General features: G+C 42.8%; 1 protein-coding gene across 2 annotated transcripts; it reads right to left on the reverse strand.

Moving 5' to 3' along the window:
* Positions 1-23,268: 23,268 nt before the first annotated feature.
* Positions 23,269-116,740, reverse strand: GNB1 (G protein subunit beta 1). 2 transcript variants are annotated; one of them, XM_090023419.1, is made up of 12 exons: positions 116,562-116,740; positions 74,411-74,462; positions 61,595-61,702; positions 56,278-56,316; positions 52,811-52,917; positions 47,368-47,431; positions 45,180-45,342; positions 37,784-37,850; positions 34,573-34,774; positions 31,291-31,507; positions 25,785-25,896; positions 23,269-24,982 (listed from the first exon to the last, which is right to left on the reverse strand). In XM_090023419.1, the coding sequence occupies exons 3-11, from the start codon at positions 61,649-61,651 to the stop codon at positions 25,790-25,792; spliced, it is 1,023 nt and encodes a 340-aa protein (XP_089879545.1). In that variant the 5' UTR covers positions 61,652-61,702; positions 74,411-74,462; positions 116,562-116,740; the 3' UTR covers positions 23,269-24,982; positions 25,785-25,789. The 2 variants fall into 2 exon arrangements, with proteins under 2 accessions (XP_089879545.1, XP_089879546.1); XM_090023420.1 differs by lacking the exon at positions 116,562-116,740 and adding an exon at positions 116,397-116,493.
* Between the last annotated feature and the right edge of the window lie 27,439 nt (positions 116,741-144,179).

Below are 144,179 nucleotides of genomic sequence, written 5' to 3' on the forward strand. Positions count from 1 at the left end.
CCATAGATGCTTCTCAAGCGAATCCCGGGACATCATTCTCCCCTTGTACTCGGCCTTGGTGAGGCCGCAGCTGGAGTACTGCGTCCAGTTTTGGGCTCCACATTTCAAAAAGGATGTGGAGAAGCTTGAGAGAGTCCAGAGGAGAGCCACGCGCATGATCAGAGGTCAGGAAAACAGATCTTACGATGACACGCTGAGAGCCACGGGACTCTTTAGCCTGGAAAAGCGCAGGCTCAGGGGTGATCTGATGGCCACCTATAAGTTTATCAAGGGTGACCACCAGGATCTGGGGGAACGTCTGTTCACCAGAGCGCCCCAAGGGATGACGAGGTCAAACGGTCACAAACTCCTGCAAGACCGTTTCAGGCTGGACATAAGGAAGAATTTCTTTACTGTCCGAGCCCCCAAGGTCTGGAACAGTCTGCCAGCGGAGGTGGTTCAAGCACCTACATTGAACACCTTCAAGAGTAAATTGGATGCTTATCTTGCTGGGATCCCATGACCCCAGCTGACTTCCTGCCCTTTGGGCAGGGGGCTGGACTCGATGATCTCCCGATCCCTTCCAGCCCTGATGTCTATGAAATCTATGGTGCAGCAAGGCACAGCGGACCACGCGCAAAAGCTGTCTGCCGCTGCAAGCTCCATGCTTTCCTGGCCACACTTCCTCTGTGTGCACAGGGGCAGCACACACCTGCCCTACCCCAGTGCACACAGATCTGGGGTTACGGGTCCCCCCTGTCCCCTGGGAGTGAATGCTGCCACTGAGAGCTGGCCCCACCCGAGCCTGCAGCAGGCAGCAGCAAGTGGGGGAGCCGGCTCATGCCCCCGCTGTAGCAGCTGCTGCTTTCCATTGGGGGCAGGGGGCTGTGGATCTGGGTCCTTGGCCCCATGGCCCTGGCAGCTGGGGGCCCTCTCCAGCAGGGCTGGGGGGGGGCATTTAATTTTAACCACACATTTTGGGATTTTTATCAGAGAATTTGTGATTTTTTAATAATGGAATATCAGGATCCCTGGTGATTAGGAACAGCAGTCGGCATGAATTCACCAAGGGCACGTCCTACCTGACTAACCTGATTGCCTTCTGTGACGAGGTGACTGGCTCTGTGGATGCGGGGAGACTGATGGATGTGGTGTAATTTTAGCAAGGCTTTTGATACGGTCCCCCACAACATTCTCACAGGCAAGCTAAGGAAGTATGGGCTGGATGAATGGACTGTAAGGGGGATAGGAAACTGGCTGGAGCATCAGGTTCAGAGAATAATCAATGGCTTGATGTCTAGTTGGCAGCCGATATCAAGGGGAGTGCCCCAGGGGTTGGTTCTGGCCCTGGTTTTGTTCGCTGTCTTCATCAGCAACCTGGAAGATGGCATAGAGTGCACCCTCAGCAAGTTTGCAGATGACACCAAGCTGTGGGGAGTAATAGACACTAGAGGGTAGGGTTGGATTCAGAATGATCCAGACAAATTGGAGGACTGGACCAAAAGAAATCTCTTGAAGTTCATTAAGGACAAATGCAGAGTCCCCCACTTAGGGCAGAACAGTCCCATGCACCAGTACAGGCTGGGGCTGACTGGCTGGGAAGCAGCTTTGTAGAAGAGGACCTGGGGGTTACAGCAGACAATAAGCTGAACATGAGCCAAAAAGGCCAACAGCATACCTGGCTGCATTGGTAGTGGGTTGCCAGTAGCTCAAGGGAAGTGATTATCCCCCTCTATTCAGCACTGGTGAGGCCACATCTGGAGCCCTGTGTTCAGTTTTGGGTCCCCCCCTACAGCAAGGATGTGTACAAATGGGAAGGAGCCCAGCAGAGGGCAACAAAAATAGTTTGGGGGCTGGGGCAGATGACTTGCAAGGAGAGGCTGAGGGAACTGGGCTTATTTTGTCTAGAGAAGAGAAGACAGAGAGGGGATTTAATAGTGGACTTCAACTACCTGAAGGGTGGTTCAAAAGAGGATGAAGCTGGACTGTTCTTAGTGGTGGCAGATGACAGAACAAGGAGGAATGGGGTCAAGCTGCATCAAGGGAAGTTTGAAGTTAGATTTTAGGAAGAATTTTCTCACTAGGAGGGTAGTAAAATACTGGAGCAGGTTACCCAGGGGGGTGGTGGAGTCTCCATCCCTGGATGTTTTCAAGACCCGACTAGACAAAGCCTCCGCTGGGATGATCTAGTTGGGGGTGGTCCCGCTTTGAGCAGGGGGTTGGCCTAGGTGATGTCCTGAGGTCCCTTCCAACCCTCATTTTCTATGATTTCTATGAACTTTGGACACTGGCAACTCACAGCTGTTACCTGTACTTGACTCGAGAGTTCCTACTTTATACTTGTCAAGTTGTTCAACTATTGCTTTTTCTCTTTGAATGTGTTTTTGCTCACTGCTTCATTTATCAGGTCATTCAGAGGTCAGTGAAACCTGCTCTTCCCAAGCTCCTTTTCAGTACCTTAGCTCAACAGTAGGTTAGCATATGGCTTAGCAGAAACAGAACGCCTACATTCCCCATGCAGTGGCCCAAACGTCATGTGACAGCCTCATCTTTCAAGCAACAAGGGACATCTCAACAGAAAGAGAACCAAGAGCTGGGACAGGACGGGGCAAGGGCGGGGACGTCGATTGTAAATATTGGGGGCCATGAGACTTGTCCCTTGTAGTGACCTTGGGGAATGCCAACTGTATGTACCACATCATCATCATTGTTTCTGGGTACTTTCACTGAGCTGGCCCAATAGCTGTACAGACCAGCTAATATACTGTCTTAAGAGACAATAAACCTCTCTGCGCTTTTGCCATTAAACATGAATTTGAGTCATTATTTCTGCATCGTACCCAGGTCCCAAGAGGTTCATTGCAGGCAATGGCCTTGTAGGGCACACCGATCCAAGCAGCCTGAAGACCGAGCAATAGTCAGCAGGAGGCCGGCTGGGAGCACTCCCAGATGCCTCAGAACAACAGCTCCAATTGCAACACACTGCTTGAGGCTTTTCTCTTTTACCCTTGCAAAACGTCCTTCTCTTTTTGAGAACAGGGGCTTGTGGAAAATGTTGTGCAATTGTGTGCAGCGCAAATGCAGAACTAGCCAGTAGTGGCTACAAGCCCTGAGCAACAATGGACATTACGCTCTTCCCTTCTGTACTCAGCATTGCTTTTTCTATTAAGTGTCAAAAACAGATTAAAGGGGATCCAGCCTCTCAACCCCAGTTTCTTTTATATCACAATTCCCCGCCTCCCCACTCTCCCACCCTTAGTAACAATCTTCTTCTCATGCGTTTGTCTTAGCTGTAAGGCACAGATGTATTTGACAACCTCACCATTCAGTGCCCTTCCTCATAGTTCAGGAAGCCATAGAAATGTAAAGGGAAATAAAGTCCTTAACTCAGCAACAAAAGAAGATGACCTTGCTCGAGGGGTTCTTTGAACAAAAAGAAAAGCTGCGTCCAGCGGCTCCACACCCCTTCCATTGGTGACACCAAGTAAACTCAAATTTCAAATCAACAGGATTAGAGAGCTAACGAAAGAACAGCAACATCTGTACCTACAGTAGAGCACAGGAACTGCCAGGTTTTGCTGTTCCAGGTGGAAGTTCCTCTCCTGCTGGGGTCAAGCAGGAACACACTTCTGCTGGGCGACTGAGGAACAACCGGGTGCATGCAGGGGTGTAGGTGGTAGCCGTATTGATCCAAGGACACAGGCAGACAAGGCTCTTCGGGTGAATCCGGTATCTTTTATTAGACCAACTTAAATAGTTGGCAAAAAATGTTTCTTAGCAAGCTTTTGGGTTTAAAAACTCTTCGTCAGGCTGAGGAAGCCTCTGCAGCTGGCGTGTGCTCTTTGTGGATGGAAGGAACAGACTATTCAAGCCTGATGGCTTTGCCTGTCACGGGGGGGAATTCTCCATCTCCAGCCACAGAGCGGGCCATGGTCTTAGGGGCCTTGCGTATGTGCTGTGCTTGCCTGCCCGGTCTAGCTGAGGTGAGGCAACTGTAGCACATGAGCAGATGGCAACTCTAAAACCAATTCAGCACGTGTGTGAGTAGCAGGAACTACAGTTAGAAAGAGTATCTTTATTTTAAAATCCAAACCTGCCTTTTTTACCCAAAGATGGATCCCCTTATGATTGCCTAGACAGGCCTAAAGTCTTCAGACTTCATTGCATGGCCATCTATGTCTTTGCCTGTTCCTCTCAAAAGAGGTCTTGAGAGAGGGTCCTGTTCAAAACCCACAGCTCATCTCCTGCACTTAAAGTCTCTTTCTTGTCCACACTCACCAGTTTTTCATGCTCTGAAGGGGGTACAATGGTCAGTTCATAGTCCTGGCATTATCCTTTGATTGCCCTCATCTCTTTGCAGGAAGATGGCTTACCTTGAGCTATTCTTTCCCCTCCAACACATCTGTTGAGGGGAAAAAAAATGTGTCAAACCAACATAAAGATCAAGAACATCTCAGTAACCAGGCCAACAGGCGCTACTGATGGAGCACTCACATTCAGGACAGGAAAAAAAGGAGGAGGAGGTATTTTCCCACAGAATCAAAAATGAACACATTTTTTGGGGGGGAAAAAATCTAAATATTAAATTTCCTTCAATTTTTGATGAAACCCTGTTCCAGCCTGCCAGCGGCCCAACAGGTCTGGTCACCCAAACAGTGGAAGCAGATGCCATTCAGGATTGATATTCATCAACAGTACAATACTCTTGTGAGAAGCAGCCATGCAAGCATGTGGAGTAATTATAAGGAGAAGGGGAGTGTGAAAATCTACCCTTTTTCTACTTTGGAGAACATGTAACACCAGCAGAGTCTCCCTATGCCTGACAAAGGGCATTTGTGCCCAAAAGCTTTCAAATAATAATTTTCCCCAGCTACTTAATAAGTCTAATAAAGGATATTGCATCTATCCAGGGAACCTCACCTGCCAAAATCAGATCTATAGATGCAAAATTCATAGCCATGAATGAGGCCCCCGTAAAGATCTCTTGCACTACACCGATTAAACATCATTGAGGCAGTGCCCCCTAGTGCCTGTGAGATGAACATCTGCTTCATTTGATTTAAGGCTGGAGGACACAAGTTTATTTTCATTTTCAGTATTTTCCTCCTATGAAAATAGATCTCATTATACCTACTGACTTAAAAATATATATTATTAAAAGCTGTGGAACAAGCAGGGGAAAGCAACCAGAACTAAAACAGGAACGCTTCTGACTTTTCTTCAATGTTTCACATTTTTGACGGCCTTTGAAGTATTCATGGTTTCATAGCTGTTAGGGGCTGGAAGAGACCTTACAGATCATCAGGCCCAGCCCCCCTGCACGCGGGCAGGAAAGACTGCTGGGATCAGATGACCCCAGCAAGGTGGGCATCAAGATGCTTTTTGAAGATCACCAGGGTGGGTGACTGCCCCACCTCTGGGGGGAGCCTGCTCCAAACCCTCGGCACTTGACTTGGAAAGTTTTTTTCCTTATGTCTGACATGATCTTCAACCAGTTTGTGCCCACTGTTTCTTGCCCTCCCCTGGGGGGCTTTGGCAAACAGATCCTCCCCCAGGCCCTGATGTACGCTCCTGATATACTTATAGGCTGCCACCAAGTCCCCTCCAAGTCTTCTCTTCTCCAGGCTGAACAGTCCCAAGTCTCTCAGCCTCTCCTCATATGACCTGGTCTCTAGGCCTGTAACCATGCATGTGACCCTCCTTTGGACTCTCTCGAGCTTCTCCGCACGCTTCCCAGAGTGTGGCGCCCAGAATGAGGAAGCCTTATGTGCCACTGGAGTATAAATAAGTGTGTGTCATCCTTTTGCAGCTGGGAGCAGTCTGTCCACATCCTCATCCACCACCATCAGTTCATCTTTCCTCCTGTTAAGTGCATGTGATTAAAAGTTTGTAGCTCACTAATTCAGAGCAACAGCAGGGGCCAGCATCTGTAAGCACTTATTCTGTTTATTAGTTTAATTTCAACCAGCAATAGTTACCAAGGAGTTTAAAGGATAACGATTTTGTGTTCCTGAACCCTGGAGAACTCCCTGGGTCGTAGGCAGGCCAGGGGTTCTGTGAACAAGCTCAGTCTACTAAGTCAGCAGCAGCACTTTGGTCCGATTCTCCGCTGGACTGCACTTTGTGCCATTGCAGATCAGCAGAAAATGATTGCAAGATTGGCGCAGAATGCATTTATGCCAATGGGGCAGCCTGGTGTACTCACATTGCTCTGGGAGGAGAATGCACAAGGTTCAGGAAAACAGAGGATTAAGCCCTACGTGAGTAACGGGTGGGCAATTATACTTCAGACGGCAAGGTCTACCGGGTAAAAAAGTGCTGCTCATGACACAGTTCATAATCACAGTCGTTGTATCAAACCAGACTGCAGGCAGCTCCCCAAACCCTGGCATGGAGCTCATTTCTTTATGTAATGCTCTCATTGAGTCAATGACCCTGACTTTTGGGTAAGCATTTTTAGCAAGTTTTCACTTGTGACACGTGGTACATGGCTGTAACATAGTAAGCCAAGCCAGGCATTCAGTGACAATGACCCGAGTTTTTGTTTGCCAACTGTGCTGCTGCTTTAGAAATGCTGCAACTTTTGCAGACACAGCCCTTTTCATCAGACCCCATCTTTAATGGTTTCATGTGTTTACCCATTACCATCACATCTGTGCGCCTTCCATACAAAATCAATACCATCATGAGATCCCTAGTGGATTTCACAGAATTGCTGACACTACCTTTTCAGGTTAAAACCTCTGCTAGAGGTAAAGGTTTTTCTTTTAATATACTTAATCATATGGCCCTGAAAAAATGTGCAATTAAAAGCTGGAACATGGCTTTTTCCAAGGGAATGTCACATGGACTTTTACTCCAGGAGAAGATCTAGAAGCTTGAATACCAAGCTGTTTACAGCTTGCCTGGGAAGGGTCTGGCTCAGCCAATTTCCTCCCTCCTTAATACTGTCTTTAATACAATTTTCATGCAAGCTGCCAGTATTTCTGATGACTGGAATTGGAAGGCAGAGCCCATTTTGGTAACAGAGTGTCCGCCTCTGCCCAGGTGGGGAGAGGCCACAAAACTCGGACAAAAACTGAGTACGAGGAGGGAAGAAAAGAACATTTTGCATCCAGGCACAGTGGTGTACCACAGTCAAACTGTGGGGCGATGTCCATTCCAGAAGAACTGAATCTTATCCAAGGACTAATCACAATCATGGGTGCGGAGAAACAGTGGCTTCCCAAACTGCTTGATCTATATTGATTTATTATTGGTACATCCAAGGTGCCCACCACAGTAGTATTTGGGCATATGAATTATTGCCCTTTCCTAAGCCTGACCTATGGTGAATGCATCCCTTCACTATATAAACCAAGAAGTAATACATGGGGAAGGAGTCGTTTTGACAAAGAACGGAAATGTGTTTTTTCAGACCTGTTCATGGTAGAAACGCCTGTACATGAGACACTGGATCCATTGCTTAGAGCAAGGTACCAGGAGTTAGGCACCCAGGCTCTGTTGCCTGCTTTGTCCTTGACCGACTAGGACTTAACCTTGAAAAATCCCTAACCTTGCAAACAGTTATGCATTCCTGTTTCCAGCAAACTGTCCTTTTATACCTTACACTTACAGCAGGTGGCAGCAAGAAGCCACCATGACTTCTGCTCCACCTAGCCAAACATCACATCTGAGAGGGTGGATACTGAAACAAAGCCCAGAGTGATCTTCAAAGCTAGAGGCAATTTTGCAGTCACAAGCCTGATGCCAAAGACTTAATTCAACCATTGGCACATCATTCATACCTTGATTTAACAGGAGGGGATCTGTACAGAGGATTACATCTTACCCTGCTCTCATGGATAGCACAGGATCTTGAGGTTGAGAAGCTAGTTGGTGTGGCTTGCAAGCCCAGGATGGATAAGATTTTGTAATAGCCTTTGGTAAAACAAATACACATGATATAAATTCAGGTCCCTACCCTGCAAGTCCCCCTTCCTGAGCAGACCATGGTGCCAGTGCAAAGTTGCAAGGCCATGCCTGTATGGAGCAAAGTATGGAATCAGTCTCCCATTACCAAGACCCAACTGTTTGAAGCTCTTATTTGCCCCAATTTCAGTTGTATCCATTCACAGAATGGCATTCGTGTCTGTGTACAAGCATAAAGATTTCTGTAATCTGAACTGTATATTGGCTTTAAATATGTTGTAGTGTGCCTTTAAATACATCTCTACAACAGACAGGCAGCACACACACATGCCTCATTGATTATAGTAGCACCAGGAGGTCCAAATTAGGAATCAGGGCCTCACTGTGCTGACTGCAGCCCATGCATGAACTAGAGACACCCTGACCAAAAAGGCTTGCATCTAATAGTGTAAGCCTTTCTAATGCACTGCTGTTTAGCCCCGCACTACTTTAAAGACTTTCTTCCTCTTACACAATACACTGAAGCGACTTGCTAGGAGTCTGGAAGCATCTGATTAAAGCTAAGCTACAACTGACAAAGCCAATGAACAGCATATGAAGTACCCAGCAACAGATAAAGCTACAGTGATTGCACCCAAATGATAACAGCATCGAGGTCAGTGTTAAATCCAAACCTTGTTGCAAATCAAAGGGCAAAGGATGATTTTTTTTTGTTAGCGCACGGCATGACCTTCAACTCCCTGCAACCTAGGAGGAGCTTGTGTCTGACCACTCAAGTAAGCAGAGCACTAAATAATATATAGCGTTGCCACGAGGTAGTTCTTGACACATATGCTTTGACAGATCTGAAAGCCTTTCCATTGCAGTCAGCGGCAGCCCAGGTAACTGCTCCGGCAATCGGATAGGAACAAAACTAGGTTCCTGGCTATTTCCTCCAATCGGTTCTAGTTTAGCATCAGCCTCCTGAAAGCCCTTGGCTTTGTGACATGGAAAAGGAAAGATCCAACTAACTTTCAGCTGGGTTGTATCTGCCAAGTTACATAACTTCAGAGAGCCCCGACAGTCATTTTATGGTCTGGTCTTCCTCTGTAGAGCTGAATTTCCATACGGCAAAGCATTAAAGCCGCTCAAACAATACTAAGAAAAACAGGCCATCATTCATTCGACAAGGAGGAACAGACTCATAAATCCCCACTGATATATGGTAATTGCAGAGGACATGCTGTAGAAAACCAGGCCAAACATAACTCTGAAGGATTCTCTCTCTTTCTCAGCAAGAGCAAGCTGAACAATTAGGACTATTCGTGTTTTCCCTGGCTTCAATCCAGATGAGCTGCAGTCGACGCTTCCTCCGACAACACAGTGTCGTGCTGATCCTGCCCCGATTCTGCTGCTGTCACCCCTGGCTGCTTACTGGAGTGATGCTGTGTGGCGGAAAATGACTGGGACTGCCAAGTTTCATCAGCCTGAGAAGGCGGATGTGCAACGGGAAGAGCAGATGTGGAGGGCAAGGATGGCCTTGTGACTAAATACAGAACTACAGGTCCAGGGATCTGCTCTCTGTTCCTGACTCAGCCAGCACAGGATGAGAGCAAGGCAGAAGGATCACGAGGTCTGCACCCAGAGGAGCTGAATATATGGGGGCCTGTGGGCCCTGGCCCCTTTCAGGAAGAGGGCTGTCACCTGAAATGTGTAAAACTGTCCATGTGTCCATCATCTTAGACTCTCTCCAGCAAAAATAAAAGGCAGCACCTATGCCTCCACCTGCCCATCTGTGAAAAAGGTGATCGCTACCTTGCAGGGGTGTTGTGAGGCCTAACTCAGTGTTGTGAGAGCTTTCATCCACACGGATGGAAGCAGCTACAGAAAGGTAATGCTGAGGCAGCAGGCAGATTCAACCCAGCGTGCCTGTCTGGGGTACAGCAGATGCCCTGCCCGATTTCTTAAAAAAGGCTCAACTTGCACATTTTCTGCAGCACTTGCAAAAGAAGTCGTGGTGTTATGTTAGTGCACATGGGCTAGGAAGTGAAACTGAGCCGCTTACTGCCCTTGGCAATGCTGAATGCAGTTCAAGATGTAATAGGGCTGTTGCAAAGCTGGGGGAGGGCAGGGAGGGAGGATGGGGGGAGCATGTGAGAATTAATAATCAGTAATATTCAGCACAGCAACTAGTGCTGCCAGGTTTTTAAAAATATAAGACTTTACAGTACATTGTGTCTTCCGTGCCGTCCCGGAGCACAAGCAATGCGGCCCGACTCACAGGAGTGCTGACATATGCAATGCGAAATGCATGTCTGTGAAAATGCAAATGCCTGGCAGTGAGGAATGAGAGAGGTGGAAGACAATGGGTGTGAGACAGGAAGGGGGCGGGCAGGGGGAAATGTTGAACTGCTGAGAGAAGAATGTAGCTGGTAAAATGCAGACACGTTATCTGGGGTTATCAGATGGCAAGGCAGGTTTATAATTATGGCAGGTTATAACCTCCATCTGATAACCCCAGGTAACTTGTCTGCATTTTACTGGCTACATTCTTCTATCATCAGTTCAACATTCCCCCTTCCCCCGCCTCCCTTCCTGTCTTCACACCCACTGTCTTCCACCCCTTTGATCCTCACCGCCAGGTATTTACATTTTCACAGGCCTGCATTTTGCCTTCCATTCTACCCAGGAGAACACACGATTCGTCAGTAGACTCTCTCTATATGCCTAAAGAAGGGTGTTTGTGCCTGAAAGCTTGCAAAAAAAAACATTTTTAAACTATTTATTTGGTCTAGTAAAAGATATCACATCTCCCCAAAGAACCTGGTCTGCCTGGCTAGGTATAGGCAGTCAAAAAGCCAAAGGCTGAATCAATTTAGTCTTTGCAAATTAATCCAAGATGCACAGATTAAATGGAAACAGAAGTGAACAGACATTTACCTTTGACTCAGAAAATGCAGCCAGGTGCCTGCAGTGGCTCAGGCCAGGAGTCCAGGGGTGCTAGGGCACAGTTCTCTGGCTGCGTGTTCACTTCCTCTTCCTACTGCCCCTGAGGCCTTGGGGATTTGCAGTCCACACTTACAGCAACAGGACTCTGCAGGGTTGCTCATCACTTCTTCCTGCTTCCAGGTGCCTCTGGGATTTAGTCCACAGTAGGGCTGTGCAAAGCGGGCCCTATTCGATTCAAATTCAGATTCGGCCTGAATCAGGGACAATGATTCAATCCGTTGATTCGGATCACTGTCCCCGATTTGATTCAGCCGAATCTGAATCTGATGATTCGATGCCGATTCGAGTGAATCAGCGATTCAGACACAAGCGCAGCTTTAAAAGTTTTTTCTACATACCTTGAGGTAGCAACACAACTTGTGATTGCTGCGGTGCTGGGACAGGTGGAGCGTCCCACAGCAGTGCAGGGGAGCTCTCCAACGTGCTTGGCAGAGAACCTGGAAGTGGACTGGAAGTACTGAAAGTGCGAGGGAATGCACCAGGGGCCCCCCTGCATCTCCCTGACCCAGCGATCGGCCACAGGGGGACCCCGGTTGCCCCCTCAGACCCAGGAAGCACCAGTTGCTGAGCCAGCACACTCCCCAGTGGACTCAGAAGTGCTTCTGGTCCACTTCCGGGTCTGCTGCTGAGCATGCTGGGGAGTCCCCCTGTGCTTCTGTGGGATGCTCCATCTGCCCCAGCACCACAGCGATCATGAGCCGCTTGCTACCTAGGAGGTACGTAGTAAAAACTTTTAAAGCTGTGTCTATACCCAAATCACTGAATCTGTCCGAATTGATTCAGAGGGCTCCGATTTGATTCGGAGAGATTAAAGGGTCCTCCAATTCGATTCCCGTTCAGAAATTCAGCCACCGAATTGGGCTGACTCTGCCAAATCGAATCAGGGACCAAAGCTTCACAGAGCCCTAGTCCACAGCTGCAGCCAGCAGCAAGTTTGAGCAGAAGGGGTGTTTAACCCCCATCCCTGGCCCCAGACCCCAGCTAGGGTTTACTTGGGGGGGGGAAGCCCCCCCCCCCTTGACTGGACTGCATCACCATCCAGGCTTGCCCCCCTCCCCCTTGTCAGCCAGCCCTCACTGCTCCAGCTAGGGAGCAGACAGGCAGGGCCAGCCCTGCTCTGTGGAGCAGACAGCCCAGCCCAGCACAGGGCTGGAAGGCATGCTGGGTACCTGGAATTTGACTCGAGCCAGGAAGCGGCCTGGGACAGAAGGTTCATAAAACACGTTTGACCCAAATAGTTGTGTCGGATACTACATTCAACCAGGTTTATCTTAAACCAGTTTTAGCCATTTTGAAAGTGGTTTATATGCACTGCACTTCTGTTCTGTTACAGGTTTAAACCAGTTTATGTGCAACTTCTGTCCCTAGCCCCCTTGTCCTTAGACTAACATGGCTACAACCAACAGTGACACTCACAACACCATTTGAACTCCAGGGGAGAAACAGGGACCTGACCCCTCTGGAAAGTCAGGCACTAGAGTCTTAACCTGTTCCAAAAAAATGTGGCAATTTTGTGAAACACTTTGGAAGTCGGTCATGGCAAATTCACTTCCAGGTAAGGCTTTTACTGTGACCTTTGAGACTATGTCAGAAAACTCACTCTGGTTCAGTACTTCTGGCTGTTACTCTCGTTGCTTAATTTAACTACATTTCACTTAATTTAATTACAGATGGCTTTCAAGTACAAGAATGATCCTTTTAACCTTTAGTTGCAACTGAGCTGTTTTTCTTAGGGTCTATTTTTAATCGTTGGCACTCAGCATTTCTGCTCCTTTCCCTCTCTGATATCTGATGCCATTACTTGACTGGAACCAGTTACAGAACGAGAGTGAGAAGTCAGTTAGTAACTGGAGCCTCACTGGATTCAAAGCAGCACCTTTGGCAAGTTGGAAGGGGGACGGGAGAGAAGGAGAAGGCTGCTTCTGCAGCCCATGGTATCTTGAATGTTAGGGCCTGGCCTCGTACTGCAGCAGTACCTAGCACCTTGCCTTTGCTTTCGCTTTCTGGCTCCAAATAGAAGTGAGCTTTAAAGCTTTTTAGGAGCTAGTGGGTTAAAAACACACATCTGAAATGTGCAGTGGCCCAAATGTAAGAGTGGTTCAACGGCTAAATTAAGTGATGTGGTCATCCTTGGAAATACTGCCAGCTTCCTCCTCTGTGCTAACTGGCATCTATCACTCCAGACGTGGAGCTGTCGCTACTTGGATATTTATTGTTCATTCAAGAGCACAGATCCCCACTGGGGCAAAGCAGACACAGCTGTTTAAATAGCTCTGAAAGCTGCTTTCATCTGCAGGGGCTGGGGAGAAGAGACATGAGGGGGGATCACCAGGGCTTGCATATGAACTCAGCCCCTCACACCCAATTTTCTCTCTCCACCCCCCAACCTTTTCTAACTGCTACCAGAAACACAAAACTGGGGTGGAGGAGATGGAGAAATCTCATGTGTTTTAAAAAAAGAGGGACTGAAATTCTTTGCCCTTTCAAGACCACAAGAAAATTCTGTCCAACTTAAAAAAAAAAAAAAAAAAATGCAGGATCCACCCAGAAGTTTGGTTTGGCCCCGTTACAGAAATGAGCGTGTCCCTGTTTCCCCAGACTGTTGCTAGGGAAAGGGCCACGTGCTGGGAGAACAATACTATAAGAGACTTTGCTTTCCAGTTTCTAAGCTTGCCCTCTTCTGTGATTTGACTGAAGATGTTTACATGTACAATACAGCACCATACCTCAGTCTGGTATTGGCACAAACTAGGCATATTGTACCAGCTAAACATCACTTTCAGGTTTCTCAGACCAATGAATTATTCATGCTGCCTCTAATTCAGGTCTTTTTGCAACCTTAGATGGATAGGTGATCCTATAAAAATGGCATTGTGGATGTGAAACATCAATCTGTCAGCAAGGGATTCTTCCCTTTCCTTGAGACAGCCATCGCAACAGAGCAAGGGATGGCAACTTTTCCTGGCTGTGGGCCCGAAAGATCCACCCTGGATCAGAGGAGGGCATGCGAGTGGGTACCTGCTAGAACCTGGCTACGACCCAGGCTCATCCCCATGGCAGCAAGGGGAAGCATGCCTGAAAATGAAGCCCAGCTCCACTTCTGTGGGCCGGATCCAACCATTCCATGAGCCAGATTTGGCCCACAGGCTGCAGGTTGCCAAGCCTTGCAATACAGAATTTACTTTGAAAAGCACTTTTAAAAACAGAGTCAAGACGCTTTTGGACGATTACTTCCAGATTAGGGTGATTCAGTGACTCCTGTATGACACTGGGCATTGTTTTGCTCTAAGCCTATTAACATTTTTACATAGTGTTAGCTAAACTGACGCATCAGTTTCCATCTTGTAAATCTGGCACCTTTCATGGACCCCCGGTACACACAAACGATCAAGGGCAAGCATACTTAGCCATAAGAAGAAAGGACTTGCTTACCCAGTTTTCTGAATGTCTTTTAAAATACATTCTACACCAGACCCGAGATACAAAATTTATGTTGCATAGTCTCCCGTGATATAACTGTGATTGCAATCACATACAGCTTTTGATACTAGATTTAAAGGAATCGGTGCTCGTGAGTAAAAAAGGAAGTGCTATTGTATTTCAGCGCAAGGCAGATGGAAATTTGTTCCAACACAGCTCAGGGCACTAGCGTACCAGAGGTCCCAAACTGTCAGTGTCAACACTTCCAGGCACTAAGTGCAAACGAGACTGTAATAACTAATAATAACCAAGTCAGCCTCCAAAAGATTGTACAAAGGCAAAAATAAGCACCGGTAACTCTGACAAGTCTGTGGAGGCATGAGGAAGGAAGAAGGAACAATGGATGGATTTTAAATACAAAGATTCAGGTGACTTCTGATAATATTCACAGAGCATGGGGCCACAAAATGGAGCTCACCCGCCTCTTCACAATATGGCATGTCCAGCTGGCTCAAAGGGGGTTGCGGGGGAGGGTGCATGTCTTTTATAAAACTTAAAGTTTCAGCCCAAGTTTTCACCTGAGGTTGTGCGTGAAGTTCTGCTACACCAAACAGCTCTTGCACCACATCGCTCCTCAGTTTTCCAAACATCTTAAAAGTTTCCCCATGAACACGTAATGCAGGTTTGAGGCCCTGGAAGCCCCAAATACCAGTCACTGCATAAAATGATTTTTAGATCATATAACCAGGGGAATGAGAATGTTCCAAACACATATGAAAAGCCAGTGCCATAAACTGAAATTCATCAATTCATAGATGCTAGGATTGGAAGGGACCTCAAAGGATCATCAAGTCCGACCCCCTAATCGATCAAGAGATCAGCATGTAGACTTACTTGCTATTAGACTCTGGCTTCTAGATTGTGTCTTTCCTTTGCTGAACTATCGTAATTATGGAAACAAATTAAGGGACTGCAGGGAAAACTGATGCAAGCTTAAAATTTTTTTAAAAAATGTAATTCCATTTTAAATAGCATGACTCACACTTCCGAACACCGGCCACAGTAAGCAACAATTCTTTGCTGTGTACTTGCTTTGCTAGCAAGGCATTTGAGTTCCCAGTCCTATAAAATGAGCAGCAGATAAGCTGGAATTAGACTTCTTTAGATGACACTAAACATGCGTTTTAGCAGGGACGCATATTTATTAAGTTCAACCCAATGAAAACCCTCTCCATTTCTGCATGTTCTAAAGACAGCGTGCTTCTAATCAACACATTCCCTGCAAAATGATTACTGTTTAAAAAGCCATTTGGTTTAAGTTATCAGAAAAACCCAACCTTTTTTGGAACCGAGATCAGTTTAAAATATAAAATCCTTTGTCAGTAACTGATTATTGATGAAGGTGTATTAAATTCTAGATCTTGCTTCTTGCATAGTAAGGTGTTTAAAGATTCTTACATGGCCATGATGATTTACCAAAAAACTTGATAATGAGCTGCAAAGAAACCCACAGAAAAGCTGACAAAGCAGACAAGACAGGTAAAGGAAAGAGAGGATGTTTTAGTGTAGAGGGCCAAGCCTACAAATAAAGCAGGAAAGAAGGGGAAAACATGCAGGGAGAGAAGCCATGCAGTAAAAGGAAACTGGTGATGGCCAACATTTTCAGTGTTGTTCTTAATGCACAGGTTTGACTGAAAATTCTCTTGGAAAATTTTCTTCGGTTGAAGTTATCCTGTTTCCTTGAAAATTTAATTTGTTCCCTTTTACAGGGACTAAACAGGAACATGGATCTTGCATTTCGAAAGCTGAAATTTCATTTTTCTCTTTTTGAAATTAATTCCTGAAAAATGTCAAAACAAAACCCTCTTGTATTTTCCATGAAAATCTGCAATGCCAAATTTAGCATTTTTCAACTGATTTTTAACAGTAACAAATGGGGGTAGTGGGGGGAGGAAGAGTAGCCTGTACCCTGAAAAAGAACTCAGCAACATATGGACTACCATTTCCCTATGGGTTTCCTTTAAACTAATTATTCTAGCTTTATTTTGAGTTATGCCACCAGATGGAGTTGCACCCTTGTGTACAGCTGGGTCTATACACTGTAAGAACTTTGAAAATGCTGCCATCTTATACCATTGAGAGAGTTGTCTAATGGGCTGGATAATACATCCTCTTCAATAGACATTTTTTATTTTCTCCCTTGCGTATTGTGTCATTTTTAAATCTGGGACATCAAATACACTTTTCATTCTCCACTTCCAACTCACCAGGTGACTGCCTCTTCAGGGTCAATGATGTCATGCAGCATTAATGTAAGGCAAATGGCTTATAAATAATTAAAGAAAAAAAGAGCCTCCCTTTGTTTTCAATTATGGTAAAATTCACTTGGCCTAAGCCTGAAAGTGCATGAATGCAGACTTCTCACGGTTCGCATTTTGGGAGATTGGAAGGGGCAGGCAGGGACTTTGATCTTAAATGAGCCTTTCTTTTTTTTTTTTTTTTTTATAAGGGAAATAATATTTCTACCATTCAGATAATTTTGGAATATGTGAACAAGGGTGATGCTTCCCTCTTTGCAAATGATATTATGCAACTTTAATTATGTGGCTTGTGTTCTCAACACACACTTCTGTAAAACAAGGAAATTAAATGCTGCTGAAAGATGGGGATGGCTAAAGACAGGAGCCTGAGCTGAAGTTGTTTGTAAGTAAGCATCTTGGATGCTTCAAGAAAGATACATTTAAAGATGTGATTTTTCCCCACCCCCCAGGGCGGGGTGGTTAGCAAAGAAAAGCAGTTCCCAGTCTGAACCTCCCCCCAAACCACTTGGGATCTGTGGGGCTTAAGACCAGGAACAAGAATGGAAAGTAACAGTTCAGGCTCCTCTAGCTTGACTGAATTGAGGCTAAATTGGATCCACTGGCTATACCAATGAAAAATGTTCCCTCTCCCTTCTCCCCTCCCCTCCTGACAATGTTGGCAAAGATTCTTGGGAGGATGTCATTACACTGACAGAAGTCCTGGTATAACAGTTTGGTGTAGCATATTTTGCTTAAAAGAACAAGTATAAGGCTTATAGCAGGGGTAAGACAACCCCCGGCACATGTGCCGGAGCATAGCAAGTGAAGGCATTTTGCTTGGCACGAGTGCCTCAGGGAAGGGGCTGGGGCTGTGCTGCCACAACAAGGATCAGACCCCTTGCAACTCCCCTGCCATCCGCCCCTGGCACCCCAGCCTCGTTCAAGTTGAGGTTACAGGTGTTTTTGGCATTCTGCCCCAAAACACTACAGACCCCTGACTTATAACAAGCCTAAGACACATCTTCAGTAAGAGAACTTGACAGGATAGCTTTATATTAGAAGGTGTTAAACTTTTATAGCCATTTCATCCTTGGTCTCTCTGCCAAGACCACCAACAAGGAAATTTGCATCAATTTGAGCAGTGCACTTTCTGGTAGGGACAACTGGCTTTTGGGAACTATATTCCTTGAGACTATACTCCTTTCCCCGAGTCCAGCAGAAACAATGGGCGTTCATAATTAATTAAAATATCAAGACCCTAGAAATAAAAGAACTGTGTCCTATTAGCAACTTTCCAAATTTTAGTGCCATTAGCTCATGAGAGGCAGGCAACAATTTTCCTTTTTTTCCTAACTGGCTTTTTAAAATTAAACCAGAATTTAAATTATACACAGTGGAGCTCACATTAAACATTTCAGAAATTTATTTGCAGCTTTTTTTTTTTTTTTTTTTTTTTTTTTTTGGAGAGCCTGAACTCTCATTCCTAAATCACAAGGTTTCAGGATTGTAATTTCTTGTTTGATTAGTAAGGTTATACATCAGACCAGCTTCCAAGTGCCAATTCCTTTTTTAAAAGGATAAAGGAATTTGTTGCACATTTGTACAAGGGATTGAACCTTGAGGCTGAGGTTTCCAATCTTCCAATGTAGCCAACAGAATATTTTAATGGTATGCTGCAAGTTTCCGAAAGAACAAAACAGACAGCCTCACCGTCTCCTGAATGCGTCTGCTATACCCTTTGAGAGAAAGCCAAGCAGCCCGTTTATAGGGGTGCGGGGGATGCAGAAGGCAAGAGATGGGACAGACTTTGATGGTCTGATGTCTGAATACCAGGGATCTGCCAATCATATGCAACATGCTGCCCCACCCTATCAGGCAGCAAGGGAATTGCTGATTAGCTGAATATCTGCTTGTGGGGAGATGGCTTGCCTTCATTGGTAAAGCTTAGAACAATACCCAGTCACAGCAGAATAAATTACAACTGAATTAAGGGCTTGTTAGGGCTTGTTTTAAGTGACACCCATAGCACTTGTTTTAATTTACTGCTCAAATAGTTTTGACTAGTTCGACAATTTTTGGATGCTCTGTATCCTTCTATTAATAATACTGAGAAGAAAGAGTGCATTAGGAGTGGTGCATGCCTGCTTTTAGGACTCTTTCAAGCTTTACACTCATTCAATCAGAGTAAGTTTAAGTAGCTTACAAACACTGACAGTAAACAAATACACTAGTTATCTGCCCAAGAATAGGTAGCAATCAAATATTTCAACTGTGCAGATTTCATTATCTATCTCCTGGTAGATGGAGAAGAGCAGCAGAGAAATCAGGATGGACACTTCTGATGTTTTGGTACCCTATATCTATAGGGATCTGGTCTTTTGGTTAGGGCAATGCTTTCCCCTTTTGTTACAGAACAATGAACAAGAGCTATTTGGTCAGCAAGTTGTACCTTCCTCCTTTCACAAGGATGGGTGAAGGATGTTACAAATTGCTCAGCTTCACTCATCATTCCTTAGGCAGGACCAATGTTTAGAACCAAGATGTGACCAATTTATTTTCTCCCTTTCAAAGGATTAAACAAGAATGTTATACAAGTCAGAACTTACTGGCTTCAGACTTGTCCACTGGTCTGTTCTTCCTATTCCATCTCCTTCATTCCAGAAAAATACAAGAAATTATATTTTAGCTGTTTTAAACAGTAGCGTCATACCCTTCTAGGAAGCATGACCCAACATGATAGACTCACTTCAAACACAGTTGCTTAGAATTTGGTGAGGGTTTTGCAGTGAATAGTTATTCTATTTACTTTGGAAGTTCCTGGAAGAAGAAACTTTTTTTTGGCATGTACAACAAAACGTCAGTGCTTTAAGTAGTTTCAAGAATTCTTGAATCTATACTGTGGGTTCAATAATGGTTGGAAGCACACCAAAATCTTAGCCTTCACACTGCCTTTTGAATAGAATATTTGACAAAGGGATACTTTTGCAGTTATTTCCTACTTTCAAGCAGATATTGCTTTCTGGTAGAATTAAAGCCTTTTAAGACATTAACAGAAAAATGTGAGAAAAATCATTTAAGAAAAAAAGCTATTAACCACAGCAAACAACATCCCATTTCAGACAAGGTCATGTGTGCATTGCCATGGAGAGGCAGCCACACACGTTTTGTATCAGCTAGCATAGATACCAGGAGCAATCTTAACTGGGCCAGTGGGGAACTCTGCATGGACTAGTTTGCCTTGATGCTTTCCAGAGTAAGCTACCTATGCAGAGCTGTGCGCTGCTGGCATCAAACTACTTCTGGGATCCAAACTAGCTCATGTACCATCTCTATTCAAAAGACTGCCATGTAGAAATACCCTATGGCAGTGATGGCCAACCTGCAGCACACACATGTAGCACTGGCAGCCTGTGTGTGACACAGCCAGTTAGGGACAAGACAAGCAGCACAGTGGGAGGTAGGGCAGGAAGCAGAAAGCGGAGCAGTAAGTAGAGCAGGGAGAACAGGGAAGGAAGCAGAAAGAAGAGCAGGCAGGGAAAAGGGACTAGAGTGACATTTAGGGAGGGTGCAGAGCTAATTTGTGGCATGCCTGCCAAAAAGAGGTTGCCCCCCACAGTACTGTGGGATTAATGCAGGTAATCTTGCCAGTTTGCTCCAAGTCAGCACAAGCATGTCATGAAAAAGTCAGTTGTCAGATCAGCACTCGTTTAGGAGACACAGAAACAACTGCAGTGTCTCGTCATCTGAATGGTAACAAGTGCAGCAGAGAGAAAGGCCTGTTTCAAAAACAAATTTCATTTTGGATTCATATCCAAACTTATTCCAGCTCTGAGAGTATTCAAATCTAAGGGTCTTGGCCCACAGCAGAAGTGAGTTGAGATGCACAACTAGAAGTCAAGCTGCACATGACTTTCTTTCCTCCACCTACGGCATAACAACCTAATTATACAAGAGATGCATAAAATGAAGTAAATCAATGTTTAAATAAGCACAAAGAAAAATTGCAAAGGTAAAACACAATTGTAATAGAGAAATCTAAGCATGTTTAAATTTCAGGGAAATCAACTCAGACATTAACCTCCTGACACTCCCAGTCAGTGTCTTGGCAAATATCCCATTACCAGCAAAACGATTCCTAGCAGCTGCTAGAGGTAGAAATCAACATACGGATAAGAGCACAGGGATGTACGTTTGGGCACATGGCAAGGAGGAATAATTGAACTGGTTCCATTTTAGAGTACATTGAAGCTCACAGCTGAAACATCAGCTGCAATAAAAACGCATCAAGGGAATAGAAAGAAATGGCAATATCACTTGGAACTGCAAGATTTAAAATTAAATTTGAAGCTTTTCCAGCCACAAGTTGAGAGTTTCAAAAGCTCACATTTAAGACTGCAACTCAATTCATTACACAACCAGCTTTTCCAGACTTTTGAAAAAAATCTCTTTTTGGGCTGAAATGTTTCAGGTTTAGTTTTATCCCAAGTGATGGGGTTGGAATTTTTTTTTTTTGGAAAAGAGATTTGAAGGGATTCCCATTTTTAACTTGGATGAAAAACATAACTTCTTTTAACTAAAAGATAATATTAAATTCACTTTGCTGGATTAGAAATCAGCTGCCATTTAAACAGTCTTTTTAGAAGTCACTATCTATTGGGCTGTTAATATTTTTGGTGGACATATAGGTATTTACTCACACACCAATTCATTCTACATGGCTTTATTTTTCCTTTTATGTTGCCACCCACTTTCCATCTTAGTATCAGATTTAAAAAAATAAAACAGTAAGTGAACTAGTATGTTAGCATCTGAGGAAGTAGGTTGTTTATGAAAGCTCATGCCTCAAGCTGAACCAGTTAGTCCCTCCTAGTAAATGAATGCAACAGACCACACTCCCAGCTGGTACAGAAAGTTGGTATACACACGCAACATGTATTATAACTGTAATATATAGAGACACTTTTCCAACTAAAGAAAGGTAAGAAAACTAAATAATTAAATATCCCTTGCTTTTATTTCTCACTTCAGCAGTTGCAAATCTAGGCACCATAGTACAGGGGCTGGCAATGTTTTTGGGCAGAGTGCCAAAAAACCCAGCAATGTCTACTTGCAAGATGTTGGTGTGCCGGGGCAGATGGGGGAGCTGCAGCGGGCCTGATCCTTCTTGCAGCGGCGCAGCCCTGGTCCCTTTCACACCATCCGCCCTGAAGCATGCGTGCATCTGGGCAGGCCCCTGCCATGGAGCCTAGGCTACTCATGGCACGTAGCAGGGAGGCTGCAAGCAGCTGCCGTGGGGCCTTCGGAGCCCTGGCCCAGTTCGTGGCCAGTGGGCGCATGTGTGCCTTGGGGTGGATGATGGGGAAGGGGCCAGGGCTGCACTGCCACAAGAACAATCAGGCCCCAAACAGCTACCCCATTATCCACACCAAGGGCTAGCATGCCAAGCAAAATATCGTCACGTCACGTTCTGGCACATATGCTGGGGGTTGCCAGCCCCTGCTGTAGTATCTACCATTCAAAAATACTTTGGCCAGGAGCATCAAATGATCCATTTGCTAGTGACCATCACTTGAGGGCTAAGCTTGAACAGCTACAGGCAGTCCTTGACTTGCAATGTTTCAAGTTACAACATTACATACTTACGTTTATAAATTGACACCCTGTTTCACCTTTCTGATATTAGTTTAGACTTTATAATGCTTGATCCAATGCCATGCCAGTGAACAAGTTCACTGTGTTGCCCATCTCCCTGGAGAACATCTGTCCAAACTTCCTTGGACGCTTTAAGAAAGCAGACAAGACTCCAGAAAAACCTGCAGCCGAGACTCCTGAGAAGACTCCAGCCAAGAACCCTTCAAAAAGTCCAGCAAAATCACCTCAAAGAAGTCCTTCCAAATCAATGTCATTGCTATTTACAAGATAAATACATTAATGTAGCTATATTACTCACCTATAACTGATCAAGTACAAAATTCTGGGGTATTTTTGGTGAAAATAGGGTATTGGGCTTTGGTTCAGGAACCAATCCCCCATTTGTAACATTGTTTCCTATGGGAAAATTGGTTCCAAGTTACAACATTTCGACTTAAGACAGTTTGCAGGAACCGACTGTGCCACAAGTCCGATGACTGCCTGTACCAGCATTTTTTGATTAAGTTCTCAACTAGTTCCAGAAGTCAAATAGAAAAATGTCTCTCTTATTTAACAGAGAAAAAAAATATTTGCTGCTGCTGAACTCCAGATACTTGCTACATCCTTAATTAACTCAATGTTAGCATGTATTCCACAATCCCAGACAGTCACTAATAGTAACTGTGTATCGCATCATTTGTTTCAGTTAGCACCCAGAAGGCTGAGAGATGATGAAACAGTTTAAGTCCCTACATACCTCTCCATGCTTGCCACTAAGACACTAAAGCAGCATCTCTTTGTTCAGAGAAAATGGGAACATGCAACTTTTTAAGCATCTTATGCAACATAATCCCTGGTTTGCTGATGAGACTGCAGGCAGGCAGGAAGAAAAACACCACCACTTTAAAATGCTGAAATTAATGGAAGATTAATTAGGTTGGCACAATACAGACCATTTGAATTCATCACTCCAGCTCTGCCCAGTCAGGGAGTTTGGCTATTAGGACAATAAAGCTGGAGAACAAATCAGTCACAAAACTCATGTCAAACTGCTTTATTACATCTTAAATAACATTACATTTTAATATAGTATCTATCTTGCATCCAGCTTTCTTGAAGTACACTGACTTTAAAATTAAATACAAAAGGTGAAGAGGGATACAGGGTATGGAGAAAGCTCTACAGAATAGTTTCATGAAAGAGAGAAAGAGGGAATTCATCTTTTTTATGCCAAATCCAGGCCTAACGCACAATTACAGCACATTTTTTGTACAGAATGTTGCAGAAAAAACAGAATGGAGAAAAGCCACTACTGCTGCTAGGGAGGAGAAGAGAGTTTAACAGAACAATCTGCTGTCCAAACGCTGCTGCTTTTAACATTTTATTTGAAAAGAAAGCCAGGAAAACCTGTTCATTACAAAAGTGATTCTAATCAGATGTAAAGGACTTGTCCTACAAGAGGAACGGGCTGTGAGGAATTATTTTATAAAGAAAATGGTCTGGGTTCCCTCTTCCCACACCCCAGAATCTTTGACAGCAATTGTTTGAACAGGCTGTTTCTTTAAAAAAAAATTTAAAAAAAAGTGACTTAATCACGCTACTCCAAAACGTGCATAGCTTTGTACTTGAATTCTTCATAGATTTATGCACAGAGTAGCAACAATAAATGAATACAGCGGCAATGGTTACAGTTTTTAAACAGGTTATTTCTTTAAAGAAAAAAACATCTAAGGACTTAGTCCAATATGCACTTTTTAGCATTTCTACAGCATGCGATTCTAAGAGTAAACCCACCCAATATGGCAAACAATCAAAAAAAGTTTTTGTTTGTTTAACTTAGAAAGTTCAAGATCATTATTTTCAAAACATTGATTTGTACATCATTTCATACACAAAGAATTACTGAATACCCAAGTGTAGGGCAGGTCTCTTTTGAAAACAGAGATTCCTGGTTGAGGAAACTATGGGGTAGTGTCAGGATATATAAACTGCCCTTCCAAGTGGACAAAAACAAAGTAGATTTAAAAAAAAAATAAAAATAAAAATAAAAAAATAAATCAGTGGGGTGGGGGGGGGGGATTGAGAGTTTCCGTTTGCTACCCATAAAAGGTGAAATGTTCTTGAAACAAGCATTCAATACCTTGTACAGCATGTGCTTGGTTACCTTACTTCTTAGCATTATTCTATATGCGCCATGTTTTGTGCAACAATTATTTGTGAGACTAGACAAATAAAAAAAATTAGGGACTAAATTTACAGCATTAACAACCCCAGATGCACTGGGTTAGGACTCCCTTGTTCTGCTCAATTATTGACCATAAAGAAATGTATTTAAAAAGGAAATGTGAAAAAATCTTGCTACAAACATGACTTCAAAATTTGAAACCGTGAGAAAGAAAACAAAGTCCTGGACTTTAACTTGGAAACTACAGTGAAAGCTAATTCTGTTTCACAATTACGCTCAAGTTTATTTTCTGGACATGCTTTTATGATAGTGTTTCTTTTTCTAAATTCAAGACAAAAATATGGTCCCAAAAGGAATGCACAATTTCATTTTGGTTACAACCACAGAAATTCTTCTTGGAAAGGTAATTGTGCTCTTCATTTCAGCAATAGGAGATGGAAAAGATGTTGCCCTTTGCAGTTGGGGAAGATGGGGGTCCAAGTTAGTATGGTTGGATTGGATATGCTATTGTTTTAAATTTTCAACTGTTGGAAAAGTCTTCCAGTCACGGTGGAGTCCGTTGCTTTTTCTAACACACAAAAAATTATGTTAAGTTTTACATTCTGATATGCTAAACTTAAATTCTAAGGTTACCAGTAGAATTGATATTTGTCTGGTTTAACTGTTCCCCCTCTCCCTCTTCTTTCGTATCTGCCCTCCTTCCCACCAAAATTTGCATCCATGACATTTACCTGCTGGGTTTGAAAACAACACACTTGCCCTTTCCATGATAGTTAAAACCCCCACAACATTCTCCGCTTGCCCACTAAAAACATTGTTTTCCCTAACCAAGTAGCAGTTTTAAAAGCCTTAATGAACTGCAGGAAGTTAAAAACATTGATAATGTTTTTAGAGGATGCATCTACACATGCTAGTAATGCGATGCAATCAACTCTGAGCAGTTTGAGCCAGAGTCAACTGCTCTAGGGCACAGCATCTACATGTGTGCCCAGGACAACAGCAATTTGAGCCAGGGTGAAGCTGGCCCCTAGCTGGTTGGGCTCACGGGTACAATGTACACCCACGGTCAGCATCCACACGTTTCGGCACAGTCAAGTATTCTGCTGTAAGACAGTACTGTCCTATAGTGGAGTTGGTTTACTATGCCCTAATACTGGCACACATGTAAACTGTGACGCTTTACTGTGAAGCCAGCTGGTCTAGTCTGCCGTAAAGTGCATGTGTAGATGCATTCAGAGAGTTATTTTCCTAATCCAAATTAAGTTTGCACCATAAATACAATTTCACTCTATGTTTTGAACAGGGAAAGAAAGGACTGCTGCTATTATAAGCTGGAAAAAAGGAGCATACTTAATTAACCAAATACTTACAGACTTTAGTTCCAGATCTTGAGGAAGCTATCCCATGAACCTGTTGCCACTGCCATGCCATCATCAGTCACACCTAAGCAACTGACACGGTTATCGTGGCCAGCAAGGACACCTAAAAATTAATGAAAAAACCCATATGCATATTACATAGGCTTACTGATTGTGTGTTTCATTTCAAGCAACACAAGGACAGCTCATGTGTTTGGACTGGATACCCTGGAAATCAGAAGAATGGAATGCTAACTTGGTTAAATATTTACATGTCTGATTTTGATTGTCTTCAGATTTTTGGCATATTCACATGGAAATAACCGATGTGGTCGGCAAGGGACTCTCAAATACAGGATATGAAGCGTTAAGCACAGGATTTATTTGCTAGGAACAAATCTTAGTCTTTTGTGAGTTATGAGGTCATCACTCCAAAAATTAGCTGACAAGAATTGTTTGCCATATTTATTACTGGGTTGCTAACCAGTTCAATTACTTCCTGTTTATACCCTAAGAGTCTGCTAATTTTTTTTTTTTTTATAGTCTAGGATTTTGTAAGAAGGAGAAATTAGGCTAAAGTATTTTAAGCAAACACAATCTTTCTTGGATTCCCATACAATTGGATCATTCTTTTATATTTACAAGCACATATAAGAAGATAAAGCCTTGACACCTTCATGCATTGGATTTGCTAGTATGGAAATGCTACTATTCAATAAATGCATCGTTTTAAACAAATCAAATTGAGGGAGACCTGAAAGAAAGAAAGAAAAAGAAGAAGAATGTTTTTTTCCTTTTTTTTTTTTTAAATAAAGGGAACTCAGTGAAAAAAAGGTAAAAAGAACCAATGTTCAAGCCTTGTTCAGCCCATTATATTTCACAAAATCCCAGTCTGGAGTAATTTTAAGACACTCTCTGCAACACATTGTTTGCATGGCTCACTCTGTTCATGTTTTAGAGCTCTCTTCCATCATATTTGGGGCACAAGGGAAATCTGTGCTAGCATTCATTCAACCTGTTAACATTCAAGAGTTTAAGTTTCTAAATGTTAATTTGGGGCTTCTAATATGAGATACCACTACGAATCACAATTTGCAAGTTTGAAAAGGCATCATCATCAAGTTTACTATAAAAAAAATAAGCAAGCATTGGTAGTAGCATCAGAAAAAAGTCTCCCAGCATCGAACTGGGCACATCTAGAGCAACAGACACATCATAAAATGTGCAAGTAGCTGGTAACATTTTTAAAATTCATACTGCAATACAGGCAGCCTGCTGTTATAGCTGATGAAATGACTGAAAAGCCATTCTAGAATACGCTGTAGAAGTAGTTGGGACACCATCATGATTATTAGAGTACCTACAACTAAATAGTGTTTCATTTGGGGAAAATAACATGAAAGGGATCCCACATGGCCTATAAAATTTGAAAAGAAAGCACCAACGCTGTCAGAAGTTGGGCTGCCAATTGAAACGAAGCCCTGAAATTGTGTAAAACCCTTCCAAGTAGAAGGAATTTCTAGTTGGTGTCCCACTGAACACTGCTGGAGTATTAAAGTAAGAGGTCTTCTGAGAAGCAAAGAATTTTAAGACTGTTAGTAAAACTCACTGACTGTACAGAGGTGCAGACTTCACCCTCAACACACCTCCACCACATGATATGAACAAGCACCAAACAGGAGTTCAGACCAGCTGAGAATGTGAATCTCATTTTACCTATTCCCTTTCAGTTCTCTTGAAGGAAGGGCATGTGGCTGCTACTGCCCCTCCCACAAGCAGCAATCCAAACCAAGCAGGAAACCACAAAATCCATGACTCCCAAGATAAGCTCAGCATCCTAATGAAAGAGCCGTAACAGGACAAGGTTACATTTATTTATTTTATGACAATGGAAGAGCATTCTCTCTTTATTTAAGTCAGTGCTAAGTACCATCTAGCACACTGGTAAGCAATGGAGGTACCAATCATACTGTATTAGGACAACTGTTATGAAATCAAAGATCAAATCAACCCAGGAAATGGAACAACTGTTAGGTCACTTGTAAAGGCCAGCAAGCTCATCATTTCCTTCTATTCATCTTCAAAACAGAGACCAAATATAGTTTTCCTAATAGAAAAACCATAGCAGCAACTAATCTACTAGAACTGCCCTCCTAATAGTTTATCACAAAGAATCATTTTAGTGTTGGCATCAGTGCTGGCTGAGAGTTACAAGATCTATGAAATGAAGTCCAGCAGGTAGTCCAAAAATGAAAGGCTTCATAGTTTTGTCTGCTAAATGGATTCTCAAAAGAATCAGTGAGTTGCTTTATTTCTACAGCTCTTGATTCAAAAGTCGGTAATAAGGAAGACTAAAAGTTTAGAGAGAGAAAATTCTTAGCCTATCCCCAATAAATTTTGGCTCACTAGACAACCAATTTGTTTATGCTTGCATGTATATTTCTACCCTGAAAAATCACGATTAGACCTTGGACCTTGAAATACCACCAGTGTAGGGAATCCTTGACATTGGTGCCTTTTCACAATCCCGCCCCCCCCCCAAAAAAACAAAACAAACCCACAAAACCACACCTATTAAACATTTAAGTACAAAATGTGTGTTTGGTACCATTATATCACATACAGAACTGGAAACTAAAAGTAGTCTACTTTACACACCAAATGAAATGAGCTGCCACAGGTCCAGCGCACAGCAGTGCTGCAAAGATATTAAATGTATTGGGAGAAGGTGGGTAGAAGCAAACCCTGTCAGCACTGCTGTTCGAGAAAGCATTAATGCCATGCCAAGAATTTTGGTGCTGGTGTCTAGGTTAAAGCAACTGTTTGGGTTTCTTCTCTATTCTGAACACGTACTCCTTTACAGCAGTGACATGATTTTGAGTTTCAAGGATTAGAAACCCTTCCTAGATGGATCTAGGCTAGTTCCTCTTCTTCCTGGCATTCTGTCCTCATGAGTAAAAACTCTGTGATTGCATTAGTAAAATACCTCGCATCTTCCCCTGTTCTAACATTAGTTCACATTTTTCTTTTGGTACTGATGGTATCTATATTTACAGTTTTGCTGAATGTTAATACCAATTTCCTCCCTAATCCTCCTAAATTAAGTTACACAGCCTTTTTTCTCCAATCAGTGTACATTTCATATCAACCATAATTATGTGTTATTAAGGTGTGACTTATGGAAAAACTGTCATGTTAAGTAGGATAAGTACAGGCACCAGTATGAAGCAGACTATTAGTAACATAGTAAACTCTTCACTTATGAGCTTGTTCTTCCAAGGCATACAAGTAACCTAACAAACTAAACACAATTTATACAGATGCTCTCCAAAATGAATCTGAGGTAAGTAGAGACTAAGTATAGAAATGTTTGCTGCGAGAAGACTTGAGACTATTAAAAAAGGACCACAAATCCCTGGCAGTTACACTACCAAAAATAAGTGTGGGTACTCAGAGGAGTCATACACAGCTACGAACACAACATGAGGATGAGCTTTGTATTTAATGTTAAATGGCTGCAGGCCCTCTCCATACATGAAGTGGTAAATAGTAGGTGCCTGATAAAAGGGGATCCTGGTCTTCTCTGTTTAGAAATCCCAAATTCTCTGATGAAAAACACCCAAATCTGTGTTTTAAATTAAAAGCACCACACACACACACACACACACGTATTAGTGAGCACAATGTTTTCAACTACTGTAAATTGTTATATTTACAATTTAGAAGCAATCTGGAAGCCTACCAGTGCCCCAATCATTATAATAAAATAAATTCTAAATACCTATACATTTTGCTGTTTGATTTTGGTTTTCAGATTCATTTTGTAAAGCTCCCCCCTTCCCTCACCAGGATGCAGGTCCAGCTGCAGCTGCCCCCTGCTCCCTTGCTCTGTGGCACTGAGCAGCTCTGCCCATGCCCATGTCATTGCCCCTCACTCCCAAGTCACAGTCTGCTATCCCTGCTGGTGCCCTTCCCTCCTGACCTGCAGCCCCCCACTCCAAGCCCTGCTGGTACCTTTCACTCCTGATCCACAACCCACTGGTCCTGACAGTGCTTCTCACTCCCAACCCACAGCACCCCCATCTCCATTCCCCTCACTCCCAACCCACAGCCACCAGCCCCTCCAGTGCCCTCAACTCCTGACCCACTGCTTCCTGGACCTGCCAGTGCCCCTCACACCTGACCCACAGCCCCCCACTTTGCTAGTGCCACTTACTGCCACCCTGCAGCCCCCCTACCCCACTGGACCCTTCACTCCTGACTCACAACCCCCTGCTCCTCCCACCCCTACCAGAAGGGGCCCCTAGCTGCCAGGGCTACAGGACACAATGGCTGCATGATGCCCACTGCCTGCTCTGTGGATGCCAGCAGCACCCAAGTGCCGGGTGCTGCATGAGGGAGGTGATCGAAGCTGTGGCTGGAACACGGCTTGGCCCTCCCCCCACCCAGTGGGCAGCACTTCCTGCATGCCCCTGCCCCCAGAACCAGTGGAGGCAAGCAGAGCCCACGATGGGGAGGGAAAGGTGGGGGGGATGCAGGCTGCCCTGTGGTGCTCGGGGCTCCCCACCCTGCTGCTTTCTCCACAGGGGCCTCTGCAATCCAGGAGGCAGGACCTGGCATGGGGTGGGGAGGATTGGTGGCACCACCACCATCACTGGGAGTCCTGTGCGAGTTGCACCCCCATGGCAAGGTGCCCCCTGCCTACCTGGCAGCAACTGCTGCAGGGGGGCACACGTTGCTTTGATAGCACCTGTGGCTCCATCCTGCTCACTCAGCTGGGCTCTGCAGCTGCACATTCCTGCCCTGGATGGGCAGTGCCCCTAGCCTCATCCTTCAACCTAGCCCCACTCCCTCCCTCACTGTAGTAACCTCAATCTGCCCCCACCCTGTGTCGCTTTTGTTCCCCCTTGCCTCCCCCAACACATCACCTATGTGTCCCTCCCCCCCACAGACTTACTTGCAGGCAGCTGGGGTAGCTACTCTCCACCAATGCCTGGCTGTAGTGCTGGCCAAGTGTATGTGTGCATGCACACTGTGCCTCTTGCGTCCTGCTCCACCCAGCCCCAAGCAACCCTTTGCAGACTGGAACTCTGCCAGCCTGAAAGGGGAAACCTGTGGTTTCCTGCATTTTTCTCCTTTAAAGGAGAAAAACCTGTGTTTTTCCATGGAAAATGGAAAACCAGGATCCCTGCTGATAAAACATCAACTTTAAACAGTCCAAGTAGAAAATACACTCTTGGAAGCTGACAATATGTTTAATTTTCTCACCTGTCATTCTTTACAGGACTCTGTAGGCAAACATTAACCTTTCATATTCTTCACTAACATTTAAAGAACTAACAAACTAATTATGACATGTGTCAGACAAATCTGCTTTGGGCAAATCACTGAACTTTAAAAAAAAGTGAGGTAGGATAGGCTAAGAGCACTTTACCAATGTTTAATTAAAGCATCTTTCAATACACCAGCCCTTTAGGAGGACCCAGTTGCATTTAAAATGAACTGACAAGCTGTTTACCTGCTCTATCAGCTTTGAGTGTGTCCCAGACATTGCAGTTGAAGTCATCATAACCAGCTAAGAGAAGACGTCCACTCTTGGAAAATGCTACAGAGGTGATGCCACAGATGATGTTGTCATGTGAATAAACCATAAGTTCCTGGTCAGCACGAAGATCAAAGAGCCTGCATGTGGCATCATCTGAGCCTGTGGCAAATGCATTGCCATTTGGGAAGAACTGTTTAAAGACAAAAAGATAAGACAGCTTTATAAGATATTTTATAAGATTTTTTACCAGTTCTGCAGTAGCTGACCATAGAGATAAAATGCCTATTTTGTAGCTGGGCAACAAGGGTCTGAAGCCTAGAACTAGAATCCAGGACAGGGGTGGGAAATTATTTGGTCTGGAGGGGCACTTAGGGTGTTCTGGTGAGTTCATAGATTTGATATATTTCACAGACATTAGGGCTAGAAGGGACCTCAGAAGATCGAGTCCAGCCCCCTGCCCTGGGTGCAGGAAGTCAGCTGGGGTCACAGTATCCCAGCAAGATAAATGTCCAACTGCTTCTTAAAGGAGTCCAGAGTAGGTGCTTGCACCACCTCTGGCGGCAGTCTGTTCCAGGCCCTGGCCTTATGTCCAGCCTGAAAACAGTCTTGGAGAAGTTTGTGACCGTTTGACCTTGTCATCCCATAGGGCAGTCTGGCAAATAGGCATTCCCCCAGATCCTGATATACACCCCTTATGTACTTATAGGCAGCCACCAGGTACCACCCTCAGCCTGTGCTTTTCCAGGCTGAAGTTATTGGAGGCCAGGTCAGCATCCCACTCCCCACCCTGCCCACAACAGCTCACCAAAACTATTTTCATAGATTTCATAGACATTAGGGCTGGAAGGGACCTCGGGAGATCATCGAGTCCAGCCCCCTGCCCAAAGGGCAGGAAGTCAGCTGGGGTCATAGGATCCCAGCAAGATAAGCATCCAATTTACTCTTGAAGGTGTTCAATGTAGGTGCTTGAACCACCTCTGATGGCAGGCTGTTCCAGACCTTGGGGGCTCGGACAGTAAAGAAATTCTTCCTTATGTCCAGCCTGAAACGGTCTTGCAGGAGTTTGTGACCGTTCGACCCCGTCATCCCTTGGGGCGCTCTGATGAACTATATAAGTAACTCTGCCCTGCACTCAGCTAGGCAGATGGGATGGGGCCACAGGCAGGTGGGGAGCAACATCCAGAGTGGGATGGGTGGGTGGGTGAAGCTAGGATCAGGATTGTGGGCCTGTGGCAGCACAGGGCTGGGGCCTGGAGCAGAGCTGTAATCTGTGATCCACCCCCTGAACACTCCTGCAGTGGGCACTGGTTTTGGGGGCAGGAGCATGCAGGAAGTGGATTGCAGCTCTGCCCCAGCCCCTGGCTCTACACCGTAACCATTCAGCAATCCTGGGGTCTTCATGGAGACTGGTCTAGTACCCACTTATGCAAGGTGCACTCAGCTGGGTGGATGGGATGGGATGGGACCACAAACAGGTTGGGGTTGGGATCAGGATCACAGAGCTGTGAGTGTGGGGCCAGACCCAGGGAAGAGCTGCAATCTGTTCCCCTCACTCCCCTGCTCCCAGAACTGGCACCTGCCACAGGGATATGCAGGCAGTGGATTGTGGCACTGCCCCAGGCATTGGCCCCAGCCCCACACTGTCACTGCCCTGTGATCCCAATCCCAGCCCTGGCCCTGGCCCCAGCCCCAGCTCTGCCTGTCCTCCTCCTGGATACCGCTCGCCACCCGTATGTGGTCCCATTCCATCTGCCTGGCCAAGCGTGCCCTGTCCTTGTGGGTCCCAAGCCGATCTCCATGGAGACCCTGCCCACTTGCCTACTCCTCTGGCATCACTGGTGGTAGGTGTGAACCTGATGGGCCAGGGTGCCTGGGCAGCAGAGCTGGGTCCGGCAACAGAGACTGGCAGAGGCAGTCAATCCGGCCCCCAGCCCTGCTGTACCTCTGGGAGTAGTGGGACTGGCAACATGTGCCATGGCTCAGGCTGCCCCCACCACAGACCAGATTAAAATCCCCTGGAAGGCCAAGTTTGACTCTCAGGTTATATTTTGCCCACCCCTGATCTAGGAACTGATAATATATGCACTCTATCTGTTTTTTTATGTCATTCAGCAAGTCACCTTTTCTGCCTCCATTTCTTTATCCATATAAATGGTGAGGGGAGGAAAAAGAGCACCCATTTCTATTACAGGGGCCCTGGCAAGAGGGGCAGGCAGCTGCTGTGGCTCTGGTTCCAGTTTCAACTGTGGGTTGGGGCCAGAGCCACAGCTGCTGCCTCCCACCTCTTTTAACCCTTGCCTCTTCTCCCCTGCAGCCTCAGCCTCCCCACTGCTTCTAACCCTTCCCCACCCCCAAAATCTTGGCCTCCTCTCCTCCCCTCCCCCCAAAGCCTCTCTTCCCTACCACCACCCTGTCCTCTGCTTACCCTTGCTTGGGTGCTGGCAGGCTCTGTCCCCGCTCTAACTTGGGGCCCACAGCATAGCCCCACAGCAGCCATGCTGGCTCCACACCACTGGTACAGGGCAAAGTTAGGCCTATGCTCAAGGCTGGAGTGGAGGCAGAGAGGCACCCCAACAAAAGTAAGGGCAGAAGGGTGGGGGGTAGGTGGGGAGCAAGAGGCTGCAGTGGGAGCAATTTGGTGGGGGGTCCAGAAGCAATGTAGGAAGGAGACAGGAGACAGAGGCTGCATGGGTGAAGTGGGGGAAAGGGAGCAGAGGTTGCAGTGGGGAGGGGGGTGGGATGTGAGGCTGCAGAAGGTGGCAGAAAGAATGCAAGAGGGAGACCAGGGCCAGAGGCTGGGGGGGGTGGGGAAGGGGGTGGTTGCACACAAAGAGGGGTAAGTGGAGGGGATGATGACAGGTGGAAACTGCCTGCCCCCTACTGATCCCCTCACCCACCTGCCCTACCACATGGTCACCTACTGCCTCCTCCACAGCCTGAGCCCCTGCCACTTCTTTCCCTCCTGCAGTGGTGGTAGGGAAAAAAATTAAGATGATCCCCCAATAATTAGATTCTATACATGGAAAGCTGCAACAAATTTACAACTTTTCAACGTACAGAAACAAATTACTGGGGTATTGTCTTAAATTCAGGGTCGTCTTAGACTCGGATAAATACGGTATTATCACAATGCTCAAAAGATGTACTACATGTTAACTGCTAGTAGCTGCATGCAGAACATGTATGTATACCAGATGCAGAACATGTATGTATACCAGTAACTTTAATCCCATCTCAGGTTGCACTCATACTCACACAGATGGCATTGATATCAGATTCATGGCCAGTGAAGGTTTGCCGGCACATTCCTTCTCTAACATCCCACAGTTTGGCAGAAGCATCACAGGCACCAGAAACAAAACACCTGGCATCAGGAGCAAGGGACAGACTCATGACATCCCCAGTGTGCCCAGTGAATGTGGTTGTCTGCTGACCAGTTTCTATATCCCAAAGGGCGCTTGATAGGATGAATAGAGAAAAAAAGAAGAGACAAATTAGAGTAGTCAAATCAAATTGATTTTGTTAAAGTAAGTTTTGTACCAAGTTACTACAAAGTCGCACAGTGTCAGAAAAGGGTTGTTAGCCTCAACTTTGGCTCTTTACGTCACTCTTCCCTGCCTAAAAACAGAAAGCAAAAGTAACTAAATCATAAAAGACTGAGAGAGACTTTTCCCTCAGCTCTTTTGGTATGTCAAATATTCAGTTATACACAGTGCATCTAAAAAGCTCTCAAACTTCATTTTAAAAAGGACCTTTTTTGTTGTGTTTTAGATGAAGCCACATTATTTCTGGTTAGGCAAAATCATCAGCTACTTGGCAGATTACTAGCAGTATATGGTGAACAGGGAGATTTATGTTCATCATTATACAGACATGGAGTTCTTCAACACAACAGTGGCTTTGTTTTCTAATACTAGCATAGGGATGTTTCAGAATCGTGTCCACTGCTTCTTCTATAGTTTAGGCTGAGTTGCTGTTTCCATTTTTTTTTTTTTTAAACTTATTGAGGGTGTTTAATACAGCCAGAAAAAGTCACTGCTGCCTAATGACTGCCAGTGCCCTGACTTCCACATTAACAGCAAGATCACCACAAGGAGAATCAAAAGGTATGAGAAAAGGATGAAATACTGATTTCATAATCCCTAACATAGCAGACTTCTCCAAAACATTAAGGAGACGGGCATTTAGCTTGTCTGTCCAGCTTCACAGTGGGTGAGCCCAACGTAGAATTCTGCTTTGGATCAGAGCCACTGCTGAAAACTGTTTTGTTTTAGGCTCCCCTGGATAAGCAAACTGTGTGTTCAGAATGATTAATTCTATGTCTATCTTCAACAGTGAGTTCCTACTGTGATATGAAATTTTGCTCTGCATTCCTAACCAAATCCAGCCACAGCTACAAAATGTAAGCTTCCTTTCTACTCTCTAGCTAAAAATAAGGAGAGTGGCTTGCTTCTCCCACATTAAGAAAGATCAACTGGAAAAAAGGAACGAAATGATTTTTTTGTATATCATTTGCTTTGCAGATGTATGTATACAAATAAGGCCAACATGAAAGAAATCCCTTGTCCGTGGCTATGACAAAAGAGAAAGCCAAAATACTGCACACTTGACAGCAAAGTGACCAATTTGGGCTCTGCAAAAAGTTAGTGCAAAACACCATCAGAACCTGATGGCTGCACAATCTTGAACAAGCATAATAATTATAACAGTTATTTTTCATTTTTAAAAAGTATCCCATTACACTCAGAAATGCTTTAATATTAATGAATTCCACATAAACCTCAGCACAACTAGAGTGGAAGGTTTGTGAGGACTTCAAAATGACTGCCTTAAGGACTGCTGCCTGGGGAAGTACTGATGAAGGAGGTACCGTCATTCAACATAACAGTTTGGTTGATACGAATTGTTTTGTTAAAACAGAAGATTACCGATTTAGAAGGTGGTTAAGGGGATTATATTAAAAGGTAACAAATACATTGTTTTACATCTAGGAAATGAACTAACTTTGGGAGCATCTGGTATTATTATACTAGTTCCAATGGATTCAAAGCACCTCAAGTAACTTTCTAGTGTAAACACAAAACAGCTGCTGAAAACCTTGAGCCTTAAAAAAAGAAAAAAATTGGTTTCTAACAAGGTTTCTTCCCACCTCTTATTGTTGGCCCTGGCAGCAATGCTCAAACTATAGAGTAAGGGGCTTAAAAACAAGAGGTTAGTCTCCAACACCACTAAAGCAAATATATTAAGCGATGATTACTATAGAAGAAAACTTCCCGAGTGTTTTCACTGATCTCTGATATCAGAGTATGGATGGTATATACTGTTGATAGAATACTCAGCTTATTGAAAAAGGCTGAAACTGGTTCATAATTCAGTATTTCTCAAATCTATGTTCAGTTATGGTCCCTTTAAATTCACTTCGCTTACTATTTTAAGGACAATTTCTAGAATTACTCAAAACAATTATATGGGAAAATTCTTATTTAAATCTAATGCGATTCAGTTTTTTTTTCCTAATGTACTAAAGAACAGCAAGAGAAGTCTTACAGATTCATTCAACATCTTCTGGTGAAAGCCAACAACTATCTATGCTCAAAAAACTAGATATTGAAATCTTAAAAATTAAAATGAAAGAATCAGTCTCCAAAAATCAGCCAAAACCAATACCTGTCAACTGAGTCAATTTTTAAATGAAAATTATTTAAAAAATATTAGCATCAAAACCAAAAACTGTACCCGTTAACATCTGACTAAGGTGCTCACTAATTGTGTGCATTTAGTATTTATAAACATCAAATCCTCTAATAAAAATTTGATTATTAATTTTTTTAACGCTCTGACTCAAACATAGTAGAGTTCCAAGGCAGCAATATTCATGTGTCAAACATCTATCAATCCCCCGCTAACGTTTGTTACAGGACATGGCTCCGAAGTGTTTTGAATCTCATTTTCCAAGCTCGAATTTTTTTTCTTCAATTTCCCAGAGGTGTACTCAACAATTTTTTACAGACCGTGTACAAGTAGTATGGCACATAAGTATGGCAATTCCTTGTTGGGGTTAATATAAATCAGCCGTCAAATTCAGTTAGCATATGGATGGGTCAGGTCCCAAGCAGTAAGAAAGAGCCAATGGCTCAACAAAGGCAAGTTTAAAATTATGGATTTATCTGGTTCCCCACAAGTACTCTTATTTAAAAAATAAATAACTCTAAGGGAATTTGTTTGTAGCCTTAACAGCGTATTCTTCTATTCACACGTTCTATACTTCTTTTCAGACAATACTTATTCAGAGATGCTAGCCATTAGACATTATCAAAAACTTCCTAGGAAGATTTTATATAGAGAAGATATTTTATAGCTCTATACATAATTCTTCTGCAATTACTAAGTACTCTGGCACATTCCCCTGTAGATTTATAAATAGAGAGCCATTACTAGTACCAGTGTTACCAGTTTTAGTGCTTACCAAGTGGTGTCTCCAGAGCTGGTAACAATTTGATTATCGTCCAAGAAACGGCAGCATGACAAGTAACCTGTAAAAAGGAAAAACACAGAGAAATCACAGCAGTTCTGTCTGCATCCCTCAGTAAGTGGTCCAACACAAAGGCACTGTTTTAAATACAGTCAAATTCCACAGCCATATTGCTCAAAATAACCAGTTAAAGACCATGACTAACAGCCAACTGAATTTTACTGAACTGCTTCTTCCAAGCAAAAAGAGGAACTCAAGGCTGAGAAACAGTGAACTTTTCTTCATGGTTCAACAAAAGACCGACGGGACCTAAATAATGAGGTTATAGTCACGAGATACGATATGGGACTAATGATAGCCTCTTATCTGAAACATCAGGGACTAGAAGCATTGCAAACATTCAGTCTAAGCAGAAGAGAGAAGAGATGGAGATCCTTCATTGTAAGCACTAAGACTTCCAAAACAGGAGGGACTGGTTAAATTAAGTAGAAGGGAAACAAACCCTCCTGATCACAACTTGGACCCAAATGCTCGCTTGGTCAGTTAAAACAGATAAAAGGAGCATGTATGAGCGAATGCTTAGGGTTTGCACACCATACAAATGCAATATGAAAGCACTGGGTTTGAATATTTCTGTGCTGTGGTTTGCTGAATATCCCTAAAGGGCCACAAGACAGAGAGGTAACTCCAGCTTCAAATTAGTTTGTAGCAGTTCTCACACTTGCAACATTCTTATACACTGTACCTACAAACATTTTAATTTTTTCAACAGGCAGCCGCGGCAATATGCAACTTAAATGTCGCACTCCAATTCCAACCTCACCGCAGCAATTCTATCTAATCCTGCACCAGAAGAGCAGTTCATTAAAAGATTTCCCAAAAGCAACTGAAGACAATCACCTCTTGATGCACCCTTTTCAAGCCACTTGTATAACAATGAAATACAGTCTTTCAGACTGTAGAGACCATGTTCACCTAGCCATGAACCCACACGCTGCTTACTACTGATATTGCTAATTTGCAGGATTCATCTCTAAAGGAGGTCACTCAACAGCTAAGATGCACAGTCAGGATAATGCTCTTGCTCTTCTATTGCTCAAGTCATTTTCAGGATTTCAACACACACAAGTTGCATCATGGCACTCAACAGAAGTCAATGTGACAGCTACTCCGATATTTCTCCTTAATGTCTTCAGAGAGCACTTTTTATGGATCGTGGTTTGCTTGGTTAAAATAGATATTTGGTAGGCCTGTATGAAGTGGAAAGTATTTGCTTCAGATTCGGCTATTCGGTGGGGACAGTGATTTGATTCAGCGATTTCAATCACTGTCCCAATTTGATTCAGATGAATCCGTATTCAAAAAGGTATTTGGCACCTAATCTTATTTGACCATAGGCTATACAGGCAGGCAGTGCCAGCAGGAGCAGCTGGGGGAGCAACCGGACGAGCCCTGGCTTGAGCCGGCAGCCTGGAAGAAGCTGCAGTTTGTCTGGCTGCTCCCCCACTGGGGCAAAGCAGGCAGTGCTGGCAGCCCTGGGAGAAGCCACGGGGCTGGGGGGAAGCACCTGTTCGTTCCCCCAGCCCCTAATCATTCTCCCCAGCTCCTGTTCCTCAATTCCTGGTTCAATCCCCCAACCCCCTGATCATGCCCCCCCAGCCCCTGCGGCTTCTCCCAGGGCTGCCAGCACTGTCTGCCTCGCCCTGGTGGGGGGCGGGGGAGCTGAGGGAGCAGCCAGACGAGCCATGGTTTCTCCTGGGGCTGTCGGCTCAAGCCAGGGCTTGCGTGGCTGCTCCTGCCAGCACTATCTAGTGCCCGCCTGCACAGTCTATGGCCGAATCTCTGAATCAATTTGGAGCCTTCCAATTTGATTCGGAGAGATTAAAGGGTCTCCCAATTCTGTTTGGATTCGAAGAGTCAGCTGCTGAATTGGGCTGAATCTCCTCCGAATCAAATCGGCTACCAAAGCCTTGCACAGCCCTAGTACTTGGTTGTTGTCCTGTGAATAAGGTAGTTAAGCTCATGCTGTGTAAGCAACACAGCAGTTAAAAAGAAATTCAGTCTATTAAACCATATTTTAGTTTGCACTTTTGGTCTTCTTTTCAATAGGCAAAAGGAATGAAAGGTTTGCCTGATTACAAATAACTATTCATTTCTGAATAACCTTGGCTTCCTTCAGGTGAACAGTTTTCAGAGGGTTCCCTTTAACTCTGTATAGGCTGAGGCTTGATCAGGCAGAAAACCAGCAAGACACAGAGCCCACCTGATGTTTCCTCTTAAGAACTGTTAAAGGTTTTTCCAGAACCAAGCTGGCAGGCTCTGAAGTAAGAGGCCACTGTTTTTCTGCATCTTGGGATATTGTTCTTTACAGAAACAAAGGGAGCACAAAGATGACACACAGTTTCAGGGCTGCAACCTTGAAAGAAATGACTTATTACAAGCTGATTCTCTCCCTTAAGTCGCCGGTGGTATTATTACTGATTCTGCAAGAGAACAGAAGCCTGCTGATATAGCACTGAGCACATAACATACTAGAGCTATACGCACACAGATACTAAAGTGACTGGCACTATATAAATAACACTGGAGTCCTATTTGCAGCTGGGCCTCAAGAATCTGTACAGGTTCTCTTTGAAACCAATTTCTTCCCAATAAACTGTCAGCTATCTTTACTTAGCTGCATATTCCTCTAGCAGGCAAAAGCATCTTTAGCCATTTCATTTCCATTTACAGCTTCTGTGGCCTGTAAGCTAGAGGAAAGAAAAATCCTGAGCTTCTCCCCAAGACTTCCATCCTCTGATCTTATCTGCCTCATCAGATTTTTCTTGTTACAAAAACGAGACCTGTTATTTTGGTACCATAGTTCCCAGTCACAGTGCACTTGATTAGAAATACTGAGAATGTGAGTTAGTTATCAGACTAGGTCGCTGATGAAAAATTCGGACCACAAGCAGTGCTCTGTGTGTAGGAACGGAGAGAGAGCGCCTAGAAGGGTGGCTTTCCACTACCCCAGTGTTGCAATGATTCTGAACTGGTCTGGGGTCATGGAATGACTACCACTTTGGTAAGTTAGAAAAGCCCCAGAAAAGCAAAATGCAGAGTACTCTAACCATTCTCCCTCCTGGCCTCTTTTCCCTAAAGCACAAATAAGCAGTGTACAGCCACCTACCCCAAAGCTATTCTCTGGGGGCAAATCCTTGGCCTTTGAAATATGGCTGCAAAGCTAAGCCACTGAAAAGGAGTCATGGTAGAGCACAAAACTGGATACTATACCATGGCTAATAGTAAGACAGAGTATTTCAAAAGCGTCTAGATATTTCTAATGTCTTCACTCCCACAAGTCAAAAAAGGGGAATATATACAAATCACTTTGGGGTTTGCAGGCTGAAGTTCAGGACAAAGGTTCTAAGAGGAAAGTCTGCTTTAAAAGACAAATAATTCCAGGTTCTCCTAAGAAACCATTCAATTTCACTGATACTTCAGTGCGGACATGGGGAAATCTGGTAAGTCTGTTTGGGGGGGAAGGGGCAAGGGGGTCGCAGACAGGCTCCTGTGGTAAAGGAGGGAGTTGGGGCTGGGCATGGGATGGAGCTGTGAGTAGCTTGCTGGGGGGGTGAGGGGGCATGACAACGCAGGCAGCTCCCACTGCTGCATGCACCCCTGGGGTGCATGTGCCCCCCAGATCTGTACGTGGGGTGAAGGTGGGCTGCCACTGCAGGCTGTGCCAGGCTCTTCCCAGTGGAGAGGCTGGGCCAGGGTTGTGCTCGGGGTGGGCAGTGGCATCACTGGAGGGACCGGGGGGGGGGGGGGGAGGGGGAGGAATAGGGTGGTAAAACGATATACCTTCATAATCACAAACAGCTTTCCTCAAAGATGAGGTGTTGAGACCAAACTGTACTAAGGTTCTAGGATATAGCTTTATCTTCAGTTCCCTAATGAACCAGCAATAAGAAGGAGATAAATAAAAGAGGAATTAAGACCTCATAAAGATGTATGAAGTTGGAACTCATGCACTTGAGGACAAAAAAGTGTTCTATTTTCTGCCTCAAAGTTGTACATATAACAAGGGTTTGATGATTTTCTATTTATGCAGTTCTGTGCTTGGCAGCAGATTCACCCCTCCAGGAGACAACTGTCTATCTGGGAAGGTACATGGCAGCAATTAGTAAAGCAGTTACACTGATCATTTCAGTTGTTAATATTGCAAAAGTTGTGACACTTATAAGCAACACTAATGATAAAGGGACCGAAGAAAGTTTAAAGGATTTTAAACTATATATTGGCAATGTGATTGCTGTAAGCTTGGTGATGGTGGAAAAAGAACATTATCCATTCAGAAAACAGAAACAGGAAGGAGGAAATGGATTTATTCAACAAGCTGAAAGGGAAGTAAACAGAACCAATGGGACAAAGACACTGACATTTTAGGCTTCAATATTAAAGAAACTGTCTGGGACTGGACTGTTGAATAGTCCTTTGGAAGTAGTATCATAGAAAATGAGGGTTGGAGGGACCTCAGGAAGTCATCTAGTCCAACGCCCTGCTCAAAGCAGGGCCAGCCCCAACTAAATCATTCCAGCCAGGGCTCTGTCAAGTGGGGTCTTGAAAGCTTCCGGGGATGGAAATTCCACCACCTCCACCTTCAGGTAACCTGTTCTAGTGCTTCACCAGCTTCCTACTGAGAAAGTTTTTCCCAATATTCAACTTAAACCTCCTTTGCTACAACTTGAGCCCATTGCTCCTTTTTCTGTCATCTGCCATCACTGAGAACAGTCCAGCTCCACCATCTTTGGAACCACCCTTCAGGGAGTTGAAGGCTGCTATTAAATCCCCTCTCAGCCTTCTCTTCTCCAGGCTAAATAAGCCCAATTCCTTCAGTCTTTCCTCACATCTCCCAGCCCCCAAACCATTTCCGTTGCTCTCTGCTGCAATCCTGCCAACCTGTCCACATCCCCACTATAGTGGGGGCCCAAAACGAGACACAATACTCCATATGGGGCCTCACCAGTGCAGAATAGAGGGGGGTAACGGCTTCCCTCGATCCGATGGCAACGCTCCTGCTAATGCAGCCCAGTATGCTGTCAGCCTTCTTGGCAACAAGGGCTGCTGCTGACTCGTATCCATCGTATTGCCCACTGTAAACCCTAGGTCCTTTCCTGCAGAGCTTCTGCTTAGCAAGTCATTCCCCAGGTTGTAGTGGTGCATGGGATTCTTCTGCCCTAAGTGCAGGACTTTGCACTTGTCCTTGTTGAACCTCATAAGATTTCTTTTGGCCCAATCTTCCAATTTGTCTAGGTCTCTTTGAATCCTAGCCCTACCCTCCAGTGCATCTGCTACCCCGCCCAGTTTGGTGTCATCTGCAAATTTGCTGAGGGTGGGCTCCATCTCATCTTCCAGATTGTTAGTGAAGATATTGAACAAAACCGGCCCCAGGACTCACCCCATGGGCACTCAACTTGATAATGGCTGCCAGCTAGACACCGAGTCATTGATTACTACCCATTGAGCTTGCCACTCCAGCCAGCTTTCTACCTACCTTACAGTCCAATCATCCAACACATGCTTCCTCAGCTTGCTCGTAAGAATGCCGTGGGAGACACTATCAAAAGCTTTGCTAAATTCACCGTATATTACATCCACTGCTTTCCCTGCATCCATAAAGCCAGTTCTCTCATCATAGAAGGCAAACAGGCTGGTCAGATATGATCTGCCCTTCGTGAATTCATGCCAACTGTTCCTTATTCACCTTCCCCTCCTAGTGCTTAGAAATGAAATCTTTGAGGTGCTCCATGATTTTTCTGGAGACTGAGGCAAAGCTGACTGGTCTGCAGTTTCCTGGATCCTCTTCTCCCCTTTAAAAAATGGACACTATATTTGCCCTCTTCTAATCATCTTGGACCTCCCCTGATCACCATGAGTTTTCAAAAGATAATGGCCAGTGGCTCTGCAATCACATCAGCCGGACTCCCTCAGCACCCTTGGATGCATTGCATCTAGCCCCATGGACTTGTACACGTCCAGCTTTTCAAAATAGTCCTTAACCTGTTCTTTCACCTACTGTTGACTGCTCACCTTTTCCCCAAACTGTGCTGCACAGTGCAGTAGGCTGGGAGCTGAATTTGCCTGTGAAGACTGAGGTAAAAAGGCATGGAGTACTTCAGCCTTTTCTGCATCACCTGTCACTCAGTTGCCTCCCCCCATTCAGTAAGAGACCTACACTTTCCCTAACATTCCTCTTGTTGCTGACATATTTGTAGAAACCCTATTTATTACCCTTCACATCCCTTGCTAGCTGCAACTCCAACTGCATTTTGGCCTTCCTGACTTCATCCCTGCATGCCCAAGCAAAATTCTTATACTCCCAAATTGTTTATTTAAGCTTCCACTTCTTGTAAGCTTCCTTTTTGTGTTTAAGCTCACTGAAGCGTTCTCTACTAAGCCACGCTGGTCGCTTGCCACATTTGCTATTCTTCCTGCACATCAGGATGGTTTGTTCCAGCACCCTCAGTAAGGTTTCTTTAAAATATAACCAGCTCTCCCTGGACTCCTTTCCCCCTCAGGCTGGCCTTCCTGCAGATCTTGCCCAATCGTTCCCTGAGCGAATAAAAGTCTGCTTTTCTGAAGTCTAGGTTCATACTCTGCTGCTCTTTCTGCCTTTTGTCAGGATCCTGAACTCAGTCATTTCGTGGTCACTGCTGCCCAACTTGCCATCCACTTCTACGTCCCCGACCAATTCTTCCCTGTTTCTGAGCACTAGGTCAAGAAAAGCACAGTTCCTAATTGGTCTCTCCAACACCTGCACCAGGAAGTTGTCTCCAACGCTCTCCAAAAACTTCCTGGCTTGCCCATGCACCACTGCATTGCCCTCCCAACAGATGTCAAGTGCATAACTGAAGCACTAGTATTAGTAATAGTACTATATCATAATAATTATAAATCATCCGCAGACTGGATTGTGCTAAGCATACTATGTATTCTTATTCCCTTACCTGGACTAGATCTTTTGTGACCCTTTTGTTATTATGAGTTCTTCACTTGTTTGCCTCTCCCAGCGCTATCCCTATTGCTCCTCCTCTCCTACCATTTGTAATCAAATTACTCAGTCCCCTTTATACACTGCTCTATGCTCCTCTTTTCACAGGATCAGATGAAATGGGCTCCCTTTACCTCCCCATGTATAGCTTAAGCTTGACTTCAGACTAACACAGCTACTAGCTACCTCTCAATACCATTACTTGCAACATTTAAAATCAAACTGGGCAGAGCACCACACATTTGCAGGAAATGATCCTGCCTTGCAAAAGAATTTAAGTAGATGAGCTTCAACATTCCACAGTTCTCTGTGGGCTTACCTAGATGACTAGGTTTTACAACAAGAACCAATTCTCACCTGTGTGACCAGCCAGTTCACGGCTGACACGTACATTCCCTTCACGAGTTTTCAGGTTGTAAATGGAACAGATGTTATCAAGACCACCACAAGCCACATAGTTTCCAGAGGGGGCATATGCACAGGTCATCACCCAAGATGAACGGAGGGGAATAGCATGCACCTGGAATACAGAGAGAACATTTGATTCATCCAGCCGGTCAACTGATTAGGCATTTTATCACAAATCTACATTTTTGTAATAGTATTACTCTCCCTCAAATCAAAAGTAAGGACAGAAAAATTAATAAGCAAGTCTTGTACTTGAAGGGCCAAACTTATATTTCAGGGATATTTTCACATGTAGCTTCTCAAACCAAATAATAGCCTAATTAAAACTTCAGAATTGCATTCTGAGAATCCAGTTTAATGAGCAGGTATACTACAAGTCACACAAGCTGTTCTTATATTTTCATGATTCAAGTATCTTATAGATTTAGAAAAACATCAGTGTTCTACTTACAGGATGGGGGAAAAGGACAATTCCAGATCATATGAAAGAATGAAAAATTAAGATATTGGTTCTTCCATTTGACACACTCATTTAAATCTTGCCTTAAAAACCTACTTTGATGCTTACAAGCAGTGAGAAAAGAAACGAATTTTAGTCATTTAGACTATGCATCCCTGTTTTCCCCGCTATCACATATACTCATCTTCCCTAAATAAGCACATTCACCAACTCTGTCTTTCCTTCTCCAACTCCTATACTCAGTTTTGTAACCCCCATCATTTTAAAATTTGTTCAGAAACTCCTCAAGGAAGGTACTGTGTCTTTATAGGTATCATGAGATTATGCAAAATATCCACAACTTCCTCTTACTTCCCAATTAGGGACTAAAAAGATTACCATTAATCTCTCTCTGTGCATGACTTCCAACTACAGGTCTACAACCATAGCAGAACCTACAGTGATGGGTAATTTAAGAATTTATTTTCAGTGCAGAGCATTGCTTTCTTAAAGCCAGCTTAGCATGAGACAGATTTCTAAACATAAAAGCTAGTGAAATGCCCCAAATGTCTATCCATATTTCAACTGCAGGATAAAAATGGTGTTTATACAACTGTGTTTTGTTGTTGCTAACATTTTGTACAACACAACTGCACCAAGGACTACTTAGCCACAATGCTATCATAAATATTTTGAGAGAGATTGCTTTCAGATGTAATCTATTTCAATTCGTGAAAATATTAAAAGTAAAAAAAAAGTACTTCCTAGATACAGGAACATGGCTTCAAATTTCCTGGATTTGCTTAGCAATTTTTTCACTGAATGAACCCAGTTTCAAAGGCATGATGCACTTCTAGCAAAAGAGTTCTATTTCTGACTCGACCAAAGACTTCCTTAAATCAACCAACAACCTTTCTGTGATTCAGTTTCCCCAACCCTAAAAATAGGGATCTCCTCCCTACCTCCCAGGAATGTTCAAGATATTAATTAATGTTTGCAAAGAGCTTAAAGATCCTAATATGGAAGTCACTGTTGAAGTGACTATTTTAGCATCTCCTCTTTTTCAATTAAAAAGTACTTCTGGTTATTAAACTGCCTTTTACCTGTTGAAGTTTCCTATTTTAAGCTCTCTGAAACCAAATGTCTTTATTTAGCAAGCAATATTCTCTTAGCTTGTGCTGAATGTGTCACAAAGACAATGAAGTAACCACTGGGCACTGACCACTACCATGTCCCATTCAACCGTCTGTAACCTTAGCCTGGTCACATGACTACAGCCAGAAACTAAGAGTCAGTCATTTACCAGCATTCTGGTGTTTCGCTGCCTTATTGCAGAATTTAAACTAGTACATCTGTGCTCTTCCCACTTAGAACATTTCAGGGAAATGGTTTGCTAATTAACTTCTGCTCCCTCTGCTAACAGCTGCTCCTGGAGCAGCAGAACAAAAACTACCCTTGCTCTAGAACTAAATATTTTTAGTTTCTCAGAGACAACACATGTATATAATCAATACTTGTTTAAATATACATGCTATAGTTGCGGTTCTAAATACATTTGTCATAAAATAATTATGAGTCAAAAGTTAGGTTTAACTAAATACTGGCTGTACCTCTAAGAGCCGACATAGGTAAATTATATACTTTGCCCTTGTATTTTCAGTTTAATTTCAGTTGAGCAGTAATATGTCAGTTACTCACCTTGTTTGTGGTATAACTGTCCCAAATTATAAGTTTGCCATCCTGGGAGGCACTAACTAGAAGCCTGGAAAGAAAATATGAGATTAAATATAAAAAGGTCACTGAAGGAACCAAAGAGAGCAAATTCATCTAGCTTCACATAATAATGTTATCAAAACTACTAAAAGGCTTTAAAGCCACAGCATAAACATTATGTGTGCTGTACTCACACATGTACACAGAATTATGCACCTCCTAGAAGTACAAGTGGACTTCAGTTTAACTGTTAAATCTTACTGAACAGAGAGAGGAGCAGTGGAAGCCTCTGAAAGCACAGCCTGAACATCTGACACTCTCCAAGATCCTTGTTGGATGTCAGTACTCAATAATAATGTTTTGTAGTATTCCAGGCAACTTCTTGCATTGGGAGTGCATGAATGTATATTAGGAAATGTAAGTGACATTGGTGCATGATGCGAAAACCCCACCCACACACATCACTGATCTAATGCATCACTTTTCTTACAGAATTTCACAGCTTTAGGTCCTATTCCCTCAAAAAATTCAACTAATTGAAGATTTAAGAATGAGTAAGCCAGTTTTACAGAAACTCATTGACTTGCATTTAAATTCTGATTTGCTTAAAAAAGGTCTGTTCTGAAATGGGAAGTCTTAATTTTCTAAAACACAGGCTGTTCACTCTCCTGCAAGCATCTGAAAAAAATCTGAGGAAAGGGAATTGAGAAAATATGCAGTCAGGCTTATTAAAAGCCTATATTATCTTGCTTTCATGCCAAGAAACAATACAGTAATCTATTAAAGATACATATTTTATTCTCTGGAGTTTATCTTGTTTATCTTAAAGCATGCATTTTTGGAAGACTTCTTTTAATAAAGAGGGTATGCAAAAAGGACCCAAGAGTTCTTCCTTTCCCCCCCGCCCCGCTTCATACCCAGCAAATAATCTCTCTCTCTCACTCACACACACACAGTGAAAGAGAAATCAGAGAAAATAATCGTCAGAGTAAAATAATGCACTGACACTTTAAGCATCAGTGATAGGTTCAGTAAAATTAGATAAGCACAGCTAATTACTTGGTTCATAGAATCCTTTTTTCTCCTAATTGTCCAGATTTCAAACAAGTTGGGGGAAAAATAAAGAGGGAGGGGACTGGTTTGATACTGTAAACCAAATAAAATCTTAGGTCATCCTGGAGCTACAACCAGTTTGAAAAGAAAACTGGATTTATAGCAAAGTAATCTACCCTTCAAGCTGAAGGGTAGACTGCAAGGAAAGGGTGTTTTATTCCCTTCATTTCCTCTGCAAAAACCCCCACACGCTTCTCTATGGATAAAGCCTTAAATAAACCACTATAGTAAAATGGAATATTTGTTCCATTTTAGTGGGAACATTTTTCAAAGTTTTTTTTTAACTAGGTTTTCTTACTCCAAGAACAAAAAAAAGATTCAGGTTTCAGGCATGAGCCAGTCATGTGCATCTTTTATCTATATTAGGGAAACAAAGCTAAACTGGAGTTTAAATGTGTAACATTTCACACTGAGTTCTCATCTACAATTACTTTGTTCCTGGTAGAGGTAGTGCAGTTTAGGAGACTGGTCACACATCTTACAAGGTTCAGAAGTATGGTGCCAAAGATCTAGCTACCTTCCTATAGACCGCTGTCCAGCTGGCAGCCTGCATGTAGCCTTTGAGTGGTTAATTTGTGGCCTCTGGGCATCATTCCTCCCAGCCACCACTGTTGCCTACAGAATTTCTGGCCTCCTCCTCATCCCTCTTCCCACTTCTGCTGCAGCATGTTGGGACTGGTGGGGTGGATCATTTTCCATGGCTATGGGAGTCTGCAGCTAGAGGTCTTGGGGGACCCTGAAAGGTATGGGGCTGCATGCAACGGGGGGGGGAGGGAACCACACAGCAGTATGCAAGGCATGGTAGCACTGGAATAGCACAGGTGGGGGGTGCCCCTCCACAGCAGACTGGGTGGAGTATGCACGGATGGAGGGGACTCCAGCCATGCAGCAACATATACAGACCATGCAGAATCAGCCCAGGAGACCTGTGACCCGCCTGAGGGTCCTGTCTACTCAGAAGCTGGACATCATTGCTATACACTAATCTGGCAACTTTTAAGAGGCAACTTAAAGAAGTTGGCAGGGACAAGTACTGTTCTCTCTACGTGAGTATTATACTGTGTTCATTGTGGGGGTGGGGGAAATCAATATATTAAGACAATACAAATTAAATATAAAAAGGGGGAAAGAACATTGCTATCATAGTCAAAGTTGCTACTCGAACTTAATTTGTGACTTTAATATAAGCTCCTGACAACAAACTATAAATTATTTCTAGTGAAAACATCTTTGCCTTGAAATTGTTTCAGTTATTGTGGGTAGTTGTCTCCAGTTTGGCTTCTAGGTATTTTAGTACTGTTATTTTCTTAAAACTTAAGACATGTTTCCCCAAAAAGCGTTTTCAAATTCAAACCTAATTTGAAAGAGAAAACGCATAAAAAGGGAGATGAAATGTTAATGTCTATAAAATGAGGAACTAAAAAAGGGACCAAGTAGTCCTGGGTTTAGAATGGTGGCAAACACTAAGCCACCCTCCTGAGTATGGCTCTGAGATCGCCATTTTATACAAAACTAAAGATGAGGTTACTGTATAGGGACAGTTTTACACTACTCTGAGGTTTTATACTATACTATGTTTGTTCTAGATACTTGAACCATGACATATGTCTAGTGTAGGAGCATTCAACCCCCAGGTGGGCCCAACGCCATCTGACCTATGTGGTTTTGATGGACTGGGAAGACCTATGTGCCATGGCTGTGTACTCTAGATTGGAGAGGTGGAGTGATGCAGGACCTGATCCTGGCATACACTGCTAAGCAGGGGCAGTCTGGAGCTTGATCCTAACATATGGGACTGATCCCAGCAGGTAGAGGTGGCACAAGACCTTGGGACCCAGTACTGGACCAAAGTGGCCTGGCCCCATGTCACTCATCTGGTATAGTCTAATTCACAGATTTCGTATGGTATTTTATTACAAGGTAAGATTTTAAAAACAAAACTATTTTAATGGACATCACAAAAATATCTACCCAACTTCTTCATTTTGGGGAAGATTTTTAGATAAAAACCAGGACATATTATCTATGATTTGGAGGTGACATCAGAATTAGCTTAGCATAGTTTCCGCCTGGTTTTGTTCAAGTGGTATAACACAATCTTACTGCTAAAAGTTCTGAGGATTTTAATGTGGTCAGTTTTCAAAGAATCATTGGAACCATCATAAATCTTAGTCCTGTCATGCTGTTAAAATATCTTTTACAGCAAATAATTTCCCACAAATTAACAATGAAACACACTACATCTAAGAAATAACATACAGATACTATAGAACTGTCCCATTTACTTGTTGCTCTTCTAACCCCGAGAAGTTCAGAAAGTACAAGCAAAATATACATGAGAATACTTTTCTTTTACATGTACATTTAGCAAGCCTGTTGTTTATACAAGAAGCACTTTGCTGAACTTGCCTTAAGTATAATCATAGAACCAGGATGTTATATGGTGATTTAGAGCAACTTTGCTCAAGTTTGGGTAAGTAAACTCATTAGACTAATAGAACTCCCTACAGAGACATCTGGCATCCAGAAAAGTACTTTCTACATACAGGTAGACTAGCTCCCAAATTTGGAAGGTTAAAAAACAAAACTAATTCACTTATTCCTGTGGTTGGGGAATACCATGTTTCTGCATTTGACGTTAGACTATTCACTATTGTGTACTTTAAAGTTCTTCTAAAGATATAATTAACAGTAGGTAATACTGCTGACTTTAATTTTTAGTGTCTGGATCTCTCTGAAGGGCTACTACATCTCTGAATGTTAATGTCAGCGATTTTAAGAAAACCTTTGAAACCAGACATGAAATCTACTCTATCTTTAGATTTCCTTAGAATTCCACAAGTATATTTTTCAGGCAAGAAGAAAGGTTGATGTTTTGGAACTGAATTTAGATTCTGATGCCAAAAATATGGAAGTTAAATGAAAGAGTGACATTTTGTGTTGCTAAGTTCTTTTGGGACCAGAATAGAAACTTCAGTTATAAAACTTCAAGGAAGTAACCAGCTCCACCTGTAAGAGTGTCCCTGCTCTTGGAAAAAGGCCATAGTATCTTAAAATTCACTCTTGTAGAAAGGACTTCATATATTACAGCAGGGCTGGGCAATTATTTGGGTCCAAGGGCCACATGGGGAGCTTTGATTAGCTGTCACAGACCAGGTCAGCACCACCCCCTCCCATCCTGGCCCTTCCACCACAACAACTCACCAAACTCCCTAGGGGACTGTGGGCAAGCAGGAAGCATTGTTCAGGAGTGGGAGGGTAGGCGAGGCTGGGATCACAGGGCCTGGTTGCAGGGTGGTGACAACTCTAGGCTGGGGGCCAGGACCTGGGACCCTTGGTGGGGAGGGGAGGGTACATGCATGCGTACGTGGGGGGTAGGGGCTGCCTGGATACTAGGTCCCAGGAGCCTGCTATGGGTGAGGGGAGGGAGGGAGTATGTACAGCAGAGCTTGCCCAGGGAGAGCAGACCATGCTACCTGTGCGGCACTCCATGCTATCCCTGGCCCAGCAAAGTGTTGTTCTGCTCTCCCTGCCTCCAGGGGTGGTTCCTGCTTCTGCCCTTGCTGCACCGCGTGGCACTGAGCAGCTTCCTGCGGGGCTGTTCCTGGTGCAGCTGCAGCTGGCCATGTGCTGCTTTGCTTCTCCCACCTCCAGTGGTAGCTCCTACTCCTGCCCCTGCCACACTGCTCCTGGCAGGCGGGTTGACAGCTTCAGTCAGGCAGCTCCTGCCCCAGTGCATAGGGCTTTAGCTTCTGGCCACCTTCAAGGGGAAGGTGCTCTAGGGCAGGAGCTGCCCGGCTGAATCTGCTTGCCCAGAGCCGTGCAGCATGGTGCAGGTAAGATCAGGAGAAGGAACTGCCACTGGAGGCAGGGGGAGGAGAAAAGCACGCAGCTGCAGCTGCACCAGGAACAACCCCACAGGAAGCTGCTTGGCATGGTGTGGCACAGCAGGGGCAGGAGCCACTGCTGAAGACAGGGGGAGCAAAGCAATACCCAGCTGCAGCCACACCTGGAACAGTCTCAATAGAAGCTGCATGCACTGGCCAGGGCCAGACAGTGTGCACTGGTGAGAGCCTGGTGCTGCCTCAGCATGAGTGGTAGGGACTTGGTGCCATTTGGAGTGCTGCAGGGGTAGCCAAAAGCAGATCCAGGCACCTGGTGGGCCAGATCTACTCACAGGCTACCCACCCCTGCATTACAGCCATTACCTGAAATAAAAGAACTGAGTTTGTATCATCCTACACACAAACAAACATTTTCAACAAGGAGCTTCGTGGAACCCAAGAACAAATCTTCCTGAATCAGCGCCACTCACCTGGAATCAGTCCCCCAATGCATTGCATAAATTTTAGCCAAGTGTCCCCTCAGCGTTCTTCTAGTGCGCATCTGAATTCGCCCCACAGGATCAATGCTGGCTGTGATCTAAAATGATAAAGTTATTATACACCTTAATTCTGCACCTATCTTACTCTCCTAAAACTCGGTACTTTATTAATGCAATTATACTTAGGAAATGCCATTACAGACAGAGCAAAAGGGTACACTATACATTTTATTTGTATTCCCCGATGCAGACAAAGGGGCCAGGGAATTTGCCCTATGTGGTACTCTGGAGTCATCACAAACACTGTTTTTCCTTGGGGGAGGGTCAACCCCTTATCTGACCTTTGCAGACAGAGCTACAAAGAAATGGGATTGCACAATACCCCTTTAAGGGAGCTTTGCCACAAGTGGGAACATTTGTTCTCCTGGGGACAAACAGCAGCGGCACAGTATGTGCTGCTGCCACTTGTCCCCAGGAAATGACCATGCACACATGCTCTGAAACATGGCACATTGCCCCAGGTGGACTACAGGAGAGTGGGACCAGCACTTGGGCTGGCCCCAGAAGCCTTACCCGGGGTCCCCAGGGCCTCCGGGGGCTACAGCCACTACTGACATGTGTGCTGCCATGCGTTTTTAAGGTGCAGGGTTTTTTTGACAAAGGGATCTCCCAGCGTCAACCCCCACAAATTAGCAGTGCAAGGAACCCCTACATGTGCGGGGTGCAGTGTCACAGACAGATCTGTGGCACTGCTTATCTGTGCTCATCTGGAGATGCCTTAAGAGGGCAAGTGTATTATCCAAGCCTGCTAGAGAGCTAACGAATCAATTCAAACTCTCAGGCCACAGTTTTGTTTAGGTAGCATCAGGGATCCTGGTTTTTTCAGCTTACAAATGGCAAATTCTCTGATAAAGACCCGCATTCACTGATTAAAAGCCCACAAATCTGTGTTTTTCCATGATTAAAATGAAACACCACTATATACATAGCTATCAGTTGAACACAGTGTTTTATTGATAGCTTTAAAATTGTAAATATATGTGGAAGCCCACCAGTGCCTCAATCACTATAATAAAATAAGATTCTAAATATCTATAAATTTTGGTTTGACTGGGGGGGGGGGGGGGTTGTTTTTTATTATTATGGAAAAATCAGAACCTCCATGTTAGAAGGCAACAGCTGCTGTGGCAGAGCAGAGCAGAGCCCAATTTCTCCTCCTCTGCAGGTGGCATGGCCAAAGCAGGACCCATGGGAATGTGGGCTGGCTGCTGTGGGCTGGCTCCCCGCCACTGCACACACTCCCCGGGTGGGGCATGGGAGGCACGTGCTCCCCAGATTTCTACATGGGGTGGGTATGGGTTGCAGGCTCAGGGCTTTCCACCCTGCTGCCCTCCCCCGTGCCTCTGTGACCCAGCAGGTGGGACCTGGTGAAGCAGGGCAGAGCAGGGCTGGGAAACAGCAGGTCTGGGTGCTGCAGCCACAAGCCCAGTGCCACCACCCCTGCTGCTGCCAGGTAGGCAGGGGGCACCTTGCCAAAGCAGCGTGCGACTCCCAGCGGTGGTGGCACTGAGCTTCCCCACCCCGCTCTGCCCTGCTGTGTTGGATCCTGCACGCTTGGCTATGGAGGCCCTGGGGGCAGGGCAGCATGGGAGGGAGCCCCCAGCAGGCAGCCCACCCCCTAGACACAAATCTGGGTGGCATGTGCCCCCCATGGCTGCCAGGGAGTACGCAGTGGCAGGGAGCCAGCCCCCTTCCCTCTGCCTTGGATGAGCTGCCTGCGACCATCCTGCTCCTCACTTGGGCCCTGCAGCCTTCTATTCTGGCCCCAGGGCCCAAGCCCCACTCACCACCTGAGCTGGGCAGCAGCCCCACCTTGCCCAACTCCCATCCTCACTATGTGGGCCTCAATTTCCCCTGGCCCTCCCCCTCCCCCCCCAACTTACCCATGGGAGCTGCTACCCAGGCTGCTTGGCGGCCATGTGCATGTGTACATGCCCACACGCACATGCTGTGGCCTACCTGGCTGCCCTCCTTCTGCTCCCCACAACCCCCTGAAGGCTGGAACTCTGCCAACCTGGAAGGGGAAACCCACAGTTTCCCTCATTTTTCTCCTTTAAAGGAGAAAATCCATATTTTACCATGCTTTACCATCACAAATGGAAAACCTGGATCCCAGGTCATTATCTTCTGACATGTGGTTTTAACAGCAACTTCAATTCCTCTCCTTCCTCCACCCCCCCCCAACAGAATAATGTATTATTTGGCTGATGGGGAAGGATTATGGATACAGGCAACCTCCGCTTAACACTGTTTCACTTAGCGCTATTTTGCTACAATGCTCATTTTAAATTGATACCTGATTTCACTTAGCACTCAGCGAGTTTCATTATAATGCTCATGGTCGCCATCTTGGGTCATTAAAAACAATTGTGGTCGCCATCTTGGGTCATCAAATACTTTTGGTTTCGCTTAACACATTTCACTTAATGCTCAGTTTTTCAGGAACCAATTAAGGGTGCTAAGCAGGGGTTGCCTGTACAGCTTTCTCGGTATGTTTTAGATGGGCTAGCATTTTAGAGATAAATGAACTCAATTTAGATGCATCAGACAGCACTTTCTGAACATAACGTTTTCAACTTTATAACATTAACATTGTATCTAACTTTTGGAGGCAAAGTATATATTTGAGGAAGTGAATAGTAAAGTAACAAAGTCAACAATACATCTGTCATTATCTAGTTAAATTTAATATAAATAGCCTCCCTGGCCTAGAGGAAGGCACCGGCTAAAAAAATAGCATACAACACTTTCCAGTAATATGCTGAATAACTTAACAACTGTATATTACAGCAGATCCAAAAGAGTTTATAACTTCATTTTATGGATAATGTCTGCATGCTTGTCCTGTCTCCACATAACGAAATTATTTAGCCAAAGCATTTGAGTAAAGAACTCTGCTTCTTTTCAAAAAAATGTCAAGAAAGCTTAGTGTTCAAACTAACAGATCAGGCCATTTCCCAAACTTAGAATTCTTATGCAATGCCCATCACTAGCATACAGTCACTTTGTGTGAACAGATTTCGTCCTCTGAGAAATGTTGCACCATAAAAGGTGGCAAGTAAGAAAATGCCACCAGAAAAAGACTCTCCAACACAACATTGTACGCCTTAGTTCTGCCAAAAGGAAGCTACATTTTTACATCAGTGGTTCTCAGCCTTTCTAGATTCAAGCCACAGCATAGAAAATGCCCGAGCAGTTCTTCAGGTCAGAATGTTTTTGACACTATGGACTCCTATTTGAAATCTCTGGGTTTATCTTGCAAATTGTGTGTAGGGGTTTGCACGCCTAACAGTGCTAATATTGTGCAGTACCCCACAGCACCAATAAAAGGAATTCACGGCACCTCAGGGTGCTGCGACACCCTTGAGAAAACACAAGCGTTTTAAAAGAGTGCTTACCTGGGCCAAAGTGGCATCTGCGCATGCTTTTCTAGCATCCTGCAACAAAGAGTTGGAGATCACACATCAGAGATAGCTGGATACTTGCTAGACTATTTATCCTGAAATTCTATTTGCAACATTACTCAAGAGCGTCAGAACAACAAGAATTTGGAACATCAGCTAGTCGTCATGACCCAAAAGAAAGACAGTGAAAGATGAACCTACCACGTTAGACTTTGTTGCCAAAGTGCTGCATGTCTAGTGCTTCCACTGAAACCTGTATTTACTGGAAAGGGTAATTCCTGCACTTCCTCAACAAAGGTGAGAAGGAATAGTTAGTACCAAGTTTCAAAATAAAACTGACTGGGCTGGGCACTTTCACATTTTCAAATCTTGAAACTATCTGAGCTACTACTGAAAACCAGCAACAAATCTGAGCTCTAATAAAACACAGGACACTATCTGAAATGTGGCCTTTTACATACTTATGCAAGCAGATAAAAGGAGCATTCAACAAATTCTAATGCACACTCTAGTTATACATTTCTATGGGATTTTCCAATTTGGTACTAAAAATAATAGTATCTTCAATTTTTTTAGTCCTCAAAATGAAGTTCTCTTAGCTCACAGCATGTCATTTTATTCAACGTTTCTGTCATAATAAATTATCCCTGAAAACTTAATGCTGAAATTCTGTACATCTTAGAGGAAAGTCAAGACCTGGAAAGCAAGATACTGGGAAGTTGAAATGAAAACTGGAAAATGGTAGCAATATACAGTATAGCTTCTTTTTGTTTCTTTAAAGACAAAATTGTTCTACAGAGCTAAGAAACAGTTGACAACTTTTTATTCTGAAATAAAGTAGCTGAAAAGCACAGCACTCTTAACTTGGCCAGTAAATGTTAGCCAAGGTTCAATGTCTTTTCAGGTTCCACGCCTCTTTTTTTTTTTTTTTTTTTTTTTATCTGCTTATAAAAGCAAAGCAGGAAGTCTCCTTATTACAGATCAATTTTATTATGTTTAAACAAATATAAAATGAATGAAGATGGAACAACATGATATTAGTTTCTTAAGCTAGTTATGTACACAAAAGACTGGATAATTTGTGAGCTGCTGCACAATAGTTATTTATACAGATAGATTCGGCTCAGAGAGACTCAGCAATTTTATTCATCTTGTGAAAGTTTACAATAGTTTGAGTTTGTTATTGAATGTAGTTCCAAGCACATCTAAAAAGAAATGGTGCTATTTAAGATGTTCATCAATTATCTAAAGAGGAAGTCAACAGCACATGAATTCAACATACACAATATACAGAACAGGAATAGGTTTCATTCACCTTACAGGGAAGAGGCAGCACCAAAGAGACTTTGATTAGAAGCAAAGGCTGCCAATGCAAAATTTAGCTGACTACTCACAAGCAGTCATTTCCTATATAGCTCTGATGCAAGTGCACCTGGTCTAAAGCTTCCAATTCTGGACATTACCAAAAATATTGACAAATGGCAAATGAGAGACAAGGATTTGATTTTTTTTTTAAAAGGAAGAGATGATTAGAGCCAAGTATGTGCAATTAAGAAGGGAATGGAACATTATCCACAAAATGGAAATACCCAGCCAAGAAAAAAAAAAGCTGTGTGTAGTACATGCTTGACCAAGTTACAGAACTTGTTTTTAGGCTAAACATGAACGTTGTGATGGCATGGATTGCAGAACTGCCTCCCAAGGAAGTGTTTGAAGGTCCACTGCTTAAGATTTAAAACTAGAAAGGGAAAAAAATCCCACCAGAGGAAGATCTACTTTAGAGAGCTGCCCTGCATTGCTCTACGGAAATTAAATGGACCGGTCTCTTCTATCTGTTTTCTCTAACCATGAAACTACACCCATGCTATCTGGCAACAATCCAAACAAGTTCTTTATTCTGTCTGGACTTTGTTCAAAAGCACACACGTAATAGGACATGTTTAAGTTCTCAAAACAGGATTTAATCTTAAATATGTAACCACTACTCTGCTCTTACTCACTTGATGACAACATTAAACAAAACTAAAAGCAACTAAACTAATTCTTTCATATGAATAAATTTGTCTGTTTATGGTTGTGCTGGCATAAAGGCTGTACTATATTCATAGAAAACTTGCACATTTGCCTGGTATAGCACAATATACACTCCTTTTGTACAGGAAACTTTTACCCACTACACTGTAAGATCTCTTTTAACATGCTCATTCCTTAATCAAACTCTGTTCATGAAGAGAATGAGTTCTGTTGATCACAATGAGCAGTTACTTACCTAGAGTGACTAGGCTCTCCCAATATATTTCTGTCAAAAAATCCCACTGTTGGGTCATGAGCACAATAAGGCATTTTATACCTGTACGTTATACCCTGTGCCTGCTTGTGCTCTCAAGCAAGGGCATATAGAGTGAAGCAGCAAAAATCCTTTCTAATTCTTTCACAAAGTATGTGGTAGCTGAGGTCTCTGGAAAGCCAGGAGGTAGCCCAAGTTAAATGTCCCACCTCTTTATAGCCTACCAGTTACTGTAAGATAAATAACCATTCTTATGAGCATGTCTGAATAAGACTCACTCTAGTTTAGTATGAAGCAGCTTCCCCTCAAAGTGATGGAAGTGAGGAATATCAGCAGCTGTCTAAGTGACTGCAGAGCTGCTTTTCCAGATTTGGCACCTGACCTATCAACTAAACCCAAAGCACAATGTTTAATAAGGGTCAGAGGGTAGCTTCAAACTGCCATCTTACAGAGATGGTATTAACATGTGCCTGAAGCAGAACCACGATACCACTTGCACTCCATTGTAGAGATCCTTGATGGCCAGTGAAAAAAACATATCAGCCAACTGGTACTTACTGTCAATTTGAAGTGATTGGCACTCAACACCTTGAGCTAGCAGGGCAGTCAGGAAAGAACAAGGGTTGAAATGACTGACTGTGTGCAAGTTTAGATCCAGCGCACTAACTTATTCTTCAGAATCTTTTAAGTATTTTTAAGAGCTCTGGAAACATAACGACTCTGGTGGGGATGGTATGCCACCGTCTACAAGAGGATGAAATCTTAGAGCCACGGAAGAGCCTCCAGCCTTCTTTCAGTTTTTCAACACAGTTTTAGAAAGGCAGAAGACAGAGTAGAGATGCACCTTACAGGCTAACTGAATCAGAATTAGTTAGGAACCTACTCAAATCATGACTGTGCACATTTCACGGAAATTGTGAAATTGGGTGAGCTCTAAAAATACACTGGGGGGAGGGGAAGGAACTTACTAAAAATAACATGTTGGCTCCCTAGTGGGAGCCAGCAGTCGTCCTCCCACTGGTACAAAAGGGTGCAGCCTGGCATGAAAGGGGCTGCAGGCATGAAGGTGAGCAGGCAAGATGGCTTCCACTTCCACCCCTCACAGCTGATTGGCTAGAAGAACTGCCTGCTATGTGACCCTGCCTCTCTCCACTAATCATTGGCAAGGGCTGCATGACAGATAGCCCTCAGCCAATCAGCAACAAAGGGTGGGACCATTGGGGCCCCCCAGCTTATCAGAGCCATGGGGGGGGGGTGCTCACCACAGTAACCCATGAAAATGACAGCTGGCCCTGTGATCTGCCCACAAAATTGGCTGGCTGCCTCCTTGAGTTGGGCAGACCCTTAATTATAGTTAGTCAGTCTATAAGGTGCATCTCTACCATGCTTTCTGCTGGCCTTCAGACTAATGTAGCTAACTATCCCTCTCTGCTCAGTTTTAAAAAGGCGAGCCTATAAGGTCTCGGCAGTATGTGATAGATGACTGAATCCCTTATGAAATGTACTAAAAATAAAGCAGTAATATGTTGTGCATATACCGAGACATGGGCACTAGGATCTCCTCTGCCAATTCCTTCAGTACCTTGGGTTCTTCACGGAGTTCATCAGGTACTGCTGACTTGACTCCACATTTTAAAAAGGACATGAAAAACTTATAGAGTGGGTCCAGAGGTAGGCAATAACAACTATCAAGGGCTTGGAAAGCAAGCCACACAAAGTTGAAGGAAAGGGCCGTCTTCAGCTTGTGGAAAAGGTGCTTAAGAGGAGACATGATAGCAATCTTCAAATCTTGAAGGGCTGCCATAAAGAAGGAAAATCCTCTCTCTCTCTCTCTCTCGCTGCAAGGCATGGACCAATGGCTTGCAGCAAAATAGGTTTAGATCAGAAATCCAGAAAAACTTCACTGTTAAAACATTGAGGCACTGGAACAGACTGCCTAGGGAAGTTGCAGACTCTCCACCATTACTTTTTAAATCTTTAAATATACCATATTTATATGCATCCAAGACGACCTCCCAATAATTATATTCTATACACGGACAATTTATAAGCGTTGTAATTTTCCATTGTAAAGAATCTAATTATTGGAGCATCATCCTAAATTCATCCTCCCCATCTACTGCAGCAGGGCAAGCAGCGGCAGGGGTGGGAACAATTGGTGGGCAGACAGTATAGAAGACAACAGTTGAAGAGAAAGCAAACAGGCAGTAGAGGGGCAGGCAGTAGGGCAAGTGTTGGAGGGACAGTAGGGGAGGCCAGCAATGGGGCTTGACTCCCGCTCCTTGTCCCCCCTTCTCCCCTGCCACCTGTTCATCCCACCACTTGCCTGCCCTTGCCTCTCCCACTACCTCTCCCACCTCCCCCCATCCCTGCAACCTCAGGTCCCTATTCTCCCCACCCACGAAGACTCTGCTTACCCTTGCTCCAGCCCTACTCCAGCCTGAGGCATAGAACATGCATTTGCTCCAGTCCCAGCCCTGTGGCAGTTCTGGCCCTGACTCAAGCTGTTGTCAGGGCCAGGCTGGGGCCAGAGCAGGCACACATGCTTTGTGCCTCAGGCTGGTGCAAGCCAGAGCTGGAGTGGTTGCAGAGCAGGTGGGGAAGAGGGCAGGGCAACTGGTACTGGAGATGCAGTAGCTACTCATCCTGCCCCCTCACCCCCCACCCTGCCTCATATTTGAATCTAAGACAAGGAGCTTTTTCTACCCCTACCACCACCTATATTAAAATGGTGGGGGGGAAGCTCATCTTGCATTCGAGTACATGTGGTCATGTATACCATTTTGCATAGCTTTATTTAATTCAAACTACGAAGACTCATTGGAAAGTGGAGCACCTAAAAACATCTTTCTATAGCTACCTGTGCTTACACTGACAGAGCATCAACTTCTGAAATGGAGTGATAAACTTTCAACTTATCTAACAAGACATGCATGTCCATGTCCCATCCTCTTCTTTAATGGATACAGACAGCATAAATATCACTGTGTAAATGGTTTAAATAGACTCAGGTTTAATACATACTCTGATTTGGTTTTTCAGTTGCTCAGCCTCCTGGCGTAATTGGTCAAGTTCACTCATTTTCCTGTGCTAAAGGTGTGCCTCACTGCCACCTCTGAGACGATCAGAAATCTGAAACAGATGCACAAAGGTCCACATAATTAAACATTTATTAATTTACTAGATAAGATGGTCATTTCAACATACATGCAGCTCCACCACATTTTTGTCAAGTAAAAAGAGTCTCAGCTGATCCCAGATCACAGTACCACTCTCAGATCTGTTCATTAAAAGGAAAATTCCCCTAACACACCCCACTTGTTTCTTTCTGTCCATGATTATTAAAATAGAGTTAGGGTAGTTCCCCACACCTTTCAAAGTCCTATTTAATTTTTCCTAACATGAAACATTATTTTGACTGCAACTAATACAATTTCTCAAACTCGGCAAGTAATGCTGTTTTTTGGAGGGGATTTTTCTTGCTTGTTTTTTTAGACTATAAACACCACCACTGTACACTCTGATGCACAAAACTAATTTCAGGATGGGGAAGTCAAATCCACAGCAGATTTTGGTTTTTTTAGGGGTCAAAGAAAGATTCATCTAGTATTTATGGCCTGGTGTGACATACTAAGAAAACACTTCAGGTAGAAATATGATTTTCTGTTTCCTGAAGTTTAGTGATTATGAGGAACAATGTTTAGATATCCAAGAAAAAGCAAATTGTTCAGGCACCTATGGGACAGACGAAACAGAGGGAAGAAGGCCCCAAATTTATTTATAATGGGTGCTTTTAGCTTTCACTTGGTAGCTATTCAAGCTGTACTGAAACAGGAATTTATAGAGACTTGTGTGCAATTTCTGTTACTAAACATTTACTTATCCTGGGATTTAAATAAAAGATAAATCAAAATTAACAGATGGTAGATTAATATTTAATCTATTTCGGTTTATGCAGTTACAAATATACTCATGCTCATCTCACCGTTCCAGTGTCATACGTTTAGAAAGTCCCACTTCCATTTAAGTACTATCTACTGCAGATAACTGAACAAGCAAGTTCAATTTAGTACACTTAGCTACGTGGAGAGATTATTCAAACATGACCTATGTTACTAAAAAGTCACCCAAAACCTATAAAATGCATCATATCAAACCTTCTTTATAAAAGTTTCAGCTGAATTATTTTGTTGTTAAGAACAGTCAATGAAAAACATTAATTCTCAGGAAACAAATGAAAACATTTTTTAATCTGTGTAATCCAATACTTGTCCACGCTAGTGATGCAGACTGTTTTATAATATTGATGTTATGTAATAGATGTCCATGTTTTATGATATCTTATGCAAATTTTAAGTGCACTGAAATCAATGGCTGCTCTGTCATCTAAACCTTGTAGCTATTCTTCCCTCTTTCAGCAATCATACTTCTCTATCTCTGAACTTTGAAAACATACACCTTGTTTTTCATGGTTAAAATGACAGGATTTAGAATTTGCAGTAATATTCAGAAACAAAAAGCAACTGCAAAAAATTTTTGTTGGCTCAGCAGTAAAGTCCTCAAACATACCACACTGTTGTCTAACTCTCAACTAGCAGCAGCATAGCCAACCACATCCACGCAACTCTGGGAGTAGGCTAATTTGCACCGTCACTCTCTAGTGACTGAGCAAGTCACCTCAATGCCACACAGACAGGCTACCTGCTTCTAACAGTTGTGCATGCAGAGCAAGGCAGCATCTCTGACAACAGAGTGCCAGACACAGTACATTTGCAGTCTAGACGTGACCTCTGTTTCTTATAACCCCCGTTCCAAAAAAGCCAAAGCAAACCACACCCTGTCAATTGTTTTAGAACAGCAGTAAGTGGGCTGCCTGCACTTGGAAAAGGACCCAAAGTCTCACCCATACTTCCTGTCATGGAATTAAACCATTTTACTCTGCCCATAATGTTCAACAGTGAACATCAGGGTAGAGGAAAAAGCAATTCGGGCACTGGTGAGTAAAGAAGGGCAGAAACTTGCAGCACACTAGTTACTCAGCAGTGACTGTCAGTGCACACCCTATTACCCCACAGTAAACTAAAGAGGGCTACACTACGGCAGGTTAGCTTTTATTTAACGCCAAGGAACAATGCAAGTGCAGGCAGTTACCCCCCTCCCCCCGGCCGTTCTTGACACACTACAAATCTCCACCCTTGTCTGCCTTATAGAGGACCTGTTGATCGTCATTTTCTGCAATGGCTAAATTTTCCTGATTTAATTTTTCTAAATCCAAGATGACCATGAATTCAAGGCACCCCCCCCCAAATATTTTGATCCTATACGTGAAAATTGTGCCATGTAGAGAATTTAATTATTGGAGGGTCATCTTAAATTCATGTCCCTGCCTTCCCCCACATTGCTACAACAGAGAAAGCAGTAGCAGGGGGGCAGGTAGTGTGTGTGTGTGTGTGGGGGGGGGGAAGACAAGCAGCTTGACCCCTGGTCCTTTCCCCTCATGCACACGCACCTTTCCCCACCTCCCCACCCCAACATCTCTTCCCCTTGCTCTGGTACGGCTCTGTCTCTGCTCCACCCTGGAATTATAGAACAAATTTTCTGTGGCCCCAGCCAACACTGGTAGCAGCAGCTGGCAGAAGGGCAAAGGTGGAGGGCAGCAGGCAGCAGCTGCAGCTCCAGCACCAATTCCATGTCAGAGCCAGAGCTGCAACCTGTGCCCCCACAACTTCATACTCGATTCCAAGAAAAGGGGCTCCCCCCGACCATTTAACTAGGGAAAAACACCTTGTCTTGTAATTGGGTAAATATAGTAGCTCCCACATTACTAACTAACATAAATCCCTCTGAGGGCACTCTGTAGCCAACTGAAGAAGCCTTTACCAACAAACTAAAACTGCGTGGTGACCTCTAGAAGCCGTGGCTGGAAGAACCTAGCCTCAATATAGTGCCACCGAAGCCACCTGCCCTGCACATCAGCAACAGGGCCAGGTGATGCTGCCACTTCTTCCAGCATCCCCTTCTCCCCGCCACAGCAGGATGTGAATGCAGTTTCCAGACAGCAAGGAACTGAGTCACGAGCAGGTCCTGGAAGCCTGCTGCTGCCTGCCACTATTTCACACACTCTCCTACCCCCCAGCTCCATGGGCATGGCTGAAAGCTGAGCCCATACTGCAGCCAGATGGGTGTGAGGGGGGAGAAAGCATGGGGTGGGGAGAAGCAGTGGCAGTGCAGAGGCAGCTTTCAGCTGTCTATCCCTAGTGAAGCTCCTTACTGCCCAGCTCTAGCATGGCAAAACCCTCTGGCTCTGTGGGCCAGATGTGGTGGTTCAGCAGGCCATATGTTGCCAACCCCTTATCTAAAACAACTCACTAAGAACATGAACTACCCCCAGGCTTTTTAGAAAAAGAGTTCTGTCACCATTTTCTATTCGTACTGTATTCTGAAACTATACCCAAACTGAATTGTTTAACCCATGACACAAGGCACTAAGTAAATTGTTGAAGATGGAGAAGCTATTCTAATGAAATTTACATTTAGCTAAGGGAGCCTGGGTACACAGCGTTGTTAGATTTAAAGCTAATACAAGGGTGGAACATGTGCTATATTTTATAGGCAGATAAAGCAGCCACACTTCTGGTAGCATTCAAATCAATTGTAAAATGACATTATTAAAGAGCTAAAATCTTGAACTAGAGCACTTAAGACATTACATAAAGAGACAATGTTCTCCAAGTGATATTTATTACTCATAGCAAATCTCTCTTTTTAGAGAAACCGTTATATTTGCTGTCATTTGTTTCCCCTTAGAAGTCCTACTGATGGGATATAAGAAAAATCTAAAGTCTGGCAGGTGCCTTTGAAAATATATTTATATACATCACTAAGTAACATTAATGCTTTGCTAGCAGTTTCACATATTATTCTATTTGGTTTTAATCAGATTATTTATCTTTGCAAGCATGAGGATTTTTTTTTTTTTTAATGCTCTTAGAGAGTCCTTTGCAGGAGAAAAGATAAGGAGAGTTGCAAAGTTCTTTTGGCAAACACAGTAATGGAGAAGATACTGTTAAGGCAAACCAACACAGAGGTTCAATGCTTCCAGTAAAGAAGTGAAAGTAGATGGTCTTTAAAAAGGCAGCAGCAATGCTCTCTCAGTAGTGCCATTCTAGACCTACGTAGCTTTCCCAAAGCCTGCTATCATAGTTATCAATATTGCAAAGTATCTAAGAACTTTAAATACAGATTGTATTAAAATCTATAACAAAAAAAATCCTGATACAAGGGTATCATTCTACTCGGCTGCCCCACATAAATTTACACTAGGAATTTTAGTCAGTTCCTACCAAAACCCCCCAAGCTATACCATTTTAAAGCTCTTTAATGTGCTCATATGGAACTAGCTCTCTGCCCTCCATCTCTTTTTGTTTCAAGGTCATCTTTAAGTCCTTTTAAGACTGTTGGTTCAGCTTAATTACTCACTCAAATCCAGTTAAGACAAAGCCTGTTGAGCACTTTATACTGTCCCGCTATCTTTCTGACCTATGGTCATCCTTTTGTTTGGTTTGGCTATGCTTTCATTTTATAATATTGTTCCACTCTGCGTTCAACAGGAGGGACTCATCTGCAGAACCACTCCCAAACTTGAGAACAGAACCACCACTGCCATTTTTTCTGTTCAGCTCAGTTCTCTCTGCTTCAAGATGTTTGCAGTAAGTCTTCATCATGAAAACAACTTCAGTGTGACCCACACAGTAAACAGCAATTTTAAGCATACACTGCAACAAATCTACCATTTTTATCTTCTTCATAGATCGATTAAAATTGCTATTATTAAATATCAATGTTACTTAGCCCTACCTTTGTTAGACAGGCATAAAGACACACCAACCTCAACATGAAGGGACTTCTGCCTATATCAAGGTGGTGCCATCTGCAGTTTTATCTTTAAAAGACTTGAACAGGCTAATACAGTAGCAGCTGGAGGACTAGTTGCAAACATGTCTTGCTAAGGTACATGTGTTATAACATGGTGCCAATCCTGTGCTCGTGCCAGAATTAAAGCTACAAAGAAAGATTTTTGTCCCCCAGAACAAGACACAGAAAAATAGATCCCAGAAACAGAATAATGCTGAGGTCCACCTAACAGTTGAGCCTGGAAACACCCTTCTGGGCAACCTATGTGCATTGAGCAGCTTTTAAAAATATATCAGATGAGTTCCCTTCATTCTCATTTAATACTGGTCATTATGATGTACCCCAAAAGATACAGATGCAGAAGCTAGCTGGGTTAGGACCATACTACAAATGTCCTGTGACCACTAAAAATATCAATTAAATAGTATGACATGATTATATTTTCGAACATAAAACGACAGCTATTTTTTGTAATGTCATAATGACTGTAGACGTGCACACTAAAAGGGTGCACATGTATTTAATCCCAAAGAGAGACCTTCATATAAATGTTTCCCACACTAGTGTTCAGGGAAAGATACTCCTTTGACTAACAATCTTTCACCAATTTCACCAGGAAGCTCTCTAAGCCTCCATTACTATAATGGAAAACGGCACTATAGCGAAAGACACTACCTCAGGCTTTGATTTAACTGTCTTTAGACATTCATGTACCAATAATATTGCATATGTCAGAGTTGAAGCTTTACACTGTAGAGTGGTCATGGGGAATATGTGCACACCTATCATATTTTGTAAAAACATGCGAGTTTACAGAAAGAATCTGTCACTAAAAGAAAATGGGACTAAGGGATGTTAACGGCATACAGACACTAACTAAATGGAATATTTCTCACTTTAAGGATTGGTATATGTGGCTGGTCCCTTTGTTAATAAAATAAAATAAAAAAAAAACATAATGTGGTTTAATGTATTCTCTTAATTAGAATTTCCTTGACTATAGCTGTTAAATGGCATGGTGTGGTGTGGAAAAGAGGAAACAGACCCTTTCACCACTCTAAATTATGCATGCATAGTAACAAACACACAAAATGCAGAAATCAGATCTCTGAGACAATCTGGTGAAGTGGAAGACACTTGGCTCTGCTACAAGGACCCAGGCTCCACTCCCAGGTCTTCTCTTCCACACCAAAAATTCAGCTGTCTTGTAACTCTACCCCTCCTCAATTCTCGATCCTCATTTCCTTAGGCCCTGAAGTACACTCAGGCTGGGCTGCTTTCTCCCTCCAGCCTCCCTCAAAACATTTTCAAGCTCCACCAGCACTGAGTCAAGAGCCCAGGGGCAGGTCCAGCTCCAGTACTTTTCCACTGTGTCATTAAGTTACCTGGACATTTGTGTAAAAACACAACCTTCCTTATCTGCAGGACATCTAAGCTCATAAGTGCCTTACGTGTGCACTTTGTGCCCTTAATAAAACCTGTCGAATAAGAATACTGTTCCCTTGAATACTGCATCCAGACTTCTAACCAGTGCCTGACAATGCAGTTATACTTCACCTTTTCAACCAAAGACCTTCAAGTGCTTTACAAATACTACATAAGCTGTTGCATGCTCAGGCAAGATATTTTCTCACTTGCAGAGACAGATAAACTGAGACACGAGATGTAGGCAACTTGTCACTGATGTTTATCAAGTGAGTGCCAGAATCAAGATAGTATCCAGAAGTTCCAATTTCAAGGCCTTTGTTTCTAGGCACACAGCTTCATTTAAACACATTTTTGTTCCAGGACAGTCTTCAACCAGAAGTGTCATGAACTTGAGTGACTGAAGCCTTTTGCATCACACAGGATGCTGTTTTAACAAGATTATATTACAAGAGTGAATTAAAACACATTTCAGAGTTAAGTTAGCCAGTACACGTTACAAACTATTCCAAATTCTCAACTGAATTCCTAGCACAACACCAACAGAAACTGTTTAAGCCAGATTTCCCATTTCCTTTGTAAGTGTTTTTTGTTTAAATATTAACAGGAAGTTTAACTCCTGCCAACATGACTGAGAACTCCCTGACTAACACTCAGGAAATAAAAAGCATAACCAAGCCAAGGGTATCAGAATACAGAGGTTCTTAGAAGCAGACAATTTAAGATTTATGGGTGAGCTGCGCAATTATATTTGTGACTTTTACTCCATTCCTTAATATTAAAGTCTTCCAAAGTAACATTTATGCTAACAATACAAGGCCCAAGAAGAGGGGACACAGGGAACGGATCCATACCTGCACTGATTTGAATCCAATACCACAAAATCCTTTTTTTGCAGTTCTATATGAAAGCAAGTTTTTTCTGCCTTCAAAATCAAGATTATTTTGTTTGAGACAGGAAGCCAAAAACGTATGATTACTGAACTGGAAAGGGGAAAAATGTTTCGCTGCTTTTAGTATCCTAGCTCCCCGTGAGGTATTCCAACACAAACAGTAAATCAAGGGAACTGGATTGTATGTCTAGATTTCTGTCAGTGCAGAAGTACCAAAGCAAGCTTGAACCTAGCTAACACAATCACTGGTCAAAATCTAGACCAAGCAGCTCTGAACCCAATGCAAGCTAATTTATCTTGCTTCTCAACATGCCTTAAAATGTACCAAGCTAGCTATATGTAGGATTATGCTTCTTAGTACAAGCTATCGCCTTGATACAAAGAATGATATAATTTTACTTCAGTTTCTCGGATTATTGGGAAAAAGCATTTCTGAATTAAAAAAAAACAACAAAAAAAAAACAAAAAACAAACTCTACTCTCACAAACAGCCATAAACTCAAATTCTGCTTTCTAAATTATCACCTTGCAAGTAAAACAAACAGCTATTATCCAAATCTCACACTTACCTCACTTTCCCTTGAATGCGCTACTGTGTCCTCAAAGGCAGACTTCTCAAGAATAAACGCACTCACTTCACTGAGCTCACTCAAGACCTCTCTCCATAGGCTGAACTGATTAATTAAGTCATTTTGCTTTGAGTCTAAATCCCCCTAATCTTGTTGACAAGTGTACCTTGCAGTTAATTCTCTTTTTGCAAGAGACATTAAGATGCATACTTGACAAGGTAGTTCATTATTCCTTGCAGCTTCAGATGACCCAACCCTCTAAATTCATCTCTTGGTTCAGTTACTTGAACTACATCATGTTTGCAAAGCAACTGTTTCCCCTTTTTCTAGAAATGCTAGATTATACATCATATTGATAACTCATTAATGTACAAGTTTTCACTAATCATGAAGTCATACTTCAGTACTCTATCTAATGTATAGATGAATTTTTAAAATACTAAGAAAGTGTAAAAAAAAACAAACCAAACAAATGTATGTATTGGAATGCTTCAAATTGTTGTTATATACCTAAAACCAGGACATCTGAATATTAAAATCCTCAACTACAAACTGCTTTAAATTAAGTTTCACAAAGGTCTTACAAAAAGTATGGACATTGTGAATGGGAAGATGATAAAGAAGGTCATAGCCTAGTTGAATGATTCTGCCTTAAAGCTCACATTTGCAATCAGTGATCCACATTAGTTAACAGTGAGATTGGCTTCAGATCCAATCATACCATCACTACAATTTTAAGTTAATTTCCCATGTCTATATTATTTATCCAATTATGTTTGAGTTATTGAAGTGCATCATGCCTGCATCTGCTGCAAGAATAGCTCATTAATTCTATTAGTTTAATTTAATAGGTAGGATGATGTTTACCTACAGTTTTGAACTGCAAAAAATTCTGGCAGGTATATTTTAAAATACTATATCATTCTTTGATCTGCTTCCCACAAATCATAATATCCTTTTCAAAGTGTGATTCTTCTCTAAATTTTGTCCATTTGAGATCTGGATAATAACTGGTAGTGCAGCAAAGTTTATTATAACTTGCTTATTCAATTTCAATTCTTCTTTTTCCAAAACCGCCCCCTGAGATTACCCCCTCCCCTCCTAAATAGCCAGCCTCTGTAAACCCAATCTAGGTTCTGAAATTCAAACTTCCTTTCTTCACTTCACAACCAGTCCTGGCAATTCCAGATTTCTAAACTTGACTGGAAATGCACAGAAGCTAGAGACACTATCATTTTGTCTAGAGTTCTCTGTCATTAGTAATGACATATGAGAAGTAAAGTAACCCAACAAGGCTGCACGTTTTTGGTGGTGACCACGAAAAATGTAGAAGATTAATCATTAGTGTCTGCCAGCTTATTAAAAACCTGTAAGCTAGATATAAAAACTAGACAAGGTGGGTTACGCTTCAAACTGAAGCAGCAGATTTTACATCTTTAGGGTTTCTTTTAAATACACTTGTATAGATTTTTTTCTGAGTATGAAAAAAAATGTTCCGAATCCTTTGTAGGATTTTAGCTGGCTACCACAACTACTTAATTTTTTAAACAGCTTGTTTCACTCACAATTCAGTCCATATTGTACCTACCTGACCAAGGGAAGCCGTCCTCTCTCAGGTCATCTGATTAGTGAAAGCTGCTCTAATTTATCATATGCTATAAATCCTATTAGAAACACTGACAGTAACATGAACACTTTCACAACAACACGGTCTACGTGAGGAAAGACTATTGTTATGAATATACCATTGTTTAAAACAAAATTCTGAGCTTTCTACAGATGCTGTACTGTTACTGGTATTTCCTCAGTTAACAGAAGAAGTTTTAGCCTATTCTCATATGAATATCTTCAAATTAAGTTACCTCTCCATCCAAATCCATTTACCTACTTTTCTAAATAATCCTTAAGAAACTATAAGGATAAAGGAATAACACTTTTGTTCCTATGATGCTATTTTCCAGACAACCAATTCTCTCTCTCTTGTTGATGGTGCTTCGCCTTCACTGCCTTTTGCAAGGTGGCATGTACCAGATGTAGCAGCAATAAAGCTAGGAATCGAAAGGCAGCAAGGACAGACAGAAGGGATAGGAGAGCAAGGGGCAGCTTGTGCAATTTTGCTGGTGGGACATTAAGATCAGCCCAGAAGACATTCTAAACAGAAGGGAACAGACAGCATATAAAAAACATTCTTTTACAGTAGGGCTTGACAGCTTACAGCACATGGACCAGATCTGTCCCATGGAGCCCAGGGACTTCAGCAGTGCTCTGCGGGAGGCGGGGGCTGGACTGGCAGACCGAAGCAGCAGTGGCAGCAGCTGGTCCTAGTGCCATCCGGCCTCAGACCTAAGCTGCCTCATCAGCTCAATCACAGAACAATTCTCAACCCAACTTTTGTTTTATGATAATACCTAGTTTATTTTGAAATAAAACTACAACCATCACCCTGAGAGCACCCAAGCTAAAACAAAGCAAGATTCTTTCTTCAACAAGGGAGAAAAGGGTCAGGATGATGCTTACATCCAGTAAGACAGCACGTCTTAAAACACACAATTAATTGGGTTATGGGATTTTTTTTTTAAAAGGGAAATTCAACTTCCTAAGTTTGGGAAACAGATCTGGGGAATGTGTCCCCCATATTTCTATGAAAGACCCTATGAGTCCTTGCTTATTTAATAACATTGCACCCTTAAGTCCTGACATTATTTTTTTTTACTCAAAATTAGGCAGGAGTTGCCATTACTAGCAGTCATTGGAATAAATAGGAAGCGAAGAACGTACCTTTGGCTGTCTACCTGCCAGCAGGATAAACAACTATGATCAAATCTGTTTTCTGCTGCAGCAATGAAGAACACCAGATGCAGATCAATAGAGCTAGCTGAAACTTCAATTTTAACCACCTACAATACCTCTGCAGTAGTTTGTCAGGCCAGCAAACATTAAGGAGGCATAATTGAAGCAGTGGTATAATGAAATGCAGTCTTAACTCTACACAATTGGGCATGACATAGCTAACTTATTCCACTCTGGGCTCCCCCAGTTGCATCAACTTTGTTGACTCGTTGGTCAACTTCTCATTTAACCACTATCATGGCTTTGTGGGAAAGGAATGGGCCCCTGGCAATGTTCTGCGCATCCAGTGATGTCTCCACTTCTCTCTTCAAGATTCCCCTGAGCCATGATGCATAAATCAGCCAATTAATGATGGCTTGAAGGAGAGCTAGTTAATGGGAGAGACAGTTAATACTTCATCCAACTGTATTAAAATTTAAATGCATTTGACTGCAGCCCCCTTTCATTTAACTTGGTTTAGAGTGCACTGCATCAGTTATTAATTTACAAATGAAAAAGCAGCTTGTCATTTTAAATAGAAATCCTTACAAGAATTAGGCTCAACCTTTAAAATACCAGCCATTCCTAACATCTTCAACCTTATGTGCAAAAATAATATGGTTATTCCCATTTTGCAGATAGAATAATTGAAGCAGAGAGATCAACCTCCCCAACCAACAGAGTCAATGTCAAAGGCAGGAGTCAGAACACACAAGTATTCTATTTTTCAGACAAAATTCTCAGAGCAAACTGCACTGCCTCAAGTTATTTGTACAGCAAAGAAAAACTAGGGCTTGTTTTTCAGAGGTTATGAATCCCAACAATTCCAGTCTTAAGCAGGGATTTAGACTTGCAAAATTTTTGTGCACTAGCTTCACCCTTATTTTTTCTGTTCACATGACACAACATACAATGTTTAAACAAAATACAAGCCTAAATATTAACCTGCAATTTTAAAAGTCAAGGCTTTGATTTTAAAAGAACAAAGCAAAAAAGTATCCAAGGATGAGCAAAAGGAGTCATCAGAAAGACTCCCACAAGGATTGTTTAGTGAGAAAATTACAGGCTATTAAAAGGTATCTAAAATACACGTACAGAGCAAGTCAATAAAATGCTTTTCCATTTACCCTTTCACAAGAACGAGGGGTATCTAATGATTCTGAAAAGCAATGAATTTAATAAAAGAAAATACTTTTTCACATGCTGCAATTCACCTGTGAAGTTCGTCCCAAGACACTAACAGGATTCAAGAGAAGAGAGAAATGTACAGATTAAGTGTTGACTAAGAAAATTAGTGAGTGCATCTTCAGTCTGGGTATATAAGCAAAGGATAAAGAATATAGGGGATAGAAGCCCTGTTATTTAGGTGAAATAAAACAAGCCAATCTCTGACAAAGGTTAGGAAAGAACTTTCCTCATGGGCCAGTTTTTCAACAGAGCCAGAGGTTTCTTGCCCTTGTTTCCAAGTACCTGATCCTGGCCAGTGTCAAAGACTGGATGCCACGTTAGATGAGCCACTGTTCCAATTCACTGACAGTAGGAAGTAACGCAGTAGCAAGAACTGTACCACTTATCACCAAGTTCATTTGTGTATCCAATACCTTCATTCTCTAATCCTACCTCTTCCTAGATATTCCAAAATAGGCACTGCAAAGAAAGAATCTACCACTGCCTCTGTTTGCAAGAAGACTCACAACTACGGCACCCCAATCCTGAAAGGGCATTAGCACAATAATACATTAGTGTGTCTTCATCCGGGGAAGGATTGGTTAGATACAAACCTTTCCCAAAAGTAAACAAAAAAACCAAAACATTTGAGAGATACACTCTTGGTAATTATTCATTTATGGGAAAATAAATGTTCTCATCTTAATTTGTATTACAACCTCCTACCCCCACTGAGATGAAAACATGGTTTAATTTGAGCTCTCCTTCTGTTCTGCCTGCTCCATTCTTGAGAGCAGGGAGGCATAACATTTATTATTTAGTAGGAATCCTGTTCATTTTCAAAATCTATCCTCTTCAAAAAGATGAGAGCAGCTAGAGTAGAATCATGGCCTTATTGAAATGCACAAGATAAAAGACAGGCACTGAAATTTGTACCCTACCAATTTAAACATCTCATTTATTATATATACACATGGATACATATTTTTAATAATTTGTTTCTTAAGAATCATGCAATATAAAGCAAATAAATCTTCAACTTACATTTTCTCTCACTATAGTAGAAAGCCGAGTTCTGCTGTCAAACATGTAAATTCTGGAAAGAAAAACAAACAAACAAACAAACCAGGATGAGTCTAAATAGCAAAGCTACCAAAAGGAAGTGCTAATTTCAGTTTGGTGAAGAATTTAATAGATACTCTAACACTAATATTGAAGAGCCTGAACCAGTTCTGGAAGTGTCTTGGCAAAGAGAGTACCTTATTAGTAAAAACAGTGATGTGGAATAGGGAACACATTCTTCCCGCTAGAATCCTTATTATAAGAGGTCAAAGGAAACATTAATTCAATAAGATTCAGTCTTTTTAAGAAGAAACTCACATGATCCTTAAGCCACGTTTATGTTACATTTTATTCCATTCACATCAAGATGAAAATGTCTCACAAATGTACAAGCAGCCAGTAATATATTTATACTTACTGTTTAATATATTATGTCTGTTGTATTACTGGTTTCAAAACCAATAGCTGCTAGATATAGCCAGAAGAGCACCACTAAAAATGCATCATCATAAACTCAAAATGTCTGCTCCTGTCCTAAATGAGAATCAAATGCTGGGACTTGCAAGAAGGTAGAAAAAGGGAAGACTAAGTTACTGAACGTAGTACAAATGGAGAAAAAAAGGATTTACAATGAGAAGGTGTCAACTCCACACACTCCTGTTTACAGGGTATTAACTGTTTTACTGCACACAGGCCCAGTAGCAAGGCTGTAATGAATTTTGGGATTTCTTTTGAGAAAAGCTACATATTCAGATAAGCAGCATTTACATTCACCTTCTGCTAGAGCTGCTTGTGTATTTAAATAATCACTAGTCACCACAAAGCAAGACACTGGGCAAGGGTAATGTCAATGCAGATAAAGATCTTCAAACCTGCTGCATCAGGGCTATGGGAGATTATTCTAAGTATAAAGCAGAAAGGCTCTGAATTAAAGTAAAGTAACTGCAGGTTAAAAAGCTAGTTTATAACACTTTAGACTTAACTAAGATGCTTACATACAATTTAGGCATTTTTCTACTTGCAGAATAGCCTACTAGCTAGAAAATTCACTAGCCACTTTTGTGACCAACACGGAGGTTAAGTTACTTAGGATATCGGTCAATCCTCATCCAAGGTCATCTAAGGATGAACAGTTTAGGACTCTGGTTACGCAACCAGTCATAATGTAGTTAGAGCTTTACCTTTTATTTCTAGGTTTGCCACCTTGATAATTCAAAGGGAAAAAACTACACAGATATTCCACGTCTCTACAAACTTTGGCTGTCCACCATCAGAAGCCAAGTACCACAAATCAAGGAATATTTACCCTACATTGTGAAGCATTTGAGGTTTTAAAAAGGCACCAAGTTACTTTTTACTCATCTGATCTTCCTAAAAACTGGAAAAGGGGGGGGGGGGAACAAAGCCTCACCGATATTTAATCTGCAACCTATTTTGCTTCAAAACTGTATACAATTAAGAAGCAAATGATAGTCAAATAGCAAGGGTGCATTCCAGAACATGCAGTAACTTGTGCACTGGAAATACTCTCTTTAGTAAACGTCTCGCATTGCACCCTCATTAATTGAGGACAAAGGCTGCAGATGGCACCTGCAGTTGGATAAAAACTGATTTAGCCAGGTTCTCCCTGACGACACCAACTTACTTTGCAGAAAGCCTGACTGCCTTTTTAAAATTAGGTACATTTTAAAGTGGATATAATAAAAGCATCTTGTGATGGCTGTAACCCTAGCACTACAAAATATACTTCTGAACTAGTGTTGGAGTTAGTGTTTAAGAATAAAAGCACAACAGATGTAAAAACAAAACAAAAAAAATGTAAAGAAAAAATCTGCATTGCCACAAGCCTCCATTCTTAGATAAAATATAGTCTTGTAAAAGCAACATTAAAATTACAGGTCAACTCATTTTCATCACACCACAGCACCAGCTCAGTAAGCAAGTTCTTGTAATCATCTGCCAGAGGCACTGACTGAATCAGCACTTAAAAGTCTGGTTGGCCAAGAGCTTAAGGGGCTCAATATCTTAGCCCAAGGAAAGAGCTTTCTAAAACATAAGAGAAAGGGGAAAAAAAGAACATGGAGGGAGACTATTTTAAGCAAGGTTTGAGTGGTTAGACCATTACACCAAGGCAGTTGGATGACAGCCAGCAATGCAGATGGTTGATCTAAGTAATGTCCCAAAATCCCCCAGTCTTCTGCCTCTTGCAAAGGATGTGAAAAAAGCTGGGGCTGAGAACAAATACTGTGTTGGGGGGGGGGGTTGGGGGGGAAGAAATGTACAAAAATTAAAAATAGTAATTTCAGAGATGAAGCTTCTGACAATAGCTGTTTGTCAATCTGACCGCTTTTTTGAAGATGCAGAAAATATTATTCTGGTGACACCTTGACCTGACTGTCCTCTGGAGAAAATTATGTACATTCTTGTATCTATTAGCACATAAAAGTTTTTTTTCCTAGGAAGAGATTTCCTCCATCATTTCTCCTTGGAAACGTATTTTTAACAAAAAATTTGGACTTTTCATTTTCGACATTACACACTGAATCTCAGCATACTTACACTTCGGGTGGGAGGATTAGGCAGAAGAGTAAAATAATGAAAACATATTACTGAAAACTTCAGGAGACAAAGCTTGAAAATGGAATGAAGCTGGATTCATTTAATAGTCGAAGCTATTAGCCACAGGGTGGTCAGCCTGTCTGCCTGTACCCCTTCGGCAGCAACAATGTGAACACATTCGACACTGGAGCCAAGAGCCAAACATTTTTGATGTTATATGAATACAAAACCTACACCTCCGCCTAAGGTCATTACATATTTGTACTGGCTAGCTCCCAAACACTCGTTTTTTAGCTTTATTTGCCTTAAATTACCATGAGACTTTCCAAAAAGAATCCACACCTCAATACAGCAGAAAGGGTTAATTAGCACAACTCTACATGAAGCATTTCCCATTCAGAGCAATACTAATGCTAATAGGAGAGAGTCAACTAACCTCTTTAGCCTGTGAAAGTTTGGACGCATCTCTGGGTGCATCCAGACGAGCGCACATGTGCCTCTTGCTCCACCTCAAACCCCTTTGAGGTGGGGCAAAAGACATATGTGGAAATGAAAAAATGTTCCCCGCGCTGCAAGTTTGCAGCGCTGGGAGAAAATTAGACCCCTGGATAACCAGGGGTCTAAAAAACCACTCTGCAATAGAGCGGAGCAAGGCACAGTTCCAGACCATGTCCAGAGTCAGTCCTCCAAAAGAGACACTCTGGTTCCGGCCAGAGCGTCTCTTTGGTATTCCTGCTGCACCCAGCGCCAGGCGCTGTCCAGGGTAAGCGTGTGCATGTGTGGGAGGGGTGTTTCATGGATGTGGATGGGTGAGCCGTGTCAGAGGGGATGTCCCCGGGGCTGCGGGGGGTGAGGACCTGGCCCAGATCCCTGCAGCTCGCTAGTCTGACTTTGCACTGAAGTAGGTCCCACGGCTCCGGGGGGCACATGCACTTCAGGACCTGGCTCGGCTCTGCACAGTCCCCGCGCACCAGGCCAAGTCCTGCCACTATAGGAAGGGCCTGGCCGGGCAGCAAAGCAGCCCCAAAGGCAGCAGGACCCGGCTGGGTCCAGCACTTGGGGACCACATGCCACGCCGGGTCCCATCACCATGGGCCCAGCGTGCAGCGGGGCCCCAGGACCTGGCTGGGCCCGGCACATGGTCCCTGTGTGCCACCCCGGCTCTTGTTGACATGGGCCGGGCCTGGCCTGGCTGGGCGTAGAGGGAGGGGCCCCAGGACCAAGCTGGGCCCGGCCCACAGTCTCCACATGCCGCGCTGGATCTTGCCACCATGAGACCAGCCTGGCTGGGTGGCAGGAGCAGCCCCAGGGTCGTCAGGACCTGGCTTGGCTCAGCGCACGTTCCCCCCTGCTGCTGCTGTGAAAGGTTAGTTACGGGGCCTGAATGGGGGGAAGCGGGGGCCCTCCAGGGTGCCTGGGACCCTGGGCAGGGGGGCTGGGGCCCTGTGTGGGGGGGACCTGCACCCTGTGGGGGCAGGGGACCCACCCCTCCTGAGCAGCCCCCCCACAAGGTCCCCCACACCCACAGTCCCTCCAGCAATTGCCCCATACCTCCAGACCAACCCACATCCTTCCACGCTTACCTACCTGCCTTCTCCCACACCCCTTCTCACCCCCTTCCTGCAAACACCATATTCCCCCACCACACACCCATCATGTGCAGAAAGAAAACCAGAAGCGCACATCAACACATATAGGTATTTAGAATTTATCGCATCATGATGGTAGAGACACTGGTAGGCTTCCAAATTGCTTCAACATTGTAAATATACCAATAAAACATTACTCAACTGATCGCTGTCTGTCTCTCGCCCTCCATGGGGGGGGTGGTAGGGGAGAGTTCGTGGGGGGGGGGGTGTTGTTTTAACTGTGGAAGAACATGGGTTTTGGGGTATTTTTAAAAATGGATTTGGGATGCTGCTGCAGCAGTCCAGCTGGCACAAGGGGTACTGGTTCCCAGGTACCAACTGGTTGGACCTCAGAAGCTCCTGAGAGCCTTGAGCTGCTTGCCAGGGAAGCTTTTTGTACTGATGGGGACAGCACAGGTGCTGGCCCCAGGCTCTAGCTCCCCCTGGCTGCAGATCCAGGAGGAGTCAGGCAGGGTTATTCCCCACCCTCCCAAGTGGCACAATTTGGTCCACAACAAAGTGCATGTCCAAGCATGTGCGCTGAGGCAAAAAGCCCTGGTTCAAATTTGCACCACTTTTATTTGAGCTGCTGCAAGCACACGTGCATGCATGTGTGGACATGCCCTCGGAGGTTGTTTGAGGCTTCTCATTCTTGCCTTCCAAGAAACTCAGTTTCCAAAGCCAAGCTTGCTGGGTTGCAGGCACATACATACCTGTGCACCTGGCAGTTCCTTAAATTTAATATTTCTTCCTGTCCATGACTATTAAAGCAAAGCCAATCAAAGTACAATTGTTAAACTCCAAACTAAGCTGTCCCCAGAGTTCAAACACTATTTTTATTTTTAGAAATAAATGTCAAGCTTTAAGATGTATTTATTTTCAAGGTGGCAAAAGATTTCTTTGAAGCTTTTGTTCTTCAACAGAGCCCGGAGTAATTTCAAAATTACTGCTTTACATTAAAGTGAAAATCATTTCTACTGTTGCCCCCACTCACTACATAGAGATTTAAAATAGAAAAGTAGATGCTTAAAATATCCTTAAGAGCTACCAGTGCCTGAGTGCTATCAGCCAGACTATACACCCCCCACCTTCATTAACTGGAAGTAAAAATGTCAAAGTTGGGAATGTATCAAAATGGCTATGTGTTACAGAATCTTCAGGTGAGGAAAAGGTAATGTTTTTGCTTCCAATTACGATGGAGTTTGGATGGGCAGAAGAAAATACGCTCATTGGCTATATGCAACTAAGTTATTACTGCAGGAAAAAAAGATTAATTTCCCACGAACATGAACTTAACACTTACCCACTTGAAGATCTCAAAAAAATTACCTGTAAAGCTGATTTTTTGTATAAATTCTCATCTCTAGTATATAACACTCCAATATTAACTCATAATGGGCTACTTTTAACTTCACCTAATAGTGAGTCTGATAGCCATGTATTTATTTATGTAATACAAACTCAAAGATACAAGCTATTTAAAATGTTTCCCCCTTTTCCCCAGCCTCCAGATACACCTACCACAAAGCTGTGGTGTAATTAGGAAGGTTACTGTATATCTATTTTGTATTTGGCTTCTTCCTCCCTCCAATTTTCTATAGCTACATGTATGATCTTATTCAGAACTTTTTTTTTTATTTCGTTACAATAGAAATGTTTTATAACATTAAGAATTTAGATACAGAGCATCTCCAGATGCAACACCACTACAGTTGATGATGTCAGCCAAAATTGCATGCTTCTACAAACAGGAGCTAGAGTAGTAGATAAGTCACAGGTGTGGCCTCATTTCAAACATCAAGTATAAAACGTTCGCTGGTCACACTTGAAATGCCAGTTGAATTAAATGTTTATAGGAGATATGCTAGATTGGATTTTTACCAAATACAAATGCACAGCGTTTAGCTGAAAAATATTTATAATGCTCTATCCACCTGGAACAATTCCTAGCTACTGTAAACCAAATTCCTTAAAATTTTTACTCTCCTGGTTTCTGTGAAACTTTATGACCTTAACTGCAGTTGGATATCACAAAACACTGTAACCTTGAATGTGCAATAGCTGTATATTTGTTTGCACACTGCACTGATTATTTTCTTCAGTACTATTGACATGCATGTTATATCATCTGTGGGAACCACAAACCTCTATAACGCACACCACTTGCTTCAAATCAACTTAAAAAGGAAGCTTTTAAAAAGGTAAGCAGCTCTTCAGTGATTTTATAGCTTATTCTACAAAAGGGCTTAAAAGCTACTGCATGAGCTAGAAATCTCCAAATAAAAAGATATCACAAATTCGCCTTTTGTTTTTATTCGTTTGCATTACAGGAAGAAACAGAGGCTAAAAGCAACTACATCTAGTATAAATTATCAAGTCAACTGATAACAATACGTTTCTTTTTTTCCTCATAAATATCTGGTAAACCTTGCTTGAAAGTACCAATTAATGACTTAGTTTAAACTACACTGTGAAAGTCAAGGGAAGTTTTTATACAGTTATTTAGGATATCACATGGCAAGTTACGATTTAGACGGACATAAAATAAGAGCCAGGATCCAAAAAAAACACACACACAAAAAAAAAAAATCAATATTTAGCATGATTTGGAAGAATCACTTACGCCAGGGGTGGGCAAGACAAAGCCTGCCAAGCTGATTGGATCCGGTCTGTGGGCAGACGAGCACCAGTGAATTGTATCTGGTCCAACCCACTACACTCCACAAGGGGCCAAGCTCCACACACTCCCACCTTCACCTGCTGGAGGGCCCTGGCTCCAGCCCACATGCACAACTTCCAGGTGGGGCTGCTGGTGCCACCGGTACAGCTGCCCTGGGAACTGCTTGGCTCCTGCACCCGCCTCCAGCAGCTCCTGCTCCTGTCCCTGCTGCAGTGCTCCATGCAGCAGGTAGGGAGGGGAAGCAGCAGTGGGCAGGGGGGAAGCTGCACCAGGGGTCAGGAGTGCAGGGCTGAAGCTGGCAGAAGTGTTGGGGGGAAGCAATGGTGAAAAGGGGGTTGGGGGGAAGTAGGGGAAGCAGCGGCAGCCCCTTGGGGCACTCATGGCCCACAGCAGGAAGAGCCCCCCCAGTGGCACACAGCTCCATACCAAGTCCAGGAAGCCACGTGTCAGCGGGGAACAAGGCTGAGCAAATGGGGCAAGGTTTGGTATTGGGTGGGTGGGCCCTCCTAGGTCACAGATCATGAGACAGGGTGGGACTTCTGGTTCCAAGACAGCACCCTCCTCCCCCCACACCCCCAGAGTACTTCTGGGACAAGAGGAGGGACTTCCAGTGGCAAAGGTTGCCCCCTTCCCCTCATGCGACATGAACACTTCTGGTCCCAAGATGGAGATTGGGGGCAGGGCACCTGTCAGGTGAGGTTTAGCAGTTTGACAAAGGGTGTACCCTCACAGCCCTCAACAGCTCATCAAAATTCATTAAGTGGCCCTCCAGCCAAAATAATTGCTCACTCCTGACTTGTAGCATTTTTTTTAAATGTCTGCATGTCAAATAGTACATCAATACAACAGAAAGATGCAATTGTTTTCCCATTATTAGGACAATTTAAAATATAATATCCAGGAACTCTAGCAACTTTTTCATTCCTGTTAATATACATCTTATAACATATACAAATAATATTGTTATAACATAGACAGATAGACAGGGAACTGGGTTTTCCATTTCCGACAGGAAAATGAAGAAAAACACGGATTTCCCCTTCTACTGGAAGAAAAGGCAGGTTTCTCATTTTAGCACAGAAACCTGCAGATTTTGCAATTTTGCGAAGAGCTCTCTGCAGGTAGGCAGAGTTCCAGCCTGCAATAGGTTAGGAGGGAGCAAGCGGAGGGTGGTCAGGCAGGGGCACCATATGCATATATACACACATGGCCACCAGGCAACCTGGAGAGCAGCTGCCACAGGTAAGTGGCAGTGGGAGGGGATTGTGGCCCCCATAGAGAAGGAGAGGGAGCTGGGCAGGGCTGGGGCTGCAGCCCAGCTAGGTAGTGCGCGTGGGGCTTGGGGCCCAGGGACACAATGAGCATCCACAGGAATCCAGCGGGGAGTGGGACAGGGCTGTGGGCCAGCAGGTGTGACCTGGTGCAGCAAGGAACAGTGGAGCCACACAGGAGGCTGGTTGATGCTGTGAGCTCTGCACTACCCTGGTGATGTGTTCCCTGCCTGTGCTGCTGCAGTGAGAGGAACAACTCTGCGCTGCCACGTGCACAGAGGACGTGTTGCCAGGGCACAACAGAGTTTGCAGGGGCAAGAAGAACCCCGCGCAGCCCTGCTGTTCCCTGCAGTGCTGGGTCACACCCATTGGGCTGTGGAGGCCCTGGAGGAGGGCAGCAGGACGGGAGCCTGAGCCTACAGTGGGCAGCCTGCCCTTGCAGAGATCTGGGGGGGCACAGGCCCCCTCTGCCCCCCCTCCAGGAGTGTGCATAGCAGCAGGGAGCCAGCCCCAATCCCGAGCCTGCAGCAAGGGGGAAGGGAGGGGAGGGAGAAGAGGTTGCAGCAGCTGACCCTGTAGCCCTGGCAGCTAGGGGCCCCCTCCAGCAGGGCTGGAGGAGGCAGGGGGCTGGGGGGGTAAGAAGCACCAGCAGGGCTGTGGGGGGTGGGGAGAAGAGAGGGGCCTTTCATTTTAATAACAGATTGGGGGGGGAGAAATATATCAGATAATTTGCAGTTTTTTTAAGAGAGAATTTCTGATTTTTTGAAAACCAGGATCTCTGCATATAAAACATATGTACACACATAATATGTTATAAAATATAACAACAACACCGATACTAAGATTGAGCTCAAACTCACTTGTAGGTCAAATCATTAATTTTATCAGTACTCCTCAACACACTGCATCTCTAAAATAAACATTTAAAAATTAAAATACAAAATTAAAAAAGGGACCGTTTATCACTTCACTGATCTTATTACATACTCTCTAGTAGGCACATTTTCAATCATGAAAGAAAATGCTTATTTTTCTGTTACTACATGAGGGATTCATATCTGTCCTGCCCAAAAAGGGTATTCTCTCAATTGAAGAACCTCAGAACAGACTGGAAACACTGGACTAAATCACCAGTATCCTTCACTGACTCTGCTCTTTAAGAAGAAAATTTAGTCCAATGAACCTGATATTAGGATTTCCTCTAATCATTCTCCAGTACAGAATGGAATTACTTTGGTGTCAAAACTTCATAATATTCAGCACTTTGACAGTGTTCTCTGGAGTAGCAATTTTTATGTTTGCCAATTTTCACATGGCTCAGAATAAAATAGATCCCTGGGTCATCTTTCTTGTGGGATTAAGAATGATACGTAGCAGGACTGCTTTCAAAGAATGCCCACTTTTCCCCACACCACACTGACAGCATAAATCAAATCCCTTTGCCCATTTCCTATGCCTCTAATAAAATTTGAGTCTTGTTCTTGTTTTCAGGCTTTCCATATGTTTTTACTTCAATTATCTTCCCCATAGCTCAGTCCAAGATAGTCATCTAGCTGCCCTTCTAATATCCTCCCAAATGCAGGAGTAGGCCTTCCCATTAGAAGTAAGGATAGAAACAACCTGTTACAATTGCCCCTGAGCACTCGCTATATAATTAGTTATTAATACTAGCTAATAAGAAAATTGCTTCCAACATCAGCTACTAATATTATTTGGTCCCTGATGATACATTCCAGAAGTAGTTTTTGGACAGCTGGATTACTTTTAAATGCATCAGTAAGGTTACTGATTATGATAATGTAGGCCTGCCATTTCTTAACCGAGAATTTGGTATAGCATGTAAGAAATCTGGAATTAGAATGTTTGTTATTTTTTTACATAGATGTTTTGAGCCTCAAACTACTAGGAAACACCAGCCTGCAGATTTACAAAGCCATTAAAAACATATTGTTTTATATTAATCCAAGATATGGACACTTACTATCAAGACATACAATTAAATGTTTCCCAAAATAAAGATTTATCTGATATCAGAGAAGATCTACCTCTTGACTGGGAAACACTGCCTTTCCACAGCACCTGCCCTTTATGGTTCATGGCCTGCTCTCCAGCCCATGAGGCACCAGCCCAACCCATCAGGTAGTGAACAGTTGTGATCTCTCCAACAACCTGCTCCTGAAACTCCCACTGCCTGTTGATGGTGATGGGGCATCAGACCTCCCTGAGAACAGTGCCAAACCAATCAAATCAAGGGCCACACAAATTCTTTTAGAAGACACCATTTAAACAAAGTATAAAATCTCTCCCTCTTTCCCAAGGATATAAATTCCAAATAATTGACACCTTCCAAGTCCACAAAAGATTTGGTTCAGTCTAGTTCCAAAGTTTCAGTGAAACAAAACCAATTTAAATAAAACCAACCAAAAGTAACTTATCTGAATATTAAAACCAGCCATCTATAATTATTGGGCATAGGCTGGAGGGAAAATGTGCACAACTCAGCAACTTCAAGAAGACCTGCTGCCGATCTGTGCACCGCCCTCCTCCTACCTCGAGTCTCCCCAGCCAGTATAGGTAAGAATTTATGTTGTGCTTTTGTAGGTAGCCAGATAGACTTTGGAATAAATATCTGTTCTCATGTTTCAAAGTGCAAGCAGATAAAAGGTTGGGCTGTAGACCTGTTTCTGCCTCTTATGAGTAGCCTACCCACAAGGTTACTTGTAATCTAGGTAACAAAACACCCTCTGAGAGTTTCTCCTCCACGTGCTTCTTGTTTTTACGTTAGAAATACAATTATCTGCCTTGAGCCAGAATCAGTCATTGTGTTTGGCCAACAGTAGCTTATGTACTTCATCTGACATACAAGTATCAGTTGATTTTCATTATGTGATAGATGAGCAATTGTTACCTGCTTAACTAGCTATATTTCCATTTTAATAAAGCAGGTAGGTTACAAAAATAATTAGATAAATGAGATATAAATATGTCAAAATAAAGGAACAATAATTCCCATATCACAGTTTTATACACACTACCCTCCTTTTGCTATTACCAGGGACACCAAAACCAAACTGCTTTTAAAGACAGTGGTCACGCACTGCCCAAACCTTTGCATTTCCTACCTGCCTTTAAAGTTTTATGACCTGACAATTGCATCAATATAATTTTTTTTAAAAAATTTAAGAACAAAAAAAATCTGGGCTGACACACGTCACCTCTTCAGTCCCTTGCAACTGTGCATGCACTGGCAGTCTTTGGACATGAACACTGTTTCTAATCTCCCATACCTAAAAAAAAAAAAAATCCCATAACTATAAATTTCATAGATATTAGGGCTGGAAGGGACCTCAGGAGATCATTGAGTCCAGCCCCCTGCCCGAAGGGCAGGAAGTCAGCTGGGGTCATAGGAACCCAGCAAGATAAGCATCCAATTTACTCCTGAAGGTGTTCAATGTAGGTGCTTGAACCACCTCCGCTGGCAGACTGTTCCAGACCTTGGGGGCTCGGACAGTAAAGAAATTCTTCCTTATGCCCAGCCTGAAACGGTCTTGCAGGAGTTTGTGACCGTTCGACCTCCTCATCCCTTGGGGCGCTCTGGTGAACAAACGTTCCCCCAGATCCTGGTGGTCACCCTTGATAAATTTATAGGTGGCCATCAGATCACCCCTGAGCCTGCGCTTTTCCAGGCTAAAGAGTCCCATGGCTCTCAGCCTGTCATCGTAAATTTAACTTACTGATACAATTCAAGTTCATCAGGATACAATATTTTCTCAAGTTTTTGCTAGGCTTATCGCCAAAAGCACTCAAAGAGCATTACCACCGTTACCATAGTGATTGAATTCACAAGAGGCTGCCTCACCTCATCATATCTCGCTACATGGGGCAACATTACCAATTAAGAGAATCAACACCTGCTTACATTTGTTTGGCAAGGGAAAAAAAAAAAAGTAAAAAAACCCAAGACACTCAAATATTTAGCACATACCTTGACACAAGATTTTAGTTCATAATTAAAGTTTTCAAGCCAGTTATTCCAGCTTTTACCTCCACTGTTTAATACAGATCAACATGTATTATTGCAACTAATATGCATTTCCCTTAACAGATTATTGAAAGAAGCAGAAGAGTTGCTATATTTATGTTAAATGCATGTGCTATAACCTTGCTTTTTGGAACTGGCATGGAAGATGTCTACATAGGCCACGAGCAAGAAATATGACAGCTTGGAAGTGCACATACATAAATCAATCTTCACAAAACTAAATAACTTATTTGTTCAACAAAGATTCTTCATAGCAGCATACTATTTATTAGATGGGTTTCATTTTGTTCAAAGACAAAAAACTAAAGACAGTTTTAGGGAAAAATACCACTATTTAAGATTCATAGCAAGAAGCTTCTCATTTCTTATCAACATTTCTTTTTATTAGTTTCCATACACTCCCCATCCCCCGCCAGATAACAATTCCTTTTTCAGACTGTATAATTCTCTTCCCCTCTCTCCCGAAACCAAGGGAAATCTGCCCGACAGAGAGGAAAAAAAGAAAAAAAAAAAAAAAAAGAGTGTGTATGATTACTAATGGAAACTGGAAAGGAATCCAAATGAAGGAAAGCCACACCCTAAAGCCGCACACAATTACACACTGCCTCCATACTTGCTTTTTATACATCTTTGCCACTTTTATATACATATATTATACTCATCATGCAGAGAATTATTTTTCACTAGGTTTCCTTGAGAAGAAGATTAAGAAATGGATTTGGTCAAAAGGAAAACAAAAATCAATAGACCCCATGAACTAAGGGAAAAAGTCTTAAGAGCAAGACATACTTTCAAGGTAGACTGAATCCAAAAGAAGCTACCCAGACACTACCATGCAGCAAAACTAGTTGTACATGCACAAAGTGAAGGCTATTATTTTGTTAAGCAAATTATACCATACTATCATTTTAGACAAATAAAAGGGTTGAAAATATTTTAGAGCTGGAATTTCTTTATGCTGATACCAATGCAAGGAATGTCCAACGGTTAAAAGAAAAACCACACCAGAAATTAAAGGTTTTTTATGGAAAATATTTAGCATTCTGTATATCTAGCTGACACAATGGAATTTCAAGGCGCACACAGAAGAAATGAAGGAATTCAGTCTTTGAAATATTAATCCCAGTTAGATGAAACAGGCTTTTGCATCAGTTATTCCTTTTCCTGGATTTACTTTAACAGGCCAATGGCCTTCCCACTTCTGAGAAAAAGCTTCCTCACAACAGTATGCCAGGGTGAACACAACCAACGTCAGCCATTACTAACTGGTGAAGGAACAATCCTTCTCTCAAATTACCTACCCACCCCACAATTACCATGATCTCCTTGGTAACACGGGGAACCTTTAAAAGCCCTCTGCCTGAAAGGCCTTCATGCCATTTTATCCCACCTCCAAGTCTACCACTTCTGGACCAAATTTACACCACTTCAGCTTTTATAGACAGAATTCCAAGGTCTGTCTGTTTAAAAGCCTACAAAAACCTGATTCTGGGTGCAAATACGTGTGCCCTTTATTGCAGAGTTGACTGATTAACTCTGCAGTAAAGTGTCACAACCAACATGTGCACCAGTAGACTAAATTAACTGCACCACAGGATAGCACTGTTGGGGACAGTACTATCTTACAGTGCAGTACTCGACTGTACTGAAACACATGTGTAGGACGGTGACCGGGTGGGGGCCAGACTCCTGGCTCCCACCAAGGCAGATGGCTCTGCAGGTTCTGCACCCTTATGCCCCAGCTAGCCCTTCTGCAGCTTGATGCTGCTGCCCAGGGATGATCCTTCATACCCCCTGCCAACCTGGGCATACTCCACCCCAGTTCAAGAGTGCTGCTGCCTGGGCGCACATGTAGGTGCTGCACCTAGGATCAGTTCACTCCAGTTCAAAGTGCTCCAGAGTTTATTTTTTGCCTCAGTTACACATGTCGATGCACCCTCTGGCTAAGCAGCTGGGTGAGCTGCAGGACTGCTGTTGCTCATGTGAACCAGTACCATTTTCCTCCGCTTCTCTCCGATTATCTGGTGCATCCAAATTACCAAATATCCCTGAGCTTGAAGAGGTCCTCACCTATGACTGAGGCATCTAGGTGCTACTCCAGTACAAAATAACATCACTGCCTAGCCTATACCACTATTTCTTTCCTCCTCTTCAATATAGATGAACACAAGTTTATTGCTCTGAATAGAGACATATCAGTAGTCTGATCTCCTGCCAATAAATCAATATCCTAAACTCACATCTTTAAGAAGCAGGACAAGTTAATACTTCATACAAGCTTAAGGTAAGCCTAGAATTATCAAAACAAAGATATTGTTTTAAGTGAACATCCTGGTTAAGTACACACAGTCAAAAAGCCCAAGGCTGAATCAATTCAGTCTGCACAGGTTAGGCTAAGCAGCATAGATTGAACCAATAAGCAAGTGAACAGACTTTTGTTTCTGGAAATGCAGCCACATGCCTGCAGTGACCCAGACCAGAAGCTGGGGGCGCTAGAGCACCCCTCCTGTTCTGCTGGAGTAGACAGCTTGGGCCAAGGCTAGCCTGCCTGCCCACCATGCAAAGGGGGGGGGGAGGAGTCTGCAGGGGTGGAGCAAAGTATCCTGGGATGCCGGGGAACTGTGAGTTAAACTTAAATCTGGAGGAGATCTGGGACAGCTGTTCAATAAACTGATTTTACCTAAATCAGTTAAGTCTGATACTACCTCAATCCAGGTTTATTTTAAACTGGTTTCAGCCATTTTGAAAGCAGTTTATGTGCACTGAACTTCTGTTGTGGTACAGATTTGAACCAGTTTCCAAACCCTTATACCAGTTCATGAGTAATTTCTGTCCCTATCCAAAGTGGAGGAATACAAAGACTTGGTATGAACCAGGTCTGTAAAACTGCATTTACAGCCTCCAAAAATGTCCAACTGCACTGCCTGCAAATAATAAAATTATGCCCAAATGCACTTTATAAGCATCTCTGTCTTGGGATCACAGCAGAAAACCACACAGGAAGGGCACGGCAAAAATGACAAAGGAAGCTTGCTCAGCAATTCAATTCTGTAAGGTGACGTATGTCAGACAGAAGTATTAAAGAAGTCACACCTCAGCCAACAAAGATATGCAGCAAACACCCTTGCAGTTACATGCGCACCTGCAAAAAAGCCTTTTAACCCAGTCCCCTGGAATGAATAATCAAGATTGGCAAAATACCACTTCAGCTGGCACCAACTGCACCTTCACGTGCAAAGTTCATCAGAAAAGCTACTGGAGCAAAAACCTTCCAAGTGTAGGTAAGCTTGAGACAAAGAAAGAAATCTATCCTCATTTGATGAAGAGGGAAGACTGCTCTTCGGCTACAGTGGAGAAGCCAGGTTCACAGGTAAGGCTTCCCTGATCTCTCATCTTCCCAGTCTGAACCACTGAACTTGTAACAGTCTCTCTAGACAACAGGACTGTTATCTTAGTACATGGAAGAATCATTTTTGTCCATAGCAATTTTAGTCTAATTTCCCACAGATATAAAGACAGTTATTCCATGTTACCCATTTTTAATATAGGGGACCTTTAGTTTCAAGCGTGCCTGGGGCCTGTTTGAAAGGAGACAAGGCACGGGAAGAGCTGTTAGGAACAAAGTAACGAGATAACACAAAGAATGGATTTTAAAACTGCAAGTGTCTGCCATAAGGAAGAAAGAGGTAAACCTACAAGAGAAACATCATTTTCCACACCATTATGCAAACTTAAGTTGTATGATGCATATTAGAGCAAAACAATACTAGATATGTAACAGTTTAACAAAGAAAGCTATATAAAGAAATTTTAGAAACAAAATTTCAATTTCAGGCCATTTAAATTACGTCATAGCATGGAGGCAATGTAAGCTTGGAATTTGTGTAGCATCAGATCAACTGAATTGATGACTTTCCTTTCTGAACTTTCTAGAATTGTAAATTCCAACAGTAACACTTTTTCTTCTGAAATCAAAGGAATGGAAGCTGACTATTGTTGATCCAGGCAATCTGCAAATCATTCCAGCTGTGACAGAGCAAGCAATGACAATCATAACTCAGTAAACACCTACAGTCAAAATTTAACATTTTCCTCCTAAGCACAGTTTTCAAAAATAAACATGTGCCTAGCAAAACTGTTTGAGTATTTGTGTGCTTATCTGTCAACCATTTTGAAATGTGGTGCATGTACATTTGGAGTTAACATCAGACTTCTTCTGGTTTAGTAAAACACTGTTCTTTTCATGTCATGCACACCACCCCCCCTTGAGCAAGGCAATGAACTAGCTTTACACAATAAGGTTATGTTGCTACTATAACCTTCATTGCAAGGCTTCATTTCCTTCCTTACATGATTGCCTCTAGTTCTGAGCACATCAAGTTTCTTCAGTTGTATTAATGTTAAACCAATTACATGGAAAGAGACAGCAGAGAATAAGGGCTAAATTCTTTCCCAATTTAAGAGAAAATGCTGCAGTTGATGCACTTCATTCAGGTAAGAATAAAAAACAGTTACACATTACTTAGAGCAAATTACACAGAACACGATCTCACCAAAACCATGGTCTGCTGAAGACTATAGCACTCAGACTTCCACTGCTGGCAGAGGTGCTGTGAGCAACCGGTATGGTCCCTGTTAAGAGAAATATTCCCCTCTTGCCTTAAAGAAACCTGCTGTAAAAATTAACAAATTAGGCTCCCTACCACCAAAGGAAATGGCTTCCAGTTTTCACCAACTTCATCAACTGTAATTTAATTAAGCATGCTTCAAGATCACTATTCTATCTTGAAGAATTTGCGAAGGCCACAATAGGGGGAACTCTTCTTTAAAGCGGCACCCACTGAGACAGAAGTGCAGTTACAAAGGATCTTTAGATTCATTCTCATATGGAGAGGTTTCAGCCCAGCAAGCTGCAGCTGTTGCACTGTGTGTCCTCTCTGCCCACAAAAAGCTACTGCTAGGATAGAGCGATCCTACCTAGAACCAAAATAACCCTGAAATACAAGGCTTTTAACTATTTTGAAGAGTCAAACTACTTCAAAGCCATTGAATAAAACAGAATTCCACAGACTTATTAAGAGGGCTCTGGTAGAACAGACAACATAGTAGCTCAATAACCAGGACCCTGCGACCCGTCTCTTTGCAAGTGTTTTGTAATCAGAAATGTTGCGCCTTGAAAAGATGGTGGTTCACAGTTTATGAGATGATACAAGACTTCCTCCCTGGGATGTGAAGTTTGCAATGGAACCATTCGCATATGTGCTGTTCTGAAATTTAAGGATGTATGTGACATGCAACCCAATTTTAAAAAACCTACTGAAGTAACAGCTCTAAAGCAGGATTCTGTACTAAACTCAGATCGAAAGACCTCAATTCTTAAGAAAACTCATTTCAAAGAAGGTTTTCTCCATACTGGGACAATTAGCCTCCAAGATCCTATTTTAGGGCCCATCTATTCTATCAATACAGCCCAGTTTTAACACCTATTTCTTGTTCACTGAATGTTGGCTGGCTTCCATTTTAATCCTCTGGGTAAGAAAGGGGGCTGCTACAAAAGAGGAAAGAAGTGTCCCCCCAGGGATCTCAAAGTTCCCGAAAGCTTCTCAATGAAGAAGGTAAAAGCCAATTAAATGGGAGACAAAGGAAATGAATCGTAGGAGTGCATGGAGTTTCCCTTCATGTTCTGTAGAGCAAACAGGAATTTGGAAACTGTCTCCAGGGAGCTATCACACAGCTTTTCTAAGACTGAGCTTTGTCACCCTGTGGCAGACAAGATTGACCTGTTGTAGCTACACAGAGAAAAGAAGGAAAATTCAGGGTAGTCAAGTGATCTCAGAAGCATGTTGGTGCACTTGCAGATTTCTCTTCCCTGCTTGATTCTCCCCAAATAAGGAACAAAATTAGGATAAGCTGCTGGAGAGTGGGGGGAGAGGACTAGGTTTCAGAGCACTGAAAAATTCACTGATTTTTCACTCTTTTTGAAATGCTGCAGATTGGAGTAACCTAGCCATCAAGGTAATATTTTCAGGAAAATTCCCCTTTTGAATGCTGAGAAGTTTGAAAGAGGAAATGCACTTCAATCCCTCCTCCATAAGTTGAGCTGATTTTGTCATAATGAAAGCAAGGAAGTGGGTAGAGCCCGCTGTGGGCAAAGCATTGTGCTTGTTTCCTCTTGCAGTTCCGCCTGTATGCTGCACTCTTGACCAGCAACATTCACATTTCTCCAGCAACGGGTCCCACTGAGCTGCAACTGACCATTGCACGCTCTCAAAGTAAATCTTGGCCATTTTGTTTTTGCAAAGATCCCTAAAAAATTTTAAATCCTAAGAGATAGCTCCACAGCATGCAACAATGCCACTTGATCTCTCAGCACTAAAGAGAGGACCTTTCCCATGATTATGTACAAGCTTCCCCACATAATCTGGGCTAATGTTGTTCAATGAATCATGAAAGAATGAGATCTTTCAATGAGGTTTAGCAGGTTAATGGTGCATACACCATTTTGATAACGAACAGTAACTAACATTAAAACAATGCCAGTTTGACCATGATAAAAGTCATACAAGTGATCACACTGATCGTTGTTTTCTTTGCTTTAAATATTTAAGCTGCCTTTTAGAATAAGTGCAGATAACATGATCAGTTAGAGTACATATGTCAAATACTACAGCAATTCTGAAAGATGGTCAAGCTGTAATTTTCTTAATAGTGCATTAGGAGCAAGAAAAGTTCACACCCTTCCTTACAGAAAATGTTACAGTATTTTATAGTTCTTAATTTTCTCAAACATAAGTAATTGTTTCCACTGAGGTATAATTAAAAAGCAAAATCGTCATTTTAACCTTTAAAAATAATATTGTCCAAAAATTTGTAAGGCAGAATCCATACAAATGTTAAACAAGACTGTAAGGCAGACTGGCAAGAGCATGGATACCAAAGGCTCTAACTAATATGTGTCTCAATATTTTTATCCAACTTACCACAATTTAATCATAAGCATTTAATCATAAATGTCTGGCTCTAACCAAAGCTATGTACCTTCTATGCCAAGGTACAATAGAATTAATAGCAGCCATATGCATGTATCTGCTGATTCATTCTTGAGCAAAGGTCAGATTTGTACCAGAAGTTTTCTGGATCCTCCCCACCACAATTCAGCACGGAGAAAATTTAAGATAAATTTGAGCATGCCTATTTTTGAGATACTGCACTTCAGTTACAACTTCCTTTATCTTCACTTCCATTGCAAATGTTACCTACATTTCAGTAGCAGAAAGGTGAGGGCATTTCAATAAAGCCAGTTACTAACCCCTTTTTCCTCACGTGATGATACTTACAGTACTATCAAGCCGTTCTTCAGAACTAAACGGATTAGCGGTGAACAAAAGTACTGAAGCTATCAATTCCTGTAATATTTATAATTAATATTATGAGATCATAAAAGCTTTAGGAAGGCAAGGAGCAGTGTTAATATGTAAGGTCATGGGAAAGGAATATATATTAGAAGGACTATAGAAGAGAAGAAACAAAAGAAAAATAAGCGATATAGTATTAAAAAGCACTCCAGTTACAAAGACAAAGATATGGCTTTCTGCCTCAAAATGCAAATAGCATTTATCAGCATATGTAGCATGTATTGGATGGGTGGAAGTATTGTTTATTGGGAACTGAACCAGAGAAAAGAAAATAGCCTGAACTACAAGGAAATGTTACTTTGAGCTTATTACTTCAGGTGCTTTGCTGATGGTCACCAACCAGCTAGGTAAACTTCCTCATCAAAACCAATTTGTTTCCAGGCAGCCTGGTCTTACATTAAAAAGTCTCTGAATAGTATGATACTCTAAGCAAGTGTTCCATAACTGGGGGGGGAGAGAGGAGGAAGGGGTTGGAAGCATTATGCAGAATTAATTGGAAACCAACAGATACAAATTCCATTTTTAAAAAAAAAAAAAAAAATCCAGCATCTTATTACAAAAGAAGTGATACCATAACAAACACATGCACAAGAAGATGGTGTTACATTTGGCTTCACTTGCATCTTTTTTCTTTAAATTTCCCACCATCTCACTACTTGTGACGCAACTCTACTGCTAGTAAAGATAGTGTAAAAGAATGTGTGCGCCTACACAGCCTCTAAATCTGCTCTGAACAGGCTTGGATCACATGATCATAAAAGCACTAGCTGCCCAAAACATTTATACCCAAGTGTTCCTGCCACATAGCTGACAGCAGCTTCCCAAAAGTGTGCAGCAGACATGAGGACTCAGACGAGTAGTTCTCAACCTTTTTAGACTGAAAGCACCCCTTGAAAAATGCCAGCTTAGTTTTAAATAGTTTTGACTACAGAAGAATAATAGCACAATTCTTCTTTTGCAAAGAACTCAAAAGGGGCACAACAGATCAGAAAGTTCTTAATACTATGCACTCCTATTTGAATGGCTTTTCTTTATGAACCAGATTTGCATACCTAACAGGGTTAATATTGCGCAGTGCCCCACAACACCCTTGAAGGGGTCTGAAGGCATGCCTCAGTTCCACAGCACCCTACCTGAGAATCACTGCCTTAGACTGAAAATATTATCCTTGCCTTGGGAAAAAAACAAGTTTTGTGTTTTATGCCAGATAAAGAGCCCAACTTAATTGTCTGAAAGATGTGCAGGAAAGCCAATGACCTAAAACAAGTCACAAAAACATGGGTCTGCAAGGCTTCAAGGCATTGCAGAGTCGCTATTCTTTATTTGATTATTTGAGTATGTTCGTTCTACCACTGTTACTTTAGTAGGATTTTATACCATGTAACCCACAGCATTTAGAGGGAATAAGTGCCCTCTACAGCAGCTATTTGACAATTCTCCTTCCCAGAGATGCCCACCAGGCAGGTCTACCCTTCCACAACTTGCAGGTCAAACTATCCTTTTGGTCTCTTAGTGCTCCAAAGTGCCTCATTTACACAAGTACATTTTCTAGGTACTTTAAATTCAGAATTATTCTGTGGGCACAAGCTAGGCATTCGTTATACTCATCACTAGCATTCATTCTGAACATTTAAAACTGAACTTAAAAAACAAAAAATAAGAATTAAATGCCTGTTTGATATTATTTTTATTTTAATAAATTTAATTTTTAATGCTCCTTTCACCCTGAAAGCTCCTCTTAAGAAAAACAAATGAAAGGCTTCCTTGGTCAGTTTTTAATTTGTGGTCTGCTTTTCAAAGTTATAATTCTGTTCGCTGACCTCAAAAACAAACTAAAGGTTTTGCAGGAGTGAAACATACACTTCAACGCACGCTCTGAGACTATCTGACACAGGGCCTATGTTCACTGACACATGCAGAACTAGGGGCAGGCTATGGGTGGACCCAACCATGGCCAACAGATTCATGCTTATGTATACCCACTGACGAAATCAGGGGTGGGAAATTATTTCAAGTGGAGGGCCACTTACTGAGTTTGGCAAGCTGTTGAGGGCTCTATGAGTAGCCCCACCCCCTTGACAGGTGCCCCACCCCCCAGTCCCACCCCCTAACCCCTGACCTTTGCCACCAGAAGGCCCCCCCCTTGCTCCCAGCAAGGGGTTTTGACATCTCAGAACCAGAAAAATATCAGATTATATTCTAAAAATCAAAAAAAAAAAAAAATAAAAAAAATCAAACATCTACATTCATTAAATGGATTTCAAAAAGTATTTCTGTCCTGGTATATGTGCATTTCTGTAGTGTACAGAGGGGATTGTACAATAGCTTAAAATGAAGTCTTACTCTTGTATATTGTGGGGGACATGGGTATAGGTTTGTGGGGGGCTGTTGGTGTGTGGATATGTGGAGTGTGGGGGAGGCTATGAGTGTGAGGCGAGGGAGCATGTGGGTGTGTGTGAATATGTTGGGTATATGGGGTTTGTGGGGGGAAAGGGTGGCTGGGGTGTGGGTGCTTGCATGTATGCCAGTGCGAGAGGGGTATGGGTGCATGTGTATGGTGGGGTGTGCATGTGGGACTCACCCTATGACACGCACACAAAACTCTCACTCTCTCTCTCTCTCTCATTGCTCCCTCTGTCTCTCTCTTTCCCTCTCATTGCAGGGACACGTGCATGCATGCACGCACGCCACCCATTCCTGGCCCTGGGGCACCTGCACGGTCCCCGTACTCCTGCAGTCTGATGATGCAGCCAGGAGCCACGTGGTGCTGGAGCAGCCAGCGGGCATGGAGGGAAGCAGTGAAAACTGCAGCAGCCAGAGGTTTCCTGTTGGGAGGGGGTTGGGAGTGGGGTGGGGCTGGGCTGACCTTGCTGACGAGTCTTGCCAGCTTCCCCTGGGTCCTACTGCCCCTGACTCGTGTCATATTTGACAGACAGCCAAGAACAGATGAATATAAATTTTCTAAATTTTTTAGGGGCCTTACAGGCCAGATAGAATGGGCTGGTGGGCCAGATCCAGCCCACAGGAAGAAGGGGTACAGACTGCCCCAACCCAGCCCTATAGAGGGAAGAGGGTGCAGTCTAGCACCCATTTCACCATGTGGGGGGAGGGTAATGGCCTGGTTTGAGATTTTGGCAATGGGGAGGGGTGGTAGTACTGCCACTACTTCTCCCACTGCCAAATTTCCTGACCCATGGGGAGCCCTGCGGCCTGAATTTGGCCCATGGGCCAGAGGTTAATTACCCCTGCTCTCAGGGAAACACTCTCAATGTACTAAGCAAGATCAGTTTGAGTTTGATGCATAATGATACATTAGTTCCTTAGCAATTAGTTCCTTAGCACAAATTTCTTCTCCAGCAATCCTGATATAAGTCACATATGTTTTTGAGGGCATTACCACCACAATGGAAGGTGACATCAGTCTGAGCATTAAGACCCTCACTTGTGGGACTGAACTGGAAAGGAAGATTGCTCCCACGCAGCCAAACACACGACACTGGCAATTAAAAGTAGTCAAGGTAACAAAGATATGAAAAAATATTTTTTATTTAAACAATATGAAGGATTTACCCACTATCTAAATCTACTTAAGCATAGAAGTGAGCAAAATCTAGTGCATTCTTTTAAACAACTACCAGTGTACTACAGAAGGATATACTATATGAGCAATTCCAAAACATACAAATTTAAAGATGAAACTTTCAAAACATTACCTATTCCATTTTTCTATGTAGCTTCTAAAAGTAGGCTAGTAATCCCTTTCGCTCTGCAAATCCATGCCTACCATCAGTACCTCAACTGAATCAAGCTGAGTGTTCATCTATCGTTCTTGTTTTCAGCAGACTATTTAAGAAAATGTAATTGATTACCTTGGTTTATTTTAAAGTGTTACAATGCTCCATTTAGCAGCATGCATGACTTCCACACATTCTTACAATTCCAAAATCCCAAAAATATGAGAGATGGTCAATCAATGTAATACATTCCTCAAGCACAGTGAAGTTAAATAATTACAGCTAAAAAAAGTTCTGCATATTTTCCATGAGCAGAATATAAAAAATAAAGAAACAAACAGCTTCTTGGTGATAGACCCCAGTGCAGCCAGCGTTTCACCATGTACTTAAGTTAGGCATAGGAGTAATCACGTCAGCTGGACAATACACCCTATTTACTCAAATTTAAGACAAGTTCCACCCCCCCCATCCCCTATTTAGCATGGGAAGAAAAGCCTCATCTTGGATAGGATCCGAGCACCTGCCAGAGCAGGCCTAGCAGTCGGGGGGATGGGAGGGAAAACATGGAGGAGTTCACGCAGGAGCAGGGAACCTGCTGTAGTTCTGTATCTGGATCCAGAGCTGGAGCTGCAGCTGCTGCCTGGCCCACTGCCAGACCCACCATGTGCCCCATACCCTGGCCAGAGTCAGAGAAGCTGAACACAGCAAGTGGTAGGTAGGCAAAAAAGGACAAGTGGTGGGGAAACCAATGGCTGTGGGACAGGCACAGGGCAACTGCCTACCCCTTGCCACTGCTTAAGAGGATGACTAGTTTAAGATGATCTTTCAATACTCACACTCCATAGGTGAAAGCATAACAATTTTATAATTTTCCATGTATAATACCTATTGGGGGGGGGGTTAATCTTAAATTTGAAGTCGTCTTAGATTCAGATAAATACAGTATAACTTTTAACTGTCTCGCAACTGGAAGCATAGTACTTTAAAAGGAAACAAATGGTGTTCAGCATTAAAGTAACTACCTACATTTCCTCATAGAGGATTATACACTTTACAGCATAGAAAAACAAATACTTTGTCCCAAGAACCTTTAGTACGAGCACCCAATTTTGCAAAGGGCATCAGCCATGTCGTTTTACAGAAACTTCAGGGGTGCATTCCCATGAGCGCACACATGTGGTTTGCAGTGCCACAAGCTGTACACAGCATATGTGCAAGTATTCACTGTGTTTGCTTTTTTTTTTTGTTGGGGAGGGTGGGGGGAGGAGTTTGACACCAGGTATCAAAAAAACCCACTAACAAAAAAAAAAAAAAACGGTGCAGCACACGTAGCAGCAGCATGTGCCACTAGAAAAGGAGCCTGGCCAGCCAGAGCCATGCAGGAGCATGCCCAGGGACAAATAGCAGCGGCACAAATATGTGCCGCTGCTATTTGTCCCATAGGAAACACGTGTCCCTGAACATGTGCCCTTGGAGTGAATGTACCCCAGAAGTCAGTATTAGTGCTTAAGACAAACTGGAAAGGTTCCACCTCATGGGAGGACTACAGCTTTAAAACCACTGTCTGCCCACCACATCTACTGCTCATTCCTGTCTATGAATATAAATGTGGTACCTATAAGTGTATTTAAAATGACCAAATCATCTGATCTTTACTCTCTCATCCAGCATTACTTAATGCAACAAGCCTCCTAAAGAGTCCATAAGAGGAAAGTTTGCATCCTACCACTTATTTTACATTCAATTATTTTTGTGTTCAAAATTGCTCTAATTTTTAAAGCTTTAACTACCATAACTGAAAGGCGCATGCTCAGAAGTTCAACCCATTAAGTTAGTATTTAAACTGTTCTACTAGTCTTCCTAAGTAGGGACCAGAACAGCCACCTCCCTGCTGGGCCCCCCTCGGGTCCCGGGGGAGGCACACCTGGGCCACGGGTTAGCGAGGATTTAGTTAGGGAGCTTCTGGAGGGGTTGGACGTATTCAAGTCAGCTGGCCCGGATGATCTCCACCCTAGAGTTCTAAAGGAACTGGCCGAGGTCACTGCAAATCCCCTGGCACAACTTTACGAGCACTCGTGGTGCTCTGGTGAGGTACCAGAGGACTGGAAGAGGGCCAACGTGATCCCCATCTTCAAAAAAGGCAGGAAGGAGGACCTGGGAAACTATAGGCCGGTTAGTCTCACCTCGATCCTAGGCAAGCTGTTTGAGAAAATTATGCTGGCACACATCCAGGAGGGGCCAGCAGAGGGCTGCATGGTTAGGGGCAACCAACACAGGTTCATCAGTGGCAGGTCCTGTCAGACCAACCTGGTGGCCTTTTACGATCAGATCACCAGATCATTAGATGCAGGGGCAGCAGTGGATATCGTCTTCCTGGCCTTCCAGAAGGCTTTTGACATTGTCTCTCATCCTGTTCTCATTAAGAAACTGGGGGGCTGTGGTGTAGATACCCACACAGTCAAATAGGTCACCAACTGGCTGGTGGTCCACACCCAGAGGGTGGTAGTGGATGGGTCCTTCTCAACCTGGAAGGACGTGGGCAGTGGGGTTCCACAGGGCTCGGTCCTCGGGCCCGCACTGTTCAACATCTTCATCAGCGATTTAGACGAGGGGGTAAAAAGCACCCTGTTCAAATTTGCTGAGCACACTAAGATATGGGGAGACATGGGCACATTGGAAGGATGCAACAGGCTACAATCAGACCTAGACAGATTACAAGGGTGGGCAGATGAGAATAGGATGGGTTTCAACACAGACAAGTGCAAGGTGATGCACCTCGGGAGGAACAACCGGCACCACACCGACAGGTTAGGGAACTCCCCTCTTGTCAGCACGGAGGCGGAAAGGGATCTGGGGGTCATCATTGACTCCAAGATGAACATGGGCTGGCAGTGTGGAGAGGCAGTCAGGAAGGCCAACCGCACCTTGGCATGCATCCACAGATGCATCTTGAGCAGGTCCAAAGAGGTGATCCTCCCCTCTATGCGGCACTGGTCAGGCCACAGCTAGAGTATTGCGTCCAGTTCTGAGCGCCACACTTGAAGAGGGATGTCGACAGCATGGAGAGGGTCCAGAGGAGGGCCACTTGTATGATCAGGGGACAACAGGGCAGGCCCTATGAGAGGCTACGGGACCTGAACCTGTTCAGCCTCCAAAAGAGAAGGCTGAGGGGGGATCTTGTGGCCTGTTATAAACTAGTCAGGAGGGACCAGCAGGCATTGGGGGAGTCACTGTTCCCCCGATCACCGCCAGGAGTGACCAGGAATAACGGTCACAAGCTGGCAGAGGGTAGATTTAGGTTAGATATCAGGAGGCGCTACTTCACAGTCAGAGCGGCTAGGGTCTGGAACCAGCTTCCAAGAGAAGTGGTGCAGGCTCCTACCCTGGGGGTCTTTACGAGGAGGTTAGATGCACATCTTGCTGGGGTCATTTGACCCCAGTATTCTTTCCTGCCATGGCAGGGGGTCAGACTAGATGATCTGCTCAGGTCCCTTCCGACCCTAGAAGGTATGAAACTAGTAGAAGATAAATAGGACACCTTCAAAATGAAGCAAGCAGTTAAGCTGTTCTAGCAGATGATATAGTACTGATTTACTACTTCTAAATCTCCTGAAGGTGTAACAAATGTTCAGCCTGGACACCAATGCCAGCGATATTAGATGTACATGTATCTGATCAAGACTTCTCCGACATGATTTCTCCTAGCACATACCGCACAGCACTAGTCTGTTCTGTAACTCTTCAATCACCACAACCTGCATTCAGTGTACATGCCTAAAGAGTTTAATTCCATTAGTGCCTCTGACATTTTATATTGAATAGAAGCCATCCTAATTTCTTGTAGCCTCCCAGACATCCTTTCACTGCATCTTGTAGAGCCAATAAAAAAAACAAATTAAGGCTTATGGGAGGGCAATGGAAAACAATCTTTTTAGCTGGAGGGCTTTATTTCACAACTAGCACAAGCTGGTAGTGACCAGTTACAGCCTTTTTAAAAGGTTATTTGGAGATTCCAAGGGGGGGGGGGTCGGGGAGCACACTAGTCTCAACATAAGTCCCAGTGGACATGCATCCATATCCCAAAATTGCAACAGCTATCCATAGCAGACTGAACAGAAGGCTAGGAAGAAGCAGAGCTGGGGAAACCTCCAAACCTTGAACAGGGAGATGTCTGGAAATAGAGAGGAAACCTCTTTTCTCACCAGCTAATTGTGGGACAGTGTTCACATTTTATTGGATGCTCACTAGCCAAAGGCAAAAGGTACAAACTAAGTAGAAAGCCAACAGCAAGAGGACAAAGTTTTAGTTTCTTACCTGGGCATAGTCACTACTACAGTGCCCCCTCAACCCCATCTGATTTTTGATATCTGTCTCAGGAGAGTAGATTTATTCAGGAAAAGGGGGGAAGAGAACAGAAAAACACAGAAGACAAGTAAATATATAGAGAAGAGAAAAAAAAAAAGTGAAAGTAGAGGGGAAGCCAACAATGAAAATTATTACAGGGTGGGGAGATATACCCACTGCCAATAAATAATGAAGAATAAAATCAAAAAAGGGAAAGACAAATGAACAAAAAAACAGGAGAAATGTGTTGAATTAAAGCCTGGAACCCTAGAGATTCAGGGTTCATCTCCTAAATCTTCTGTAAACTCTCTACAACACAGTTCCCAATTAATTTCGGACATCTATGTCCTGCAGTAATACAAATACTTCATTCTAAAAAAAAAAAAAAAAAAAAAAAAATCATCAAGCTGATCATCATTACTATACCTATGATGTAGTTGCAAACAGTAAAATCTTTTTCCTTTTATACAACAAGAGCCACATGGTTTCAAGATCCAGCATAAGCATACAACACAGCAGGTAATTTTCACCCTAGCAAGTAAACCTAGTCCTCAGGCTGGCAGACCTCAAATGAATTTCTCCAGACCTGGCTTAGATTATGAAAATGTATTAGCTCTATTGTGAAAAAGCAGGATTTACATGCATAGGAATCTTAAAGGATCATAATATAGACACTATCCTCTTCCATCTAGAGCTTGCCAGATGGCATTAACCCCAAAAATTTCCAGTATGGTTTTAAACATCTCCTTCCCATAATCAAGGCTTCTGAATCTATAAGGTTTTAAAAAGTCTCCCTATTTTTCAGAGTTTTCTATCTTTTTTATGACAAAAGTAGAAGATTCCCTATAGAAAACACTATAAAATTGAATGTAAAAGCAGCTGAGAGTAAATATGATAAAGAAATCACAAGAGACATTAGGAATGATTAAGTTAGAAATATTTAAATCATAATACCTAGCAGTCCACAATTTAGTTTCCATGAAAAAACGTTTTCATTAGCCTTTTGTCAGCAGTAAACACAGTTGCTTTTGTAACAGGAATACAGCATCTCCCTGATGTGCTGGAAATCCAAATAACATGATTACATACGTTTACACATGAGAAGCAAAATGAAAATAGCCGGTGAATGCAAAGTGAAATGGACCTGTCTAACTTCACTATACAGAAGAAGTAAAAAGGCGGGCAAGAGTGCCACAAAATCAGGTCTGCACCCACCCCTAGTGTCACTCCAATCTTTTCCCCTGTGCAATCTGCTGCTCCATTTGCTCCCTGCCCTGTGCTCCCTTCCCAATCTACTGATCCACTTTCTGCCCTATTTGCTGCTCTGCTGTTTCTTGCCCTGTCACTGTGCTGCCTGTCCCCTTGCTGGTCTACCAGATGCCACGCAGAGGCAGCCTGTGACACTTGTGGCATGCATGCCACAGCCTGGCCATCCCTTTATGTTTTACTCAAAGGGCCAGATTCTTTTTCAACTGTTGGGCGCATAAGTGTCCTCATGCACATACATACAATTCAATTCCTGCTCAAGTCCCTGAGAATCCACTAATGCAGGGGTTGTTAACTGGGGGTACCTGGGAAGGCCCTAGGGGGTACGCGCGGACAGGCAGGGATGGAGCACTGCCACCTACCACCCCGCGCCACCACCACCTCCCAGGAGCAGGGCTAGGGCGAGGGCAGCAGCGCCCCTCTGCAGGCTGTGCAGGCACCACCCAGCCGACCAGATGCAGGGAGGAAGCTTGCATGCAGCAGCTGCTGCCACCGCCACCACCTACTACCCCACGCTGCCCACCACTCTGCATCTGGCTGTACCCTGCCCAGCATCCAACCACCGGGGATACACTTACTAAAAAAGGTTGAAAACCCCTGCACAAATGCATCAGCTTTTGTAACAACCACATTACCCTTAAGACTGAGTCACAAAAAATCTGCAAAGAGGATGCACCCACTTTTTGCATTAAGTGCTTTTCAAAGACTCAGGGAGAGTGGAACAGAATCACACTTAGACATGTAAGTGGACTTGGATGCTTAAGAGGTGGAATGGACTCTGGCCCAAAATATATTCAGAAACATTGAAAATCTATTTTTCACCATTTATGTTAATTCAATTACATACATGCAACACAAAAAAATCCTGCTGCTTGAAAATAGTTCTCTCTTTCAATAAAAGACCGCATAACATTTTTAGGAAATGAAGCTTTCCAATTCAAAGAATTGTATGGAGTGTTAGTAACTTGTACGACACAAGCTGCTATGCTTGCCATTGATTGGATCTTCATAGACAATTCTTCTATAAAAGTAGGTAGAAGAACAGCAAACCTACAGGAACCATAACATACCAACACAACTGGAAGCTTACTTATGGACATTTAGCTGGACATGTCTCAAACCAGAACAAACTGATCTATAGGGCTGAAGTAGTGGTTAGTTTTCCTGCTAAGTTCCTACTTTTTGGACGTGTCATACCTGTGCTACTAATAGCTTAGGCTATTGACTACTAAGCTCAGTGCTGGACAAAATGCATCACACACAAGCTAAGTACGTTTATATTTTGTATATAGGAATAATCCTTGCCACATGAAATGAGCAAGTTTCAAATTCAAAACCTTTTGAACTAGCAGGGATAGATACAAATACAGCTCATTCTTATGATACAGGTAAACTGTTTCTAGTCCTTATAATTAACAAGATTTCAGATGTCAAAAATATGATGCTTAAATACCATCTTTCTTTCCCCATATATTGCTACATGCACTTCCAAATAGTGCAAAGCATTATACTAACAAGTGGTTCTTGATATATTAGCTACCAGTGATAAAAGCAAAGAAGAGACAGTAGGAACCAGTAATACAATAGTGACCTATTTTGTAGAATGTGGTTTTTACTTCACTTACTGAGTTGCTGCTGCTCCCCTTGAAAGTGGAATGAGGCATCATTTCTGACATCAGAAACAGCAATGGGCTAAAAGGGTTACTGAGCACATTATAGAAATCTTGCACAGGAACCACAAAAACATGTATATAGACTGCTAAGATCTTTAAACCATTGAGAAATTTTATAGGATAACTCCGGACTAACTTGCCAGAATCTAGACATCAAAGTTACATTTTCAAAGTCTGTGCAAAAACAATTCTCTTAAGAGAAATTACTTAATGTTTTTAATCTACAATCAAATAAAGAGGCCTGCTTACTGACTTCTGCCACTGAATATTAACGTGTGTAGGTCAATAAAACCTAGATTCTCTAATGCATAAAAGTAACTACTGTACATTTGATTTAAAAACACTGAATTTGGGGCCATTCAACTATAAATCCTTGGATTATAGTAACTGGATTTAAAGGCAAAGAATACTCAGAAAGTGTGTATGTTAATTTTAAGGCAGCATCTCCTAACTTTTATTAAAATCCAGGACTTTGTAACCTGGAGCATAAATAAATTGCTATAAACATTAAGTGAGCTGTTGGTGATCTTTGAACAGCCAACACCTTTCCTCAACAGGCAATGGTCCCCCTCTACTGGGAGCTTCAGAGGGCCTGCTGTAAATCACCTAATAAAAGAGCACTTGATAGGAGTATTCCCACATGCATCTTCTCATAACATTTGGAAAAAAGTCTAAAACTTTGACTGGTTGGCATATTTATAATTAATCAATCATTTAAGCAGGACATAAAGAGGGAAGAAATAATGTTGGACTGTTTTATTTTCTCAGGCCTACTGAAAGTAAAAAGCCTCTTTTTATTTTAGGCCCCTTGGACAAGAACATCTCAGTGGCAATTTCCACAATTCAAAATCCGCTGCAAAAATTAAATCTTTTTTCCAGGCTCTTGAAACATACAGCTGTCTGCTTTGGTAAGTTCTCTTCTTTTATGTACCAAGCATAAGTAGTACCCCAACATCATGCTGTTACATGCAAAATGTAATGCTTATGTTGATGCTCCTTTTTTAATGCAGCAAAAGACTACAGTAAATACAGCACTGTAATACTCTACATAAAACATGACGTGTCACACAGAGTATTGAAGAATCACCCCAACAATGTTAAAAGCTTTACACAGGAAAGAGAAAAAGGAGAAATTTTATCTTGATCTTGGCAATATTGTTCATTTAATAATGAGCAAAACAGAAGTCGTAGCATCCATTTACAATGTTGAAAAAGACCTTAACAACAATATATCACAGGGTTTTGCAATGCATATCCAGACAGAAGGAACACTGTACTGAAGCTCATATTTGCTCATAACTCGCCAATGTTCTTGTCTGTCCTTAGATTTTCACTTAAGAAACCTAACAATATATCTAACCATTAACTGTCTCAGAAAGCCAAGTTGTTACATGTTCAGAGTGTAAAATAACCTATACTAAAACAGCTACATTTTTCCCCTGGTTAAAAAAAAAAAAAAAAAAAAAAAGCATCTGAGAAATATATCCAACGTTGCCAACAGAAACCCAAATGAGAAATGTAAGCTGTCCCAAGAATGTGTGGACTATTACTACTGGGCATTTAAATTCAGTCTCCAAAGCAGCTAACCTGTAATTTTAAAGTGAACTATAAATTCTTCTGTCAAAAAAGTCGGTTTCTAGTCTGTTTGAACTTCCCACGAAACACAAGATCCTCTCACAATGAATACTTGTGTCAAGTTCCATACATTTTCAGATAAAATTAATCTCTACTTAGAGAGAGAGTGATTTCTACAGCATACTCAGTTATATGTATTTCCTTAAAACAACAGGCATGCAAGCAAAGAAAAGTGAAGCAGCTATGAACCTGATCATCAATAAATAAGAACACAGGAGAGGGAGAAAAAGGCAAGGAACAAAACAGAGAAAGTTTAGAAGCAGAAAAATAAGCAAACTGACTTTCACAGGCAGATAAGTATAGAAGCATTTTAAAGCAGCTACATAAAAGAGGAAGATGTATTTTTTCCCTACAGATGGGAAGGTAATAACTGCCACCAGGTTTTGCAATTAAGATTATCTAAAATATTATTAGAAGGGAACCTAAAAACAGTAGCTAAAAGGTTAACAGTTACCATCATTCTGATGCAAGAAAAAAAGTGTGAAATATATTAGCTATCACTTTCATGTCACCAGTGTAGGTATGGTCATTTATGACATCATCCTGGTAGCCTTGCAAAACTCATACCATTCGAAATGGGGCGGGGGGGATATTGAGAACAACTTCTGGAGTGTGAACAAGGCTTGGTGCTTGGCCTGGTAACATATTCACAATCATTTGTTAAGGCTGCATTACGAGCTTTCAGAGCTGAATATTTTAAGTATTTTACCTACAACTTTGAGAAAAGAAAATGACAATGTCCTTCTCCTTGTAATAAAAGCAAAACAATAAATCGTCTGATTACCATCCGGCTGGTAAGTCTGCTGGGGGTGGGAAAGGCAGATCGAGGCCCCTGCAGTGAGGGAGGGAGTGGGGCTGGGGCAGGTGTTGTCTGGGGGGTGGCTCCCACCACTGTGAGCATACCTGGAGGCAGCATGGGGCCATGTGCCCCCACAGATCTGTGCACAGGGTTGAGGTGGGCCCATAGCACCCCCCCCCCAGTGCCCACCACCCACACCAAGCACAGCCCCTGCTGGGAAAAGCCCAGAACCGCCCCCAGCTCCAGCAGAGTGGCAGCCCACCCTTGCCCTATGCATATATCTGGGGGGCACATGCCTCCCCCAGGGGTGCACGCAGTGGTAGGAGCTCCCCACTTCCCCCTGTATCTCTCAGACGAGCTGCTTGTGGCTCCATCTGGTGTCCCACCACATCTAGGTAGTGCCTGCCCCAGCAACACTCCCTCCCTCACTGCAGGAGCCTCAATCTGCCCCTCCCCTCCACCCCCACACTTACCACCCAGATGCCGTTATCCAAGCTGCCAGGCTGGCTGCATGCATGCTACGGCTGCGTACATACACACAGCATTTATTGGAGACATTATTGGCCACATCAGCCAAAAAAAGCTGACTGCCGATAGTGTAAATTTCTCTTTTATTGATGCCGATATGATGTGGAATGATGTCTCGGTGCACCACTACCAATTTTATATTTAGCAGTGTCGGCTGATAGTCCTATAGACTTTAGAAAGAAAGGTAAACTCTGTTCAGTGGCGTGTACATTCATCCATGAATGCAACTGACAAGGCATCTTGAACATGGCTAAAAATTGCTAGCGCTAATGATAGGGCTACAAAGAAAATGCAGTTTAGCTTTCCAGAATTCAAATAATCTTTTTCATGCATTAAACTATGCTTCCTTTCCAAACAAAGGATGCCTAGTAATTGTGGAGAACTGCAGGCTGAAAATTTAGTTAATCAAATATAACAAATTATTTTTGCAAGGCCGAATTTTATGACAAAAATATCAAACCAGTGTGTGTTGCTTTTGCAAGATTCAGTTAAAATCAGGCACTGTTTCTTTTATCACTCCCCCTCCCAACCCCTTTGTCCTCAGCTCATCGCTTTCTCTCTCTAAAATTACCAGAATCATTTGTGAAAAAACTTCATTCTGTGGATTATCCCACTCTTATCACTTGTTAGTTACAGGACCATCTGACAGGTCTCCTCTCTCTTGCACGAGTGTACTTCCAACAGTTCCTAGGTCTCATGTCTTTATATACCCAGGGTGCAATTCTCACTCCCACACACAGTACTTCCACCTACCAAGGCTTCATCTACATAACATTCTTACCCCACAGGCCAAATTAAATCATAGCTGTGGAAGAAAATGTTTAGCAAAAGAAGGATTTTAAACCAATCTATGTTTATGTCTCTTGGGATTACAGCTCCTAACAGTAACCAAGGCTTAACTTCCTCTGACACACCTATTGGGTATTTCTAACTCAGCGTAGTTTCTCTGAGCTTTTAAGCATTCCTTTTTAAACCTACCACAATTCTTTTGATCTCCTGATTTCTCTCTCTTCTCCCTCACCTGACATAATCTCTTAACAACTCTCATGTGTTTACTGATATATATATCTTATCTTAACTTTGTTGGACCAGCCATGTCATCCGGACGTCTGCTCAAGCAAGTTTTATTCTTCCAGCTCAGCCAAGGCGTACACTCAAGTAGAGGGCAGAGGAAGCACTTCAGAGATGTCCTCAAAGACAACTTAAAAAAAAATCAACATTGAAGTCAATTTGTAGGAGACTTGTCACCTAAGATGACCCCAAATGGAGGAAGAGTCTGCTGGAGGGATCTCAGTACTTTGAAACCTCATGGCAACAACAGGAGATGAAAAAGTAGGAGTGGCAGAAACAGCGTGCCGCAGCCCAAATCAAGACTCCAACGCCACCCACTCCACAAAGAAACACACATCCAAGCTGCAGTAGCATCCATCAATCCCAGATAGGCCTCATCAGCCATCTTAGGACACACAGAGAGATAAGACAATCATGGAAGATGCTCTGAGGGATTACCGAAAAAGTATCTTCAATTAATTCTTTTTCCTCCTTGCTTACCTTTTATTAAATTGATAGTCAATCAGTAAACCCAATAACCAAATCCCAATAACCAGGTCAACATATAATATTCATAAATTTATACAGCAACTTCAGATACATAGCACCTACAAGAACCACACAAATCAACTTTCTGCCTAGCATCTGAAATTAGCAGGACATAATTTAGAATGATTAGTTTATAGTCTCGCCACCAAGCATACTTACACTCCCATGTGTAAGAAGTCCCAGAAACTTTACTGTGGCTTATATACAAGAAAAAAAATGATAATGGAGGCATCTAATTACCATATGCATGGGGGGGGGAAAAAGAGCATGGTACACACAGCAAGTAAGAATTATGCAGTTCTCAAACCGCCATTACGACGTGGTTATCTTTTTGCTAGACATCTAGGACATGTCTGTCTGGAAACTGAGAACACAAAGAAAAAGTCGAACAGTGCCCTTTACATTTAACATATTACACTTCCAGCTGAAGTCTCCACCATGAATAAAAGTCTTTCTTAACTAAAACCATACCAAACTAGCTTCAATATTGTAATCTGAATGATTACACATATAATATTTATTAAAAAGTTTGGATACCCTTGAGGTGGAATTCCATTTCCCTTTGGACATCCAAGTAGCAGATTTTTAACAACGTAAGTAACATAAGTATGTCACTTACAGACAGAAATTCTAGTTCCATGGCAGTCTGGACACCAAAGTATATGCATGTAGACTGAGCATAGTAGACCATGTGCTGCCCAGGCACATATGTAGCTACATATGTGCACCCCTCATGAATACATACCAGCATGTAAGATCTGAAGATACAGACAGCCAGAAATGCAGGATTAGTGGGTATTTTAACCCAAATAATTCATTGGTTAGGGCTCTCCCCCTGAACTCAAGGACCCAGGTTCTAGACCTATCCTTTCCCACTGGGTTTGAATGTGTAATGCTGACTTGCCACCACAACACTTTAACCACTATGCCAGGGGCCAGGTGTTAGGCAGATCCTTCTCTAGTATTCCTCTTGAAGCTGGCCCTCTGGCCAGTAGAAGTTATATGAAGCCAGCAAGTCACAGGCTGCATGGCTCAGTGGGTGGTTGCTACCTTGGAAGGGAATGGGCCATGGATTCTGGCCTTCACCCTTGCTCCCAAAAGGACAAAAATCCCTCCACTTCTGTGCCATTTATTAATTTTACCCACTGACTATTAAATGCAAGAGGCACTGGCTCAGCCTCAGAAGGAGCACCAGAGACCAGTCTAGATAATGCCTGACCTGTGGTATAATAACTAGTGCATTCTGCTAATAAATCAGACACATTCAGATAGGCAGGGGAAGGGGAGGGTGCTAGAAGCTGCATCTGTCTTCTTGGGCGAGTGCCCACATGACTCAGCTACTGGGACTAAACATGGGACAGCCTTCCTTCCCCATCATGATTTTTTCCCCTGGAACTCACATGTGTACGTAGCAACATATACGCACAGTCTATAGCATGGGTGGGCAATTATTTCAGACGAAAGGCTGCTTACCCAGTTTTCATAAGCTGTTGAGGGCTGCATGGGTAGCCCCGGCACTTGACAGGGACCACACCCCCATCACCATCTTGTAACTGGAAGTCCCGCCCCCTAACTTTTGCCATCAGAAGTCCCTCCCCCTTCCCCCGGAAGTACTCCTTTCAGCAAAGGGTTTTACAGTCTCAGAAGCAGAAAAAGACCAAATTATATGCTAAAAAGTGAAAAACTAAAACATTCATTAATTAAAAAAATATATTTTTGTTCTGGTTTACATATGTTTGTGTAGTATACATATAAGTGATTGTATATCATAGCTTAAAATGAAGTCTTATACTTGTATACTGTGGGGGGTATAGGTTTGTGGGGGGCTGTGGGTATGTGGGAGGGTGTGTCTTTGGGGTGTGGATAGATGTGAGGGGGTGGGGTGAGTGAACATGTGGGGTGTAGGTGGGTATGGGGTTTGTGGGGAGCTGAGGGGGGAGGCTGGCTGCAGTGTGCGAGTCCGCATGTATGGCAGTGTGGGGGGGGGGTTGTGCATGTGTATGGTGGACTATATGTGGGACTCACCCTACAAACACATACACACCCCCAGAGGTTCTGGCACAGCCCCATGCTTCCTGGTCTGGCGATGCAGCCCTGTGGTGCTGGAGCAGGGCGGGGACAGGAAGGCAGGGAAATGGCTTGGGGTAGGATGGGTGGGGTGGGGCTGTTGCATCCTGCAGAGGCAGTTGGCTAGAAACCTGCCACTCAGACAAGCAAAGGGAAATAGATTTCAAGCTCCGGTGTTACTAAGTTTACAATGTGAGATAACGAACAACAACAACAAAATAAAAAGTATGAAGGCTAGATTTGTTACCCTACTTGGTTTTTAAAATTTAGAGAAGATTTTGATCCCCAGAACCTCCAAAGGTCTGGTTTTATTCCATGACTACCCTATCCTCCAAGTTTTCTGTGAAACCACAAAAATGGCTCTTTCTTTAAAACAAACAAATAAAAAAACACCACTCCTGTTTAAAAAAAAAAAAAAAAGCATCAATATTGAGCTTTTAAGCTTTTATATCTGTTTTTCCATGTCTACGTCTCTGCCCCCACAAGAAGCCTTTACAGCAATTCATATCGATTACTTTGGCATCCAATGGTCAAGACCCAGTTAACAGTGAGCTCAAAGCTTTTAATATTGTGCTAAATTACCACATGGGTCTAATACCAACAGATTTTGCATATAATTTTTTCTTTTCCTTTTATGGTTCTTTAAAAAAAAGAGTAAAAAAAAAAATTTAGATTTCAACTAAGAAACCTTAAAACTAAAAACACTCTTTGGAGATTTGGTAAACTGCAATCCTATAGCAAATTGGCCCTTATTGTTTATGAAAAAAATGGAGATAATTTTGTCAATTTTGCATCCATCATTTCAGGGGGGGAAACCCCACATTTTTATAAACTGGATAAAAGTTAATTGTTAGCTTACACTTATGGTTGTAGTCAGAAAGCCTTCCCTCTTAAGATTTCTACCCAATCCTAAGTAACAAAGTAGCTAACTAGCACAAGTTAGTCAATTGTAGGGTTATTTATGCTTTCTCCACCACAACCAACAACATTATATTGTGGAAACACCAGCATTACTGTAGCATTAGAGAAGACAGTCCTAAGAAGATTTGTCTAATAGTAATTCAACCATATGACTACATGATCTCTCATTTCCATTTGTCAGAATCAAACTAGTGCTAAATGGGAGTCTCAAAACAATACGGTATGCCATATGGCTAAAACTGGATATTAAAATTGAGAATATCAATTACCAATCCACTAATGCAGAGAGCCAAAATCCATAGACAGTAAGAATTTAATCCAATTCAGAGACTGAAACATAAGCCAAGCCCTGAGTGCAGGAGGCAAAACCTAGGGTCATTTTAACAGAAAGCAACAAATTCCAAATTTCAATGACAATAAGCTCTTCAGTTAGTAAATACAATATCATCTTAACACATCTAACTCACAGCATAAGCACTGCTGGGAGTCAACCTAGCAAGGAAAGACAACTTCAGTTGTATGCAAAAGGGATCTTGCTTTGTTAAGGAAGTATTTTTGAACTCCAACTTTTCTAAAGGAAAACAAATAGACACGGAGTAAAATAATAAGAAAAAGTAAAGTTACACTTATAATTTATATCTCCACACTGACGTTATATTTACTGGCATCTAATTTCACACTGCAGTTGAGAAATCATAACTCAAAGTATAACTGCTAAGGAGTTAGTTGCTTCCTACATGACCTAACTTAAGCCTCCAAAACACCAGGAAGTTATTACATACAACATCCAGTAATACCTTTCTTAGCTTTAACGAGGGTGTCCTAAAACACACAAAATATATATCTGTGGTCAATTATTCCAAAGCACTCATATTTTCATGCCGGATATAGAACAACAGAAGCCAAACCTACACTTCATATTTTAGGGGTATTTGTTCCACCCCGCCCCCATTTCTAATCAGAAAATTATTTACTTATTTCACTTTTTAAAGTTAAGATAGCTGTATTGTGTATTCACAAATCAGATGGGATGATGAATACTGTCATAGAGAAAATTCTATACATATTCAAATGGAAGGATGCATGCTAGGGGATTTTACCACCCCCGCCCTCCCCAAATATTGTGAATTTTTGTTAACTTTTGTACTAGATCTTCAATTATATTCCTCAAATTGGAAAAAGGTCCTAACACAATGCTCTACCAGGACCTACACTGGGTTTCTAACCTCAGGTACCAACTAAGTTTTCATGATAGGATGCTTGCTGCAAACTGACCTAGCAACTGAAAGGACTACTAAGCAGAGATAAATTTATACGGCCTTAGTCACTCAATGCAGGAGACTACAATGGTTTGTCCCATTTATTTCTTTTTTAGCTTAAAAAAATCTGAAGTACTAGTAATAGTACCAAGTACTAATACTGTCAGTTTCAAATTCAGTGGAACACAATAAAAAAATTAAACCGAAATTTTACGCTAACAGATTTTTAAAAAGTTCTCTATAAGTTTTTGAGCTAATTAGAGAAATGTTAATTTCTTTAATACGAATCTGCATTTTGGGATATATACACTTCCTGTAAAAATCAGAGTGAGGGAAAAAAACTTTAATCATAAAAAGGTTCCTACAGCCTTAGGAAAATTAAGCTATAAAAGCATCTGGCAAGTGATGAATTATACAAAAATAAATCTACATAGCAATACCAGAATTCACATACCATTATTAAGGGGAGAGAGAAAATTTTAATTCAGAAAACATCAAAAAAGCAGCCAAGTATTTTGTGTAGTTTGACATATATTTTAGAACGGTTAAGAGCCATTTGAAAATGCTTAAGGATAAGTAAATCTGTTTTTGTCACGTATTAGCTGAACAGTTTATTTTAATCAAGTGTCTAAACTGGGGGGGGTGGGGAAGGTTAGCTTTCTATAATTAATAAACCAGGAAACCCAATAGGCTTTGATTATGAAATATACACTTTAATATGGTACAAAACCACTTTGTAAAAGATTTTATAAATGTAATTTTTAAAATAGGGCACAGAACACAGAAAAAGATTTTAACATGCAAATAGCCTTTTCATTTCTTCTCCCCCTCATCTAATGTAAAAGAATAATTATGCAAACTGACAATTTCAGGTCAAATGCAGTTTTAAAAGGTTCCACAAATCATTGGAGGGCTCTGAAGCAGAAGGGCGCTTCCTTTCTATGATGAGAGAAAAAAAAAAAAAAAAAAAGAGAGAGAGAGAGAGAGATGATTGTCTACATGGGGGTCTAATTATTACTAGGATGGTAAGAAACAAGCAATTCTACCGAGCCTTTTATACAGTTTTTATTCATACAGAACTCAATTTCTGGATTATATGAAAATATGTGCTCATTAAAATTTGTTGCTGAAATAAGCTAGAATTTTTTTTTCCAAATGCCATTATGAACAGACATTAGGCATCATGTTACTGCTTTAACCAGTCACAGCCTATGTGAAAATTTCAATAAAACTATTTACTCCTCCCACCTAGTCTCCTGTACTGGGGGGAAATGCTACAAAAAATTAAAAATAAGCAATACCTATAAATTTGTTTTATCGTCCGCCCCCCACCCCCCAAGCCTTGTTCCTACTGCAAAAAAGGAGAAAGGAAACAAAAAAGACAAATCTAAAATGCAACTAAGGATAGTGTCTAGTTTGTCAAAGCTGTGGTGAGGAGGAGTTGAAAATGAGAGAGCTGCCTTGCTGCAAACGCCATCTTGTTGCAGTTATTGGGCCCAGGCACAGAAGAATCCATTCATTCACAGCAAAAAGAAAATCAAACACACACCCCAGTAATCTGCAGCCACCAAAACAACTGCACTATTATCACCCCTTCTCTCCCCCTAAAACACACTGAATCGGAAGAGATTAATGTATAGCACTTATAAAGAGTTTACCTCTCTAGGTAGGAGCTTATTTTTTCAGTTGCATTTCCCACATAGAAACGGACCGTATTTTGTCTTGTCACATCCCCATGTTCGGCAGACAAGCCTCAAAATGTGGGATACCTGCCGCCCCTTACAGTTTGGTAATTTCTGCACCTAACGGTATCTCATTTTAATGCCAGTCTCCGAACATCTCCCTTTGGAGGTCAGCCTGCTGCTTCAGAAACCATTTAAATGATATAGCTTCGCTTTTCCCCACCCCCCAGCTTTTTTCTTTTTTTAATTTGAGACGGTATCCCCTAGCAGGTAGGCAATGCCTCATAACGTGGCTGCCAGCATTCTCCCAAGGATGCTTTATTTAAAACCAGTCCTGAGCCAAACTGGGTTGGAGAACCGTGAAAAATTGCACACGTTAAAATTTCAACTGATCCCCACACATGATGAATTGACATCGTAGAATAACCTCTACATCATCCTGATTTTCTGCTGGACAAGATTTCTCTTTCTCCCCCCCACCCTTCAATTGATTCTTCCCTCTCCTATGCCTCTGCGCGCCTTACGCCCATTTTCAGGTTTTGAGATGCAGTTTTGCAATGATAAGCAAATTTCTAATCTAAGCAACCCCTTGAATGAGAGGCAAAGGGGGGCGGAAGGGCGCTGAAAACAGTACGGGAGCGAACGAGGCTTGAAAAACCAGATCTATTTTTCACAGGATTTCAACAGCGAGCGGCTCCCTTGTTCTGCCGGAGCGCGCACACATCCTCCATGATGGGAAACGCTCCGGGTTCAGGCTCACACAAACATGCAGCACAAGGCCAACTCCAGATGTGCACCCCCCCTTGCAGGCGGCGGACCCCCCCGCGAGCCCCAGATGTTCCCGGGGTTTCCCGCCCCGCACTCACCTCGGCTCGGCTCCCCTCGGCCGCACCAAGCCCCCGGCGCCCCCGACACCAGACACGACAGGGCCCCTCCCTCCCTTCCCGCCTCGGGCCGGGCCAGGCCGGGCCGGGCCGGGTGCTGCGGGGGGATGGGAGCCCTAACTGTGAGGGGAGGAGGAAGGGCGGTACCTGCTCCTCGGGGCCGCGGTGCCCGCTCCGGCTGAGGGGGGAGGAGAAGGAGAATGAGGAGAAAGGCCCGCCTGGCACGAGGAGTCCCCGGGCGTCGGCTCCGAGTCGGTCCCGCTCAGCTCCCCGCAGCCATCGGGAGCCGGAGCCTGGGCGCGGTCCCGCCTCCGCCCCCCGCCCGTGACGGCCCGGCCGGGAAACCCCGCTCGGCCCGCCCCGCCCCGCCCCGCCCCCCCGGAAGGGGAAGGGAAGGGAAGGGGCCGCGCCTTTGTTCCGCAGCGCCGGGCCCGGGCGCGGGGTGCCGGGCCCGGGGGGCAGAGATGCCCTTGAGGGAACGGCCCGAGGACGGGGAGCCCCTTACCCGGGCCCTGCCCTGCCCCGCAACACGTGGAGGTGCGGGAAGACCCGGAGCTGAGGGCAGCACCGCCCTGCCCGGGGCTGGCGGGAAGGTGACTCCAGGCCGCGGCAGCCCCGCGCTGCCCTCTGTGTAAAAGCGACAGAGAGGTGCTGGTGCTGGTGTCCCCGCAGCGCACACACACTTTTTCTCCGTATTTGTAGTTTCTTAAGTGGCGGCGTGTGCCACAGAGGATCCTGCCTTCCCCGTGACCAGGAAGTCCGTTTACAATGGAGATGAAGCGTACCTTCAAAAAAAAAAAAATAGAAGCCTAAAAATCCATAGAAAGAAAAGGTTTTAAAAATTGTAACGGTGAGGAACGCAGCCCGGCTGAACTAGGAAGGAAAACCAAGCCAGAAACGACAGCAATAAGGAAAAATAGACAAACTATTCAATAGGAGAGGCTTCTTGTAAGGGTCCCACTCTTTCCCCCGCAGAAAAACAATTGAAACAGACCCCGAGTGTCCTGAGAAGGTGCAGGCTGGAAAACTAGGTTTACAGAGAAAACCCCAAATTGGGTGGGGTTAAATAAGACCGAGAAAGGGTGTGAGCTAGTCATCCTAGAGATGGTGGGTTGTTGTGGAGGAACTCGGGTATCCATGTTTTGTTACTGTTTGTTTTACAACAGTTGTTGTGATGTTGTTTGAACAGTCCTACATCCTGTGTTAAAGTTCAGCACTCAGCTCTTGCATTGGCAAACAACCTCCCCTCCCCCAGGAAGCTTCCTCAAGTGGCTCGAGCACTGAGCACCAGGATCTGTGCGTTGCCATCCCTCCGCTTGCCTTCTGCCAGTCCCTGTTCTGTATCATCTGGTTTTGTCGTCTCACACAAGCCACTGGTACCACACACACAAATGAAAACACTTGTGTATGTGCTAAGCTTTATGGGCAGGACTAATCTGATGGAAGGCAGTACAACTATTTGTGTCTCAGCCTGGGCACGTGTAAATGTTCATAAGACTGGGGCCTTTGGCTCGTGTATGTTTTGTTTCTCTCTATGCTAGGGATGAGAGTTTGGCTTTGGAAGCGACGTGTCCATTTTACTGGATGTTAAAGTATTGTGGAAACTAAAGAGTGTAATTATAAACGTAGCTATTGCAATGTTCCAGTCGAAACAGCCTCTTATTTTGAGCGGCGGGATTTCAAATAGGTAGGCTTCAAAATACTTGTGAATGGGGTTGTAGCGTGTGTTATATACTACTTGAGATTCAGTTGTAATTTTTAGGTTAATAGGTTAATAAAGCCTGTCAGCTACAAGTGTGAAACCCCTGATGTGGAGACAGCTGTGACAACAGAATTGGGTGGGGGGGGTGCTTTGTCATCTTAGCCTGTGTCATTTGGGGTAATGACCCACTAGCATGTGCTCCATCTTTGGTTGGGGCTTTATAGTATAGAAAGGTCTTCAGATTTGTGTTGAAAGAAAGAAACTATCCAGGATTCAAAATACATTAAAATATATGACTTAGTGAAAAAAAAACTAGTACCGTTAAGCAAAGTCCATTAGGCCTGAACAATTCTTAGAGAATTTCATCGGCTTGATTGTTAAAACAGGTTTTACTATTTCCATTCTGACTGACAGAAGTACCTTGGCAGATTTAAAATGCAAAAAAAAGATATGTGCATTGGCCTTAAATAAGGTTCCAAGCTTCTGAAAGATGTTTTTATTTTCCTAAGTCTTCTGAGAGTGTTTTTCCCTGGGGACTGGGTTTCATCTCCTTCCATATATGAATGGACGTAAAGCTATATCACATCAAATGTTTTTTGCAACCAGATGTTAATAAACCAGTGCCTGCTTCTTTTGCATCATTTCAACTACATGTGAGACCAGATCACACTTGTACCTATGACCTTCCCTTGGTCTTTGTGTCTAATTTGTTCTTACTGTTGGTAAAGGAAAATTGACAGGAATTCTGCTCTTGTACCTTTTACAAGAAATGCCTTTTGGCATTCATCTTGTTTTCAGCCAGGAGTTTCTATAACTTGTATCTTTCCCTATATTATATGAAGACTGAAGACTTGTGCCTGTGCTCTGTAACCTCTTTCAATTCATGGAGATTAGCTAAGAGGATTGAAGAGGAAAACTATGCTTGTACATGCCCAGTCAGTTATTTTTTGCTGCCAAAGCATATACTCACAATACAACTTTTAGAGTAGTTCCTGGTTTACTTATGACCCATCCTCCAATAAAAAGTGCTCTTTGTGTGTCTGATTAGACAAATACATTCTTTTGCATTTTAGAAGCCTCCTGAAAGAATGTGGATGCTACTAGTAAATTATATTTTGTCTGCAAACCAGTGTTTCACTTTGGTGTCCACATGGAGTGCCGTCTTAGAAGCAAAGATGTTTACCTGACCTCCGTTTGGCAAGAGCATAAATGCTTAACTTGTGTATCCTAATTAGCAGAAGAGGATGGTTGTAGCTCCAAGGCAAAGTGAACATATCAAGATCTGAAACAAAGTTTAAGCTGTCTGATGACAAAATGAAATATTTAATTCTGTCTATCAGTCCAACCTGTAGTGTCTGCAACAGCTGATGTAAATGAGATATAGTGCAGGCATAGTGCCCTGACAGAAACCAACCTAATGTTCTCTAAACTTACACTCTCAGAAATGTTAGGTCCACTTCAGCAGAAACAACTGGTGGGAATTCCAGATCACTAGTAAAAAGTTTTTTCTAATATTCCCAAGTGTATCTCTTCCCTAGCTACCTAGAGCTAAGGAGCAGATTTTTCTGCAAGCAGTTGTTTTCATCATTCCTGACTATGTAATTTCTTGCTCCTTTCCTTGAATCATTTGGTAAAATCCACTGATGGACAAGGGAAACTGAACCAGCTGGATCTCGGGGCTGGTCTGCTACTGTATGTTCATTTCAACAGTCTTAAAAACATGATTACAAGATCTTGAGCTATCCTAGCCTGAGTCTGTCTTTTCTCTTATTCCAGGATGCTGTTATTTTAGGGACCCACAGTTTTGCTGGTTGAACTCTCACCCAAGACCTGTGTGTACAACACATTACACATCACTAGGAAAGCAGTAAAAAACTCTCGTTTCAATTGCATAGGGAATAAAGCCTTTTGGGTAGCATACAAAGAAGCGAGTTGTTAAAATGAGGAATATTCGACATACTGTAGTATCACTATGAAATGTTAGCAAGTAGGGAACAAATTGTTCCACAGGCAACTTCAGGTACTCCTGGTTTAGAGAGCATCCCTTTAAACCAAGCCAGCCTGTGATTCCACACAAACACAACACACTGAAAGCTGTGTTCTAGTTTTCAGCCCTCAGGCTCCACTCTCACTCTTGCATGCATGTGATTGCTGTTGGCACATACAAATGGAGGTGGCTGAGGATTACTAATATCTGTGCACTATCAACATTCACTTTAGAACCATTGCGTATCTTGCATCTCTTCCACCCTTCCCAGAAAACCTGGCTTAAACACCACCACCTCCCTTTTGTGTACATTTGGTAGAGGTGCAGCAGGAGGAACTACTGCTTGGTTTCATGCCTTTTATCAATCTATGGAGCAATCATCCTATCTGTAAAATGGCTACACTACTAGCCCGTGAAGGTGTAAATCACAGCAGTAGCTGCAATATAGTATACACATACCTGAGTTAGCTTTAAACTAGCTGGCTCAAGTACTAGTAGCAATCTAGCTGCAAAAGCATGAGCTGTTTTACCTTTCTTTTTGGGTACGTTTTGCAGCCTGCGCTGAAATTCATGTTGCTGCAGCTCAACTGCTGTGTTCCAATTTCAGAATCCTCCTATTGCTCCCAAATCTGGATGCTCCCTGGATTCTGAAAGCCAATGAAGGAGACGTTAACTTTTACCCGTATTGTTACAGACCATATCACAATGGGTCTCAAGCCCAACTGCTTTTGAGCATTGTTATACTAGGAACAGAGGGCTAAAAGGGGCCTCCTAGGCCATCAAGTCTAATCCCCTTCATTACTAGGCTACTATTAACCCAAAGAATCCCCCAAATTGCCACTTTAAGCCCTCACAAATAATTAGAACAATCTACAAGATGCCAAGACCTTCTTATAACATGGCACACATAAAAGCTGGAGAGACAAGGGTCCTGCCAGTGCTCTGCCACTGCCACAACAGAAATATTACAAAAACAACATTCATTTCTATCACTACTATTGTCCTTGTCATTCTGCTTTGTGATTAACAGTACATTCAAATTCTCTTAATCTTTCTGACAAACTTCTACTCTTTCTGCTGCTCAGATTACACAGAAAATACTCCGACTCACTCATGTTTAACTTGTACCCATTTTTAGAGTCATATAACAAATAAATAAAATTATTTTAAACTACAGTAAGTATGGGACAGCAAACACCTTTAAAAAGCTTAAAGGTTACATTTTCACACATCCAAAGCTTAACTGACTTGCAGTACCAGTACTATCTAGTGACATCAAGGGCCTGATCTAAAGCTGACAGAAGTCAAGAGGAGTCTCTCCACTCTTAGAAAGTCTGCAGTAACTATTACTTTAACTGATGTTACTGGTAAAACAAATATTTGGATGTATTAATGCCACATTTTCAATTCTGTATCAAGGTAAGAACTCTTATATACTGTGCTCCCCCTTTGCCAAAATAAAAACATGACCTGCCCTTTTGTCTCCTCTAGTTTGAGATTTCATATCAAAAGAGCCAAAATTCCACACGATTCCAAACCTCCATTGACTTCCCTAGGACAAGGAGTTCACTACATCTTCATCTAGTGTATTAGTGTGGATGTTTTAAATCATTAGCAGGCATAAGTTCTGTTTTAATCTAAGGAATGGAAAAACCAATCGCATACACAATGCACATTAAAAAGTCCTTAGCAATATCTACTTATTCAGTGATCTTCTAATGCCATGTTTTTAGAAATACCTCTTCTGTATCTAACAGATATAAAAGGAGAAATGTCTTGGTTTTTCAGTGTACTAGCATCAGAGAGGCTTGTTTAAAGAAAGAGAAAGGAAGAAAGATATCATATACCCCTGAGAAAATGAACTTTGTTAAACAAGAGCTAAGATTTAATTTAGTCCCTGAAGTATCTCTCAAAGCTGGTTCACAAACTAGCTTATCTGCAAGTGAAAATATTACCTATTGTTCAGAGACATAATATATTAATGTGTTTTATTGAGTTATTTGTCAGTAGTTTTCCTGTTTCTCACAAAGTAACTTTTTCTGCATATAAATAGTATTAATATTTTATATGAATGAGTTAAACTTTAGAAATTGTTTCCTAATACAATACTGTACAAATCTAATTACCACTTTAGTTCTTAAAAGAGCAGGTAACCAACCATTAAAAAGAGATTAATAGAATTCCTAAGAAAAGGACAAAAACCCAGTATTTCTGGAAGTTCCATGGCTCAGCCAGTAAAAAAAAAAGTACATATTGCCAGTTTTTCTATTTTGTGGCTTTCAGACCATCTCATATTCCTGAATCACAGTCTTATACAGCTTCTTCTGATTATCCCCCTTAAAGTGTCAAAATTGAGCAATATTTAAATGCAAACTACTGCCTCTTCATACCTGCTTATTTATAATAAAAGGGTGACAATGGAAAAGGGAAGGTACTTGGCATAGAGAAATCAATGTATTCCCCAAATTAAATTAGCTGAGTTTGTGCCAATAATTTGTTATAGAGCACATATCCTGCTCTTTATTTTTCAGGGTCAAACCCATCTGATTTTCAAATGGCTTTTCTACTGAATCTTTTCATCCAGGTTAGGTTCTAAGGAACCTGGAACAAGAATTCTTCTCACAACACCTGATCTATGATTACTGAAATCAATAGATTGAGTGGAAGTCAATTTACTCCAATAGGCACTGGACCATATATAATTCCAGCTTGATATTAGTTTGGGCATGCCTGCACCATATCCAGACTGTGCTGGGGATGACTACCGTGGAGGATAGTACACCTACTCCAAGAAGTTACACACAGAAATTGATGTAACATAGATGCCTTGAAACAACACTAGGTAGATGCTAGTAAATTTATGGTCTCAGGCATATTCCTTCACTAGGGTGATTATCTTACATCCATGTTGGGCTTTCAAGCTGCTCTGTTATACTTAACTGTAAAACAAAAAAGATCAATCTCAGTACAATCAGGCTGAGTTTAGCCTGATCTCTTTCAAAGCAGGAGTCTCATAGCTAGGTAGAAGCTTTTGTCTGAAACACTGTACACAAACAATTCTGGGAAAAGCTCAGTACTAAGGAAAATATTGGCAAAGATTTTCAGATCTATTCAGATTTTGTCAGTAGCCTTCATAGGTGTGGACCAGTTCCTTTAATGCTGCTTTAACATCTGACATACTGGAGCTAACTTTTAAATATGGTACTTAAACACAGTTAGTTCCATATGGCAGCATGCAGTTTTCTGCAATCTGATAGCAGAAAATAATGTGATTGAGAACATACTTGGTGTCAATACAAATCAGCTTAGCAATATAAACACAGATCTCTATGGAAAATAAGAGGAAGAGCAGAATAATAAACTGAGGGCAGGGTTTCTCCATAAAGATACTGCAACAAAAGCTCTGTAAAAAAATAATTCAAAACAGATGTATGGAGTAAGTTTGTGCATACCTGGGTTTCTGCATATATATCTATTGTAGAAATATTTATTTCCATCTTCTATAAAGCTAACACTTGCTAGCCCACTACAGGAGAACAGTGTTACTCAGGGTGATCTGTCATGTAAAATCCACATGTGCCTTTCATAACTGCACACTTAAAACAATCTATTATACACAAGAAATTTAGAACCAGATTCTACCACCAATGCAGATGCTGAACTTTTCAGGCCTCACATGGTATAAATGGACACAGTCCCACTAAAATCAATAGAGTGATGCTGATTTATAGTAGCTACTGACCTAGCCCAATCCCCATGATTTCCATGGAGCCTCCTCATGGCAGCAGTCTCCTCCCTCCTCACACTGTTATTTGCAGGCATTTCAGTGGGCCACCAGCAGACACTTCTGATGACGTAAGCCGCAACAGAGCAAGACTCGTACTACTTCCTGTCTATTGTTTTTGCGTTGGCATTCAGGGCTTTGGTGTATGGAGTGAGGTGTGTGATTCAGTGAAGTTGTATGGGGATCATGGAAACATTTGCCTCGATCTGTGATTCTTTGATGTTTTCAGCCTATTTGGTCCAAAAGACAAAGCAAGTCCTACCAAAACATTGGTTCTGTTGCCTTTCCATCAAAGCTATGGGAGATCTTGGAGTTCTGCACCATTTTAAGTCAGAACGATACAAAAGCCCCATGTCTGCTTATAGGGAGCATGAACCTTTTGCCTAAGCTGAAACCATGCTGGCCTGCTGCTGTTCTTTGCCAACTTGTAACAATGGAGTAAAACATCACAGCTAGAAGAACCCAGGTAGCAGATTATCTCAATCATTCGTTTTTGTGTATTTTTTTTAACTCTTACTAAGGAAAAATATTCACCGTGCACAGGAGGAGGAAAAGGTGGGAGTAACTAGCTCAATCTCCTTAGATACATTCTGAAATTCCACAGTTTCTTTCAGCTTGCCTATTACTGTGGAACAAAAGAGTTATTTTAAATACGTTCTGAGAATAGAAAACAGAGGATTAACAACAGTGTTTTAGTTAGGAAGGAGTCTTCAGGGAGGATCTTTAGATGGGAACAAAAGCAGCTGTTTAGGAGGGCTGTAGTGTAACATAGTAGCTAGAGCAGGAAGGATGAGGAACTGGAATTCCTAAATTCTGCTCTTGGCTCTGTCCTGTGTTGCAGTGCAACCTTCACCACTCACTCCACCTTTCTGTCCTTGATCTAAAAACGCTTAATTTCCAGGGGGCTTGAGGGGCTCTTGGTATACCATTCTGAAAGTGTTTAAAGGAAGGCAGTGTGTGTGTGTGTGTGTGTGTGTGTGTAAAATTGCATTGACAGAGGAATTAAAACAGTATGGAGAGATGTACAGTTTTGGCCAACAAAATCCTAAAAATCGCTAAATGAAGAAGGCATAGGATATGGCTGTAAAATCTGTTTTCCAGGCACAAAAATATATGAAGGATAATGACAAGCAGTCTTCTTTGGAGTGCCATGTTATTACCCTAGTGGTTAAATGAACCACCGATGTGTACAAGTGATAGGTCATAAAATATGACTAGTTCCCTATGCATCTCATTTGTGTCTGATGCATCATTAGATACCCAGAGGAAGTGCACACTGTTCTACATATGCATTAACTATCTCATTCAGACAGGTATATTATCTGGTAGACCTAGAATATCATGACCAGAGCATGAACAATCATGCCATGGTTAGGCCCAGGATCAGGAACCTCAGTCCAGGGCCATGAGCTAGGACAGGGTCTGGAAGCAGTGGTCAAGCTGAAGTTTGGAATCCCAAGTCACAAATAGGCTAGGATTCAGAAGCCCAAACACTGATCAGGAACCAGCCAAAATTAAGGACCCAGAGTCAGGAAGCCACATATCACACTAAGGTCAAGATCTGAGAGCATTTTGACAGGCTTACAATCCAGGCACAGAGACCTGGAACATAGAGGCTGGTGCCAAGGCAAGATGCTGCAATCAAGACACTTCACAAACTAACCAGTACACTTACTGTGCAGACAACTCATTAGTCTGTCCTGTTGGTTTTCAGGCTGTATTTGGGATCAAATTCCTGCCAGCATAGCAGCCAATGATTGACTGGCAGAAGGATGACTCATCCCCAGCTGGACCAGTGATTCAATTATCAGGTAGACTAGGCAACTTATTTTAAGGAGCAACCCATATATTTTGTTTAATGACCCATGCCCCATGTCATCAATATTGTAAGCATCCCAATAGTTCAGCAATAATAACAACATCTAGTTCTAATATAAGACTTTCTTTAGCAGGTCTCGAAGCAGGTAAGAAAGGAAATTAATATCATTATCCACATTTAATTAATAAAGAAACTGAGGCACAGAAACATGAAGCAACTTGCTCATTTTCACCCAGCAGATCAGTAGCCAGAGCTTAGGTCTCCTGAATCCCAAGCTGTGTTTCATCCATTTGTCACACAATTTTGCAAAGAATCATATACTTCATACAAACATATGAATTGTTACATAATCATCTTTCCCTTCCCCACCTCTTGATACACAAGTGATTGTCTGAAGCAGTTCATGCACCCTTTTCACCTGTTTGTGCAAATCCTGATGGCAAGGGCATGTGGAAGTGTATTTTTGTGTCTTTGTCTACAACCAGAATTGCAGCAAAACTCTTTTTCTAGGGACCAATGATTGTGTGGAGTCATATTTTGTTTTTTTCATCACGTTCATGTGAGTATCTTAAGTTAGCATTTTACTACATATGTTTAAATACAGTGGGGCAGACTTTAGCTGTTAGGATGTTTTTTTTTGTGTCACTCCAGCAAGGCAAAGGGGGTAGACAGTGCAAGAATACCTTTTCCCGTTACTTTAGGTCCTACACTGACCATGGGCCAACTAAACCCAGGGAATAGACCAAGTAAGAATAATTTTTGTTAGTATATGTGGTAGGAGTGCACAGGAAGGTGGGTAGATTTAGCCATTAGAAGTCTTCCTCTCCCTGCTAGATACAGCAAGGGGAATCCCAAGTAATAAAGGGCATTTTTATCATGAACATACAAATCAGATTCTGAACTAAATATTTCTGTGTCTACCCAGTGACTTGGATTCAGACTGACTGATGGATATGTGGAAATTAATGCTACATATTTTTCTCCCTTAAGGGTTTTTTCCCCTCTGGGGATCATTGCCTCATTGAACAACTAACAGATAAACAACTGGTACCTTGGAGAGTTTAGAATCTATACTGAGGATGCAGCCTAGCTACTGAAATTTCCATAATGTCAAATGCATCAAACCTGCAGTAAAGCGAGCCTGTGGGAAATCCCTCAAATTACATGGGAGAATCTGTTTGTGGAGTTTCATGTCAGCTTCCTATAAAACACTCCTTATTCCCTGAGTTTCAGGAAGTGACCATAGTCATCAAAGCAAAGTAGTTACCAAACATGCTGGAATGACTGATGAGAAAACTGCTTCTTCAGATATGTCATGTTTTATTTTATTGCTGCAATTGCAATGTAGCTTTGGTGCTGCTGCAGATTCTAGGACACGTAACAACAACAAGAAAAGTATTTGAAAAACAAAAACACTTCAGTGGATATAAGAAAAACCAGTTGCAAAGTCTAAGGGGTGGTGCCAGTAGAGGACCACTGATTCTGGCAATGGAAAGCTGAAAAGGAAAAACTGACTGGTCACATGGACCTTTAAGAGGCAATTTATGAACAACTTGCTGGGACTATTAGATAATGTGCAGAGATGCTCATCAGCGCATTTGCTTGCATTTCATCCAGCAGACTGTTGTTTAAACTGACCTCTGAACCCTAGGGGCTGAGGATACACCATGGGAATAGATGAAGAACTGGTTAAATGAGAAGAAGAGCATAATGAGTTGGTGCTAGAAGAGCTGTGGGAATCATTAGGTTTTGTGTCCCATGGTATATGGGCTTAGTTACACATATCCCCTGGAGTGAAAACTATGGACAGAAAAGCAGTACATAGTGGAAGAGGTAGAGTCTGTTAGTTCCAGGAGTACATTAAAACACGTCTTGAGCGGGTCCCAAAGCAGCAGTGATTCTGAAAGAAAACCTATACTAGATTTTCTCACTTCAGTGGAGTGGACAGGAAATTCACAGAGTTTGGTAGGTGGGAACAGGAATAAGAAAGTCTTTTGTGGGGGTGGACTGAGAAAAAGAAGAGTTTTTAGTAGCCCCAGTGTTGGATTCCAGGCTCCATTCTACCTTGCTCTTTGCTGTCACTTGCTATTTAAATGTTCCTTTGCAACAAGTACAAGGACATGGCTGCTCCACATATCCCAGTGAATTCAGGTCTACCTCCAAATGGCAGAATGAGACCTTACCTCATGGCCTCCGGGATCTTATTATAGATCACGTCCCAACTCTCAAACCACTTGTCAGCAAGGATCTCAGATCAGTGAAACCCTCTCTGGTAAGCACCTGTTAGAAAAGGAATAAAGGAGCTGCTAAAAGCCATGTTTCCATGCAACACGACAAAACATACACAAAATTACATTTCTCCTAAACGATCACCCAGGAGAACAGGCAGAAACTGTTGCCTAGTACAGCTGGATCATTAACAGTCAAACAAAACTCTGTAGGGGGCTTGGAGAGGATTAGTTGCTAACTTTATTGGTGGCTTATCTTTTTATTCCACCCCAGCATCTAATTTTTGTATTCCTTCAGCAAAATTCCCTTTAACAGCCATGGGGGGTAAGATTAGGTGCCTATGCTTGGGAGGCAGAATACCCCTCCTCAAAATATTTGTTCAACATCTTGCCATCCTCATAATACCTAGTTGTTATTTGCAAATTCCATCACTCTCCTAAGAAAAGATCTAGCTAGCTTCTCTTTTCAGTTATGTCTCCAATCTCCCTCTATCTCCTGGGTTCCCTCCAGAATTGTTAGTACATGGTTTGCTACCATAGTGGGTAATCCTGTTTGGAGATAATCTCATGTACATGGTATCCATCCCACAAAGCAGTCTTCGTAATAGTTCCCCCACATAGTGCATAAGTAACAAGTAATGGCAACTTCAGGAAGGCTATGTGAGCTTAAGGGCTCAGGACTCCTGCATTCTGCTCTTGGCTTGACCAGAGGTTTTGACCTTGAATAAACTATTTAGTATGTGCTGTAATTTCTCCAAGTGTAAATGGTCATAATAGTACTCCTGTACCACATAGTGGTGTTATGTGGCTTAACCTAGTAATGCTTATAAAATGTTTTGAGATCCTTGGATTGCAAGAACCACAGAACTGGAAATCATCATTTACATTATTACAGTCCAAGGTATGGGCCTTGAGTTCTGCTGGCAGGAGAATGGGATGTGCAAAGTCTGCGGCGAATTTTGTGGAGAAATAGAGGATGTCAACCTCCAGCATAGTCAAGCTGGTATGGAAATTCACTCAGAAGTGTCAAAGAAAGTAGCTTTTAAGAATAGCAAAGCAATATATATAAATGCAAATGTCTGACACTCTAATTTAACAGCAAAGTTTAGTTGGTTGGGGTCTATTTTTAATAAAAGGTAAATCAAACAAAGTTACAGCAAAGCAAAGATCAGGGTGGTGCCAGTCTCAGTATCACTATATAAATAGTGCCATAAACCTGCCTAGCATTTAACAGAGAAACACAGACTGCATGGTTGCTACTCAGAAGAGTTTAAAGTCTAGTGGCTTGATCCTGCTGTCAGGACTACCCAGAATTAATCCATGGGTCCTTCAGCATGGAGGTCCCTACCAGATTGGGGCCCATAAGTCCAAGTTCTTATGTCACTAGTATATAGAGTATGTAACTAATACCATGGTCCTGTGCCAGGAGGCCTTCTGAGATCACAACAGTTAATATTAGAGCCTCTTATCTCAAAACCAGGAAAATATATTAATTAAAAACAAACAAACAAAGTTACCCGAGGCCTTACAAGGCCTGTAAAACCTGTGTTTAATATTCATAATGAGTATCCAAGAATGTCTGAAATAACCTTTTTCCATAGCCATCAAGTGTGAAGACTTATGGAAAATTACCATATTTTGTGCATCTGTATTACAAATGGTTCTCCCCTTCCCCATGGAAAACTTCTGATTTTAGGGGCATTGTTGATTTTGTTGTTTAATTAAAAATATTTTTTTCTGCAAAAGGAAGCCACTTTACAAGAACAGTTTTGTTTAGTAAAAAAAATCTTTTGCAAATAACCTTGACGTATATATTTGACCAGTTGTAACACACACACACACACACACACACCCCCGACTGAAGAATTTCTAAATGGGTCAAATGTACCATTAATAAAACAGAAACCCATACCATGCCCTTCCGTCACCAATAACAGATCTCCACAAACACAACTAAAAAGGAAACCAACAACTGAGCTGTATGATTAGTTATTTCTTTCTCTGCAAACCCTTAACTTCCAATTAGCTGAACAAATTAGTTTCAGGTTCTGTAATAAAAAATATCTTCTGAGCTGACTATTGTATGTTGGGTTTCAGCCCTTGATTGAGGACATTTTTACTGCAGAATTATAACAGCAGGAAAACAGGTTTTATATTGTACTATAAGCAACATGCCGACACATTTCTTAGCTACTAAGGCCAAAAACAGAGCTATAATATTGCCTGTGTGTGTTTAGGCTGAGTTATGCTGGTACATTAGTGATGTGTATCATGCTAATCCAGCAAAACATAAAGACCATTGTATCTTTTGTGACTTCTACCGCACTGGTACCATTAGGGATTTGCATTGGTAATACAACAGCCAGCAGCAAACAACCCAGAGAATTGTTAGATGTGTCCTGTTTTGAGACCGTCGACTCAATCCTGCAAATAACTAAAATTCCCCAGCCACTTCTGTGACTTCTGGAGGGGCTCAAAACCTGGCACAAAGGAATCAGCACCATGGAGGCCTAAGAAAGCTTTTCATTTCATTGTACTGAAAATGCTATTGTAATGCACAATGATGGTTTCAAACAATTTAGTTTACTGCAACATTCTGGACTATTAACTTAGACTGCTGTAAGGTGTGTGTACAACGTATTTACTTTGGATTTAATTATTGCTTTTAAATAATAATGTAATTAAATAGTTTCATTTCCCCATTTTCTTGCCTCCCCTTCATTTTTTCTAAATCCTGTGGGTTTTGGGTCACCACCTAAAGTAACTCTGAAGCAAAATTTGTGTCACGGTAAGCCAGAAGTTTCTCTCGAAATCAGTACTCTGCTTTACCAGCACACCTTACAGAATTAGAATTTGAGAGAGTGAATGTACTTTTCATCATTTAAAAGTTTGGTTTACCAATGCAATTCACTCAGTTTGCATGCTTAAAATAGATTACTCAGTTTCATTTTCTTGTTCTGGTGCAGTAACACATTGTGGTTTAAATCTCTGCATGGAACAGATTCAATACAAATACATGAAAAAAGAAAAGAAAATGAATTAAATATTTCCAGTCATCTTTGTAAACCTTCCTCCACTCCCCAAAATTATTTTAGGGCCTAAAATCAGAGTGCAGCTCTGGTTTGCTAATATGCCTCAGTCAGCTGATATGCATTTAGATTCTGCATAGCCCTGTGACATTTGGTATTGACTGCCTTGCTATTTATTATTTATTAAGCTCTGCCAGTGTGAGCGTTCTCAGTGCATTTGTGGCTCATTTATTATTTTTCTTGTATGTGTGCATGCATGAGTGGGTGGTATGGTATGGGTTTTAAATACATTGCCTCTGAAAGGCACTTGAATCCTGATGTAAGCAGTGGCATTTGGGGTTGGCTGAAGTCCCTCCCCTTTTTATAAACATGGACCTTCAGAAAAAAGCTTTCAGGCTCTGAGACCCTATCTGTCTTAAAGGTTGCACCATGCTATTGACACCCATGCTCAAAAATGGCTGTCAGATGTGGGCCTAGCATGGTTTCTTTGTGCATCTATATGGACTAGGTTGTTTTTTGAGAATCATACTCTGCACTTTGAATTCTGCCATGCCTGTCAGATGCGTGATTTCTGACACAGTTGTGCTGGCTGAAATTCCTGGTGTGGGTGCATTTATGCCAACAGAACTGCACTTTCCCCCTCAAAGCTCGTTTCACTTCGGAGGTACAGGGTGAGAGTGGAAAAATCTGTAAGGTGAAAGCACAGTTTGGCAGCTTAATTTAAATGCATACTCAGGGTGCTCTGCTGATATAGCACGTGGGTACTGCACAGCTATGATGAAGTCTGTAACAGAATTAAGTCTGAACAACACTTGTTTTGCATCCATGGTAGTCTGAGAGTCGCACAGAAGCCTGAAGAGATAGCTGGAAAGAATGCTAAAACCTGTTTAAAAGCCAGAGGGTGACATCCTGCCCCTGCTAAAGGGAGTGGGAGATTTGCCATTGACTTCAGTGAGGCCAGAATTTTACCCGGCTGATGACACTGCCTTCCAGGAGAGTTTTTTCATAGTACAGACAAAATATAAACCACACTAACAGGTCATCTACATTGCACTTACTGGTTATATTTACTAGGGGAATCTGATAAACAGCTAGGTCCAAACTGTTTCTGTGATTACAACAAAGCAACCCTTCCACCTGGGATATTCCCACATGTAAAAACCTGCTATCAAGGAACCGCTCATCCTCAGTGCTCCAGAGTTGGGGATCGCTAGTTGAAGCAAAAGGTGTGCATTCAAACAACCGTGTGAGGTTTTTTTGGTCAGTACAGACAGGGCCTGTTTGTGCTCTCTGCTGTCTTGCATTTAAGGAGGTGGAGGAGGAAATCTGCTGGAGAGGAAGTTGAACTTCCTGTGCTGGAGTTTTTATAGTGGAGCCTTCCCTGAATTCAAGACAATGCAGCAACAGCCTCAGATAAGAATCAGTGGGAATAACAGGCACACAGGACTTGACCGCCTGCCAAAAAGACCCTTTTCAATCCACTGCTGTGGTTTGGAAGTTGCTTGTTTGTAAATTCATACCATATCAACCTGACTCATTTTGGGATTTACCAGTTTTCTATTTTGTCCCACCCTGCAAACTAAGAAACTCCTCCTGCAGAGTTTCATTTCTCTGCACTTATGTAGCGATTAAATTTGGGCATCTGGTTTAAATGGGCACGTGGGTTCATAACTGCAGAGGCTGAGCTGTGACAGAAACAGGAACTAATATGGCCCATTTGCAGGAACAGGATCTCAGTAGATAGACAAGCAGTGTATGCAATAGCAGGGCGCAGGGACACAGATACACCCAGTGCTTGGATCTATGGATATAGTTGACATTTTTTCCTAAATAGACTAAGTGCCAAATTAACCCAGCTGCCCATCAAACCATCTTTACTGGATGATTTTTATCAGGATGCTCTTTACAGATGCAGTACTTAACCAGCAGAGTGGTTTCTTACGTATCAGTGCATGCAGGGTGCTCTTGTGTAAGAAGCTGCAGAGATACTTGCGTGAGAATCTGATAACTGTAGGCCATAACGTAGGCCAGGATCGGTAAAAGTTAAAAGCAGGTTTAAGACAAGCAAGGCTGATACTGCTGATGAAAAGGGAGGTGAGAACATGATAAGAACAAGCAGGGAGATGTGCAGCGGGCTTATGTCTTTGCAGTTCATTCTCCTTTCCGCTCTTGTTTATGTTTTAATTGCATTAAACTGCATCTTTCTACATGTTGGTACTGTTCTCCCTAAGAGACTGAGATCAGATGCCTAACCCAGTGTCCATTGAACAAGGCTTGAGGACTGATATTATTTGAGTGACTGCACCAAATATAAAAATAAATGATATTTCCAAAGCTCTTTCTATGCATAAAGGCACTTGTGTTGTTGTGTGATAGAAATATTATTGGTATTTCATTATAAGCATCAGAAGTTTGCCACTGGACAAGGCACAAAATAAAAACAGTTTCCGTCCTGAGGAGCTTATAATTTCAGTAAGACAAACAAAGATAAGACAGAATACTCTGGGAAGTCCAAAGGAAGGAATAAGTAAGATATTTTATTATTAATATTGTTGCATGTATTATGCTATTGCTATTCCTGACTCAAGTCTACAATTCATGCTATAGTAACTGTACAAAGTAAGGGCTTAATATTTGCTCTGGATGACAGAGCTTTTTGATTGACTTCTGCTGGAGATGAATCAGTCCCTGAAGAAATATAGTTTTCTTCATGGTGTAGGATCATGGAAATTTGAGATGGGAAAGACCTACTCAGTTTTAAGGCTAGAGCAGCATTGTTCCCTGCACATATTTGTTAGTCCAAGCAATTTCTCAGAACCCTCACAAGGATGATCTCTTATCCAAGGAATATTTATACAGCACCTTTCACCCAGATGCATCATAAGGGGCTTTGTAGCTCATATGCGTTTGATTTTCAAGTGGTTCATTCGGTTTTGAATAATGAAAAGCAGGAGTATCACTCTCCTTTCTCTCTCCCCCCACCCTTTTTTCTGGTTTCCTCTTCTGAATTATCTCATCAGAGGGACACAGATCAGCACCACACTATGCAGGCCCCTGAAATCACAAAGCTGTGTTGAACTCTCACTATGTGAGATGATGCAACATCAGTCTAAGTGGTGCAATAAAAAAAAAGGCATAGGTAGCACTGACAAAGCACAGTTTACCAGCCCTGTTTGAGAAGGTAAACAAGGTGAAGGTGATTATCTGGATCGCATCACATTTCCCATGGACCGTGTTCTGCAACTCTTTATTATGGCACCACATGCAATAGAAACATGCTGAATAGCACAGTTAAACTGGACCTGTGAGTTACAGCACATACCAAATAATGGCATTATATTATATTCCCAACCTTTTCCTGAAAGCTTTTTTGCTGAGGGAGTACCAGGGAAATAAAATAAAATGCTACAGACTCAAACCTCCAAAATAGTCATAAGTTACAGTACTAATTTTCACGTTACTGGGTTTCTTTGTCGCTGCTGTAGAGTGAACTGTTCTGTCTTTGGTGCTGTTCAGACACATTGTGAGAAACAGTTCTTACTCCCTAAAAGTTTCTGTCAAAATAGACAAGTCTGATAAAAAGTGAGAGAAAGGAAATATTTTCCCCACATAGAGAACTGAGCCCAGAGGTGGAAAATGACTTGCTGAAAGCAAGCTCTCCCAGGAAGCCCCTCGTATTTAGGAACTGTACCCAGATGTCCATTTTCCACTATGGTTTGTATCATCCTTCTTTTCACTGTTAACAACTTCTGGATCCCCTGAGTTGTTTTGTCCTCTGATTTTATATTTTTAGACCATCAGCTCCTCAGGGCAGTCTCTGTTTGCGACCTGCACAATAATAAGGGCAAAATATGATAAATAACAGGGTGTGATGGTGCCCACTGTAATGCAAGCATGCAATGAAAAGGTTCCTTGTTGCAAGGATGTTTGCACTAGTGGTTACCCCACAGGGCTAGAAGTCAGGAGTTCAAAGCCAGGTTTTCCAGATTTGTTGTTAAATTGGTCAAATCACTTGTCTCGCTTTCTACTCAATTTTTGTCTGTACAGTTAGGATAAATGCCTGCTTCACCAGCTGGGGAGGGTGGTTCTTGTGAATTAGTGTTCAGAACTGCTTCAATGCATAAGGTTTTGGAAATGCAAGGTATTAAATAATCAGGGTAAAAAAAGAAACTGGGGTTGGATTAGAACTGAGCATTTTTCCAGTTTATTAGTAACCATAGTATCTTTGCTGACAGTTAGTGCGCCTCCCTCAAGTGCAAAATTTTGACCAGTCTGACTTTGGAGTATTTGGAGCTGGGGTGGGCAGGGGAGCCACTGGGGGGCTGGGACAGTGGGTGGGGGTTGGGGGGCTCATGGCAGAGCCCCCCACATGGTATGGGACAGTGGAGGCCAGTGGGGATCAACCCCCCCACCTGCCTGGTGAGTGGAGGCTTTTTTTTAAAGGGCTGGGAGCTGGGGTGGGCGGGGCAGCCATGGGGGGGATGAGGAGTGAGTGGGAGTCCGGGGGCCATCAGGGGGGCTGGGGGAGCAGGCAGGGGTCCGCCCATGGTCCCTCCCCCCTCTTCCAGCCTCCCCTCCCCCACCCCCTACTTACCAGCTTGGAGACTGTGTCCAGCTCCCTGCTGCAGCCAGCGGGGACTGCTTGAATCAACGAAGCTCTCCAAATCTTTTCTGAATCAATTTAGAGCGTTTAGAATCGATTTGGACCTTTTAACTGGTCCTCTGATTCGATTCACATTCGGCGATTCAGCCACTGAGTCGGGGTAAATCTCCTCCAAATCGAATCAGCACCTGAAGCTTCATACAGCCCTATTAAGCACTATATATTTGCTGAAAGAATGGACATTTTTTTGACATGAAGGTTAAGTACAGAGAGTCAAAAAACCCGAGGCTGAATCAATTCAATCTTTGCAGGTTAGTCTAAGCTCCATAGACTGAACCAATCAGAAAGTGAACACACATTTACTTTTGATCCTGGAAATGCAGCCACGTGCCTTTAGTGGCCCAGGCCAGAAGCTGGGAGGCACTAGAGCGCGCCTTCCCACTCGGCTGAAGCAGACAGCTTGGACCAATGTTAGCCCACCCACTAGGGCAAGGAAGGGTGTGGGGGGGGAAGTGCAAAGCATCCTGGGATGCTGGAGGACTGTGAGTTAATTTGAATCTGGAGGGCATCTGTGACAGAAGTTTAATAAACCAATTTAACCTAAATCAGTTAAGTCTGATACGACAACCATCCAGGTTTATCTTAAACCAGTTTCAACCACTTTGAAAATGGTTTATGTGCACAGAACTTCTGTTGTGGTACTGGTTTCTGATCACTTATACCAGTTTATGTGTAACTTATGTCCCTAGCCTAAGAGAATAAATATTGTTGGTCCTCATTGTCACATACTATACCTAACTATATCTGCAACAATGTTTAAACTGATATTGCAAATTGCACCTATGTTGTTAAAAGAGATCATAGAATCATAGAAGTCGGGTCGGAAGGGACCTTGTAGATCTTCAAGCCCGACCCCCTGCCTGGGCAGGAGAAAAGACTGGACTCAAATGAGTCCAGCCAGGTAGTCATCAAGCCTCTTCTTAAAGATCCCCAGGGTAGGAGCCAGCACCACTTCCCTAGGAAGTTGGTTCCAGCTCCTAGCCTCCCTAACTGTGAAGTAGTTCTTGCGGATGTCTAATCTAAATCTACTCTCTAATAACTTGTGTCCATTGTTCCTTGTCATGCCAGGGGGCGCTGGGGGAAACAGCATCTCCCCTAAACCCTTCTGGTCCCCCCTAGTGAGTTTATAGACAGTCACCAGGTCCCCCCTCAGCCTTCTCTTGTGAAGGCTGAACAGGTCCAGGTCCCGCAGTCTCTCATTGTAGGGTCTGCCCTGTAGTCCCCGGATCATGCAGGTGGCCCTCCTCTGGACCCTTTCAATGTTGTCCACATCCCTCCTGAAATGGGGCGCACAGAACTGGACGCAGTACTCCAGCTGCGGCCTGACCAGCGTCGCATGGGGGGGGATCACCTCCTTGGCTCTACTTGAGATGCACCTGTGGATGCACGACAAGGTCCGGTTAGCCCTGCCAACCATGATCTTGCATTGTCGGCCCATGTTTATCTTGGCGTCAATAATGACTCCAAGATCCCTTTCTGCCTCCGTGATCCCAAGAAGGGAGTTTCCCATTCTGTAAGTGTGCTGCTGGTTTCTCCTGCCTAAGTGCAGCACCCTGCACTTGCCAGTATTGAAACGCATCCTGTTTATGTCAGCCCACTCCTGTAACCTATCCAGGTCTTCTTGCAGTCTTTCCCTCCCTGCTAGCATGCTCACCTCACCCCAAATTGATGAAAGGTCCTGTTGCCATTTCACGTGTAAAACCTTATAAAATGTGAATAACTTAGTCTGACAAGGTTCTTTGGGTAAATCTTTTATTAGATCAACTCATATAGTTGGAAAACTTCTTAACAAGCTTTTGGGTTTAAATACCCTTCATCAGGGTGAGGAAGCCCCTGCAGCTGGTGTGTGCTCTTCCTAGATGGAAGGAATAGTAAAGAAGCCAGAGGCTGGGCTACATGCAAGACAGGCAGTCAGTAAAGATGGAAATTGAGGAGCCAGTGGTTGAGAGACAGGCTGGGTGGGGGTGGGAAGGGGGTTGAATGTAGATTCCTCAGTTTACATCTTCACTGACTGGCTTTCTTGCCTGCATTGCGTGCCAGCCTCCGGCTTCTTTACTAGGCAGTCTATCCAGGAAGAGCTCACACCAACTGCAAATGCTTTCTCAGCCTGACGAAGGGTGTTTAAACCCAAAAGCTTGCTAAGAAGAACTTTTCCAACTATCTGAGGTGGTCTAATAAAAGATATCAGATTGACCCGAAGCACCTTGTCTGCCTATGTCCTTAGACCAACACGGCTACAACCTACACCCCTGCAATAATTTAGTCTCTCATTCTCAGCGTGGGCAAATTTTCAAATTTACAATGGAAAACAACAACTGATAATTCATTGTTGATGGCCTGTGTTTCACATGACCATGTTCTACTGAATTTCAGGATCTTGCAAGCCCCTGGCTCATACAGAGCTTCTTATAAAGAGGACGTTCTTTGGAAGATTGTTTGTGGCTTGTGTGCATGCGAGTCAGCAGAAAGTTCCTAGCTTGATTGGTAAAGTCTTCCTGGTGCTGGATTTTTTCCCTCTCAACCATCTCGTGAGAGAATAAGTATCAGTCTGTGTCAGCATTTTATGACTGAGATCTATATCCTGGAGCAGGAATACATGTTTGGGAACAAACAAGCAGAGGACCTATATAAACTGAATGCACTATTATGGTATTGAGGTTCCTGATTTAAGCACCCCTCTGAGGTCAGTGCCAGCAGGACTTGGCTTTGGTACCGAACTACATTTTAAATTTTAGGGTGTATCAGGAACCGTGCTTTAAAAACAAACAACTGCTGTGTTCCCCTCTGTGGTTCTTATATATAGATTCATAGATGTTTGCATTGGAAGGGACCTCAGTAGACCATCGAGTCAGACCCCCTGCCATGGGCAGGAAAGAGCACCGGGGTTAGACAACCCCTATATAGTAGAAGACAGCCCAGAGATCTATATAGCCAGTCACTGAGGTTGCAGGCACAATTGGACCGGCTACAAGCCAACACTGGCGAACTCTAGGAGCAACAGTACTAAGATTAGAATAAAAGAGGCTGTCCCAAGCAAAGGAAAACCCAAATGATACCTATTGGAGGTATCAGGACTTTGGCAATTTCACTGTTGCAGTTATAGAAAGACTACAAGAGATGACTCCCCTGGCAGTTTTCTAAGGGCCAGAACAGTGGACAGATCCAAAGCACCAATATTTAACAGCATTTAAGGGTGCTTTTATCTTGGAGACACTTAAAGGTAACTCAAAGTCACTGATGAGAAAGTGGGAAATGCAACTTGATAACTTCCCATTACAGGTGATTTTACTTTAGATGATGCCACAGTGCCTGAAAAGAGGACATTGCCTAAGAACCAAGCAAGCAGCCAGGTGGAACAATATGAGAGATTTCCCAGGCAGGGCTATCTGTATAGATAGCACAGGGGTACTCAGTAAATTCTATGGCACAGTCCAAGGAAAGAGAAGTCAGCAAGTGAAAAGGTGAGACTTCCCTGGCATTATGTGGTTCAGAAAGATGGTAAAGAAGGACTCTTGGAATGGTAGTTTAATCAGTGCAGGAAAAGTATTCCCAGCATTTTGGAATGAGCAGTCACTAGAGGAGTTTGCAATAGAAGCGTGCACCAATTTGTCTATATTTCAGATGGTTATTGGGATTCCTCCTAGCAACCTAGTGGATAATAGATGTTGTTTTATGTATCATTTGGGAAGCACCCTCCACATTATAGGCCCTTTGCTTTTTTGACTAGTAGAGCAGGCTCTGCAACATCCTCTGTCAGAGAAAATCACTCTGGAGATGAGCATCCCTTCTGCGTGGGCAGCATTTATCCACCTGGATGCATCCAGGGCATACATTTTAGAGAAGAGCAGGAGATTTTAGATGAACTAAGATTTGGAGGAAGCCCAGTTGATTATTTAAGCAGATTGCAAGCATTTGTTTTAGACCCTGGCTGGTCTTTTCTCATTGGGATAATTGATCAAGTGAACACTAAGGCTTATAATTCATCAACAGCAGATGACAACAAAGGGAAGGGAATTGTTAGCTTTGAGTTGCATGGCTGAGAAAAGTGTAAAGCTATGCTCATATGGCAGCCTCTCAGATCCTCTTCCTGGTGGATGATACAAACAATGAATCTTATTTAATTTGGACCAGACTTTGCTCTGGTACTATGGGAGAGATTTGGAGCAATTCCGTCCTAGTGAAATCCATTGACTTCAGTATAATTACTTAAGATTTATCAACATGCCTGCACAGGAGATCCTAACCTGTCCCAATGTCTATACTGTTTGTACAGTTTCTTTCTGCCACAGTCTGTTGGGCAAGTCCCCTTGGCTTATTCCCATCACCCACTGATTTGAGTTATGCAAAATCATGTGCAAGGCAAGCAGGCTTTGACCTTGTCCTTGTGCACGTTATGTAAAACATCACTGATGTGCTGCTAGCTCTGGGGTGGAATATGGCAGCTCCTCTTTATCAGCAGAACACTACCACATGCTGTTTTTTCCCCTTTGTTTTAGGAAGTGAAAAAATACTTCTCTATTTTATGTTACATGGGAAATCTAAAACAGGCAAGAGAAAGTGAAGCCTTCTTCACCATTCAACATTCTCCGTTGCACGAAACTTCTTATCCTCAATTAATGGACAATCTGATCTCATCCAGAAGCCCATGTGTTTGGAGAAACTCCCCTGCTTGCCAGACAGCTTATTTTAGAGCAAGGGGATGTGGTCAAGGGACTAGCACGGGGCTGGGATCAGTAGTCCTGAGGTCAGTCCCTGCCTGGCTGACTTGGTGCCTTCCATAACTCTGTGTGACTTTAGGCAGCTCACTTGGTGTCTCTGACAGTTCAGACAGTTCACTTGTGAATGAGACAGCACTATGTCTACCCTTGCAATCCACTGGGCATAGTATTGACTAATTCACACAGATATTTTCTTACTGGAATTCCCCCCCGTGTGCCTTTGGCTTCTCTGCAGCTGTTTCTTTCTCTGCTCCCATTTTTACCCTCTTCCTGATTGAAACCTAAATGCTGTTGGGTTCGTGTTCTCCATCAAGCTTTGAGATGCTTCAGAAGGGGGCAAATTCTGCTTCTCCCTAATTACCCAATGCAGCAACCTTGACTGAGCAAGCCTTGACGGTCCCAATTGCCCCACTCTCAAGAGGGTCACCTTGTCTTCTGTCATTGACTGTGCAAATCCCAGACGAGGTGTCCATGGCCCTTCTCACTCACGCCATCTGGATAACTGAGAATTACATGTGCTGTAAATAGATGGGTGCTCCCCTCCACCCTGCCTGTGTATGACAACCTCTTTGCAAAGGCAGGACGCTTACCTGATGGAATAAACTGGGCGCTCTCACTTGACTGCTTTTCCATTTTCATGGGCATGAATTCCCCCACTGTGAAATTGCTGCTAAAGGCAAGGGGAAGGATGCAGATTTCTGGAGGTACTTTGTCTTTTGTCGGGGCAGGAATTTCATAACACCTTCCAAAATACCTCATTAAATACATCACTCCTTAGGGTAGGGATAGAGCAGCTATAGCTGGGCTTTTATGCCCACTGATGCCATCTTGTGGAGAAATAGTGGGATGGCAGGGATTATAGGTAGGTGGAAGATTTTTTCTTGGGCCACCAAAGGCTTTTTTTATTTTATGGCCTTCTGGCTGGCTATGCCGTGCTAAAATTGCTAGCCATAGCCAAGCACTTATAAAAGGAGGTGATATGCCATCTTATCTAAGCAGCTAACTTTGATCTACTTTTCAGAGCCCTAAACCTCTCCCCCAGCTTTAATCTCTCCCCTCCAGGCTTTGCACTGTAATGATCATCTTTTTGACAAGGGACACAGCTATTTTGGAAGAAGTGTTGCTGCATGAAGAACATTGTTTGCTGCTCCAAGGGGCTGAGCAGAGGTCCCAGCGGCTGCTGTCTGGCCTTTCCTTTGGTGGGGCGGGACACCCGCTACAGCAACTACTGAGCCAACCCACTCAACTGTAATTGCAGAGCAAAGGCTCAGAGACCAGCCAAGGTGCTCTAATCCCACCAGACTTCCAACATGACCCAAGAGTGGCATTGGATCCAGAGCTGGGTTTGTCTACAGCAGGAGTGGGCAAAATGCAGCCTGTGGGCCAAACGCAGCCCGCCAGGCCATTCTACTCAGCCCGCGGGACCCCTAAAAAATTTAGAAAATTAATATTTATCTGCCCCTGGCTGCCTGTCATGTGGCCCTTGATGGCTTGCCAGAACTCAATAAGCGGCCCTCCACCCAAAATAATTGCCCGCCCCGGTCTACAGTTCTGCATTCACATCTGAGGCTGAAATCCCAGAAGATTCAGCCCCTGAAACATGAATGATAGTGCCTGACCAGCCGCTGTCACAAAACATACAGCGCAAGTTGACACTGCTCCTGGGCCTGACTTTGAACTTCTCTCCCCTCAGCTTTTTTCCTCTTCCTGTTGTTAATCACATCATGTGATAAGGAGGGTTGGACACCTGGAATCTGGGGCTATTACTCACTCTTACAAGCTGCTTATGTAGTCTGGATCCTTCCTATATATTTCCATACAACTAGTGGTATTAGCCAGATGTTCTGGCACATGACTTACTGCTGCTCCAGCTGTCCTAGCTGACCCCTGACTTCTTGCAGTTTTGCTCCCTGTTTTTGAATACATAGTGAATAACATATCAAAACACCTCCAGTCTTATCATGACCACCTTGCCTCCCCTCACATCTCTTCCATTCAGCTTTCTGAAAATGACTGTTAATAACTTGTTTACTTAGAAAGTAAACTTTGCAAAACCCCTGCATGAGTTTCTCAAACACAAGAAGTGCAGGTTAGTACATCATACTGCTGCTTTGTTTTTTATCACATTTCCTAACCTTCTTATCATAGCAAGAGATAGGCAAATGCTGTATGTTAAGGTCTTACATCCCAGCTCCTGCAGGTAAGGCTGTTGTTGCTTTTTGGCAAGGCAGTAAAATGGCCTGCAGATCTTCTGAGCAGACAAATTCAAAACCGGACTCCCAAATGGGATGCCCCTGGAGCTTAAAGAAAGAGAGTAAGGAATCTAAAACCAAATCTGTGTCTCTAACTTGTAAATGGGAAAAGATGAGACACAACCATGAGTGGAGCATGGGGCACATCTGAGGGCCAAGGAGGATAGTTTCCAGTGCCCTGTATATTCAGTGTGTATAATGCAACAATGTAAAGTAGGTCACTGTTTCTGTACACATTGGCAAACAGGTACTTTTTCTCCAGATGACATTCAGATTAAGGAGCAGACTGAACAAAGACAGCACAAACAAGTCTCACAGGCCAGAAAGGGCGAGTGCACTCTTCTGCAAGATTCCCTTTCTCCCAGGATCCTCCTAGCAGGCGGGCAGTTTTTACACACATCATCTTACACATTTTACACTTAAGGGCAGATCATCAGTTTGTGTCAAAGCTTGGCTGCATTTGCAATAAACAGAAGCAGAGCTACATAGATCTCAACTATTAGAAGTCTTCTCAGTCACATTTGGTATCAAGGATACACACGGAGTTAATGAGAAGAGTTAATCTGTGATTTAACACTTCACTTATGGATAGTGAAACACCACCCACTTAAGTGATGCACAAGGTGCAAGGCCCAGAGCCATCAAGCCACCTATTAGATATGTAGATACCCTATTATCAGTCACAATGCCGCTCAAGGTTTTATTTTCATCATCCCCTATGAGACAGGGCAGTGCTGTTTATACCCATTTCACAGGGAACTTTAGCGGAGGGAACTGGTTCTTGGGGCTCCCCAATTGATGCTGAAGGGTGGGGTGGGTGAATTGGAGACACCCCACCTGGGAGGGGCGGGATCTCCAATTCACTTGCCCTACCCTCTGGGAGGGGGGACTGAAAACCCCCAGACTGAACTCCCTCTGCTCCCTTTCCCTCCCTCCCATCCTGAAAACAGTGACAAACTGGGAGCTCACAGACACAAGTTACAGAAGACAGTACATTTGAAACATCTTTATCTGATACTTCAAGCCATAAGGGGGTTAGATTTTCACCAGATTGGCTATTTTTTAAGCTGTCTGCAGCCACGCCCTTGTGTTTGGTCACAGCTACAGACTGCTTTTTGTGGCCAGATTGGGTGAAAATGATTACTTCTTTCTGCAAACAAAGCTAAGAATCACACAGGAAAGTTTGTGACAAAGCAGGGTGCTGAACCTGGAGCTTCCAGGTCACTGCTCTAACGCTCCGACAAGTCTTCCTCGCTTGTGGAGAGGAAGCCATTTTTGCCAGTCAACAATGAGAGTACACGTAGGACCGCATATATTTGCATTATCAGCCGATGATGTCTGGTTTAGTCTGTGGCCTGTTGGAGAATTCACTGTAAAAAAAAAAAATCGAGGGGGAAAAATAAGGGCTTCAATGCTGATCCATAGTAGTGCTGGCTTAAAAACAGGAAGATTCCTCAACCTTCCCCTCATTTCCTGAAACACTGAATTAGCAACTCTGTATTCTAAAAAGGTGCAAAATAACTCACGACAAAGTCTTGTTTTCACTGCCTGTCATGACCCCCCGCTTTGCCCATTAAGCCATG

Source organism: Crocodylus siamensis, chromosome 12, assembly GCF_052110815.1.
Source record: "Crocodylus siamensis isolate JL-2025a chromosome 12, ASM5211081v1, whole genome shotgun sequence".
NCBI classification, from domain to species: domain Eukaryota; kingdom Metazoa; phylum Chordata; order Crocodylia; family Crocodylidae; genus Crocodylus; species Crocodylus siamensis.

What these genes read in the sequence shown, in the direction of transcription:
- GNB1 (XM_090023419.1), bottom strand. Translation starts at nt 61,651, where the DNA reads ATGAGTGAACTTGACCAATTACGCCAGGAGGCTGAGCAACTGAAAAAC. An exon ending in AACTGAAAAACCAAATCAGA is followed by an intron (nt 56,317 to 61,594) that starts GTATGTATTAAA and finishes TCTTTGTTGCAG; the next exon opens with GATGCTAGAAAAGCATGCGC. An exon ending in CTGATATCAATGCCATCTGT is followed by an intron (nt 31,508 to 34,572) that starts GTGAGTATGAGT and finishes GTCTTTAAACAG; the next exon opens with TTCTTCCCAAATGGCAATGC.